Genomic DNA, 144,179 nt, shown 5'->3' on the forward strand with positions numbered 1-144,179 from the left:
CAATACGTGTTTCTTTTTTACCTTTTTTGCTAGGGTAGTTTTATTTAGCATACACAAAAGTGACAAAAGACATGGGGTAGCGATATGTACATGTACACCAACGTTTACCTAGCGTATTGCATAGGCTATCTCTGCATAAATCGCACCCTTGTAACGCGTACGGGACAGTACATGTTTCTTTTTTACCTTTTATGCTAGGGTAGTTTTATTTAGTATACACAGAAGTGACAGAAGACATGAGGTAGCGATATGTACATGTACACCAACGCTTACCTAGCGGATTGCATAGGCTATCTCTGCATAAATCGCACCTTTATAACGCGTACGGGACAATACGTGTTTCTTTTTTACCTTTTTTGCTAGGGTAGTTTTATTTAGCATACACAAAAGTGACAAAAGACATGGGGTAGCGATATGTACATGTACACCAACGTGTACCTAGCGTATTGCATAGGCTATCTCTGCATAAATCGCACCCTTGTAACGCGTACGGGACAGTACATGTTTCTTTTTTACCTTTCATGCTAGGGTAGTTTTATTTAGTATACACAGAAGTGACAGAAGACATGAGGTAGCGATATGTACATGTACACCAACGCTTACCTAGCGGATTGCATAGGCTATCTCTGCATAAATCGCACCTTTATAACGCGTACGGGACAATACGTGTTTCTTTTTTACCTTTTTTGCTAGGGTACTTTTATTTAGCATACACAAAAGTGACAAAAGACATGGGGTAGCGATATGTACATGTACACCAACGCTTACCTAGCGGATTGCATAGGCTATCTCTGCATAAATCGCACCCTTATAGCGCGTACGGGACAGTACATGTTTCTTTTTTACCTTTATGCTAGGGTAGTTTTATTTAGTATACACAGAAGTGACAGAAGACATGAGGTAGCGATATGTACATGTACACCAACGCTTACCTAGCGGATTGCATAGGCTATCTCTGCGTAAATCGCACCTTTATAACGCGTACGGGACAATACGTGTTTCTTTTTTACCTTTTTTGCTAGGGTAGTTTTATTTAGTATACACAGAAGTGACAGAAGACATGAGGTAGCGATATGTACATGTACACCAACGCTTACCTAGCGGATTGCATAGGCTATCTCTGCGTAAATCGCACCTTTATAACGCGTACGGGACAATACGTGTTTCTTTTTTACCTTTTTTGCTAGGGTAGTTTTATTTAGCATACACAAAAGTGACAAAAGACATGGGGTAGCGATATGTACATGTACACCAACGTTTACCTAGCGTATTGCATAGGCTATCTCTGCATAAATCGCACCCTTGTAACGCGTACGGGACAGTACATGTTTCTTTTTTACCTTTTATGCTAGGGTAGTTTTATTTAGTATACACAGAAGTGACAGAAGACATGAGGTAGCGATATGTACATGTACACCAACGCTTACCTAGCGGATTGCATAGGCTATCTCTGCATAAATCGCACCCTTATAACGCGTACGGGACAGTACATGTTTCTTTTTTACCTTTTATGCTAGGGTAGTTTTATTTAGTATACACAGAAGTGACAAAAGACATGGGGTAGCGATATGTACATGTACAGATGTCGGTATTATCGCATACACGAGGTGCAAAAGAGCAGTGCAAAGGCGGAGCTATCATTTGTGCTCAAGTGATTCACGTGAAAGGGTTTTCGACTTGATTATGGCCGCCCGTTTCTAGCATTTGTAGACTTAGAGAAAGCTTTTGACAATATTGACTGGAATACTGTCTTTCAAATTCTGAAGGTGGCAGGGGTAAAATACAGGGAGCGAAAGGCTATTTACAATTTGTACAGAAACCAGGTGGCAGCTATAAGAGTCGAGGGGCATGAAAGGGAAACAGTGGTTGGGAAGGGAGTGAGACAGGGTTGTAGCCTCTCCCCGATCTGTATATCGAGCAAGGACAAATATTTGGAGTAGGAATTAAAATCCATGGAGATGAAATAAAGACATTGAGGTTCGCCGATGACATTGTAATTCTGTCAGAGACAGCAAAGGACATGGAAAAGCAACTGAACGGAATGGAGAGGGCCTTGAAAGGAAGATGTAAGATAAACATCTACAAAAGCAAAACTAGAATTATGGAATGTAGTCGAATTAAATCAGGTGATGCTGCGGGAATTAGATTAGGAAAAAAAATGGTTCAAATGGCTCTGAGCACTATGGGACTCAACTGCTGAGGTCATTAGTCCCCTAGAACTTAGAACTAGTTAAACTTAACTAACCTAAGGACATCACAAACATCCATGCCCGAGGCAGGATTCGAACCTGCGACCGTAGCGGTCTTGCGGTTCCAGGCTGCAGCGCCTTTAACCGCACGGCCACTTCGGCCGGCTAATTAGATTAGGAAATGAGACGCTTAAAGTAGTAAATGGGTTTTGCTATTTGGGGAACAAAATAACTAATGGTGGTCGAAGTAGGGAGGATATAATATGTAGACTGGCAATAGCAAGGAAAGCATTTCAGAAGAAGAGAAATTTGTTAACATCGAGTATAGATTTAGGAAGTCGTTTCTGGAAGTATTTGTATGGAGTGTAGCCCTGTATGGAAATGAAACATGGACGGTAAATAGTTTAGACAAGAAGAGAATAGAAGCTTTCGTAATGTGGTGCTACAGAAGAATGCTGAAGATTAGATGGGTAGATAACATAACTAATGAGGAGCTATTGAATAGAATTGAGGAAAAGAGGAGTTTGTGGCACAACTTGATTAGAAGAGGGGATCGGTTGGTAGGACATGTTCTGAGGCATCAAGGGATCACCAATTTAGTACTGGAGGGCAGCGTGGAGGGTAAAAATCGTAGAGGGAGACGAAGAGATGAATACACTAAGCAGATTCAGAAGGATGTAGGTTGCAGGAGATGCAGGGAGATGAAGAAGCTTGCACAGGATAGAGTAGCATGGAGAGCTGCATCAAACCAGTCTCTGGACTGAAGACCACAACAACAACATGGCGGCACGGGGGGAATTAACAGACTGAACACAGAATTGTAGTTGGAGCTAAATGCATGGGACATTCCATTTCGGAAATCGTTAGGGAGTTCCATATTCCGAGATCCACACTGTCAAGATTGTGTGGAGAATACCAAATTTCAGGCATTACCTCGCACCACGGACAACACAGTGGCCAACGGCATTCACTTAACGACTGAGAGCAGCGACGTTTGCGAAGTGTTGTCAGTGTTAACAGACATGCAACATTGCGGGAAATCAATGTAGGACGTACGACGGACGTATCCGTTAGAACAGCGCGGCGAAATCTGGCCTTAATGGACTACGATAGCAGACGACCGACGCGAATGCATTTGCTAACAGCACGAAATCGCCTGTAGCTCCTCTCATTGGCTGTTGACCATACCGGTTGGACTCGACTGGAAAACCGTGGCCTGGCCAGATGAGTACCGATTTCAGTTGGTAAGAGCCGATGGTAGGGTTCAAGTTTGGCGCAGACCCCACGAAGCAATGGACCTAAGTTATCGGCAGGCACTGTGCAATCTGGTAGTGGGTCCATAACGGTGTGGGCTGTGTTTACATGGAATGCACTGGGTTTTTATTTATTCGTATGGCTAGGGCCCCGAGTCGCGCAGACAGTTCGCCGAGTGCCGGTCTTTCAAGTTGACGCCACCACGGCGACCTGCAGTCGATGGGTATGATAGAATGATGATGAGGACAGCACAACACCCAGTCGCTGGGCGGAGAAAATTCCCCGACCCAGCCGGGAATCGAGCCCCGGCCCAGAGGTGTGACCATCCCTCACGCTGACCATTCAGCTACCGACATTGGGTACTCTAGTCCAATTGAACTGATCATGAGCTGGAAATGTTTGTGTTCGGCCACATGGAGTCCATCTGCAGTTCCCAAACGACGATGAAAGGCATAATCAGGATTGAAGCAGCTGTGTTCCCGGTTTTCTGTCAGTTTCTTTTAGGGAGGGGCGTTTCTGTCATTTTTGTGCTTCAACAAGAGCATTTTTTCCGCTGTTCATAATACAACCCGTTGAATTAAATACCAATATCAATTACGTCCATTTGCAGTAGAAGTTTGGAACATATACTGTGTTCGAAAGTCGTGAATTACCTTGAAGGAAACCATTTACTGACAAATAGTCAGCACGGATTCAGAAAATGTCGTTCTTGTGAAACACTTCTTCATTCTTGCCGGCCGCTGTGGCCGAGCGGTTCTAGGAGCTTCTGTCCGGAACCGCACTGCTGCTGCGGTCGCAGGGTCGAATCCTGCCTCGGGCATGGATGTGTGCGATGTCCTTAGGTTAGTTAGGTTTAGGTATTTCTAAGTCTAGGGGCTGATGACCTGAGATGTTAAGTCCCATAGTGCTTACAGTCGTTTTTTTCCTTCATTCTCACGAAGAAATGCGTGCTATCGACGTCAGGGGATCTCAAAGTGACTCCATATTTCAAGATTTCGAAAGGCTATTCACACCGCTACTCACAAGGCAGCCTGTAAAAGGAAAAAGAAGGCGTATCAAAAATGGCTACATACTAGAACTCAGGTAGACAGAGAAAGTTAAAGACTTTGGAAACAGGTTGGAGACTTCGGGTCAAGCTGCTGGAAAACCATTCTGTAGTGTAATTAGCAGTCTTCGAAAGGGAGGTAAGAAGGAAATGACAAGTATTTTGGACAGGTCAGGAAAACTGCTTGTGAATCCTGTGGATTCCTTGGGCAGATGGAGGGAATATTTTGAAGAGTTGCTCAATGTAGGTGAAAATACGATCAGTAATGTTTCAGATTTCGAGGTAGAATGGGATAGGAATGATGATGGAAATAGGATCACATTTGAGGAAGTGGGGAAAATGGTCAATAGATTGCAGTGCAATAAAGCAGCTGAGGTGGATGAAATTAAGTCGGAACTCATCAAATACAGTGGAATGTCAGGTCTTAAATGGCTACACAGGATAATTGAAATGGCCTGGGAGTCGGGACAGGTTCCATCATACTGGACAAAAGCAGTAATGACACCAATCTTTAAACATGGAAACAGAAAAGATTATAACAGCTAAAGAGGTATCGCTTTAATCAGCGTTATGGGTAAAATCTTCTCATGTATTGCTGAAAGGAAAGTGCGAGTATTAGTTGAGGACCAATTGGATGAAAATCAGTGTGGGTTTAGGCCTCTTAGAGGTTGTCAGAACCAGATCTTTAGCTAACGGCAAATAATGGAGAAGTGTTATGAGTGGAACAGGGAATTGTATCTATGCTTTATAGATCTAGAAAAGGCATATGACCGGGTTCCTAGGAGGAAGTTATTGTCTGTTCTACGAGATTATGGAATAGGAGGCAAACTTTTGCAAGCAATTAAAGGTCTTTACATGGATAGTCAGGCAGCAGTTAGAGTTGACGGTAAATTGAGTTCATAATTCAGAGTAGTTTCAGGGGTAAGACAAGGCTGTAGTCTGTCTCCACTGTTCTTCATATTATACACTCCTGGAAATGGAAAAAAGAACACATTGACACCGGTGTGTCAGACCCACCATACTTGCTCCGGACACTGCGAGAGGGCTGTACAAGCAATGATCACACGCACGGCACAGCAGACACACCAGGAACCGCGGTGTTGGCCGTCGAATGGCGCTAGCTGCGCAGCATTTGTGCACCGCCGCCGTCAGTGTCAGCCAGTTTGCCGTGGCATACGGAGCTCCATCGCAGTCTTTAACACTGGTAGCATGCCGCGACAGCGTGGACGTGAACCGTATGTGCAGTTGACGGACTTTGAGCGAGGGCGTATAGTGGGCATGCGGGAGGCCAGATGGACGTACCGCCGAACTGCTCAACACGTGAGGCGCGAGGTCTCCACAGTACATCGATGTTGTCGCCAGTGGTCGGCGGAAGGTGCACGTGCCCGTCGACCTGGGACCGGACCGCAGCGACGCACGGATGCACGCCAAGACAGTTGGATCCTACGCAGTGCCGTAGGGGACCGCACCGCCACGTCCCAGCAAATTAGGGACACTGTTGCTCCTGGGGTATCGGCGAGGACCATTCGCAACCGTCTCCATGAAGCTGGGCTACGGTCCTGCACACCGTTAGGCCGTCTTCCGCTCACGCCACAACATCGTGCAGCCCGCCTCCAGTGGTGTCGCGACAGGCGTGAATGGAGGGACGAATGGAGACGTGTCGTCTTCAGCGATGAGAGTCGCTTCTGCCTTGGTGCCAACGATGGTCGTCTGCGTGTTTGGCGCCGTGCAGGTGAGCGCCACAATCAGGACTGCATACGACCGAGGCACACAGGGCCAACACCCGGCATCATGGTGTGGGGAGCGATCTCCTACACTGGCCGTACACCACTGGTGATCGTCGAGGGGACACTGAATAGTGCATGGTACATCCAAACCGTCATCGAACCCATCGTTCTACCATTCCTAGACCGGCAAGGGAACTTGCTGTTCCAACAGGACAATGCACGTCCGCATGTATCCCGTGCCACCCAACGTGCTCTAGAAGGTGTAAGTCAACTACCCTGGCCAGCAAGATCTCCGGATCTGTCCCCCATTGAGCATGTTTGGGACTGGATGAAGCGTCGTCTCACGCGGTCTGCACGTCCAGCACGAACGCTGGTCCAACTGAGGCGCCAGGTGGAAATGGCATGGCAAGCCGTTCCACAGGACTACATCCAGCATCTCTACGATCGTCTCCATGGGAGAATAGCAGCCTGCATTGCTGCGAAAGGTGGATATACACTGTACTAGTGCCGACATTGTGCATGCTCTGTTGCCTGTGTCTATGTGCCTGTGGTTCTGTCAGTGTTATCATGTGATGTATCTGACCCCAGGAATGTGTCAATAAAGCTTCCCCTTCCTGGGACAATGAATTCACGGTGTTCTTATTTCAATTTCCAGGAGTGTATATGGATCATATGTTGAAAACGATAGACTGGCTGGGTGAGATTAAGATGTGTGAACACAAAATAAGCAGTCTTGCATATGCGGAAGACTTAGCTGTGATGGCAGATTCGATTGAAAGTTTGCAAAGTAATATTTCAGAGCTAGATCAGAAATGTAAGGACTCTTGTATGAAGATTAGCATCTCCAAAACGAAAGTAATGTCAGTGGGAAAGAGATATAAACGGATTGGGTGCCAAATAGGAGGAACAAAGTTAGAACAGGTGGATAGTTTCAAGCACTTAGGATGCATATTCTCACAGGATGGCAACATAGTGAAAGAACTGGAAGCGAGGTGTAGCAAAGCAAATGCAGTGAGTACTCAGCTACGATCTACTCTCTTCTGCAAGAAGGAAGTCAGTACCAAGACTAATTTATCTGTGCACCGTTCAATCTTTCGACCAACTTTGTTGTATGGGAGCGAAAGCTGGGTGGATTCAGGTTACCTTATCAACAAGGTTGAGGTTACGGATATGAAAGTAGCTAGGATGATTGCAGGTACTAGTAGATGGGAACAATGGCAGGAGGGTGTCCACAATGAGGAAATCAGAGAAAAACTGGGAATGAACTCTATAGATGTAGCAGTCAGGGCGTACAGGCTTAGATGGTGGGGTCATGTTACACGCATGGGAGAAGCAAGGTTACCCAAGAGACTCATGGGTTCAGCAGTAGAGGGTAGGAGGAGTCGGGGCAGACCAAGGAGAAGATACCTGGATTCGGTTATGAATGATTTTGAAGTAATAGGCTTAACATCAGAAGAGGCACCAATGTTAGCACTGAATAGGGGATCATGGAGGAATTTTATAAGGGGGGCTATCCTCCAGACTGAACGCTGATAGGCATAATCAGTCGTAAATGATGATGATGATGATGATGACTCACAAGCGACCTGTAATCAAATTGCGTGCCTACGCAGTATCGTCTCAGTTGTGGGCTGAATACGTGATTTCCTGTCAGAAAGGTCACAGTTCGCACCAGCTGATGGAGAGTCATCGAATAAAACAGAAGTGAGATCTGGGGTCCCTAGAGGAAATATTATACTCGTAGATCCTAATCTATATAAACGATTTAGAAAACAATATGAGCAGATATGTTTGCAGATAATGCGGTCATTTACCTTCTAGTAAAGTCATTACACGAACAAAATGATTTAGGCAAAATATCAGTGTGGTACGAAAGGCGGCTATTGACCCCAAATAATGAATAGTATAAAGTCATCTACATAAGTACTAAAAGGAATCCGCTAGGTTTAGATTACACGATAAACCGCACAAATCTGAAGGCCGTCTATTCAACTAAATACTAAGGCATTACGATTACGACTAACTTAAAATGGACCGATCACATAGATCATGTTGTGCGGAAAGCAAACCAAAGACTGCGTTATATTGGCAGAACACGTAGAAGATGCAACAGGTCTGTTACAGCGACTGCCCACAACATGCTAATCTGCCCTCTTCAGGAATATTCTACATCTACATCCACATCTACATTTATACTCCGCAAGCCACCCAACGGTGTGTGGCGGAGGGCTGTGCGATAGGGGATCCGCAACAGACAGGATTGAGACAGGACATCGAAAAAGTTCAAATAAGGGCAGCGCGTTTTGTGTTATCGTGAAATAGTCCACAGAGCGTATCGGATATGATGCGCGAGTTCGGTTGGCAATCATTAAAACAAAGACTTTTCACGAAATTTGAATTACCATTTTCTCCTCGGAATGCGAAAACATTTGTTGACGTCCACCTACATAGGGAGAAATGCTCTTAATAATAAAATAAGTCAGAGAAGGCACGGAAAGTTTTGAGTGTTCGGTTTCCCCGCGTGTTGCGTGAGAATGGAACGGTAAAAAATGGTTCAAATGGCTCTGAGCACTATGGGACTTAACATCTGAGGTCATCAGTCCCCCAGAACTTAGAACCACTTAAACCTAACTAACCTAAGGATATCACACCCATCCATGGCCGAGGCAGGATTCGAAACTGCGACCGCGCGGTTCCAGACTGAAGCGCCTAGAACCGCTTGGCCACACCGGCCGGCTGGAACGGTTAAAAAAAATATCTTGAAGATGATTCTGTGAACCCTCTGCCAAGCACTTAATTATGATTTTCAGAGCAGTAATGTAGATGTAGATGAAGATAGAGGTAAAATTAAGTTTCACGTTTTCCGTTGCACAATTAGGCCTACTGCTGCACGTATTGTTTGCTGCCTTCGTTGCTTGGTTTGTAATAAACAGTGATAAATATGCGAGCATTTCATCGTGTATTTATTTTTGCGCTGTTTCCAGCGCCAGCTTTGCAGCGAAAGCCGACGATAGCCCGGAATAGGTGCAAACAGAGCGGGCGCTGAAATCCCGCTAATGCGCCTTTCGCCCCGGACACTGCATACGTCGCGCCTAATGCCGATTTATAGCGACGCTGGCGCCGCCCGCGACCGAGAAACGAATTACTCGATTTCGCCGTCCGCTGTTTAAACATTTGCGCGCGACTCTCCAGTTTGCGCAAGCGATCTGCGATTAGCACAGCGTGTGCATCCGCGCCCCGGAAGCAGATGGGCTCGCTCACAAGCGAGTTTCATGCTACCACGACGGACCTCCAAGAAGCAGAGATGTCGAACGTACAGAGAAGGTGTCGCGTAAAGTAAGTTCCTTTTGTCACCACACATAGCTCGAACCAACATGTTTCGCATTTGCGTAGACTCTACATAAGAAAGTGGCGCAAGGTACTTCATGCAGGAGGATCGTATTTATTTATTTATTTATTTATTGTTCCGTGGGACCAAATTAAGGAGAAGTCTCCATGGTCATGGAACGAGTCAATACATGAAATTATAACACGATATTAGAAACAGATAAAATGAAATATAAAAAAACATATTCAGGTGACAAGTCGTAAGTTTAAATGAAGAAAATCAACAATGTAGCACTGGAATTTGCTTAATTTTTTAGCTCTTCCAGGAGCTCCTCGACAGAATAGAAGGAGTGAGCCATGAGGAAACTCTTCAGTTTAGACTTAAAAGACTTTGGGCTACTGCTAAGATTTTTGAGTTCTTGTGGTAGCTTATTGAAAATGGATGCAGCAGAATACTGCACTCCTTTCTGCACAAGAATCAAGGAAGTGCATTCTACGTGCAGATTTGATTTCTGCCTGGTATTAACTGAGTGAAAGCTGCTAACTGTTGGAAATAGGCTAATATTGCTAACAACAAACGACATTAAAGAAAATATATACTGTAAGGGCAGTGTCAGAAATCCCAGATTTTTGAATAGGGGTCGACAAGAGGTTCTCGAACTTACACCACATATAGCTCGAACAGCCCGTTTTTGAGCCAAAAATACCCTTTTTGAATCAGAAGAATTACCCCAAAAAATAATACCATACGACATAAGCGTATGAAAATATGCGAAGTAGACTACTTTTCGTGTTGAAGTGTCACTTATTTCTGATACTGTTCTAATGGTAAATAAAGCAGCATTTAGCTTCTGAACAATATCCTGGACATGGGCTTTCCACAACAGCTTACTATCTATCCGAACGCCTAGGAACTTTAACTGTTCCGTCTCGCTTATAATATGCCTATTCTGTCTGATCAAAATATCGGTTCTTGTTGAATTGTGAGTTAGAAACTGTAAAAACTGAGTCTTACTGTGATTTAGCATCAAATTATTTTCCACAAGCCACGAACTTATTTCATTAACTACATTATTTGTTACTGTTTCAATATTACACACAAGATCCTTCACTATCAAGCTGGTGTCATCAGCAAACAGAAATATTTTTGAATCACCTGTAATACGAGAAGGCATATCATTTATATAAATAAGAAACAGCAGTGACCCCAGCACCGACCCTTGGGGAACGCCCCACTTAACAGTGCCCCATTGGGACTGAACATCACTACCACTCTCAATATTGCGGAGAATTGCCCTCTGCTTTCTGTTCTTAAAGCAAGAGGCGAACCTACTCCATACATACCATCGACTATTGCGCAAATTCCTGTATGGAGGACATTGAAATACTCATCGCTCGCGTTGAAAAGCACTTCAAAGAGTTGAAAACACGTAAGTCGCCTGGTCCGGATGGAATCTCAATTCTGTTTTACAGAGATTAATCTTCGGCAATGACCCCTTCCTTAGCTGGCATTTATCGAGAATCTCTCGCTCGGCGCTAAGCAAGTGAGGCAACGACGTTTCGAAGGCGGATTTACTGCAAAACTTCGTACACTCGTAGTTCTCCATGAGGACAACAGAATGTGTAAGCAGTAGTGCGTACTTCTCAAGCGTTATTGAGAAAATCGCAAGATAAGTTCGAGCGTCAAATATATACCTGTACGTGGCCATTTTTACTATGAAGCGGCGGCACCAGAGTGGTTAGCGTTCAAGGCCCATCATCACTGCATCGAGTCCCGTTCGTCTTTTTTTATTTTCAAAACAGTCATTTTCTTTACTATTTATATTACAATTGATATAATGGGGAAAATACATGTAATCGGATGAACTTTTATTAAATTTGCAATGTTATTTGTCAGTCTACTAATTTTTATTATCACAAATAATGTAATATTCATGACTATCGACTAGTAAATGACCAAACGCATAAAGTGATACTGAAAATGTATGCTTGTCCGTGATTTGAGAAATCCCTTACACCTGGAAGGAGCGCGAAACTACTAGTTACCTGTTACCTGCAAGTTTTGACCGGCACAGACGACTTTCGAAAGATGTTGAATTAATCGTCGCTTTCGACATTACAAGTTGCAGGATGGTGTTTTTCGTAAAAACATGAAAAACATAAAGTTAAGCGGCAACAGCTGCGTTGAATAAATGCTACGTTTCCGCATACGCAAGATCTTTTGACGTTTTACGTGGAAAAACAAACTTCGTTAACATTTTCAAAAACCTCTCTTTCAGATGATAATTTGGAAGCAAGCCATGCATAACGCCGTATTTCCTTAGAAATCGGCGCTGATAATTGGTTATGTAGTATCGAGTGTATTTTAATAACGCCTTTCGAGAAGCAGTTTCTCGTTCTCTTTCGAATAAATACGAACAGTTTTCAGTACCGTATCACCTCATGCGTTTGGTCGTTTACTAGTCAATAGTTATGAATATTATATTATTTGAGATAATAAAAATAAGTAGACTCCCAAATAACATTGTAATTTTAATAAAAGTTCATCCGATTACACGTATTTTCCCATTATATCAATTGTAATATAAATAGTAAAGAAAATGACTGTGTTGAAAATAAAAATAAAAAAACTGACGAACGGAACTCGATCCAGCGGCTTGAACGCCAACCACATTTTTTTTTTTTTTTTTTAATTGTTGTGTGTTGTTCGTTGAATTTGTTCAGGGCGGACGTCCGATGACACCCGTTCAGTTCGTTTGTTGATCCGTTCGCTCAGTTTTTTTTTTATTAGAAAGGGAAGTAACGCTCTGACCGAACACGCTGAGCTACCGTGCCGGCACCACTCGGCTGCAGCCGCTGCATGGTAAAAATGGCCACGCACAGATATATATTTGACGACTGAAATTATCTTGGGATTTTCTCAATAACGCTTGAGAAGTACGCGCTGCTGCTTACACATTTTGTTGTCCTCATGGAGTACTACGAGTGTATGAAGTTTATAGTAAATCCGCTTTCCAAGCGTTGTGGCCTCCCCTTGTTAGTCCCAAGCCACTGAAAAAAGTGCAGGTAATTGCCGTATACAAGAAGGGTAAATTACAGACCAATATCTCGTGCAGAATTCCTGATCGTATTCTCAGGCAGAAAACAATAAATTTTCCTGGGAAGGGAAAGCTTTTGTCTGCCGATCAGCACGGATTCAGAAGCCATTCTTCGTACGAAACTCAGCTTGCCCTTCTCTCAAATGGCATGCAGCGAACCGTGGATGAAGGGGAGCAGGCAGACTTCCCACTACTAGATTTCCGGAAGACGTTTGATACGGAGCGCCACTGCAGACTCTTAACAAAGCTACGAGCATACGGAATAGGTTCCTAGCTATGTGAGTGACTCGAAGACTTCTTAAGTAATAGAACCCACTACGTTGTCCTCGACTGTGAGTGATCATCAGAAGCGTCCAAGGGAGGTCTCAAAGGACCGCTTATGTCCTCTGTATACATAAATCATCTGACGAACAGGTTGGGCAGCAATCTGTTTCTAGATGGCGCTGTTGTGTACGGCAAAGTGTCATAGTCTAATGACTGTAGGAAGCTACAGGATAAATTGGGTAGTGTGGTGAAACTGCTAGCTTTGTCTAAATGCGGAAAGATGTAAGTCAGTTAAAATGTATAGGGAAAAGTATCCTGCAGTGTTCGAATACATTTTGTAGTGTGAAGACTGACACACTCACTTCGATGAAATATCTAGGAGTAACATTGCAAAGTAATACGGAATGGACCGAGCGTGTAAAGGCAGTAGTTTCGAAGGTGGATGGTAGGCTTCGATTTATTGGGAGAATTTTAGGAGAACGTAGCTCATTTGTCTAGGAGACTGCGTACATATCTCTAACGCAACCCATTCTTGAGGGCCGCGCGGGGTAGCCGCGCGGTCTTGGGCGCCTTGCTACGGTTCGCGCGGCTCCCTCCCCTCCCCCCCCCCCCCCCTTGGAGGTTCGAGACCTCCCTCCGGCATGGGTATGTGTGTTGTCCTTAGCGTAAGTTAGTTTAAGTTAGATTAAGTAGTGGGTACGCCTAGGGACTGATGACCTCAGCAGTTTGGTCCCACAGGAACTTACCACAAATTTCCATTCTTCAGTACTGCTAGAGTGTTTTGGGATCCTTACCGTGTCGGATTAGAGGAAGACAGCGAAACGATTCAGAGTCGTTTTGCTAGGTTGGTTACCAGCAAGTTCGGTTAACAGGCGATTATTACGGAAATACTCCGTGAACTCAAATGGAAATCACTTGAAGCCAAGAAGACGTTTAGAGAGACTGCAGAGCAAATGTACAGCGACCAACGTACATCTCATAGGAAGATCTACATCTACATCCACATGGTTACTCAGCAATTCACACTGGCAGAGGGTTCATCGAATCATTTTCATACTACTTCTGTACCATTCCACTCTCGAATGGCGCGTGAGAAGAAGGAACACCTAAATCTTTCGGTTCGAGTTCAGATTTCTCTTATTTTACTACGATGATCATTTCTCCCTATGTAGGTAGGTGTCAACAAAATATTTTCGCATTCGGTAGACAAAGTTGGTGATTGAAATTTCGTAAATAGATCTCGCCGCAAATAAAACCGCCTTTGTTTCAGTGACTGCCACACCAACTCCGGTATCATACCAGTAACACTCTCACCCTTATTGCGCGACAACACGAAACAAGCTGCCCTTCTTTGCACTTTTTAGATGTCCTCCGTCAATCCTACCTGGTAAGGATCCCACACCGCGCAGCAATATTCCAGCAGAGGAGGGAGAAGAGTAACGCAGGCTGTCTCTTTAGTGGGTTTGTCGCATCTTCTAAGTGTTCTGCCAACAAAGTGCAGTCTTTATTTCGCCTTCCTCACAATATTATCTATGTGGTCTTTCCAATTTAAGTTGCTCGTAGTTGTAATACATGTTATTGAGAGCCCTTAGATTTGTGCAATTTATCATATACCCAAAATTTATCGGATTTCTTTTAGTACCCATGTGGATGACCTCGCAATTTTCTTCGTTTAGTGCCAGTTGCCACTTTTCGCATCATACAGAAATTCTCTGTAGATCATTTTGTAATTGGAATTGATCGTATGATGATTTTACTATACGGTAAATTACAGCATCATCTGCAAACAATATAAGGGGGCTGCTCAGATTATCACCTAGATCATCTATGTAAATCAGGAACAGCAGAGGGCCTATGACACTACCTTTCGGAACGCCAGATATAAGTTCAGTTCTACTCGATGATTTAGATTACTACGAACTGTGACCTCTGAGAGGAAATCACGAATCCAGTCACACAACTGAGGCGATACTCAATATGCACGCAATTTGATTAATAGTCACTTGTGAGGAACGGTATGAAAAGACTCCTGGAAATCTAGGAATATGGAATCGATCTGAGGTCCCTTGTCGACAGCACTCATTACATCATGGAAATTCGTTGCACAAGAACGATATTTTCTGAATCCGTGTTGGTTATGTATCAACAAGTCATTTTCTTCAAGGTGATTCATAATGTTCGAGTACAGTATATGCTCCAAAACCCTACTGCAAATTGAGGTCAGTGAAATGGGTCTGTAATTCAGTGGGTTACTCCTATTTCCTTTCGTGAATATTGGCGTACCTGTGCTACTTTCCAGTCTTTAGGAACAGACCTTTCGTCAAGTGAACGGTTGTATATAATTGCTAAGAAAGAGAAAAGATAAGAGAAATCGGGGCTCGTACAGAAGCGTATAGACCAATGTTTTTCCTCACTGTACTTGCAACTGCAAATGTAAATGGAATGACTAGCATACAAGGTACCTTCGCCATGTGCTTGCGAAGTACACTACTGGCCACTAAAATTGCTACACCACGAAGATGACGTGCTACAGACGCGAAATTTAACCGACAGGAAGAAGATGCTGTGATATGCAAATGATTAGCTTTTCAGGGCATTCACACAAGGCTGGCGCCGATGGCGACACCTACAACGTGCTAACATGACGAAAGTTTCCAACCGATTTCTCATACACAAACAGCAGTTGACCGGCGTTGCCTGGTGAAACGATGTCATGCCTCGTGTAAGGAGGAGAAATGGGTACCATCACGCTTCCGACTTTGATAAAGGTCGGATTGTAGCCTATCGCGATTGCGGTTTATCGTATCGTGACATTGCTGCTCGTATTGGTCGAGATCTAATGACTGGTACCAGAATATGGAATCGGTTGGTTCAGGAGGGTAATACGGAACGCCGTGCTGGACCCCAACGGCCTCGTATCACAAGCAGTTTGAGATGACAGGCATCTTATTGCGCATGGCTGTAACGGATCGTGCACCCACGTCTCGATCCCTGAGTCAACAGATGGGGACGTTTGCAAGACAATAACTATCTGCACGAACAGTTCAACGACGTTTGCAGCAGCATGGACTATCAGCTCGGAGACCATGGCTGCGGTTACCCTTGACGCTGCATCACACACAGGAGCGCGTGCGACGGTGTACTCAAAGACGAACCTGGGTGCACGAATGGCAAAACGTCATTTTTTCGGATGAATCCAGGTTCTGTTTACAGCATCGTGATGGTCGCATCCGTGTTTGGCGACATCGCGGTGAGCGCACATTGGAAGCATGTATTCGTCATCGCCATACTGGCGTATCACCCGGTGTGATGGTATGGGATGCCATTGTTTACATGTCTCGGTCACCTTTTGTTCCCATTGACGACATTTTGAACAGTGGACGTTACATTTCAGATGTGTTACGACCCGTGGCTCTACCCTCCATTCGATCACTGCGAAACGCTACATTTCAGTAGGATAATGCAGGACCGCATGTTGCAGGTCCTGTACGGGTCTTTCTGGATACATAAAATGTTCGACTGCTGCCCTGGCCAGCACATTCTCCAGATCTCTCACCAATTAAAAACATCTGGTCAATGGTGGCCGAGGAACTGGCTCGTCACAATACGCCAGTCACTACTCTTGATGAACTGTGGCATCGTGTTGAAGCTGCATGGGCAGCTGTACCTGTACACGGCATCCAAGCTCTGTTTGACTCAATGCCCAGGCGTATCAAAGCCGTTATTACCGCCAGAGGTGTTTGTTCTGGGTACTGATTTCTCAGGATCTATGCACCCAAATTGTGTGAAAACGTAATCACATGTCAGTTCTAGTATATTTGTCCAATTTTAATGGCGAGTAGTGTAAAATTGCCTGCGTTCTCCCTGGACCCAACTCTACAGGGCATGCCTGGTATGTTCTTGGCAGACATGTTTCTCAACGAACACCCGCTCTTAGAACCGGGGAGGAACTGAATATCGCCTTGAGAGAGGACTGGGACATTGTGCCACAGAGACGTTGTTTGCAGATGACGCTGTAATTTACCGTCTACTAAAATCATCAGACGATCAGTTCCCATTGCAAAATGATCAAGAGAGATTTTCTGTATGGTTCGAAAAGTGGCAATTGGCACTAAACAAAAAAAAAGTGCGAGGTCATCCACATGGGTACTAAAAGAGATCCGATAAATTTTGGGTATACGATAAATCGCACAAATGTAAGGGCTGACAATTCGACTAAATACCTAGGAATTACAATTACGGACAACTTAAATTGGAAAGACCACATGGATAATATTTTGGGGAAGGCGAAACAAAGATTGCGCATTGTTGGCAGAACACTTAGAAGATGCGACAAACCCACTAAAGAGACAGCCTACATTACACTTGTCCGTCCTCTTCTGGAATATTGCTGCGCAGTGTGGGATCCTTACCAGGTAGGATTGACGGAGGACATCGAAAAAGTGCAAAGAAGGGCACGTCGTTTCGTGTTTTCGCGTAATACGGGTGAGAGTGTCACTGATATGGTGTTCGAGTTGGGATGGCAGCCACTGAAATAAAGGCGCTTTCCTTTGCGGCGAGATCTACACTCCTGGAAATGGAAAAAAGAACATATTGACACCGGTGTGTCAGACCCACCATACTTGCTCCGGACACTACGAGAGGGCTGTACAAGCAATGATCACACGCACGGCACAGCGGACACACCAGGAACCGCGGTGTTGGCCGTCGAATGACGCTAGCTGCGCAGCATTTGTGCACCGCCGCCGTCAGTGTCAGCCAGTTTGCCGTGGCATACGGAGCTCCATCGCAGTCTTTAACACTGGTAGCATGCCGCGACAGCGTGGACGTGAACCGTATGTGCAGTTGACGGACTTTGAGCGAGGGCGTATAGTGGGCATGCGGGAGGCCGGGTGGACGTACCGCCGAATTGCTCAACACGTGGGGCGTGAGGTCTCCACAGTACATCGATGTTGTCGCCAGTGGTCGGCGGAAGGTGCACGTGCCCGCCGACCTGGGACCGGACCGCAGCGACGCACGGATGCACGCCAAGACCGTAGGATCCTACGCAGTGCCGTAGGGGACCGCACCGCCACTTCCCAGCAAATTAGGGACACTGTTGCTCCTGGGGTATCGGCGAGGACCATTCGCAACCGTCTCCATGAAGCTCGGCTACGGTCCCGCACACCGTTAGGCCGTCTTCCGCTCACGCCCCAACATCGTGCAGGCCGCCTCCAGTGGTGTCGCGACAGGCGTGAATGGAGGGACGAATGGAGACGTGTCGTCTTCAGCGATGAGAGTCGCTTCTGCCTTGGTGCCAATGATGGTCGTATGCGTGTTTGGCGCCGTGCAGGTGAGCGCCACAATCAGGACTGCATACGACCGAGGCACACAGGGCCAACACCCGGCATCATGGTGTGGGGAGCGATCTCCTACACTGGCCGTACACCACTGGTGATCGTCGAGGGGACACTGAATAGTGCACGATACATCCAAACCGTCATCGAACCCATCGTTCTACCATTCCTAGACCGGCAAGGGAACTTGCTGTTCCAACAGGACAATGCACGTCCGCATGTATCCCGTGCCACCCAACGTGCTCTAGAAGGTGTAAGTCAACTACCCTGGCCAGCAAGATCTCCGGATCTGTCCCCCATTGAGCATGTTTGGGACTGGATGAAGCGTCGTCTCACGCGGTCTGCACGTCCAGCACGAACGCTGGTCCAACTGAGGCGCCAGGTGGAAATGGCATGGCAAGCCGTTCCACAGGACTACATCCAGCATCTCTACGATCGTCTCCATGGGAGAGTAACAGCCTGCATTGCTGCGAAAGGTGGATATACACTGTACTAGTGCCGACATTGTGCATGCTCTGTTGCCTGTGTCTATGTGCCTGTGGTTCTGTCAGTGTGATCATGTGATGTATCTGACCCCAGGAATGTGTCAATAAAGTTTCCCCTTCCTGGGACAATGAATTCACGGTGTTCTTATTTCAATTTCCAGGAGTGTATTTACGAAATTTCAATCACCAACTTTCTCTTCCAAATGTGAAAATATTCTGTTGACACCCACCTACTTAGGGAGGAATGATCATCATAATAAAATAAGATAAATCTGAGTTCGGACGGAAAGATTTGTGTGTTTCTTTTTACCACGCGCTATTCGAGAGTGGAATGGTAGAGAATTAGTATGAAAATGGTTCGATGAACCATCTGCCAGACACTTAAGTGTGAATTGCAGAGTAACCATGTAGATAAAGAGTCTGGTAGCCAGTGTGAATAATGTGTATTAGTGCCCGACGGGGGCCTATTCCTCACCGAGAGTTCGATATCGCCCATTATGTTGGGAGTTTGACCTGTGCAAATCATTAACACTATTTATGTCTGTTGTCCTGCTTTCCCCTGCGGTGCAGTCTGCACCATTTTTCGCTATAAATCCACCGCTTCATCTCTTTAACGTGTGTGCTGTGTTTCATGCTGTGTTTCCTGTCCAACAGTGTGTCTGTTCCTTAGCAACTGTGAAGCATGTCAGTTCGCCGAGGTAAGCCTATGACTTCCCTTAAACCACCTCACGATGCGGATGTTCTGAATCTAGCGTATGAGGTGCACCCAGTCCGTATGACGGACTATCTTTACGAGCTGCCACGAGCACCTGTTTTGCGCCGTTCCCCGCCCATTAAACAGGCATTAGCGGCTGCGTCTAAGGGGAAAGCCGAAAACAGGTGTGTGTACGGACGCAGTTTCGGTCCGCGCCAGGAGCCATGCTGACGTTGTTCCTGGTGGCAGCGCTGGTCGTGGTGCTGGTTATGGTCTACAGGGAGCTCCTTGCCTGGCCTGAAAACTTCCCGCCCGGTGAGTCAAGTGGGGCTTTTAACCTCGCTACTCTTTCCTTTAGACGCTCAAAGCCGGCCGAAGTGGCCGAGCGGTTAAAGGCGCTACAGTCCGGAACCGCACGACCAATACGGTCGCAGGTTCGAATCCTGCCTCGGACATGGATGTGTGTGATGTCCTTAGGTTAGTTAGGTTTAAGTAGTTCTAAGTTCTAGGGGACTTATGACCACAGCAGTTGAGTCCCATAGTGCTCAGAGCCATTTTTTAGACACTCAAAGGACGATGGCGGACGTCAATGATTCGCGAGTTAATCAGCTACTAGTATTTACTCTAGATTCAATTCTGATCCAGGTATCAACTACGAAAATAATTATTAGAAAGATGGGATAAATTCTAGTGTCCGATACCACCCGACGACTTTGACCAATGACGTCATACGTAAGGCAAAGATGCTGCAATGGACAATCTATGAGTGGAACGGACATGGAGGTAAAAATAAGAGGAGTTGTCATGACATCACAAACTTGAAGCCGACCGAAGTCAAGATCCGCCATGTTAGCTACCCCAAAACATTCGCTTCTGGTAGTTTGATTCCGTGTAGCCGTGAAGTGTTTTGATGAAAAATGCCGGCTTGCGTCGCTTACTGTTGTACGAATCGTTCTGATTGTAGTCTAAAGTTTAAACAAATCCCATTTCATTCGTAAGTGGACTTATTTAAGCACTATTTTCTTATATATACTTGAAATTCTGATGCACTGTAAAGTTCTACATTATGGTTTTATTTCTGTGATTTGGCTTTAGATTTCCTATGAGTCCAATGCCAAGAACTCTCTGGAGGTGAGCATTACACTTGGTTTTCATTGTTTGGTTATTCCCAAGTAACTGAAAAGTCCTGGCAAGAAATATCCTGGAAATGGGGACTAATGTTTTAAAATGCGATAATTTAATATAAAAGTAGTGTAACTTCATGTAGTTAATTAAATCTTCAGTAAACTCTGTGGAACACATGTTACAGTGGTTATATTATGAGTACTTAAGGTGTTACATATTTGTTAAATCAAAGTTCCCTATCTAAGTCCAGGCTAATTAGACCATTACATTAATCACTGTGCTGCCGTGTTACCCTGTAAATTGCTGTTATTTGCCACACTGAATGTCACTTGGTAGGTACAATTTAAAAACAAAGCAGATGTGTAAACTAAAATGGGCCTGAAAATCTTAAATTCCGTTCTTTTCCTTCGTAATTTAACCTTTCACTTTGTTGACATGACAGCTGGCTTGTTTACATCATCCCTGCGTACATCTATGGGACACCAAAGGAAATAAGGCAAGTTTCTTGCAAACTTGAACGTTTAAAATTTGCATTTGACTTGAAAATGCAACGAATACAAATCGGTGGCTCTAAACTATCAATCACTGCTTTTGGAGTTCTGGCTTTATCAATTATCGACACAGACACAATGAAAGTGAATAGAAATGGATTACGAAAGCACGCTTTTCATAGCACATACTTCTCTTCTCGGTTATTCGAAGTGTATAAACAAAAAGGAATTACAGTACTGAGGCCAGAAGCTTCATATTTTGGTGTCGTATTACTGTATCGAATACGCATTTAAGACCAGGAAAACGGTTGAAGTTGCGTTCCGTATGCTGTGTTGTTCACTAAAACAGTGTAACATTTACTACATAACATAAATATTGCGTGCACACGACAGAAATAACGAACAAGAAGGAATTGTAAACACTCGTCTGCTATTGTTTTGGGGGATCCAAGATGGTGGCAGGCCCCGCCCACTGGCTTCAAAACAACGTACAGCTAAGTCTCTAGCGGCATCTCCCCTTATTCTACCTCCATGGGAACGGGTCATACCCTTAAACAAACGAATGTAGCGTGCCATAAAATACACTCCTGGAAATTGAAATAAGAACACCGTGAATTCATTGTCCCAGGAAGGGGAAACTTTATTGACACATTACTGGGGTCAGATACATCACATGATCACACTGACAGAACCACAGGCACATAGACACAGGCAACAGAGCATGCACAATGTCGGCACTAGTACAGTGTATATCCACCTTTCGCAGCAATGCAGGCTGCTATTCTCCCATGGAGACGATCGTAGAGATGCTGGATGTAGTCATGTGGAACGGCTTGCCATGCCATTTCCACCTGGCGCTTCAGTTGGACCAGCGTTCGTGCTGGACGTGCAGACCGCGTGAGACGACGCTTCATCCAGTCCCAAACATGCTCAATGGGGGACAGATCCGGAGATCTTGCTGGCCAGGGTAGTTGACTTACACCTTCTAGAGCACGTTGGGTGGCACGGGATACATGCGGATGTGCATTGTCCTGTTGGAACAGCAAGTTCCCTTGCCGGTCTAGGAATGGTAGAACGATGGGTTCGATGACGGTTTGGATGTACCGTGCACTATTCAGTGTCCCCTCGACGATCACCAGTGGTGTACGGCCAGTGTAGGAGATCGCTCCCCACACCATGATGCCGGGTGTTGGCCCTGTGTGCCTCGGTCGTACGCAGTCCTGATTGTGGCGCTCACCTGCACGGCGCCAAACACGCATACGACCATCATTGGCACCAAGGCAGAAGCGACTCTCATCGCTGAAGACGACACGTCTCCATTCGTCCCTCCATTCACGCCTGTCGCGACACCACTGGAGGCGGGCTGCACGATGTTGGGGCGTGAGCGGAAGACGGCCTAACGGTGTGCGGGACCGTAGCCCAGCTTCATGGAGACGGTTGCGAATGGTCCTCGCCGATACCCCAGGAGCAACAGTGTCCCTAATTTGCTGGGAAGTGGCGGTGCGGTCCCCTACGGCACTGCGTAGGATCCTACGGTCTTGGCGTGCATCCGTGCGTCGCTGCGGTCCGGTCCCAGGTCGACGGGCACGTGCACCTTCCGCCGACCACTGGCGACAACATCGATGTACTGTGGAGACCTCACGCCCCACGTGTTGAGCAATTCGGCGGTACGTCCACCCGGCCTCCCGCATGCCCACTATACGCCCTCGCTCAAAGTCCGTCAACTGCACGTACGGTTCACGTCCACGCTGTCGCGGCATGCTACCAGTGTTAAAGACTGCGATGGAGCTCCGTATGCCACGGCAAACTGGCTGACACTGACGGCGGCGGTGCACAAATGCTGCGCAGCTAGCGCCATTCGACGGCCAACACCGCGGTTCCTGGTGTGTCCGCTGTGCCGTGCGTGTGATCATTGCTTGTACAGCCCTCTCGCAGTGTCCGGAGCAAGTATGGTGGGTCTGACACACCGGTGTCAATGTGTTCTTTTTTCCATTTCCAGGAGTGTAATACATATAACGCGACTGTTATTTGCGCGCGAATTTCATCTAAACGTGTTGAAGATGACTGAAATAAATAATAAGAAAGCAATTACAAGTGCATATATTATATTATATTTTTCACACGTACTGCAAAAACGATCTAAATAATGAACCGTCGAATAGTTGGAATCGGTAACTAGAAGCAACCTATGTAGGTCATTTCTTGTTACCGATTCCAATATTACTATTTGTTAAGCAAAAATCTTATACCACATCAGAAACGTGCTTAAAAATGATCTTGTTAGTGAACTATAGAATACAACTACACTTTTAAAAAAACGAAAATTTTTACACACATTACTGCACAAGTAAAAAAATAAAACACAAAAATGACAAAACCAATAACTATAATACACGAAAGTCACGCCAGCTACAGTAGCTCCAAATAACACTCAGTAAAATCGATACACCAGGACTGAGAGTAAAAATAAGAGAAGTGCAGGAGAAACATCGAAAAGGAAAACATAAAAGTGGCTACATAAAAAGAAACTTACCGCATACGAACTTCCAATGGAGTCAAAGATCGAAGCCGACAAGAACGAAATAAGGACATAACAAGAAATAATAACGTTAGAAGGTTAAACTGTAACGAAAGAAGCATAATCCAGAATAACTAACGAAAAAAATAATAAGAAACACAAACTGCCAGGCACGAATGAGGCACCACCCAAATTAGTTTTTCCCTACCACCCGCCCTCAGTCAGACGTAAAATTTTAAAATAGTAAATAAAATGAAACTACGAGTCAATAACATAAACCCTCCGGCAAAGACACAGCAATACCCCTCAGTCCACCATTGTAACCAAAAAATATTAAAACGACAGAAAAACCTCCCTCCAGAGAAACCAAAAAAGTAGCACTGCCACAATACAGTAACATAAAGAAACGCAACGTAAAACAAGAAGAAAAGTATCAGACCCACCACCACCTAACTAACAAAACTAGTCTTGTACATTTTGCTAACTACTTTCATAAATGCAAGAAATAAACAATAACCTTTAGGAATACTCTTTCCCCGCTGGACAACAGATTTTACAGCCCCCCCACCCCCCCATACCCCTCGATAGTATTAGTACACGCCCCCATCTTATAATCTTTAAACTGAATATTGTGATTCACGACCGAATGATGATAACGCCTTTCACCCAATCCCATGTACGAAGCAAACCCATGCGACATGGCTACAGAACCTTCTTCCACATATCCTTCTATTAAAGATGTCAAGACTTCCTTTGTCCGATTTGGTACAACCCTAAATACAACATCAGCACAATCTCCTCCAGAAACTACTACTCCAAAAACCCAAAGCCCAACCACCTCGTGCTCCCTTTCGTACTTTCTCTTTCCAAAATGTGACTCATCTACTTCAACTATAACCCCTGCCCCCCCCCCCCCCCCCCCCCAGTGACCCCTATACTTCATAAATTCCCCGCAGACTTCTGTAAAAAACGAGAACCAGCCGACTACATTGCCTCACGAAACCCCCGCTTCGTGCATGGCAGATTTTCAAGAATATTCATAGCAAAAATAGTAGGTTAGCATGACAATTACTTCTAAATTCAGCCTCGATCCACCGAGCGAGGTGGCGCAGTGGTTAGACACTGGACTCGCATTCGGGAGGATGACGGTTCAATCCCGCGTCCGGACATCCTGATTTAGGTTTTCCGTGATTTCCCTAAATCACTCCAGGCAAATCCCGGGATGGTTCCTCTGAAAGTGCACGGCCGACTTCCATCCCCATCCTTTCCTAATTCGATGAGACCGATGATCACGTTGTCTGGTCTCCTTCCTCAAATAACCAACCAATCAGCCTCGATCTTTCGAACCACGTCCCCCTGCGTATGGATCTCCATATGTTATTTTTTCTGTACCTCCACATGAATTCGTCGGAAGTTCGTGATGATGCAACCTTAGTCAAAAAAATGTAGTTTCCACAGACCTGAACTTGAAAAATTCAGCAATGGCGCCCAATGATTGCAAAAATTTTATAGTCGATTTACGGTCACTCATTTTCTGAAGCAGAATTTTCGCAGTAAAAGCAACTGACTCATCCATAACGAACAGCGTCAGAAATGAAGACCTTATAAATCACGACTACTTATAAATCACGACTACTTTCATCAACAAAAGATGCCGAAAACAAATTACGAGATGAAAACAAAGCAATCTACATCGAATTTTTAATATACGCGCGAAACGTGGAAATCCAGAGAAATCATTTAACGTTCATCGACAGCAATCTGCGGCACAAACAAAATAACATCACACATCACACATTACGTCAGTAGTCAAAGCCGACGGGTGGTATCTGACACAAGAGTTGACCCGAAAGATGCACCAGAATTACATATACTGTGTTCCAACATTATGAATTACCTCAAAGAAGACTATTTATTGACACATAGCACAGCTTCAGAAAATATCGTTCTTGTGAAACACAGCTAGCTCCTTATACTCATGAAGTAATGAGTGCTATCGACAGGGGATGTCATATTGATTCCATATTTTTAGATTTCCAAAAGGCTTTCGACACCGTTCCTCACAACCGTCTTATAATCAAACTGCGTGCCTATGGAATGTCGCCTCAGTTGTGTGATTGGATTCGTGATTTCCTGTCAGAAAGGTCACAGTTCGTAGTAATTGACGGAAATTCATCGAGCAAAACAGAAGAAATATACGTCGTTCCCCAAGGAAGAGTTATAGGCCTATTATTCCTCATTTATATTAACGTCATAGGAGACAATCTGTTTGTAGATAATGCTGTCATTTACCATCTTGTAAAGTCATCAGATGACCGAAACGAATTGCTATATGATTTAGATAAGATATCCGTATGGCGCGAATAGTGACAATTGACCCTGAAAAAAGAAATATGTGAAGTTATTCAGATGAGTACAAAAAGAAATCCGCTAAATACTTAGGGATTACAATTACAAATAACCTGAATTGGAACGACCACATAGATAATGTTGTGGGTAGAGTAAACCAAAGACTGCAATTCATTGGCAGAACACTTAAAAGGTGCAACAGATCTACTAAAGAGACTGCTTGCACCATGCGTGTCCGCCCTATTCTGGAGTATTGATGTGGGATGTGGGATCCGCATCAGGTGGGACTGGCAGATAACATCGAAAAAGTTCAAAGAAGGGCAGCTCGTTTTGTATTAACACGAAATAGGGGAGATAGTGCCACAGGCATGATACGTGAATTGGAGTGGCAATTATTAAAACAAAGGCGTTATTCGTTGCGACGGGATCTTCTCATGAAATTTCAATCACCAGTTTTCTACTCCGATTGCGAAAACGTTCAGCTTGAAGGTGGTTCATTGAACCTTCTGCCAGGGACTTTACTGTGAATAGGAGAGTAATCACATAGATGTAGATGTAATATTTCTTGTGACCATTTTTTTGTGTGTACATATATTTTTAATTCTTCAAGAATGTTCACTTCAAGACCTTTTGGTATTCTGTGCAAGATTTGCAATTTTTTTGTTTTTTTTATGGTATTAGCAGTGTGGATTTGATTTTTCAAATGTTATCTTTTCTTTTACATATGACGTTAAAATTTCTTCCTGATTGGCCAATGTAAAAACTATTACTTTAGTATAAATGACATTCATATTTATACACTGTCTTACGAAAACTGTGTTCGCAGGTACTTGACAATGGCGATAAATGCCGAAAAAGTCTGTCATGAATTAAGATTAGTTACTATAAGCAGCTATTCTGGGGCATCTTTCTAATAATCATGTCATTATGTGACATATATTCTGCTTCTGACTGCTGCAGCATTTGAAAGTGTAACATCTGAACGGAACTAGCTACAGGGGTTGCAAATACCGCGACAAATGCGTGCTTGAACACATCGGGGAGGGGGGGGGGGGGGGGGGGAGGAGAACGGAGGGACGGTGTTTAATTTAAGTTCAGGTAGTCGCGGAGATACAGAGCGGGCTGTAATTGTCGTATGGCTGCGAAACTGGCTGGATGTCCTAATGCGTTAATGCAGAATCGATTTACGATGAAAAAAATTACTTCCGCTTTCGGCCAGCAGGTGCATATCTGGCGTTGTGAATGCAAGAAAGACGAATAGAAATGTTTCCATACGTAATGTCCTAGGAACGGGACGTCGGCAGAAGAGGTCAATAAAGTGAAAAAGTCATAACGTCGATTTTATTGTTAACAGTCACTTACACAATTTGTTTAACATAAGCACAGGAGTCGTCGATGAGATGATGTAAAGCGCCAGATTTTCACCTTGTGGCTAAAATTGAAACGATGTTTTTCCCTGACAACCAAGTTGCGCTGCCATACGATAGCCGGCCGGGGTGGCCGACCGGTTGTAGGCGCTACAGTTTGGAACCGCGCGACCGCTACGATCGCAGGTTCGAATCCTGCCTCGGTTATGGACGTGTGTGATGTCCTTAGGTTAGTTAAGTTTAAGTAGTTCTAAGTTCTAGGGGACTGATGACCTTAGAAGTTAAGTAACATAGTGCTCAGAGCCATTTTTTTTTTGCCATACGATAATTACAGCCAACAGCTGACCTCTGTATTTGCACTTCAATTATAACCACCCACTACGAGTAAATGCAGACGGTTGCCAAGCCTGCTGGTTGCACTGATGTACACTACTGGCCATTAAAATTGCTACACCAAGAAGAAATGCAGATGATAAACGGGTATTCATTGGACAAATATGTTATACTAGAACTGACCCAGAACAACCACCTCTGGCCGTAATAGCGGCCTTGATACGCCAGGGCATTGAGTTAAACAGAGCTTGGATGTCGTGTACAGGTACAGCTGTCCATGCAGCTTCAACACGATACCACAGTTCATCAAGAGTAGTGATTGGCGTATTGTGACGAGCCAGTTGCTCAGCCACCATTGACCAGACGTTTTCAATTGGTGAGAGATCTGGAGAATGTGCTGGCCGGGGCAGCAGTCGAACATTTTCTGTATGCAGAAAGGCCCGTACAGGACCTGAAACATACATTCGTGCATTATCCTGCTGAAATGTAGGGTTTCGCAGGGATCGAATGAAGGGTAGAGTTACGTGTCGTAACACACTTGAAACGTAACGTATACTGTTCAAAGTGTCGTCAATGTGAACAAGAGGTGACCGAGACGTGTAACCAATGGCACCCCATACCATCATGCCGGATGATACGCCAGTATGGCGATGACGAATACACGCCTCCAATGTGCGTTCACCGCGATGTTGCCAAACACGGATGCGACCATCACGATGCTGTAAACAGAACCTGGATTCACCCGAAAAAATGACGTTTTGCCATTCGTGCACCCAGGTTCATCGTTGAGTACACCGTCGCAGGCGCTCCTGTCTATGATGCAGCGTCAAAGGTAACCGCAGTCACGGTCTCCGAGCTGATAGTCTATGCTGCTGCAAACGTCGTCGAACTGTTCGTGCAGATGGTTGTTGTCTTGCGAACGTTCCCATCTGTTGACTCAGGGATCGAGACGTGGCTGCACGATCCGTTACAGCCATGCGGATGCCTGTCGTCTCGACTGCTAATGATAAGAGGCCGTCGGGATCCAGCACGGCGTTCCGTATTGCCATCCTGAACCCAACGATTCCATATTCTGCTAACAGTCATTGGATCTCGACCAACGCGAGCATCAATGTCGCGATACGATAAACCGCAATCCCGATAGGCTTCAATCCGACCTTTATCAAAGTCGGAAGCGTGATGGTACCCACTTCTCCTCCTTACACGAGGCATCACAACACCGTTTCACCAGGCAACGCCGGTCAACTGCAGTTTATGTATGAGAAAGCGGTTGGAAACTTTCCTCATGTCAGCATATTGTAGGTGTCGCCACCGGAGCCAACCTTGTGTGAATGCTCTGAAAAGCTAATCATTTGCATATCACAGCATCTTCTTCCTGTCGGTTAAATTTCGCGTCTGTAGCACGTCATTTTCGTGGTGTAGCAGCTTTAATGGTCAGTAGTGTATTTGACCAGTAACGGCATGTGTGCAGTGTCCTCAATATATGAGTCGTGATCAGGACTGTGTTCTGTGTAACTGTGAGTTCATTAATGTTGGGATTAAAAGAATACGAACGTGAGAGAATTGTTGGTGCTCGGGTGGTGGGCGTTACCACAATCATGGTAGCCGAAGCGTTCGGTGTTTCGAGAGGCATCATATCGAAGATGTGTACCACATACAGGTGAAGGGGGAGAAACATCACCCGCTAAGTCATGACGCGGACAAAGGTGTGTGTTGAATGATCGTCTCGGAAGATCAGTGAAGGGGATTGTGACGAAAAATAAGAGGACGACAGCTGCAAAAGTCACTGGAGAACTAAATGTCGCACTCGCTAACCCTGTCAGTTCCGAGACAACACGAAGGGAGCTCCAGAAACTGAGAATCGCACTGCGAGCGTTAATTCCTTAACGGGTCACCGGTGAGGGAAATGGTCGACGGTAAAAAAAAAAAAAACGTGGTGTCGAAACCATAAAACCTGGGCTACGGGGCAGTGTAAGAAAGTCATTTGTCCGGACTAGTGCCTTTTGACACGGTTTCCAACGTCTGGTCGAGTTTATATTCCATGTTGGAAAGATTGTGGGGGGTTCGGTGGTGATTTCGGCAGCCATATCGCGGTATCCCACGGGCCCCACAGTTACTTCGTAAGGTCCCGTTACGGTCATGGATTACGTGACCATTTTAACTGATCGATCCCGTGGTACAGTGCTTGCTTTCCAGTGGTGATGCTGTGATCCAAGACGACAGGGCCCCACGAGGGAGAACTGTCACACCTCCCCTGGACGCCGGGATCACCAGGTCACAACATTATCGAGTGTTTGCGATCTACTTCAGAAAGACGGGTGCGTGATTGCTACCTACCACCATCATCGCTTCCTGAATCTGCAGCTGTTTTGGAGGAAGAATGGTGTATGATTCCATCCAAAAATGCCGGCCGCGGTGGCCCTGCGGTTCTAGGCACTTCAGTCCGGAACTGCGTGCCTGCTACGGTCGCAGGTTCTGCCTCGGGCATGGATGTGTGTGATGTCCTTAGGTAGTTAGATTTAAGTAGTTCTAAGTTCTAGGGGACTAATGACCTCAGATATTAAGTCCCATAGTGCTCAGACCCATTTAAATTCCATCCAAAAACTATTAGGGGCTGTATACAGGGTGGTCCATTGATAGTGACCGGGCCAAATATCTCACGAAATAAGCATCTACAAAGAACGAAACTCGTCTACCGTGAAGGGGGAAACCAGATGGCGCTATGGTTGGCCCGCTAGATGGAACTGCCATTGGTCAAACGGATATCAACTGCTTTTTTAAAAAAATAGAAACCTCCATTTTTTAATACATATCCGTGTAGTACGTAAAGAAATATGAATGTTTTAGTTGGACCACTGTTGTCGCTTTGTGATAGATGTCGCTGTAATAGTCACAAACATATGGCTCACAATTTTAGACGAACAGTTGGTAACAGGTAGGTTTTTTAAATTAAAATACAGAACGTAGGTACGTTTGCATATTTTGTTTCAGTTGTTCGAATGTCATACATGTATCTTTGTGAACTTATCATTTCTGAGAACGCATGTTGTTAAAGTGTGATTACCGGTAAATACCACATTTCATGCAATGTATGCTCAAAATTATGTCCGTCAACCTCAATGCATTTGGCAATATGTGTAACGACATTCCTCTCAACAGCGAGTAGTCGCCCTCCGCAATCTTCGCACATGCATTGACAATGCACTGACGCATGTTGTCAGGGGTTGTCGGTGGATCACGATAGCAAATATCCTTCAACTTTCCCCACAGACAGAAATCCGGGGACTTCAGATCCGGTGAACGTGCGGGCCACGGTATGGTGCTTCGACGATCAAGCCACCTGTCATGAAATATGCTATTCAATACCGCTTCAACCGCACGCGAGCTATGTGCCGGACATGCATCATGTTGGAAGTACATCGCCATTCTGTCATGCCGTGAAACATCTTGTAGTAACATCGGTAGTAGATTACGTAGGAAATCAGCATACATTGCACCATTTAGATTGTCATCGATAAAATGGGGGCCAATTATCCTTCCTCCCATAATGCCGCACCATACAAGGTCGCTGATGTTCCACTTGTCGCAGCCATCGTGAATTTCCGTTGCCCAATAGTGTATATTATGCCGGTTTACGATACCGCTGTTGGTGAAATAAAATGGCTCTGGGCACTATGGGACCTAACTTCTAAGGTCATCAGTCCCCTGGGACTTAGAACTACTTAAACCTAACTAACCCAAGGACATCACGCACATCCATGCCCGAGGCAGGATTCGAACCTGCAACCGTAGTGGTCGCGCGGTATCAGTCTGTAGCGCCTAGAACCGCTCGGCCATCTCGGCCGGCCCTGGCTGTTGGTGAATGATGCTTCGTCGCTAAATAGAATGCGTGCAAAAAATCTGTCATCGTCCCGTAATTTCTCTTGTGCCTAGTGGCAGAACTGTACACAACGTTCAAAGTCGTCGCCATGCAATTCCCGGTGCATAGAAATATGGTACGGGTGCAATCGATGTTGATGTAGCGTTCTCAACACCGACGTTGTTGAGATTCCCGATTCTCGCGCAATTTGTCTGCTACTGCTGTGCGGATTAGCCGCGACAGCAGCTAAAACACGTACTTGGGCATCATCATTTGTTGCAGGTCGTGGCTGACGTTTGACATATGGCTGAACACTTCCTGTTTCCTTAAACAACGAAAGTATCCGGCGAACGGTCCGGACACTCGGATGATGTCGTCCAGGATACCGAGCAGCATACATAGCACACGCCCGTTGGGCATTTTGATCACAATAGCCATACATCAACACGATATCGACCTTTTCCGCAATTGGTAAAAGGTGCATTTTAACACGGGTGATGTATCACGAAGCAAATACCGGCCGCACTGGCGGAATGTTACGGGATACCACGTACTTATACGTTTGTGACTATTACAGCGCCATCTATCACAAAGCGAAAAAAGTGGTCCAACTAAAACATTCGTATTTCTTTTCGTACTGTACGAATATGTAATAAAAAATGGGGGTTCCTATTTTTCAAAAAAGCAGTTGATATCAGTTTGAACTATGGCAGCGCCATGTAGTGGGCCAACCATAGCGCCATCTGGTTTCCCCCTTCAATGCTATTTTGTCTAAAACTGACATGGTGAGACCGTGGCTGTGTACAATTAATGTAGGTTAATTCTTACAAAGAAGAAAACAGCAACCAGCCACTATTAACACTGCTATTTATTTAGGTAAATAGCGCCATTACCGGTTTCGAACTGTCAAGTTCATCATCAGACGGCTGTTCACATGATTTTCAAAATACACTTTAGATTATCGTCCGATTTCAGATTTTTATTATTCCACTGTGGCGAAGTATTTTTGGTGTGTTGTTGCCGTCGAAAATTCCGCGCGCTTTTGTTGTGAAGTTGCAGGATTGTATTTTTTCGCATATTTTGTAAATCTGCAATCTCTGTCATAACTTCACATGTGGCAAATTCTTTTTGGTGTATGTGTGTGTGTGTGTGTGTGTGTGTGTGTGTGTGTGTGTGTGTGTGTGTGTGCTGTGCTTTGCAGAATATGGTGATATACAAGTTACGTAAGTGCTGGATATATTTAGGAATATGCGAAAAATACAATCCTGCAACTTCACAACAAAATCGCGCGGAATTTTCGACGGCAACAACACACCAGAAATACTTCGCCACAGTGGAATAATAAAAATCGGAAACGGACAATAATGTAAAGTGTATTTTGAAAATCATGCGAACAGTCGTCTGATGATGAACTTGCCAGTTCGAAACCGGTAACGGCGCTATTTACCTAAATAAATAGTAGTGTTAATAGTGGCTGGTTGCTGTTTTCTTCTTTGTAAGAATTAACCTACATTAATTTCCCCTTCAAGCTAGACGAGTTTCGTTCTTTGTAGTTTTTTCGTTTGACGCTTATTTCGTGAGATATTTGGCCCGGTCACTATCAATGGACCAACCTGTATATCCATACCGAGAAGACTGGAAGTCGTTATGAATGCCAGAGGGTTTCTTACACGTATTAGACGTGGTAACATGTCTGTACTTTGCGTAGCGCTTTCCTCGCCTCTCGGGCCTTGACGTAACGCTGTGACGGCGCGCGTCTGCCCTGCCCCCAGGGCCTTTCCGGCTGCCGGTGTGGGGCAGCTACTGGTGGCTGCTGCTCAGGGACCGCCGCCGCATCCCCGAGGCTCTGCGCCGGCTGAGCGCCGACTACCGCACCTCCACGCTGGGCCTCTTCCTGGGGCCGCTGCCGGCCGTCTACGTCACAGACGAGGCCTCCATCCGGCAGCTGCTCTCCAGGCCTGAGTTTCAGGGTCGCCAGACCACCGTACTCTCCGATACGCGCACCTTCGGCAGGAACCTCGGTCAGCACCGCTCATAACATGCCACACATGTTTACACGACTGGAGAGCACCGGTTCCTTCAGCCTCTCCTTCAGTCAACATTCGACATGTTTGCCTCTACATGCATACTCGGTAACCCACCGTACCGTGCGAGGCGCAATGTACCCTGTGCCGCTACTACCCTTTCGTGTTCCACTCGGAAATAGAGGCAAAACCGACTGTCTACGGGGTGGTTATAATTAAACTTTCCCTATTTAACACATAAGCTGTGCAACTGCCTTGCTGCAGTGGATACACCGGTTCCCGTCAGATCACCAAGGTTAAGTGCCGTCGGGTGTGGTCGGCACTTGGATGGGTGACCATCATGGCCGCCATGTGCTCTCGCCATTTTTCGGGGTGCACTCAGCCTCGTGGTGCCAATTCAGGAGCTGCTCGACGGAACAGTAGCGGCTCTGGTCACAGAAAACCATCATAACGACCGGATGAGTGGTCTGCTCACTACACGCCCCTCCTATCCGCATCTTCATCTGAGGATGACATGGCGGTCGGATGGTCCCCATGGGCCACTTGTGGCCTGAAGACGGAGTACTATTTAACACATAACACGGAAACTACACTACTGGCCATTAAAAATGCTACACCACGAAGATGACGTGCTACAGACGCGAAATTTAACTGACAGGAAGAAGATGCTGTGATATGCAAATGATTAGCTTTTCAGAGCATTCACACAAGGTTGGCGCCGGTGGCGACACCTACAACGCGCTGACATGAGGAAATTTTCCAACCGATTTCTCATACACAAACAGCAGTTGACCGGTGTTGCCTGATGAAACGTTGTTGTGATGCCTCGTGTAAGGAGGTGAAATGCGTACCATCACGTTTCCGACTTTGATAAAGGTCGGATTGTAGCCTATCGGGATTGCGGTTTATCGTATCGCGACATTGATGCTCGCGTTGGTCGAGATCCAATGACTCTTAGCACAATATGGAGTCGGTGGGTTCAGGAGGGTAATACGGAACGCCGTGCTGGATCCCGACGGCCTCGTATCACAAGCAGTCGAGATGACAGGCATTTTATCCGCATGGCTGTAAGGGATCGTGCAGCCACGTCTCCATCCCTGAGTCAACAGATGGGGACGTTCGCAAGACAACAACCATTTGCACGAACAGTTCGATGACGTTTGCAGCAGCATGGACTATCAGCTCGGAGACCGTGGCTGGGGTTACCCTTGACAGGAGCGCCTGCGATGGTGTACTCAACGACGAGCCTGGGTGCACGAATGGCAAAACGTCATTTTTTCGGATGAATCCATCATGATGGTCGCATCCGTGTTTGGCGACATCGGAGTGAACGCACAATGGAAGCGTGTATTCGTCATCGCCATACTGGCGTATCACCCGGCGCATGGTATGGGGTGCCATTGGTTACACGTCTCGGTCACCTCTTGTTCGTACTGACGGCACTTTGAACAGTGGACGTTACATTTCAGATGTGTTATGACCTGTGGCTCTACCCTTCATTCGATCTCTGCGAAACCCTACATTTCAGCAGGATAATGCACGACCGCCTTGTTGCAGGTTCTGTACGGGCCTTTCTGGATACAGAAGATGGTCGACTGCTGCCATGGCCAGCACATTCTCCAGATCTCTCACCAATTGAAAACTTCTGATCAATGGTGGCCGAGCAACTGGCTCGTCACAATACGAAATTCACTACTCTTGATGAACTTGGTATCGTGTTGAAGCTGCATGGGCAGCTATACCTGTACACGCCATCCAAGCTCTGTTTGACTCAATGCCCAGGCGTATCAAGGCCGTTATAACGGACAGAGTTCTGGTTGTTCTGGGTACTGATTTCTCAGGATCTATGCACCCAAATTGCGTGAAAATGTAATCACATGTCATTTCTAGTATAATATATTTGTCCAATGAATACCCGTTTATCATCTCCATTTCTTCTTGGTGTAGCAATTTTAATGGCCAGTAGTGTAGTTACCCTACGAGTAGCAAACTTGGTAGCACTAATGTCAAGGACATGTGGACGAGAAATGATGTAGAATCAATGCAGTTGACACACTTTTAATGTGCTGCTACGGTACAACATACCACTACCATTACCACTACAAAAGGGGTCCACGATTGCATTCTGCACAGCAGGACGAAGCAAGTGCGTAGGCGTGCCGGTTACCTCTCTTGATATGCTGCGCTTCAGATCAGCACATGTGTGAGTGTTCCCCTGGTAAACCCCGTCCTTCAGGTAGACCACAACCAGAAATCACAGGGCGGAGATCGGGTGATCGTGTAGGCTAAGCATTTGGAAACGATCGGGTGATAATTCGATCGTTTCCAAATGTGTTTCCGAGAAGCAGGTGAACTTCATGAGCGATGTTCGGTAGGGCCCCATCTTGCATGGAAAAGTTCAAAGCGTCTCTTTTTTGTAGGGCGGGTATGACATGCTGGCGAAGCATATCGGAGCAATGCTGGCCAGTCACACTACTGTAGCAGAATACTGTCAAATGGTTTTTCACAAAACCCTAAGAAATTCCGGTCGTACGTAAAGGCTATTAATGGTACCAAATTGAGCGAATGAGACAAAAACTGAAACTGAGGGTAGCAAAGCAAAAGCTGACAAGCTTAGCTCTGTTATCAAATGTTCCCAGGAGTGCTGCTGCAACTTAATCCTCGTACCACTGGAAAGGTGAGTGAAGTCAGCATCAGTGTCAGCCGAAATCGTTAAAACTGAACAAAGCTCCAGGGCGCGATTTAACCCTTATCAGATTGTATACTTAATTTGCGGCTGAGTTTGCTCTCTTCTATCATACTATAGATCACTTGGACAAAAATCTGTGCCCAGTAGTAGGAAGAATGCACAGGTCACACCTGTTTGCAAGAAGGGTAGTAGAAGTGATCCCCAAAACTATCGTCCAATGTCTTTGACATGGATTTGTTGTAGAATCTTAAAACGTATTCTGAGCTCAGACTTGATGAGGTATCCTGAACAGAATGACCTTCTTGCCAATCAGCAAGGATTCCGAAAACATGAATCATGTGAAACCCAACTCACACTTTCTCACGTGACTCACTGAATCAAGCCAGGCGGGTAGCAATATTTATTGATTTCCAAAAAGCATTTGACTCAGTACCACACCTATGCCTATTCTGAAAAGTATGGCCATATGGGGTATCAAGCGAAATTTGTCACTGGATTGAGGACTTTTTGGCGTGGATGGCACAGCACGTTATCTTGGATGGAGAGTCATTGTCAGATGTAGAAGTAACTTCTGGTGTGCCCCAGAAAAGTGTGTTGGGATCCTGGCTGCTCATACACTCCTGGAAATTGAAATAAGAACACCGTGAATTCATTGTCCCAGGAAGGGGAAACTTTATTGACACATTCCTGGGGTCAGATACATCACATGATCACACTGACAGAACCACAGGCACATAGACACAGGCAACAGAGCATGCACAATGTCGGCACTAGTACAGTGTATATCCACCTTTCGCAGCAATGCAGGCTGCTATTCTCCCATGGAGACGATCGTAGAGATGCTGGATGTAGTCCTGTGGAACGGCTTGCCACGCCATTTCCACCTGGCGCCTCAGTTGGACCAGCGTTCGTGCTGGACGTGCAGACCGCGTGAGACGACACTTCATCCAGTCCCAAACAACCTCAAGGGGGGACAGATCCGGAGATCTTGCTGGCCAGGGTAGTTGACTTACACCTTCTAGAGCACGTTGGGTGGCACGGGATACATGCGGACGTGCATTGTCCTGTTGGAACAGCAAGTTCCCTTGCCGGTCTAGGAATGGTAGAACGATGGGTTCGATGACGGTTTGGATGTACCGTGCACTATTCAGTGTCCCCTCGACGATCACCAGTGGTGTACGGCCAGTGTAGGAGATCGCTCCCCACACCATGATGCCGGGTGTTGGCCCTGTGTGCCTCGGTCGTATGCAGTCCTGATTGTGGCGCTCACCTGCACGGCGCCAAACACGCATACGACCATCATTGGCACCAAGGCAGAAGCGACTCTCATCGCTGAAGACGACACGTCTCCATTCGTCCCTCCATTCACGCCTGTCGCGACATCACTGGAGGCGGGCTGCACGATGTTGGGGCGTGAGCGGAAGACGGCCTAACGGTGTGCGGGACCGTAGCCCAGCTTCATGGAGACGGTTGCGAATGGTCCTCGCCGATACCCCAGGAGCAACAGTGTCCCTAATTTGCTGGGAAGTGGCGGTGCGGTCCCCTACGGCACTGCGTAGGATCCTACGGTCTTGGCGTGCATCCGTGCGTCGCTGCGGTCCGGTCCCAGGTCGACGGGCACGTGCACCTTCCGCCGACCACTGGCGACGACATCGATGTACTGTGGAGACCTCACGCCCCACGTGTTGAGCAATTCGGCGGTACGTCCACCCGGCCTCCCGCATGCCCGCTATACGCCCTCGCTCAAAGTCCGTCAACTGCACATACGGTTCACGTCCACGCTGTCGCGGCATGCTACCAGTGTTAAAGACTGCGATGGAGCTCCGTATGCCACGGCAAACTGGCTGACACTGACGGCGGCGGTGCACAAATGCTGCGCAGCTAGCGCCATTCGACGGCCAACACCGCGGTTCCTGTTGTGTCCGCTGTGCCGTGCGTGTGATCATTGCTTGTACAGCCCTCTCGCAGTGTCCGGAGCAAGTATGGTGGGTCTGACACACCGGTGTCAATGTGTTCTTTTTTCCATTTCCAGGAGTGTATTTTATGTTTATGACGTTTCGGTCAATATTAATAGTAACCTTAGGCTTTTTGCAGATGATGCATTATCCATGATGAAGTACAGTCTGAAAGAAACTGCATAAAAATTCAGTCAGATCATGATAAGATTTCACAGTGGTACAGAGAGTAGCAACTTGCTTTAAATGTTCAGAAACATTAAATTATGCACTTCAAAAAAAAAGTAAAAGTTGTATCCTATAATATCAGTGAGTCACAGTTGGCATCGATCCACCCATATAAATACCTGATCGTAGCACTTTGTAAGCATATGAAATGGAATGATCACATAGGCTCAGCTGTAGGTAAGACAGGTAGTAGACGTGGATTTATTAACAGGATACTGGCAAGTGCAATCAGTAAACAAAGGAGACTGCTTACAAATTGTTCATGTGACCCACTCGAGAATGTTGCTCAAGTATGCGGCACACGTACCAAGTAGGACTAAGAGAGGGTATTGAACGTATGCGAAAAGGACAGAACAAATGATTACAGGTTGTTTTGACACATGGGAGAGAGTTACAGTGACGCTGCAGACACTGAACTGGAGACTCTTGAAGAGAAAGTATAATAATAAAGTTCCAATAACTGGCTTTAAATGATGACTTTAGGAATATACTGCAACCCCCTATGTATAGCTGACACAGGGGTCGTGAGGATGAGGTTAGAATAATTACTGCACGTGCAGAGGCATTCAAACAGTCATTCTCCCCCGCGCTACATACGTGATTGGAACTGGAAGAAACCTTAACAAATGGTACAATGGGACGTACCATCTGGCATGCACTTCACAGTGGTTTGCAGTGTATGGATGTAGATGCAGATGTAGAAGCTGATAAGATCTTTACCGTACTGTGAACGAAAATTGCGAGGGCTATTCTACAACGAGTTATCTTAATTTTTATGGTCATGATTTCTCGCGCTGGATGTTCTGTTAGCTTAATGAGTGACAAACACACGTACTGGTTTCACTGTTGGTAGCCTCGTTGCCACCTGTGAAAGGCGTGCAAGCTGAGACAAATTCAGTGCCGTCAACAGCAACAATGGAGGTGAATCTCGATGAACATAGATGGCTTTGAATCTCTGTTTTCGTCTAAAAAAAAATCTTCAGCTGAGGCGTAAGCAGTGTTACAATGGGCCTATGGAGAGTCTGTTCTTCTCCAGAGCACAGTTAGAAAATGGTTTACATTTCTTTTAAGAGGGGAGACGATTAATTTCAAAGGAAGGTGGACCCAGCCCTCTGGTTACTGTTTGTACGGAAGAAAACAATACCGCTACTGTCATTATGAGAGAGAATCGATGAATAAATTTACGAACGCTTTCTGAAGTATTCGAAACTTCGTCGGGTGTCACCCACAAGTTGATAACAGGAAGTTGACACGTGAGAGATGTTTGTGCGCGGTGCGTCCAGACACTATTGATTCCTGAACGAAAAGACAGTCCTACGCACGTCTGCATGCGGTTGAAGTTGATGTTAGAAGAAAATCTGGAGATTCTTTCGTAGCTAATCACTGCTGATGAAACTTGGCTACATCATTTTGATCCTGAGAGAAAACAGCAAAGCTCAGTGGGGAAATCTCATTAATCATGTCCCCCAGAAAGTAAAATGGTTGCTCCTGCTGAGAAAGATTTGGTCACCTCATTTTTTTAGCATGCATTGTGTGGTTCATCAGCATGTTGCACCTGCGCAAATATCAATAACTGGGCAATACTAAACGCACGTCCTGAAAGCTTTGCAACTCTATATCAGGGGCAAAAGAGCACATATTCATGAAATAAGCTGGATGTTGCATCACTGTAATGCACGACCACATACTGAAAACGTTGTTAATATCTTGCGAACACCAATGTCAAGTGCATCCATCGCCATCCCTAAAGACCGGATTTAGCCCCGTGTGGCTTCTTTTCATTCCCTAACCAGAAAAAACAGCATCGTGAGAGACATTTTCGATTATGAGAAAGTAGTAGCGAACGCCGCGGAGGCTATTCTGAGGATCTTTCAAAAGTGGTTTCCAGCATGTCGTTGCGGACCGCAGAAATGCTGGGACAACTGCATCACGTACAAAGGAGACCATTTTGAGGACCGTCAAAATTATCATGCTAAGTAACGGTCTGTTGTGAAAAACATATGATCATTCTTTATCGTGTGCCCTCGAACGTTGCAGAGTAGTCGCACAGTGATTGTTGAAACCAAAACATTCAGCAAGCACGTACGGGACCACTGAACAAGTCCATCGTTGCTAGAAAAGCTGCTAGGCCTTGCGGTGGTGTGATTCCTACTAGCATACTATGTGACTCAAAAGCTGACCTTTTTTCCTACAAAACTGCGCCAAGACTTGGTCTGTAAGTCGGTTGAATGAGGTTGAATGAATTTTCAAGGTTGTAAAATCCTTTTAAAACCACCGTATATACAATTTTCTAAAGGTTCTACAAAGCCTGTCAGTATGCTTCCCTCACATAATACACCTAAGGTTTCTGTAAACGACCAAACAGTTTGTCGAATTATTTGTCTGTGTGCAACTTTGTTCGACGTGTTTGGCACACATAGGTAGTGTCTGACGCATTTGAGACAAATTCTCATTGGTGGCCAGCATCACAAGATGTCGGACGTTGCTTTTGTTCATTTTTCCCCGTTCTTATTTCGTGAGAAAGAGTTTTTCAACCAGTATCGTGAGTTTCCACAGTTGTGGGAACTACGCTAAAGGGAGTACGTGGGAAAAAACAAAAAGCCACAAGCAGTTACCAAAATGGTACAAGCGTTATGTCTTTCCCAGTCATATATTACGCAGGGAGATGTTAAGAAGAAAAACCAGCAATCTACAAACAATATGCTAGCGGGAGCACAATAAAATAGAAAAAAATCAAAGTGCTTAGGTTCTTCCGTGGGTGATGTACATGTTTCCATGTTGTGGTATTTTGTTGAACTTTCATTATATTTGTACAGACATATTTCTTTCTCATTTTCAACAATTCCCTATACCAGCCATAGCTCTCTTTGTCTCTCTCCCTCTATGTCTCTCTCTCTCTCTCTCTCTCTCTCTCTCTCTCTCTCTCTCTCTCTCTCTCGTTCTTTCTTTTTTTCTTTCTTCTGTATACGCAGCACTCAAGTCAAAGCAAGAAAGGCTCTGACAGGATTGGTTGCAATTCCCGCTAGTGTCAACACACGCTGGTTTGCAAAACTCAAGGACGAAAGTAGCTACCGCATTATGGCGTCACCGCTAAGTAACATAGCTAAAGAAAACTTGAAGAACTAAGTAGAAAGAATTGCTGCAGTATACTACAGCAGGTAACTGAAAAAAATACGCACAGTAACGAACAGAAGTGATCCTCTTATCCAAAGACAATAACCACACTAAAGCAGCTGCGATTCATGATTGTTCCCTGTGGACATCACAAAACGTGAGACATGGTTCTTAATAGGGTGTGTGGCTACCACGTATGTCATTGCATGCTCCATAACGTGCTCCCATTCTGTTCACAAGGTTGGAAAGGAGTTATGGAGGAAGGACATTCCATTACTCCACCAGCACAGTTGGCAACTAGTAGATGGTCATAAAGAGTTGATGTTCCCGCAACATGCTGTGTCACCTTTACCTACGACAATGATCCATGGGGAAACAACGAATTAAAATTTATACCAGTGCCGGGAATCGAACCCAGGTCGCTTGCTTACTGGGCAGATGCACTAGCCAGTACGCCGCACTGGCACTGGTATTACTACAGCTGCACGGACTGCTTTAACCTCCCAACGTGGTACAAATTCCAACTCACGCCTCAGCCCATTGCTTCAAACTGTTTAAATGGCTCTGAGCAGTATAGGACTTAACATCTGAGGTCATCAGTCCCCTAGAACTTAGAACTACTTAAATCTAACTAACCTAAGGACATCACACACATCCATGCCTGAGGCAGGATTCGAACCTGCGACCGTAGCAGCCGCGCGGTTCCAGACTGAAGGGCCTAGAACCGCTCGGCCACAGCGGCCGGCAGCCCATTGCTATTCCTTTTCTAAACTCTCATCTATACTGTCATGGTTCTCCAACATTGGAATAGAACCCTAACAATAAGCGAAATGGGATTAATTCTGCCTGTAATGGCTTGCGCATCTGCTTAGTAAGCAGGAGAACTGGTTCGAATCTCGGCGCTGGTACAAATTTTAATTCAGTGCTTCAGCCAACATCATTATCATAGATACTGGATGGTCGTTGGTGTACGTAGGCGTTCAGTAATACGTCTCCCTAATGCTTCTCACACGCGCTGGATGGGATTTAAGTCGGGGGAACGCGCAGGCCAGTGCATTTGGCGAACGTCCTCTGTTCGATGCCATCGATACCGTTCGAGTGTCAGTGAAGTGAAGTCAGGGCTGAATGCACGTCTGAAGAGTCCCACATGAGAAGGAGTTCAGTTTCACAATACCGTTGACTACTGTGTGTAATGTTTTCAAAGATCTGGAGGTCAGTACGGCCATGCAACATTATGCTTCCCCATATCGTAACACCATCACCAGCAAAATGATCATATTCAATAATGTTCCCATGTGTGTTATGTATCCCCACCTCTCACCATGTGTGGGAACGTCCAGCACTGTTGAACACGGTTTTTGGTTCAAACGGTTCAAATGGCTCTGAGCACTGTGGGACTTAACTAATGAGGTCATGAGTCCCCTAGAACTTAGAAATACTTAAACCTAACTAACCTAAGGACATCACACACATCCATGCCCGAGACAGGATTCGAACCTGCGACCGTAGCGGTCGCGCGGTTCTAGACTGAAGCGCCTAGAACCGCCCGGCCACAACGGCAGGCACGGTTTTTGGTGGACCATGGGGGTTATGTTGTAGGAAGGTGACTTCTAAATCTTTGAACACGGTGATGTCATTAGTCAGTGTTGTTGTGACACTGTACTCCTTCTCCATGGGCACCTTCTCAGAGGTGCAATCGGCCCTGGCTTCACTCTTGTGAATGACAGGGTACAACCGCTTCAAACAGCGTTGATGGAGTAGTTCTTGGCACGAGAATATATTCGACGAATGGACTGGCCTACCCGTTCCTCTGACTTGAACCCCATCGTGCGCGTGTGGGACGCGTTGGGGAGACTTACTACAGCACGTCCACATGCCCCAAAGACCATCCAGCAGTTGCGAACCTCGTTGTTGGAGCAATGGAACGCCCCACCACAAGAACTTCTTACCAACCTTGTGGTCAGCACGGGAACACGTTACAGATCGTACAGTGCCATCCATTGTGATCAGTCGCTCTATTAAGAACCATGTCCTGTCCTACAGTGGACTATCAGAAACCGCAGTGACTTCAGTGTATTTATTGTTTTTGAATGAAAGTGTCATTTCTGTTCGTCTCATTGTACGAGGGTGGGTCAAATGAAAACCTTAAATTTGTAATAACAAATCGAAATTTCGCGCCGTTATCCTGTAAGTTGGTAAGCGTGCTACAAACAGCTTGTAGAATGGCCTGTAGGTGGCAGCATAGTGCAGATGCACACATACCGTCGCAGTATCAGTATAAAGATGGCCGCCCCACTTGCGACTTGCACCAGGGAAGAACTCTGTTATTCGGTTTTTGCCCAGTGAAAGCGTGGAACCTATTGAAATTCATCGACGAATGAAGGTTCAGTACGGCGATGCATGTTTGTCACAGCAGCATGTCTACGAATGGAGTAGGAAGTTCGCAAATGGTGTGACTTCAGCGGAAGATGCTCCTCGTCCAGGTCAGGCAAAACGAGTTGTAACTCCACAGAGCATTGCAGCAGTTGAGGCCATAGTGAAGGAGCGACACTGAACGACATTGCAGCATGTTTACAGATTAGTCATGGGTCAGCACACCACATTGTGCATAATGTGCTCCAGTTTCACAAAGTGTCTGCAAGATGGATGCCACGGCAGCTGACTCCTGAATTGACAGAACGACGTGTTGATGCTTGTGAAGAACTTCTTCGGCGCTTTGAACGGGAAGGTGATGGCTTCCTTGCAAGAATCGTTACTGGGGACGAAACCTGAGTTCACTTCCACCAACCGGAAACGAAGAGAGCGAGCAAGGAATGGCGCCATTCCTCTTCACCAAAACCAAAGAAGTTTCGAACAGAATCATCAGCAGGGAAGGTTATGCTGACTCTCTTTTGGGACGAAAAAGGCGTCATTTTGGAGCATTACATGCCTAGAGGGACCACTGTCACCAGTGCATCACACACCGCTCTCCTAAACAATCATCTGCAGCCTGCAATCAAATCAAAGCGACGTGGCTTGCTGTCAGCAGGTGTCCTTTTGAAACATGACAATGCAGGGCCCCACACTGCCCGTACAACAGTTGCAACAATCACAGACCTGCATTTTGGGTGTCTTCCTCATCCACCATACTCACCAGGCCTTGCCCCAAGTGATCTCCATATGTATGGACCACTCAAAGATGCAATGGGAGGAAAGAAGTTCCGTTCTGATGAAGAGGTACGCCACGCGGTGCATGAGTGGATGCACGGACTACCATAAGAATTTTTTCCTAAAGGAATTTATGTAATTTGTAACCGCTGGAGGACTTGCATCGAGCGTGGGGGAGATTACGTTGAAAAGTGATACAGCTTTGAACCACTTTTGCACAATAAATAATATTTTAAAAATATTTAAAGTTTTCGTTTGACTCACCCTCGTATATTTCTTTCAGTTATCTTCTGTTCTATACTGTAGCAGTTGTTTCCGTTTATTTGCCCAGGTTCCACTGAGCTATATCAATTTCGCCCAGCAGTGTACGTAATGACACGATAGGCACAGCATGGCAGATGCTTCAAATGTGAGATTAAATTTGACAAACTTGGTTGGCCCCTCCTGACGTTTGTTTAGCAATCCCACGGATAGGAAACAGCGAGTCTGACAAACAAATTCATCGTTTTCAGAAACCAATTTCTGTGTAAAGGAGAAATCAGTGTTTGATTTGGCGAGTGCAGGCGTGTCGTTGGCAAACGAGCCCGCGTGGCGGCGCCACCGGCGCTTCTCGCTGAGCCAGCTGCGGGACCTGGGCTTCGGCAGGCGCTTCCAGCCGCTGGAGCTGGAGACGGCCGCGGAGGTCAGCGACCTGCTCGACCTGATGGCGGGCCGCCGACACGACCAGGCGAGTGTCCGCCGCACTGCACCACCACGCAAACCCACTCCATTTACTTTTTCTTCTCGTATGGTCCAATTAAGAACCACACGCCAATTTCAGTTCCTTAGTACTTGAGCTTTTCTTCTAGTATTCTACCTTCAACCTGTTTTCTGACCGTTTCATACCACTTTGTTTCACTCTTCTACCTTGGAATCCTTCCATATTCGATACTCTTTCCCTAAACACTTCTCAACACTTATCTGCCAGTTGTCTCTTCAGTTTCTATATTTTTTTTTTTTTCTAACTCAGTTTTTTAGTTCATGAGTCCAACTTCTTGTTGACTTCTCATCCTACAAATGTTTGGAGGTCTTTTTGGTTAATATCCTCTCTTGCAATCGATATAAATGACCAAAAAATACGAGTCTTCTTCTTCTCATTACTTCTGATATGACTTACATGTTTCGATTAGTTCCACCATTACTACACAATTCCCAACCGTCCATAGCTTTTCGTGTGCCTAATACACTGAAGAGCCAAATAAACTGGTAAACCTGCCTAATATCGCGGAGGGCCCCCGCAAGCACGCAGAAGTGCCGCAACACGGCGTGGCATGGACTCGACTAATGTCTGAAGTAGTGCTGGACGGAACTGACACCATGAATCCTGCAGGGCTGTCCATAAACCCGTTAGACTACGAGGGGGTAGAGATCCCTTCTGGACAGCACTAAGCAAGCATCCAGATATGTTCATGTCTGGGTAGTTTGGTGACCAGCGAGAGTGTTTAAACTCAGAAGAGTGTTCCCTAGCAATTCTAGACGGGTGGGGTTTCGCATGGTCCTGCCGGAATTGCCCAAGTCCGTCGGAATGCACAATGGACATGAATGGATGCAGGTGACCAGAGAGGATACTTGCGTGCGTGTCACCTGTCAGAGTCGTATCTAGACGTACCAGGGGTCCCATATCACTCCAACTGAACTGCACATGCCCACACCATTACAGAGTCTCCACGAACTTGAACAGTCCCCTGGTGACATGCAGAACTCGTGGATTCATGAGATTGTCTCCGTACCAATATACGTCTGTCTGCTCGATACAATTTGAAACGAGACTCGTGCGACCAGTTAACATGTTTCCAGCCATGGACAGTCCAATGTCGGTGTTGACTTGCCCAGGCGAGGCGTAAAGCTTCGTGTCGTGCAGTTATCAAGGGTAAACGAGTGGGCCTTCGGCTTCGAAAGCCCATATCGATGATGTTTCATTGAATGGTGTGCACTTTGACACTTCTTGATCGCCCAGCACTGAAATCTGCAGCGATTTGCAGAAGGGTTGCACTTCTGTCGTTCTGAACGATTCTCTTCAGTCGTCATTGGTCCCGTTCTTGTAGGATCGTTTTCCCGGCCGCAGCGATGTCGGAGATTTGATGTTTTACCTGATTCCTTATAATCACGGTACACTCATGAAATGGTCGAACGGGAAAATTCCCACTTCATCGCTACCTCGGCGATGCTGTGTCCCATTGCTCGTGCGCCGACTGTAACACCACGTCCAAACTCACTTAAATCTTGATAACCTGCCGTTGTAACAGCGTAACCGATCTAACAACTGCGCCAGACACTTGTCTTATACGTATAGGCTTTGCCGACCGCAGCGCCGTATTCTACCTGTTCACAAGTCTCTCTATTTGAATACGCATGCCTATACCAGTTTCTTTGACGCTTCAGTGTATTTTCCTAATGGTTCACCACCTAGCTAGTATTTCTAATTTATCTAAATTGCAGTTTGATGCTAAACATTCGCGTGCATTTAGACTTTATTACTTCGTTACTGCACTGTAATGCCTTATTTTTGCGTTTTTGACAGTCACTTTTTGCTGTAAAAGTCTTTGTTTATACCACACTCCCTTGGCGTTTTATGTATCCCTTCCTTTATAGCAGCCTTTTTCAAGCCATTCTTATAGACTGTCTCCCAAAGACATTTACATTTTTTTCTTACCTTTTCAATTTACCCAGTATCTCGTTCCAGAAATTTCGATGTATTTTTAATGTCTATAAGAAATTGGTTTTTTCTGCAGTAATTCTTAAGCTGACCCGACTGGCTATTTGTTCTAAAAGAGGCATTTGTGTCACGCGCAGATATCACATTTTCAGAAAGCGTAGCAAATTCATCAGCAAATGAAGACAATTTATTCTAATATTTTTGTTTCTGCTTTCCAAGCTTATTGGCGACTGCTTCATTCATTTTTTTCATTCCAAGTTCTGACTATTTACTCCAGAAAACACTTAAAAAGATTTGGTAACACACTATCACCCAGCGTACACCTGTCTATTTCGAAGGGTTGAGATATTTCTCCCACAAATTTCACTTTACAGTAGGTGACTCGGGAATTTAAACTTCACACCAAATTCTCAGATTATTTTATCTATAGTTTGTCTGTCAATGTAATCAAAGGTCTTTCCAAAATCAAAAAATTACTACAATATCTTTTTAATACAGTAATCTGTGACGAATGAGTGACTTCAGATTAAATATTTGTTGAGAACATGACGTGCCCTTGCTAAAACCACCTTCATATTCACCTAAATGACTGTCTAGCGTTGCTTCTACCCTGTCTCAAAAATGCGAAAAGTTTTTTTCAGCGACTGCTACCAGTAATAAAATTTGCCAGCATTAAAATTATTTAATGCAGCAAGGTATTTCGAGGTATAACCCTCACCTTAAGTCTACACTGACAGTACAATAACATTTAACAAAAGTGCACGCAGATATTGAAGATGTTTTGTAGTCTTTGCTTCTGCAGTAGTCATCTTTATTCAAATGAAATATCTCTTGTTGTTCTGTTCTCGGTTACCTTCATTGCTATGGTTGACTGGCACTTGTTAACCAGTGTTCACAAATTTTTAAACGATAGTTGAAACACAACGTCTGACTGAACGAGGTTCTTGTGCAATTTACAGGAGTTCGTAGAATACAAATGCCGATGTCTTCTGGAGTATCTCTCAAGAGCGATTCAAAATGGAGCGACTAAATAAACTAATCCGGGAGGACTGTTGAATTAACAGGAGACATAGAAAGACACAAAAAAGAGATGCATGATTTATCTCATTTTTGCTTAGGTTACTTAGGGTGAGTGTGTCACATACATGATCAAAGAAACTGCAACAGGACACCCTTCAAAAACAGGTGTTACACATCAAAGAGATCCACACTGAATAAATTCCGAGAGTCTACGATTTTACACTAAGCGCAAGAAAAACACTTCCTGCAAAACATGGACCCATGTCACTGTAACTTCGTACATTACACAGTACTGCAGGAGGAGGGTTATGTAAGTGCCATTCTCTGTGGCAGGTAGAATGGCCAGCAAAGTACATTAGTGTTCTTAATGTTTAGTGTTCTTACCAACCATGATGATGATGATGATGTCTGGTTTGTGGGGCGTTCAACTGCTCGGTCATCAAGGCCCGTACAAAGTCCCAATTTTTCGCAGTCCAGACTAGCTACTGTCGCGAATGACGAGGATGATGATGAGATGATGAGGACAACACAAACACCCAGTCCCTGGGCAAAGAAAATCCCCAATCCGGCCGGGAATCGAACCCGGGACCCACTTATCCAGAGGCAGCAATGCTAGCCTCTAGACCACAAGCTGCTGACCTTACCAACCGTGCCAGAGCACACAAGGCACATGAACAGTGTCACATGTTGAGTGATCATCACTGTGGTCATGGAGGCGCCACGAACTTCTATGACACAGCGTTATTAGCTCGTCACAGAGGTTGAATGGGACCTCATAGTGGGTCTCCATTTGGGCGGTTGGTCAAAGTGTGGAGTATCCAGATTTGTGGCGCTTTTGAATGTGACAGTGGCCTAATGTTGTGTTGCACGGGAATGTGAGGGCAAGCACACTTTCCATCAAAGTTGTAGTCCATCACTTCTGACTGCCACGTGAGAGAATCCCCGTATTGTGTGCCAAACACGTCATAACTATTCAGTCTGCACCAGTCATCGAGAACAAGTAATAGATTCCCTCCGACGTTCCGTGCCATTCTGCACCTTTGTTCGAGGACTAGCAGCAGCCGGAACAGGGCATTACCATCGCAGGTATGGGTTGCCGTCAACGCCACAACACAAATGGCTGTTTTTGGTTCAAAATGGATCTGAGCACTATGGGACTTAACATCTGAGGTCATCAGTCCCCTATAACTTAGAACTACTTAAACCTAACTAACCTAAGGACATGACATACATCCATTCCCGAGACAGGATTCGAACCAGCGACCGTAGCGGTCGCACGGTTCCAAACTGATGCACCTAGCACCGCTTGGCCACACCAGCCAGCTGGTTGTTTTTGGAGTGGTGCCATGTCTGGGAAACATGGAGTGCTGATGAATGGCGTTACATTGTGTTCAGCAATGAATTACGATTCTGCACTTACCCTGTTGACCATCTTCGGTGGGTATGCTGTCGACTTGGCCAGAGCTCCCATTCTTGCAGTAATTTGGAGAGGCACAGTGGTGGTACTCCTGGAGTCATGGTCTGGGGAGCCATGAGGTATGGCTTGAGCTCACGGCTGGTGGTGACTGGTACATCATGGACATCCTGCATCCTCATGTGTTACCTCTCATGCAACAGCATAATGGTGCCATTTTTCAACAGGACAGCACTTGATCACAAATGGCACGTTTCTCTATCAATTGTCTGTGTGATGTCGAAGTACTCTCATGGCCAATAAAATACCCTCGCCTATTCCCAGCAGAACACATGTGTGGGACCACACGTCAACTGCCTCCCAGTGCCAATAACCAGGATATAGAGGACCAGTTACAACAGCTGCCGACACACGGCACGTTTCTCTATCAACTGTCTGTGTGATGTTGAGGTACTCTCATGGACAATAAAATACCCTCATCTATCACCAGCAGAACACACATGCGGGACCACACGTCAACTGACTCCCAGTGCCAATAACCAAGATATAGGGGACCAGTTACAACAGCTGCCGACACACGGCACGTTTCTCTATCAACTGTCTTTGTGATGTTGAGGTACTCTCATGGACAATAAAATACCTTCATCTATCACCAGCAGAACACACATGCGGGACCACACGTCAACTGCCTCCCAGTGCCAATAACCAGGAATAGAGGACCAGTTACAACAGCTGCCGACACACGGCACGTTTCTCTATTAACTGTCTGTGTGATGTTGAGGTACTCTCATGGACAACAAAATACCTTCATCTATCACCAGCAGAACACACATGCGGGACCACACGTCAACTGCCTCCCAGTGTCAATAACCAGGAATAGAGGACCAGTTACAACAGCTGCCGACACACGGCACATTTCTCTATCAACTGTCTGTGTGATGTTGAGGTACTCTCATGGACAATAAAATACCTTCATCTATCACCAGCAGAACACCATGTGGGACCACACGTCAACTGACTCCCAGTGCCAATAACCAAGATATAGAGGACCAGTTACAACGGCTGCCGACACACGGCACGTTTCTCTATCAACTGTCTGTGTGATGTTGAGGTACTCTCATGGACAACAAAATACCTTCATCTATCACCAGCAGAACACACATGCGGGACCACACGTCAACTGCCTCCCAGTGTCAATAACCAGGAATAGAGGACCAGTTACAGCAGCTGCTGACACATGGCATGTTTCTCTATCAACTGTCTGTGTGATGTTGAGGTACTCTCATGGCCAATAAAGTACCCTCATCTATCACCAGCAGAACACACATGCGGGACCAGACGTCAACTGCCTCCCAGTGCCAATATCCAAGATATCAAGGACCAGTTACAGCAGCTGCTGGCCAGCTCGTCTCAGGAGAGGGTACAACAGCTTAGTGACACCCTTCCCATCCGAATCAGTGCATGCATCCAGGCCAGTGTGGGCACGATTTCATAATGACAAGTCGAGTGATACCGCCAAATAAAATCCCATTCCCTTTCAACCCTTTAAGTTTCATTTCATTTCCCGCTCACCTTCTGGATGCTTCAAGTTCTTTTGTCACGCTGTCCACATGTCCTATAACCGTTACGTTGGTTAAATTGTAGAAACTTGGAGTTGGTACTTACAAACCTTCTTCGCTACCTACTGTCCGTGAAAATGGGATGAGTTGAGGTACGATACTAGTACATTATGTGTCCTCCGCCTCAACCCATGTGGTCAGTTATGGCGTGCAGATGTATATGCCATATATCAGTTCATTTTCGCAGAAAACTCGTCTCTGGTGTTATCTGTGCCTCGATGCATAGCATAACCCCACACAGACTGCCTTTACAGTGCTCTCCAGACTGCATTTACAGGGCTTTTGCGTGGTGTAGTGCAATAACCCAACCTGACGTGGATTCAACAAGTCGTTGGAAGACCTGCGCAGAAATACTGAGCCATGCTGCCTCCATAGTCATCCATAATTCCGAAAGTGTTACTGGTGCAGGACTTTGTGCACGAAATGATCTCGCGATTATGTCCCACAAATATTCGATGAGATTCATGTCGAGCGATCTCGGTGGCCAAATTATTCATCCGAATTGCCCAGAATGTCCGTTAAACAAGTTACGAACAACTTTGCTCCATTGACATGGCGCACTGTCAGTTATTGAACTTCCATCGTTGTCTGGGAAGACTGCAAATGGTCTCCAACTACCCAAACATAACCATTTGCGGTCAGATATCGGTTCGGCTGGACCAGAAGACACAGTCAATTCCATGTAAACACAGCACACACCATTATGGAGCCACTGCCAGCTTGCACAGTTCTTTGTATCCATGACCTTGTGGGGTCTGCGCCACGCTCGAACTCTGCCTTCGGCTCTTACCAGCTGGAATCGGGACTCAACTGACCACTCCACGGATTTTCAGAAGTCTGTGGCCCGACTGATACGGTCACGAGCCCAGGAGAGCAGGTGCAGGTGATGTGGTGCTGGTATCAGCTCTTACCAACTGGAATCGTAACTCAACTGACCAGGACACAGTTTTCCAGAAGTCTGAGGTTCAACCGATATGGTCAGGAGTCCAGGACACAGTTTTCCAGAAGTCTGGGGTTCAACCGATATGGTCAAGAGCCCAGGAGAGCGGCTGCATGCAATGTCATGCTGTTACCAAAGACACTCGTGTTGGTCGTCTGCTGCTGTGGCCCATTAAAGCTAGAATTCGATGCACTGTCCTAACTGGTACGTTCATCTTGCGTCCCACATTGATCTCTGCAGTTGTTTCAAGCAGTGTTGCTTGTCTGTCAGCACTGGCAACTCTACGCAAACGGCGTTGCTCTCGGTCGTTAAGTAAACGCCGTCGGTCACTGTATTGTCTATGGTGAGAGGTAATGCCTGAAGTTTGGTATTCTGCACACACTCTTGTCACTGTGGATGTCGGAATACTGAATTCTCTAACGACTTCCGAAACGGAATCTCCCATGTGTCTAGCTCCAACTACCGTTCCACATTGAAAGCCTGTTGATTCCCGTCGTTCAGTGTAATCACATCGGAAACTTTTTCAAATGAAGCACCTGAGTACAAAAGACACCTTCGGCCGTGCAGTGCCCTTTTATAACTTGTGTACACGACAATATTAGCATCTGTATTTGTGCATACCGCTATCCCAGGATTTTTTTTTCCCTCAGTGTATATTTGAACATTAGTTAGTTTGATCCTGTTTTTATTGATCATAACAGGAAAAGCCCAATGAACATTTTCGGTCACATATTTTTGTCACCTTGCGTAAATAATGTAGGGAGTAGTCCCGACACCGAGCCTCGCGGTACATCCATCCCCGCCCCGTATCTCAGCCCTGCAGTGTCTGACCCGAGTGCAGCACCAGTCAGAGATGTCTGCCATGCAGAGCGTGCGGAGGCCGTGCGACGGCGCCGTGCTGTTCCCCGACGCGACGTACCGCTGCTTCGCCGCCGTCACGTGGTCCATGTTCGCCGGGACGCGCCCCGGTCGCGCGTCCGACCGCCAGCTCCTCCTGCTGGGCCGCCGCGGCCGGCAGAACGTTCTGGCCACCGACGGCACCGGCAACATCATCATACAGACGCCCTGGCTCCGCCACCTGTCGCCGGGCCAGTTTGGGCTCGCTGATTTTGTCCAAGGACACAATGCACTCATCGACTACGTGAAGGTAACCTTTTCCTTTTCTCACTCATCATTCTAACTGACTTCCTGTAGCCCACCGCATTTGTTCTCTTCTGTGATAAATTCTATTCATCTGAGACCAGCATCTACACCTATCGTCCTCAAGTTATAAGAAAGTGAAAAATGCCACTTCCCTGTCTTTCTTATCTTAATTTTCTTTCAGCTTTCACGATTAGTTGTCTCTGATTCAGTTGCTCCTCTCTGCTTGTGATTTTCGTATCCGTCGCCAGTGCACTGTTTCATAGCGTTGTTCGAACAGCACGGATTCCTGGTCTAGCAGTATCCCAAGACAGTCCATGCTGACACCGTTACGCCGGTCGTTGTGGCCGAGCGGTTCTAGGCGCTTCAGTCTGGAACCGCGCGACCGCTACGGTCGCAGGTTCGAATCCTGCTTCGGGCATGGATGTGTGTGATGTCCTTAGGTTAGTTAGGTTTGTGTAGTTCTAAGTTCTAGGGGACTGATGACCTCAGATGTTAAGTCCCATAGGGCTCAGAGCCATTTGACCCATTTTTGACACCGTTACAGATTAAAACAGAAAACAAAAACTTTAGAGTCTTAGCTCCAAGCATACTGGTATAGGCATGCGTATTCAAATACAGACATATGTAAACAGGCAGAATACAGCGTTGCGGTCGGCAACACCTATGTAAGACAACAAGTGTCTGGCGCACATGTTAGATCAGTTGCTGCTGCTACAATGTCAGGCTATCAAGTTTTAAGTGAGTTTGAACGTGGTGTTATAGTCGGTACCCGACCGATGGGACACAGCATCCGATGAAGTGCGGATTCTCCCGTACGACCATTTCACGAGTGTAGCTTGAATATAAGGAACACGGTAAAACATCAAATCTCCGACATCGCTGCGGCCGGAAAAAGATCCTGCAAGAACGACGACTAGAGAGAATCGTTCATTGTGACACAAATGCAACTCTTACGCAAATTGCTGCAGATTTCGATGCTGGGCCATCAAGAAGTGTCACCGTGCAAACCATTCACCGAAAAATCGATATGGGCTATCGGAGCCGAAAACCCACTCGTGTACCCTTGATGACTGCAGGAGACAAAGCTTTATGTCTCGCCGGGGACCGTCAGCACCGACAGTGGACTGTTGATGGCTGGAAACATGTTGCCTCGTCGGACGAGTCTCGTTTCAAATTGTATCGAGCGGATGGAAGTGTACGGGTATGGAGACAGTCTCATGAATCCACAGACTCATGTCAGCAGGGGACTGTTCAAGCCGGTGGAGGCTCTGTAATGGTGTGGGGCGTGTGCAGTTGGAGTGATACGGGACCTCTGATACGAGTCTGACAGGTGACACGTGCGTAAGCATCCTGTCTGATCACCTGCATCCATTCGTGTCCATTGTGCATTCCGACGGACTTGGGCAATTCCAGCAGGACAATGCGACAACCCTCACGTCCAGAATTGCTACAGACTGGCTCCAGGAATACTCTTCCGAGTTTAAACGCTACCGCTGGCCACCATACTTCCCAGACATGAAGATTATTGACCATATCTGGGATGCTGTTCAAAAGAGACCTCCACCCCTCGTACGCTTACGGATGTATGGACAGCTCTGCAGGATTCATGGTGTCAGTTCCCTCTAGCACCACTTCACACATAAGTCGAGACCCTGCCACATCGTGTTGCAGCATTTCTGCGTACTCGCGGGGGCCCTACAGAATATTAGGCAGGTGCACCAGTTTTTTCGCTTTTCAGTGTATAATAACATCACCACTCATTCCAATTGCGTTACAATTAAGGACGAAAAGAGAAAAATGTAAAGGAAAAATCGAGTAACAGCTACATACTCTCAAAGGAAAAGAAAATGACGCACCACGAAAGAATTATTCGAATGGGATGGAAATCGGTAAAATTGACGTACTGGTACAGACAACCAAATGATTACAATTTCAGACCAATTGTATCATTTATTCAAGGCCAATTCAGCACGGCCATAACCCTTTGGTCCTTCTCTGGGCCTTATGCAAGCAGCTACACTGCATAGCACTTATTGACAGATGTCGGATGTTCTCGTGAAGGCTAGTGTGCCAAGTTCTGTCCAATTGGCATGCTACGTCGTCAAAATCTCGAGCTGGTTGGATGTTCCTGCCCATAATGCTCCAATCGTTCTGGATTCCAGGGAGATCCGGCGACCTCGCTGGCCAAGGTAGGGTTTGCCTAGCACGAGGACAAGCAGCAGAAACTCTTGGCGTCTGCGGACAGGCATTATCTTGCTGAAACGTAAGCCCAGGGTGGCTTGCCATGAAGGATGACAAAATGGGACGTAGAACGTCGTCGACACACCGCTGTGGTATAAGGGTGCTGCGGATGACAACCAAAGGGCCCCTGCTATGAAGTGAAACTGCACCCTAGGCCATTCACTTTCGATTGTCCGGCCGTATAGCGGGCGACAGTCAGTCTGGCATCCCACCGCTGTACACACTCTCCCCAGACACGTCTTCGCTGGTCATCAAGGCTCAGTTCCAAGTGGTACTAATCACCTAAGACAACTTTACTCCAGTCAATGATAATGCAGGCCGAAGACAACACATAAATGTTACAGGATGACCTAGAGTACTGTCACGCACTTTGTAATTAAGCCGGCCGGTGTGGTCGTGCGGTTCTAGGCGCTTCAGTCTGGAACCGCGTGACCGCTACGGTCGCAGGTTCGAATCCTGCCTCGGGCATGGATGTGTGTGATGTCCTTAGGTTAGTCAGGTTTAAGTAGTTCTAGGGGACTGATGACCACAGATGTTAAGTCCCATAGTGCTCAGAGCCATTTGAATTGAACCACGCACTTTGTAAGCTTGTTGTTATCCGCTTCAGCCATTCACTATGGACTTTAGCCAACATATGTAGCAATCCCAAAGAAAGCAGGTGTTGACAGATGTGAAAATTACCGAACTATCAGTTTAATAAGCCACGGCAGCAAAATGCTAATACGAATTCTTTACAGACGAATGGAATGACTCGTAGAAACCGACCTAGGAGAAGATCAGTTTGGATTCCGTAGAAGTATTGGGACACGTGAGGCAATACTGATCTTACGACTTATCTTAGAAGATGGATTAAGGAAAGGCAAACCTACGTTTCTATCATTTGCAGACTTAGAGAAAGCTTTTGACAGTTTTGACGGGAATACTATCTTTCAAGTTCTGAAGGTGGCAGGGGTAAAATCCAGCGAGCCAAAGGCTATTTACAATTAGCAGAGAAATCAGATGGCAATTATAAGAGTCGAGGGACACGAAAGGGAAGCAGTGGTTTGGAAGGGAGTGAGACAGGGTTGTAGCCTATCCCCGAAGTTATTCAATCTGTATACTGAGCAAGCAGTAAAGGAAACAAAGGAAAAATTCGGAGTAGGTATTAAAATCCATGGAGAAGAAATAAAAACTTTGAGGTTTGCCGATGACACTGTAATTCTATCAGAGATAGCAAAGGAGCTGGAAGAGCAGTTGAACGGAATGGACAGTGTCTTGAAAGGAGGATATAAGATGAACATCAACAAAAACAAAACGAGGGTAATGGAATGAAGTCGAATGGTGATGGTGAGGGAATTATATTAGGAAATGAGACACTTAAAGTAGAAGATGAGTTTTGCTATTTGGGGAGCAAAATAACTGATGATGGTCGAAGTAGAGAAGATATAAAATGTAGACTAGCAATGGCAAGGAAAGCGTTTCTGAAGAAGAGAAATTTGGTAACATCGAGTATAGATTTAAGTGTCAAGAAGTCGTTTCTGAAAGTATTTGTACGGCGTGTAGCCATGTATGGAAGTGAAACATGGACGATAAATAGTTCAGACAAGAAGAGAATAGAAGCTTTCGAAACGTGGTGCTACAGAAGAATGCTGAAGATTAGATGGGTAGATCACATAACTAGCGAGGACGCATTGAACAGAATTGAAGAGAAGAGAAATTTGTGGCACAACTTGACTATAAGAAGGGATCGGTTGGTAGGGCATATTCTGAGGCTTCAAGGGATCACCAATTTAGTATTGGAGGGCAGCGTGGAGGGTAAAAATCGTAGAGGGAGACCAAGAGATGAATACACTAAACAGATTCGGAAGGATGTAGGTTGCAGAAAGTACTGGGAGATGAAGAAGCTTGCACAGGATAGAGTAGCATGGAGAGCTGCATCAAACCAGTCTCTGGACTGAAGACCACAACAACAACAACAACATGTAGCAAAATTCTCAGTACTGACTTAGGGCTGCAAAATGAGACCAGTACTGTGCTCTGGACGATGCCAGAAAAGCAGCTAATGTTGCTCATCCGTAGCTGTTTTTCATCGTTTCATTTTGTCTACAACAGTGCCAGTTTCTTGGAATTTCACACTATGGATAATCGGTGGTCTGTCTTGGCGATGCTGATTGAAATAGTGGTAAGATGAGTGTCCTTCTCCCTGATATCCAAGCGATGTTAATGGCATCAGCTTTCATATCACCTGTAAGGAGGAAACATCAGCCGTAATTCGAGAATTAATAGAGCTGTGCTCAGGCGAAAATCAGCTATAAGAAGCAGTGAAATGAAAACGGGGCAGACGGAAAAAAGAAAGTAAACTGTTTATTATTTCAAAAGTGATCGCTATATCTGTTAATACAGACGTCAGAAATAGTTTTTCGTCATCCAGGTTCCCATAACTGCTGAAGATAGACGTTAACTGTGGATACTGTATCACAGACACAGTCTCTTTGACTGTTCAGAGATGTCACTAAACCCGATCAAAGATGTAAACAACCATGCCTGACCAGCGCCTATTAGACGGAGGGGGTCCGACAGCCGATCAGTTCCAGTCATTCCGCCAGGAAGGAGGTACCCGGCTCGTGTTGTCTGTAGTTCAACCAAGCCTAGACGGTCAATACCGCAGTTCGATCGCGTCCGCATTGTTGCTTTGTGCCACGAAGAGCTTACAACAAGGCAAGTGTCCAGCAGGAACCTCGCAGTGAACCAAAGCGATGTTGTTCTGATATGAAGGAGATACAGAGAGACAGGAACTGTCGATGACATGCCTCGCTCACGTCGCCCAAGGGCTATTACTGCAGTGGATGACCGCTACCTACGGATTATGGCTCGGAGGAACCCTGACAGCAACGCCACCATATTGAATAATGATTTTCGTGCAGCCACAGGACGTCGTGTTACGACTCAAACTGTGTACAATAGGCTGCATCTGCACAACTTCACTTCCGACGTCCATGGCGAGTTCCATCTTTGCAGCCACGACACCACGCAGCGCGGTACAGATGGGCCCAGCAACATGCCGAATGGACCGCTCAGGATCGGCATCGCGTTCTCTTCACTGATAAGTGTTGCATACGCCTTCAACCAGACAATCGTCGGAGACGTGTTCAGGGGCAACCCGGTCAGGGTGAACGCCTTAGACACACTGACCAGCGAGTGCAGCAAGGTGGAGGTTTCCTTCTGTTTTGGGGTGGCATTATGTGGGGCCGACATACTCGCTAGTGGTCATGGAAGGCTGTGCGTTAAGTGAATGCCAGCCTCCGTCCGATAGTCCAACCGTATCGGCAGCACATTGGCGAGGCATTCGTCTTCATGGACGACAATTAGCATCCCCATCGTGCACGTCTTGTGAATAACTTCCTTCAGGGCAATGACATCGCTCGACCAGAGTGGCCAGCATGTTCTCCAGACATGAACCCTATCGAACATGCCTTGGATAGATTGACAAGGGCTATTTATGGACGACGTGACCCACCAACCACTCTGAGGGATCTACGCCGAATCGCCGTTGAAGTGTGTGACCATCTGGACCAACAGTATCTTCATGAACTTGTGGATAGTATGCCACGACGAATAAAGGCATGCATCAATGCAAGAGGACGTGCTACTGGGCATTAGAGGTACCGGTGTGTAGAGCAATCTGGACCACCACCTCTGAAGGTCTCGCTGTATGGTGGTACAACATGCAATGTGTGGTTTTCATGCGCAATAAAAAGGGCGGAAATGATGTTTATGTTGATCTCTATTCAAATTTTCTGTGCAGTTTCCGGAACTCTCGGAACCGAGGTGATACAAAACATTTTTGATGTGTGTATATTGACGACCGAAGTGGCCGTGCGGTTCTAGGCGCTGCAGTCTGGAACCGCGAGACCGCTACGGTAGCAGGTTCGAATCCTGCCTCGGGCATGGATGTGTGTGATGTCCTTAGGTTAGTTAGGTTTAAGTAGTTCTAAGTTCTAGGGGACTAATGACCTCAGAAGTTGAGTCCCATAGTGCTCAGAGGCATTTTTTTGTGTGTATATTTATCCCATTATGAGCCAAGACGGTCAACGTCTCCACGGAAAAATGACAGCGGTTTCCTACGAAACCATGTCTGTGCGCAGAACGCACCTCTTCGTCCGAAGCAAATCGACGGTCACTAATGTCTTTCTTCAGGCCTCCTAAAATAGGGAAACCACGTGAGAAGGGATCAAGGCTGTATGCAGAATGTGTAATGGCTCACCACTCAAACTTCCTTTCGCAGTGTGGTCGAAGTATCTTTGGCAATATATCAGCGCGCATCATCCCGCAACAAAATGACACCTTCCGTCAACATTCCTGAGCATTTGGACTTGCAGGCGCGCTTCAGTTTTTGCAAAGTGTCCATGTAGCGCTGTGTGTTAATTGTGGCGCCATGTTCCAGTAACTGATTGAGCAGCGAGCCCTTGCAGTCAAACAAAAATTTCATCATTACTTTGTGGGAGCTGGCGTGTCTGTTTGGCTTACGCTGCAGAAATTTCGTTGGGATGCCATCACACGTCCTTCATACAGTCCCCATCTCTCCCCATGCGATTTCCATATTTCTGGAGCCCTAAAAAAAGACATTCGTGGCCGCCGATTTCCTTCGGACAAAGAGCCTTTCGTCTCATAATGGGATGAATGTATTGATACTTACGGCATTACTTTTGAAATAATAAGCAGTTCACTTCCTTTTTTCCATCTGTCTCGTTTTCTTTTCACTGCCCCTTATACATCTGCTTGATATGTCATGTACCCCTTTCCCTTTGAAAAGTTGCATCCATGGTAATGGCTTCCAAAATGGCCGCCATGTTGGTAACGTATTATCCCAGGTTTCCTTCCATCTCCAAACTCAAACTACGTCAATTTAAATGTATGTTTATCCTCCTGTTTTTGTTTCAGATGTGTCGTTCCCCCATCTAATTGTCACCAGTTTCTTCTTCAGTCACGTCAGCAAGATGTTTATCCCGCTCTTAGAGGTCCTCAACGTGCACTTTTCACCCAACCACTTTTTATTCTGCATTTAACAGTATACCTCCTTTTGCACTCTCAATGTTGCTGACGTTTCTAACTTTCTGACAGTTATTCTGAATTTTCTGTGTACTGATACTATCCTTAAAATGGTGTTTTTCTTCTTGCTCCCTTCACTTTTTGCCCTGAAATTTTAGTTTCCTTTGCGTTTCCTATTAATTTCATTCTCAAGTGACTTGCACTATTGTGTTCCTTTCTTTTCCTGGACGTTTATACAATTTTCTTATTTGGTGGATCAATTAAATCGGTGAGCTGGAATAGAGGACATGTCCATTTTTTTCAAATTATGTTTACCTGAGATACCCGATCTTTATACTGAAACCTTCCCGTCTCCTCTACATCTCTTTTATAGTGAAACCTTCCCGTCTCCTCTATATCTCTTTCGTTACGCAAACAACCTATGAATCCTTCCCCTAGGATTTCTATCTCTTGCTTAATAATAATAAATGAAATCTTCCCTTTGAAATTAATTCTCTTTCTCAATCTTCGCAAACAAATTTAAATGCTGCTTATTAAAAGTGATTTTCTGATTATTTCGACGAAACATAGAATGTGTCGTCGTCATGTGGCCCTCAGTCGTTACCTGCAATAACCCGAAACTGTTCCTTACCTTTTTTACTGTTACTGGATCGCCATCTGACTGCTACATCGAACTGCGACATGAATATACTTTGTTTTAGCTGCTGGTCGGCTGTCATAATACGTGGTTGTATTTATTACCAAAGCTGACGTTGTTCTTTAATTAATTTGACTGAAGTTACGTAATTCATAGTTAAACTTTTTCTTGCCAACAATAAAATTTTGCAAAGTTTTACGTTGATGGTTTTTGGGATGGATTATAATCAGTAATGCAACATTGCTGGCAAAAATTAATTATATTCTGAAAACGCTTCAAATATTTACTGTTGGTAACGAAATAATTTTACAAACGTTTAAATGGGACCTACTTTTTACAATAATCTTACAACTAGCAATGCGCCAACATACCTTCAGTAGTCTTGAGTTTCTCAAAAAAATAATTCAATAATATTAGTTCCTCTTATGATAATAGTTAGCTGATGTCTCTGTACATCCGTTTATAATCTCTTGTTAATCATAGCTGGGGGCTGGCAGGCACATGGCTCCTCTCAACCTCTCGCTTCAGATCTGCTACCAACTCGCTTCACATCTCGCTTACTCCTGACTTCCTACTAACGCTAAAGTGCGGTCTCTCCCGCCAACAATGCTTTCTGGTGCAGACAATCCCTGCTACCATTACAAAATGTATCAATTCGCGGTCTTTCCCATTCTTTTCTTAAAATGTATCCATACGTGGTCTCTTCCGTCCTTTTTAAAATTATATCAGTGTGCGGTCTCTCCTGCCAACAATAGTTTGGTGCAGGCATTCCCTGCTACCACAATTATTTCCAAAATGACAAATATTAAATATTCCTACTTAATCATATTAATAAAATATAAACATCTTTCATAAATTGTGGTTTTACAATAGATAATAGAAATATACACGTCTTACAATATCTGTACGCATCGTTAGGTATAACAAAAAGTCGTGTTCCATCAACAGAAATGCTCGTTAGATGGGCACTGAGTCTGAGAAGGGGGCATGTACGGAGTTGACTCCAAGTGTGAAACTTAGATATGTTCGTCGTCTCATATGCAGAACTTAAAGCGTCATAAACGTGCAAACGGAAGATATTCTGGACTTAAACATCTGGTGGCCTAACCACAGCGCGCTCTTACGGTAACAAAACAAAAATGAAGTTCCAGATTTATACATACAGTCACTTCGTTTTCAGTCGAGATTCTCCTGGAATTACTGAAGCCAGGACATTCATTGATGGACTCATTGCTTTCCAGTTGCCACGGCTCAGTGGATTATGTAAAGAATATATACCGTATAAACAAGCATGTAGTGGACCTGTTCCAATACAAAAAGAAGACACTAAGCGATGTAAAGAAAAATCACACCTCACGAGCAGAAACCGTTTTATAACAGTATCTGCCAATGACTACCAAAGGATGGACAAGATAGGAATAGTTCACGCGTGTTCACCATTCTCTGCTTTACTATATTTTCGTTGCGGTTGTATTTTGCATATTTTGGGTACATTACGAATAAACCTCTACGCTCACACCAGACTCTTATAGCTATTTGCATAACAGAATTCTTACGTTGCAAACAGAACGCTAGTTGCCTCATGAATATCACAAGGTTCGAAAAAGGGCCATCTCCAGTACATTCAAACTGGATTACTGCTAAACTATGTTGTGTTGGTGTATTTTGTTTCACCCTGGCCCAACTGCCACATAGACACTCCACAACACCATGCTTAAGACAATTGTACAGTAAAACAGTTTTTTGTGTCTCTTGAAAAATTTACTTTCTGAGACATGACTCGTTTCCAACTCGCCGATTCGGTCGTAATATTTCTTCTTCCACGATTTCGATTTTTAGACATCTCTCACCCTTCTCAACTAAATTACCTACTGTAGTATTCACTACATAGTATTTACAGCCTCTAAGAACTTCAAACGAACATCATCATTCCTCACTTTATTGTACGCTGATTTTCCCTGACGGCTGTCTTAAACTTTAGCCTAGTCGTCATCATTACTAAATTATGAGAAGAGACTGCACCTGCTCCTGTGAACGTCTTACAGTCAGATATCTGATTTTGGGATATCTGTCTCACCTTGATGTATTGCCGTTGGTAAGAGGTGGTATCAAAAAGTTTCCTCGATCTCATCAAGGACCTCAGACTCAAGTTTTGAGACAAATACACTACTGGCCACTAAAATTGCTACACTAAGAAGAAATTCAGATGATAAACGGGTATTTATTGGACAAATATATTATACTAGAACTGATATGTGATTACATTTTCATACAATTTGGGTGCATAGATCCAGAGAAATCGGTACCCAGAACAACCAACTACGGCTGTAATAACGGCCTTGACACGCCTAGGCATTGAGTGAAACAGGGCTTGGATGGCGTGTACAGGTACAGCTGCCCACGCAGTTTCAACACGATATCACAGTTCGTCAAGATTAGTGACTGGCGTATTGTGACGTGCCAGTTGCTCGGACACCAGTGACCAGACGTTTTCAGTTGGTGAGAGATATGGAGAATGTGCTGGCCAGGGCAGCAGTCGAACATTTTCTGTATCCAGAAACGCCCGTACGGGACCTACAACATGTGGTCGTGCATTATCCTGCTGAAATGTAGGGTTTCGCAGGGATCAAATGAAGTGTAGAGCCAGGAGTCGTAACATACCTGAAATGTAATGTCCACTGTTCAATGTGCCGTCAATGCGAACAAGAGGTGACCGAGACGTGTAACCAATGCCACCCCATACCATGACGCCGGGTGATACGCCAGTATGGCGATGACGAATACACGCTTCCAATGTGCGTTCACTGCGATGTCGCCAAACACGGATGCGACCATCATGATGCTGTAAACAGAACCTGGATTCATCCGAAATAATGACGTTTTGCCATTCGTGCACCCAGGTTCGTCGTTGAGCACACCATCGCAGGCACTCCTGTCTGTGATGCAGCGTCAAGGGTAACCGCAGCCACGGTCTCCGAGCTGATAGTCCGTGCTGCTGCAAACGTCGTCGAACTGTTCGTGCAGATGGTTGTTGTCTTGCAAACGTCCCCATCTGTTGACTCAGGGATCGAGACGCGGCTAAACAATCCGTTACAGCCATGGGGATAAGATGTCTGTCATCTCGACTGCTAGTGATACGAGGCCGTTGGGATCCAGCACGGCGTTCCGTATTACCCTCCGAAACCCACCGATCCCATATTCTGCTAACAGTCATTGGACCTCGACCAACGCGAGCAGCAATGTCGCGATACGATAAACCGCATTCGCGATAGGCTAGAATCCGACCTTTATCAAAGTCGGAAACATGATGGTCGCATTTCTCCTCCTTACACGGGGCATCACAACAACGTTTCACCAGGCAACGCCGGTTCAAAAATGTTCAAATGTGTGTGAAATCTTATGGGACTTAACTGCTAAGGTCACCAGTCCCTAAGCTTACACACTACTTAACTTAAACTATCCTAAGGACAAAGACACACACCCATGCCCGAGGGAGGAATCGAACCTCCGCCGGGACCAGCCGCACAGTACATGACTGCAGCGCCTCAGACCGCTCGACTAATCCCGCGCCAACGCCGGTCAACTGCTGTTTGTGTATGAGAAATCGGTTGGAAACTTTCGTCATGTCAGCACGTTGTCGGTGTCGCCACCGGCGCCAACCTTGTGTGAATGCACTGAAATGGTAATCATTTGCGTTTCACAGCATCTTCTTCCTGTCGCTTAAATTTCGCGTCTGTAGCACATCTTCGTGGTGTAGCAATTTTAATGGCGAGTATTGTACTTACAGCCTCTAAGAACTGCAAACGAACATCATCATTCCTCACTTTATTGTACGTGGATTTTCCCTGAGGGCTGTCTTAAACTTTAGCCTAGTCGTCATCATTACCAAATTGTGAGAAGAGACTGTACCTACTCCTGTGAACGTCTTACAGGCAGATATCTGATTTAGGGATATCTGTCTCACCTTGATGTATTGCCGTTGGTAACAGGTGGTATCAAAAAGTTTCCTCGATCTCATCAAGGACCTCAGACTCAAGTTTTGTTCCAAATATTAACAAACACCCTGTACATAATGTGAAATGCGAGATAATTTTGCAGGTCACATTCGTGAATACTATTGTCTGTATTTAAAGTTTTGCTCACTGATTTGTGAACAGAATTTAAAATGCATCCTTTTTGATGTTTTAGCAAACTTTTGATGAACAGTTGGCTACCTACTCGGAAGACCACACGCGTCATTTCCTTGACGTCTGCATAAAGGAAATGAAGAAGGACGCCGCAGACCAAGGCTTACCCTTCAACAGTGAGTGTTCCTGTTCGTAGAACAATGTTTTGAAAGACTTCATGATGACCTCTCCTGCCATTGTCTTTATTTTATGTAGGATTGTACAGTTTCATTGTACATTTTACGATTGTACGATTGTACATTTTCAAGTATTTTATGGATGATTTTTTAGCAGTAAATTATGCCATGTATGTTGTTCGCCTGTGGTTCCATGTTATGCTCATAAAATAAATCCGAGATGTCTTACGCTATTTTAGGAGCACGTAACTTTCGAGCAGTTGTTACAAAGTCATTCGCAGAATAATGTTCACCTGACGGCGAAAATTCTTGACTGACTGGTTTTGAACATTTACATCAGATACTGGATCTATACCAAAGCTAGCACTCCAATTTGTGGTATGTATGTAGTAATAGAAAATCACATACTCTCAAGCCAGAATTGTTTTGCAGGACCTATCCGAAAGCCAGCATTCCAATTTGTGGCATGCATGTAGTAATGAAAAATCACTTACTCTCAAGCCATGACTGTTAGCTTTTCTTTTAACAACCTCATATTCTCTACACAGACACCTAAATACCATTTAATGAAATCAAATTCTGATATGCTGGCAGAATGGTACGAATGAGGCTACCCAAGAAAACATTGAGTTTCTCCTCGCCATGTAAGCATATCACCAACTACAACACTGGGTTATTGTATGAATAAGAACACCTGCTTCATTGGCAAATGTCAAACTGAATACAATAATTCCACGAATGTTCCAATCACCCTGCAAATGAAGATGTATCATATCTATGAAAGTCATAGTAAATTCACATTTTTGAAATCTGTTTAATCACTGCCGTTATATCTGAGAAAATAGCTTGTAACAGACTGTCGGTTTGCTTATTTGAGCAAAACTTGTTATTAGTTCGTGTTTCGCATCCGCAAAGGATACCCTACACAGAAAACACCCTAGCAAAGCTATTCAGGAGGAATTTTTGCATTAGAATTTATGCTTTCCTACTGGCGCCAGTGATAACGAGGACCATGAAGTCCACTTGAAAGTCTAAAAGTGCCATGGGATTGATGGCATCCCTGTCACACGCATGGACTCATATAAAGCCGTAACAGAAAGCAGTGTGTCATATGGAGGAATTGTAGTACAGAAGAAAACTAAATTCATAATGACTGGCATAAAATACTCAGAACTAGGTCAATCCTTGTTCTTAACCAACACAAATGACCTCATTCGAAACTCAAAACCATGTGGTTGCTGTAACACACAGAATGAAAAACTGAAAACATTAGTGGTGAAAACCACCTTTTGTAATTATGATTAAATGTAGAGCGGCAGATACATTTCTGTATGCGGCAGATAGAAACTCGGTTAAATTGGAAGTGTTGTTGTTGTTGCTGTGGTCTTCAGTCCTGAGACTGGTTCGATGCAGTTCTCCATGCTAATCTATCCTATGCAAGCTCCTTCATCTCCCCGTACCTACTGCAACCAAAAAATTAGAAGTAAGTTCACAAAAATAACTTACCTTTTAATGTTTTTTGTGATGTTAAATCATCAAGATCGATAATGTCGTCTTACCCTAAAATCAACTAAAATGGAAGTCCCTCCACAAAACGCACCACAATCATCGGGGTGCCATGTAGGTCACTGGCCTACCAACATACGCGGAATCAGTCTCTTTTAGGACAGTCACCTAAAAACTGTAGTGGGTGAACACGAAACACTTACAGCAACCATAATCTCGGAGATATGAAAGCTGCCCAAAAGGTCTTACCTTCGCTAAATCCGATAAGGAGGTGAGTGTCTTATTCCACAAGATGGCCTAGAAACATTTAATACGTCCACAGCTTATATAGAAGTATCCACGGATACAATGTCTCCTTCATGGGCTGTACAGACATTACATTAGTCATATTCAGTTTCATTAAGCCAGTCTTTTCCAGGCACAGGCGAGCACAAAGTAGAGAACGATACAGGAATACTGGTGTTGTTATTGCGGTCTTCAGTCCGAAGACTGGTTTGATGCAGCTCTCCATGCTACTCTATCCCGTGCAAGGCCCCTCATCTCCGAATAACTGCTGCAACGTACATCCTTCTGCTTACTATATTCATCTCTTGGTCTCCCTCTACGATTTTTACTCCCCACGCTTCCCTCCAATATTAAATTGGTGATCCCCTGATGTCTCAGAATGTGTCCTATCAACCGATCCCGTCTTTTAGTCAAGTTGTGGCATGAATTTCTTGTCTCCTCAAATTGGAAATTTGTGGTAAGGACTGTGGGACCAAACTGCGAAGGTTATCGGTCCCTAGGCTTACGCACTACTTAATCTAACTTAAACTAACTTATGCGAAGGACAACACGCACACACCCATGCCCCAGGGAGGACTCGAACCTCCGACGGGGGGAGCCGCGCGAACCGTGACAAGACGCCTAAGACCGCACGGCTACCGCGCGCAGATCCTGCCCCTCAGTTCTGTTCAGTACCTCATTAGTTACGCGATCTACCCACCAAGTCTTCAGTTTCTTCTGTGGTGACACCGCCAGACACCACACTTGCTAGGTGGTAGCCTTTAAATCGGCCGCGGTCCGCTAGTATACGTCGGACCCCCGTGTCGCCACTATCAGTGATTGCAGACCGAGCGCCGCCACACGGCAGGTCTAGAGAGACGTCCTAGCACTCGCCCAGTTGTACAGCCGACTTTGCTAGCGATGGTTCACTGACAAATTACGCTCTCATTTGCTGAGACGATAGTTAGCATAGCCTTCAGCTACGTCAATTGCTACGACCTAGCAAAGCGCCATTATCAACTGCTATTTATCTTGTGATGCATGTACCGTCAGACCGATGTTCACCAATTATGGATTAAAGTTAAGTATTCCAGAAGCTACGTACTATTTTTGCTACTATAAAGACCTTGTCATTTTCCAGACCTCACGCCATCCTGCGTGAGCTTAAACGCGTGCCCTTCGGCCTCCCGTCCTCGTGGATTGGCTGTCTTGCCAGTCCACACAATCTTCTGTATCACCACATTTAAAATCCTCTATTCTCTTCTGGTCTACGTCGTTTATCATCCATATGTCACTTCCATAATCTACACTCCAGACAAATAACTTCAGAAAATACTTCCCAACCCTTAATTTTAAAATAGATGTTGCACAAATCATTTCTCGCTATAGCCAGTCTGCATTTTATATCGTCTCGACATCGAGCACCATCATTTTATTTTGCTGCACAAATACCAAGACTTATCTACTGAGTCTAGAGTCTCGTTTAGTTATGTAATTCCCTCAGCATCACCTGATTTAATTCGCCTGTATTCCATTACGCTTGTTATACTTTCGTTGAAGTCGGGATGAGAGGTACACTTAGCATGGAAACACGTTAAATGTTTACCAAACGGGCAGTGGCGGCAGGCTGCCCTGACTTAACTTAAAAGGCCGGAAGTAGCGGACCAGCCGTCCAAAACAACACCTATACCCTGGGGCCCAACCGGGAGTCACTACCCATTAGACAGCACGTCATAGCTTCTGTGCACCGAAGCGGAACGTGGCACCGCTCCCACACCCCCAACTCGCAGGGAACTGGAACAAAAACAGACCGCAGAAGACACGGCAAACACCAACCAAACACCAATTAATGTAACTTAAGAGATCAATAAACAACAATTAAATGAAGAACCAATTACTCTTTTACTGATACTGAATGAGTGCATTCAAATAATTGCACGCATATAAAATTCTACGTACAAATGATTGCCTTTTACACAATACGAGCCTTTACTAATACACTACTGGCCATTAAAATTGCTACACCACGAAGATGACGAGCTACAGACGCGAAATTTAACCGACAGGAAGAAGATGCTGTGATATGCAAATGATTAGCTTTTCAGAGCATTCACACAAGGTTGGCGCCGGTGGCGACACCTACAATGTGCTGACATGAGGAAAGGTTCCAATCTATTTCCCATACACAAACAGCAGCTGACCGGCGTTGCCTGGTGAAACGTTGTTGTGATGCCCCGTGTAAGGAGCAGAAATGCCTACCATCACGTTTCCGACTTTGATAAAGGTCGGATTGTAGCATATCGCGACTGCGGTTTATCGTATCGCGACATTGCTGCTCGCGTTGGTCGGGATCCGATGACTGTTGGCAGAATATGGAATCTGTGGTTTCAGGAAGGCAATACGAAACCCCGTGCTGGATCCCAACGGCCTCGTATCACTAGCAGTCGAGATGACAGGCATCTTAACCGCATGGCTGTAACGGATCGTGCAGCCACGTCTCGATCCCTGAGTCAACAGATGGGGACGTTTGCAAGACAACAACCATCTGCACGAACAGTTCGACGACGTTTGCAGCAGCACGGGCTGTCAGCTCGGAGACCATGGCTGCGGTTACCCTTGACACTGCATCACAGACAGGAGCGCCTGCGATGGTCTGCTCAACGACGAACCTGGGTGCACGAATGGCAAAACGTCAATTTCTCGGATGAATCCAGGTTCTGTTTACAGCATCATGATGGTCGCATCCGTGTTTGGCGACATCGTGGTGAACGCACATTGGAAGCGTGTATCTGTCATCGCCATACTGGGGGAATACCCAGCGTGATGGTATGGGGTGCCATTGCTTACACGTCTCGGTCACCTCTTGTTCGCATTGACGGCACTTTTGACAGTGGACGTTACATTTCAGATGTGTTACGACCCGTGGCTTTATCCTTCATTCGATCCCTGCGAAACCCTACATTTCAGCAGGATAATGCACGACCGCATGTTGCAGGTCCTGTACGGGCCTCTCCGGATACAGAAAATGTCCGACTGCTGCTCTGAGCAGCACATTCTCCGGATCTCTCACCAACTGAAAACGTCTTGTCAATGGTGGCCGACCACCGGCTCGTCACAATACACCAGTCACTACTCTTAATGAACTGTGGTATCGTGTTGAAGCTGCATGGGCAGCTGTACCTGTACACGCCATCCAAGCTGTGTTTGACTCAATGCCCAGGCGTATCAAGGCCGTTATTACGGCCGGAGGTGGTTGTTCTGGGTACTGATTTCTCATGATCTATGCACCCAAATTGCGTGAATATGCAATCACATGTCAGTTCTAGTATAATATATTTGTCCAATGAATACCCGTTTATCATCTGCATTTCTTCTTGGTGTAGCAATTTTAATGGCCAGTGGTGTAACTGAGTGAGTGCTTTCAAATAAATGCACGTATATAAAGAAACTAGGTACAAATGACTAGCTTTACAGAATAGGAGTTTTTACTAATCAAAATACACTGCAAATCGCATACAGACAATACATAAACTTGTGGGTACTGCCCTCCCCCCCCCCCCCCCCCCCATAAAAAAATTAAATAAATAAATTAAAAAAAAGCTTCGAGCTAATCAGCTATCAGCTTCCTAATAGTAATCCAACCAGCGGGTTTTTAAAAAGAAATAGCAACTGCTAGTCTCCATGCGGTTACACACTCTGCCAGCTGCTCTTACTTCAACAACATGTGAATTACGGCAACCAAGCAACAAGTACACTCGCTGCAACGCAAATGGTTCAACGAAATGAAGGCACCGAAATCACTTACGCCTTCGATGGAGAGCGTTGTTCGAGATGGTCTCCAGGGATGGATCTGCCCGAGAAAACAGGCACCAAGGCAATGCGACGAACAGCGCCCGGAGTTGACATCAGGCAGGTCCACCACAAACTCGCGACCGGCTTACGAGGTCGACCCGCCGTGCCGCTGCTGGCCGAGCACGCGTGTTTACCTCTTTCGTCCACGCGAGCACGTCCTTGCACCCCGTAGCGAGTCCAATACCAACTGCCCCGAGCGCCAAACACCCGCGAGATCACAACAGGGGCAAAGATCCTAGTAAATCGAGTGTGTCGCGCCAAAGAGCTGGTGTGCCAGAAAAGGCGCACCACGGCTCAATCTCTTTTCAAGACAGTATTGGTTAAAAACAGTCTTGGTTGCAAGTTCAGTTTATTATTTTTCAACTACGCGTTTCGCCTTATTTAGGCGTCTTCAGGTTATCTTAATTTGGTATTTCTTAGAAGGACCCTTTAGTCAGTGTAGCCAAAGGGCATCGTCGAATATATCAGGCCAACAATGCCTTCGTTAAACTCAGTAAAAACTTTTCTAGATGGGCGCGAGTGACTCCAAAACCCGCATAACGCATTATACTTACTACCTGAGCCCCATCTTATTCTGTTACTCGCTCCTGTGAACGGGACCGCGTTTTGCAGGTCTGGGCGTCACTCGCGTGCATCTAGAAAAGTTTTTACTGAGTTTAACAAAGGCGATGTTGGCCTGAAATATTCGACGATGCCCTTTGGCTACACTGACTAAAGGGTCCTTCTAAGAAATACCAAATTAAGATAACCTGCAGATGCCTAAATAAGGCGCAACGCGTAGTTGAAAAATAAAAAACTGAAATTGCAACCAAGACTTTTTAACCAATACTGTTAAGCACTGATTTGCTGTATGCTACATATGGATTGGAAGAATTTCTTTTCAAGACTATCATTCTGTTCAATTGCTCTTCCAAGTCTCTTGCCCTCTCTGAGAGAATAACAGTGTCATCGCAAACCTCACAGTTTTTATTTCTTCTTCTCGAACTGGAATTTCCTTCCTGAGTTTCTTCTTGGTATCTGTTACTGCTTGCTCAGTGTACAGATTCGTTAAACTCAGTAAAAACAGAGGACAGGCTACAACCCCGTCACACTGCCTTCTCGAACACTGCTCCTCTTTTCACGTCCTTCAAATCATTCTGATTTCCATAACATGTCACTCCCCGTATTTTATTCCTGGTACTTTCAAAATTTCAGAGGGTATCTCCTAGTCAATACTGACAAGAACTTTACCTGTATCTGTTACGATAAACGTAGCTTTGCCTTTCTTCAGCCAATCTTGTAGGATACCGGTCGTCAAACTGCGGCCCTCGGGCAGCGTATGGACCACGTTGAATACTCGAATGGTCCATACTCTCAGCCGAAGTTTATAACATACAGGGTGATCCAGCTGCCCCTGCCCCTGTCGTTGTATGCAACCCGCAATGTTTTTGCTGCCCTTCGTAACCATGCTAGGGATTTTCATATTCTCTCGGTCGCTACGCGCTAACCACACTGGTGTACGTATATGTATTCAGATACAGAGGTATGTAAATCGGCAGAATACAGCGCTGCGGTCAACAACGCCTATATAAGACAACAAGTGTCTACTGCCGTTTGTTAGATCGGTTACTGCTGCTACCATGGCAGGTTATCAAGATTTAAGTGAGTTTGAACGTGATGTTATGGTCGGCGCATTCTCAATGGGACGCAGCATCTCCGAGGTAACGATGAAGGGGGCTTTCCCATACTACCATTTCACGAGTGTACCGTGAATATCAGGAATCCGCTAAAACATCAAATCTCTGACATCGCTGCGGTCGGGAAAAGACCCTGCAAGAACTGGACCAACGACGACTGATGTGAATCGTTCTGCGTGACAGAACTGTAATCCTTCCGCAAACTGCTGCAGATTTCAATACTGGGCCATCAACAGGTGTCAGCGTGCCAACCATTCAACTGAACATCATCGATATGGGCTTTCGGAGCCGAAGGCTCAATCGTGTACCGCTGATGAATGCACGACAAAAAGCGTTACGCCTCGCCTGAAACATGTTGCCTGGTCGGACGAGTCTCGTTTCAAATTATATCGAGTGGATGGACGTGTAATGGGGCCCCTTAGGGATATGGCGGCTAAGGAGGGGAAGAAATCCAGTGTGCACTCCGTGTGCATTCCGGGTGGAGTCATTCCTGATGTGGAAAGGGTCCTTCCGGATGTCATGAAGAGCACAGAGTGCAGCCAGCTGCAGGTGGTGGCAAATGTCGGCACTAATGACGTGTGTCGCTTTGGATCTGAGGAAATTCTCTCTGGATTCTAGTGGCTATCTGATTTGGTGAAGACTGCCGGTCTTGCTTACGAGATGAAGGCAGAGCTCACCATCTGCAGCATCGTTGACAGAACCGACTGCGGACCTTTGGTGCAGAGCCGGGTGAAGGGTCTGAATCAGAGGCTCAGACGGTTTTGCGACCGTGTTGGCTGCAGATTCCTTGACTTGCGCCGTAGGGTGGTGGGATTTCGGGTTCCGCTGAATAGGTCATGAGTTCATTACATTCAGCTGGCGGCTACACGGGTAGCGGAGGCTGTGTGGCGTGGACTGGGCGGTTTTTTAGGTTAGAAGGCCTCGGGAAAGTACGGGGTGGGCTGCAATCTCAAAGGGTGCATGACAAATACAGGACGTGCTTGGATCAACGAACAGTCGGAATTGTAGTTGTAAATTGTTGTAGTTGTGCTGGGGAAGTCACTGAGGTTCAAGCGCTAAAAGAAAGCACAGAAGCTGAAATCGTTATAGGTACAGAAAGCTGGCTAAAGCCTGAAATAAGTTCTGCAGAAATTTTTACGAAGTCTCAGACGGTGTTCAGGAAAGATAGATTAGGCAGAATTCGTAGTGGAGTGTCAGTAGTGGTTTATCTTGTAGTGAAGTCGAAGTAGATACTCCGTGCGAATTGGTATGGGTGGAGGTTATACTTAACAGCCGAACTAAGTTCATAATTGGCTCCTTCTACCGACCCCCAGACTCCGATGATATAGTTGCTGAGCAGATCAGAGAAAATTCGAGTCTCGTAACAAACAAATACCCCACTCATACGATTATACACTCCTGGAAATTGAAATAAGAACACCGTGAATTCATTGTCCCAGGAAGGGGAAACTTTATTGACACATTCCTGGGGTCAGATACATCACATGATCACACTGACAGAACCACAGGCACATAGACGCAGGCAACAGAGCATGCACAATGTCGGCACTAGTACAGTGTATATCCACCTTTCGCAGCAATGCAGGCTGCTATTCTCCCATGGAGACGATCGTAGAGATGCTGGATGTAGTCCTGTGGAACGGCTTGCCATGCCATTTCCACCTGGCGCCTCAGTTGGACCAGCGTTCGTGCTGGACGTACAGACCGCGTGAGACGACGCTTCATCCAGTCCCAAACATGCTCAATGGGGGACAGATCCGGAGATCTTGCTGGCCAGGGTAGTTGACTTACACCTTCTAGAGCACGTTGGGTGGCACGGGATACATGCGGACGTGCATTGTCCTGTTGGAACAGCAAGTTCCCTTGCCGGTCTAGGAATGGTAGAACGATGGGTTCGATGACGGTTTGGATGTACCGTGCACTATTCAGTGTCCCCTCGACGATCACCAGTTGTGTACGGCCAATGTAGGAGATCGCTCCCCACACCATGATGCCGGGTGTTGGCCCTGTGTGCCTCGGTCGTATGCAGTCCTGATTGTGGCGCTCACCTGCACGGCGCCAAACACGCATACGACCATCATTGGCACCAAGGCAGAAGCGACTCTCATCGCTGAAGACGACGCGTCACCATTCGTCCCTCCATTCACGCCTGTCGCGACACCACTGGAGGCGGGCTGCACGATGTTGGGGCGTGAGCGGAAGACGGCCTAACGGTGTGCGGGACCGTAGCCCAGCTTCATGGAGACGGTTGCGAATGGTCCTCGCCGATACCCCAGGAGCAACAGCGTCCCTAATTTGGTGGGAAGTGGCGGTGCGGTCCCCTACGGCACTGCGTAGGATCCTACGGTCTTGGCGTGCATCCGTGCGTCGCTGCGGTCCGGTCCCAGGTCGACGGGCACGTGCACCTTCCGCCGACCACTGGCGACAACATCGATGTACTGTGGAGACCTCACGCCCCACGTGTTGAGCAATTCGGCGGTACGTCCACCCGGCCTCCCGCATGCCCACTATACGCCCTCGCTCAAAGTCCGTCAACTGCACATACGGTTCACGTCCACGCTGTCGCGGCATGCTACCAATGTTAAAGACTGCGATGGAGCTCCGTATGCCACGGCAAACTGGCTGACACTGACGGCGGCGGTGCACAAATGCTGCGCAGCTAGCGCCATTCGACGGCCAACACCGCGGTTCCTGGTGTGTCCGCTGTGCCGTGCGTGTGATCATTGCTTGTACAGCCCTCTCGCAGTGTCCGGAGCAAGTATGGTGGGTCTGACACACCGGTGTCAATGTGTTCTTTTTTCCATTTCCAGGAGTGTAGTTGGTGGGGACTTCAACCTTCCCTCGATATGTTGGCAAAAATACTTGTTCAAAGCCGGTGGGAGGCAGAAAACATCTTCCGAGATTGTCCTAAATGCTTTCTCCGAAAATTATTTCGAGTAGTTAGTCCACGAACCCACGCGAATTGTAAATGGTTGCGAAAACACCCTTGACCTCTTAGCCACAAACAATCCAGAGCTAATAGAGAGCATCATGACTGATATAGGGATTAGTGATCACAAGGTCGTTGTAGCTAGGCTCAATACTGTTTCTTCCAAATCCACCAGAAACAAACGCAAAATAATTTTATTTAAAAAAGCGGATAAAGTGTCACTAGAAGCCTTCCTAAGAGACAATCTCCATTCCTTCCGAACTGACTATGCAAGTGTAGACGAGATGTGGCTCAAATTCAAAGATATAGTAGCAACAGCAATTGAAAGATTCATACCTCATAAACTGGTAAGAGATGGAACTGATCCCCCATGGTACACAAAACAGGTCCGAACGCTGTTGCAGAGGCAACGGAAAAAGCATGCAAAGTTCAGAAGAACGCGAAATCCCGAAGATTGGCTAAAATTTACAGACGCGCGAAATTTGGCACGGACTTCAATTCGAGATGCCTTTAATAGGTTCCACAACGAAACATTGTCTCGAAATTTGGTAGAAAATCCGAAGAAATTCTGGTCGTATGTAAAGAACACAAGCGGCAAGACGCAGTCAATACCTTCGCTGCGCAGTGCCGATGGTACTGTTACCGACGACTGTGCCGCTAAAGCGAAGTTATTGAACGCAGTTTTCCGAAATTCCTTCACCAGGGAAGGCGAATGGAATATTCCAGAATTTGAAACACGAACAGCTGCTAGCATGAGTTTCTTAGAAGTAGATACCTTAGGGGTTGTGAAGCAACTCAAATCGCTTGATACGGGCAAGTCTCCAGGTCCAGATTGTATACCGATTAGGTTCCTTTCAGATTACGCCGATACAATAGCTCCCTACTTAGCAATCATATACAACCGCTCGCTCACCGATAGATCTGTACCTATAGATTGGAAAATTGCGTAGGTCGCACCAGTGTTTAAGAAGGGTAGTAGGAGAAATCCATCGAACTACAGACCTATATCATTGACGTCGGTTTGCAGTAGGGTTTTGGAGCATATACTGTATTCAAACACTATGAATCATCTCGAAGGGAACAATCTATTGATACGTAATCAGCATGGTTTCATAAAACATTGTTCTTGTGCAACGCAGCTAGCTCTTTATTCGCACGAAGTAATGGCCGCTATCGACAGGGGATCTCAAGTTGATTTCGTATTTCTAGATTTCCGGAAAGCTTTTGACACCGTTCCTCACAAGCGACTTCTAATCAAGCTGCGGGCCTACGGGGTATCGTCTCAGTTGTGCGACTGGATTCGTGATTTCCTGTCGGGAAGGTCGCAGTTCGTAGTAATAGACGGCAAATCATCGAGTAAAATTGAAGTGATATCAGGTGTTCCCCAGGGAAGCGTCCTGGGACCTCTGCTGTTCCTGATCTATATAAATGACCTGGGTGACAATCTGAGCAGTTCTCTTAGGTTGTTCGCAGATGATGCTGTAATTTACCGTCTAGTAAGGTCATCCGAAGACCAGTATCAGTTGCAAAGCGATTTAGAAAAGATTGCTGTATGGTGTGGCAGGTGGCAGTTGACGCTAAATAACGAAAAGTGTGAGGTGATCCACATGAGATCCAAAAGAAATCCGTTGGAATTCGATTACTCGATAAATAGTACAATTCTCAAGGCTGTCAATTCAACTAAGTACCTGGGTGTTAAAATTACGAACAACTTCAGTTGGAAAGACCACATAGATAATATTGTGGGGAAGGCGAGCCAAAGGTTGCGTTTCATTGGCAGGACACTTGGAAGATGCAACAAGTCCACTAAAGAGACAGCTTACACTACACTCGTTCGTCCTCTGTTAGAATATTGCTGCGCGGTGTGGGATCCTTACCAGGTGGGATTGACGGAAGACATCGAAAGGGTGCAAAAAAGGGCAGCTCGTTTTGTATTATCACGTAATAGGGGAGAGAGTGTGGCAGATATGATACGCAAGTTGGGATGGAAGTCATTAAAGCAAAGACGTTTTTCGTCGCGGCGAGATCTAGTTACGAAATTTCAGTCACCAACTTTCTCGTCCGAATGCGAAAATATTTTGTTCAGCCCAACCTACATAGGTAGAAATGATCATCAAAATAAAACAAGAGAAATCAGAGCTCGAACAGAAAGGTTTAGGTGTTCGTTTTTCCCGCGCTCTGTTCGGGAGTGGAATGGTAGGGAAATAGTATGATTGTGGTTCGATGAACCCTCTGCCAAGCACTTAAATGTGAATTGCAGAGTAATCATGTAGATGTAGATGGAGACAACCTCATGAAGCCATGGACCCTGCATGTCAGCACGGGGCAGTTCAAGCTGATGGAGGCTCTGTAATGGTGTGGGGCATGTATAGTTGGAGTGATAAGGGACCTCCGATACATCTAGATACTGCTTTGACAAGTGACACGTACGTAAGCATCCTGTCTGGTCAACTGCATCCATTCATGTCCATTGTGCATTCCGACCTACTTGGGCAATTTCAGTATGACAAGGCGACACCCCACATGTCCAGGATTACTACAAAGTGGCTCCAGGAACACTCTTCTGATATGAAACTTCCTGGCAGATTAAAACTGTGTGCCAGACCGAGACTCGAACTCGGGACCTTTGCCTTCCGCGGGAAAGTGCTCTTCTGAGTATAAAACACTTCCGTTGGCCACAAGACTACCCAGACATGATTATTATTGAGAATATATGGGATGCCTTGCAACGTGATCTTCAGAAGAGATCTCCAACCCATCTTACTAGTACGGATTTATGGAGAGTCCTGCAGGATTCATGGTGTCAGTTCCCTCCAGCACTACTTCAGACATTAGCAGAGTCCATGCCACGTCGTGCTGCGGCACTTCTGCGTGCTCGCGGGAGCCCTACGCGATGTTAGGCAGCTGTACCAGTTTCTTTGGCTCTTCAGTGTATTTTCCCTGCAGAAATTTAATGCAGTTAAATTTTTTACTAGGTTACGTTTCCGATAGAGACCACGGTTTACGAGTTATTCAAGAAAAACGTGCAAAAATGGCCCTGAAGCGCACCACACTCATCTATCATCAGTCCGGATTCGTAGTGTGTTGTTCATAGCGCTCCCGCCCACCACTGCACAAAATTATTCGCGTTATTCGGCCTTTTTTGGTCTCTATTGATTGGGCTATTACACCACTACCAGTATAGTCGGCTACTTCGTTAACGTAAATGAGTTAAAAGTGCCCATGACGGTAAATTAAAAAAAATTACCTGTAAACGTTACGCTAAAAATACACTCCTGGAAATTGAAATAAGAACACCGTGAATTCATTGCTCCAGGAAGGGGAAACTTTATTGACACATTCCTGGGGTCAGATACATCACATGATCACACTGACAGAACCACAGGCACATAGACACAGGCAACAGAGCATGCACAATGTCGGCACTAATACAGTGTATATCCACCTTTCGCAGCAATGCAGGCTGCTATTCTCCCATGGAGACGATCGTAGAGATGCTGGATGTAGTCCTGTGGAACGGCTTGCCATGCCATTTCCACCTGGCGCCTCAGTTGGACCAGCGTTCGTGCTGGACGTGCAGACCGCGTGAGACGACGCTTCATCCAGTCCCAAACATGCTCAATGGGGGACAGATCCGGAGATCTTGCTGGCCAGGGTAGTTGACTTACACCTTCTAGAGCACGTTGGGTGGCACGGGATACATGCGGACGTGCATTGTCCTGTCGGAACAGCAAGTTCCCTTGCCGGTCTAGGAATGGTAGAACGATGGGTTCGATGACGGTTTGGATGTACCGTGCACTATTCAGTGTCCCCTCGACGATCATGAGTGGTGTACGGCCAGTGTAGGAGATCGCTCCCCACACCATGATGCCGGGTGTTGGCCCTGTGTGCCTCGGTCGTATGCAGTCCTGATTGTGGCGCTCACCTGCACGGCGCCAAACACGCATACGACCATCATTGGCACCAAGGCAGAAGCGACTCTCATCGCTGAAGACGACACGTCACCATTCGTCCCTCCATTCACGCCTGTCGCGACACCACTGGAGGCGGGCTGCACGATGTTGGGGCGTGAGCGGAAGACGGCCTAACGGTGTGCGGGACCGTAGCCCAGCTTCATGGAGACGGTTGCGAATGGTCCTCGCCGATACCCCAGGAGCAACAGCGTCCCTAATTTGCTGGGAAGTGGCGGTGCGGTCCCCTACGGCACAGCGTAGGATCCTACGGTCTTGGCGTGCATCCGTGCGTCGCTGCGGTCCGGTCCCAGGTCGACGGGCACGTGCACCTTCCGTCGACCACTGGCGACAACATCGATGTACTGTGGAGACCTCACGCCCCACGTGTTGAGCAATTCGGCGGTACGTCCACCCGGCCTCCCGCATGCCCACTATACGCCCTCGCTCAAAGTCCGTCAACTGCACATACGGTTCACGTCCACGCTGTCGCGGCATGCTACCAGTGTTAAAGACTGCTATGGAGCTCCGTATGCCACGGCAAACTGGCTGACACTGACGGCGGCGGTGCACAAATGCTGCGCAGCTAGCGCCATTCGACGGCCAACACCGCGGTTCCTGGTGTGTTCGCTGTGCCGTGCGTGTGATCATTGCTTGTACAGCCCTCTCGCAGTGTCCGGAGCAAGCATGGTGGGTCTGACACACCGGTGTCAATGTGTTCTTTTTTCCATTTCCAGGAGTGTAATTCCACTGATAATTCGATCCAAGCATAGTCCTTGCAAGCACAGTAGTTTCTTAGTCAATGCCTGACGAGTACACCGATGTAATAGCTCATTTTATACAGTTAAAATTCAAAAAACTGTTAGGTATAATTTACGCAAATATCAATTTTACAATTTTTAAGTGCTCGCCGTTGGCGAAATACGGCCAGTCAATGAAGACCAATAAAGGTCGAATGTGGGAAATAATTCGTGCTGTCGCAAATTTTTGTATAGTGGTAGGAGGGAGTGTCATGAGCAACATATTAGAAGTCCTGACCTGTTGTTAATGACTGTGAGAGCAAGAGAGCGTTTGAAGATCAGTGTTGTATGTTTTTCTGAATAACTCGAAAACTACGGACTCTAGCGAAAACGTATTCAATACAAAATTTAACTACATATAATTTCCTACAAAAAGATCCTGCTCATTTTCTCTGTAGTACTAACAGTTTGCGCTAGCGAGCGGGAGAATACAAAAATATCGCGCTTGGTTGTTCAAACGTGTCTGAATTTCTAAGGAACCAAACTGCTGAGGTCATAGGTCCCTAGACTTACACACTACTTAAACTAACTTGCTAAGGACAATACACACACCCATGCCCGAGAGAGGACTCGAAACTCCGACGGGAGAGGGCCGAGCAGTCAGTGACATGGCGCCTCTAACCGCGCGGCCATTCCGCGCGGCGAATTATATTGTGGGTTGCATAAAACGACAGGGGTAGGGGTAGGTCAATTACTTTATATACATCCAGTAACTAATAGCCGAATCAGGAAAAGTCAGCTATTGGTAATAGAGTAGTTGAGCAACTAACAAAAGTGCACTGAAGAGCTAAAGAAACTGGTAAACCTGCGTAATATCGTGTAGGGTCCCCGCGAGCTCGCAGAAGTGTCACAACACGACGTGGCATGGACTCGACTGATGTCTGAAGTAGTGCTGGAGGGAAATGACACTATGAATCCTGCTTTGGCTGTCCGTACGAGAGGGAGCAGGTCTCTTCTGAACAGCACGTTGCAAGGCATCCCAGATATGCTCAATAATGTTCATGTCTGGGAAGTTCGGTGGCCAACGAAATTGTTTCTGGAGCCATTCTGTAGTAATTCTGGACGTGTAGGGAGTCGCATTGTCCTGCTGGGCCCGCCGGAGTGGCCGAGCAGTTCTAGGCGCTACAGTCTGGAACCGCGCGACCGATACGGTCGCAGGCTCGAATCCTGCCTCGGGCATGGATGCGTGTGATGTCCTTAGGTTAGTTAGGTTTAAGTAGTTCTAAGTTCTAGGAGACTGATGACCTCAGAAGTTAAGTCCCATAGTGCTCAGAGCCATTTGAACCATTTGTCCTGCTGGAATTGGCCAAGTTCGTCGGAATGCGCAATGGACATGAATAGATTCAGGTAATCAGACAGGACGCTTACGTACGTGTCATCTGTCAGAGTCGTATCTAGGCGTATCAGGGGTCCCATACACTCCAATTGTACACGCCCCACATCATTACAGAGCCTCCACCAGCTTGGACAGTCCCCTGCTGACGTGCAGGGTCCATGGATTCATGACGTTGTCTGCATACCCGCACACGTCCATCCGCTCGATACAATTAGAAACGAGACTCGTCCGACCAAGCAACACGTTTCCAGTCAACAACAGTCACATGTCGTTGTTGACGGGCCCAGCTGAGACGTAAAGCTTTGTGTCGTGCAGTCATCAAGGGTACACAAGTGGGCCTTCGGCTTCGAAAGCCCATATCGATGTTTCGTTGAATGGTTTGTCCGCTGATACTTGTTGATGGCCCAGCACTGAAATCTGCAGCAATCTGCAGAAGGGTTGTACTTATGTCACGGTGAATGATTCTATTCACTCGTCGTTGGTCCCGTTCTTGCAGTATCTTTTTCCCGGCAGCAGCGATCTCGCAGATTTGATGTTTTTCCGAATTCCTGATATTCACGGCACACTCGTGAAATAATCGTACGGGAAAATCTCCATTTCATCGCTGTCTCCGAGATGCTGTGTCCCATTGCTCGTTCGCCGACTGTAACACCACGTTCAGACTCACTTAAATCTTGACAACCTTATGTTGTAGCAGCAGTAATCGATATAACAACTGCGCCAGACAGGTGTCGTCTTATATAGGCGTTGCCGACAGCAGCGCCGTATTCTGTCTGTTTACATACATCTGTATTTGAATACGCATGCCTATACCAGTTTCTTTGGCGATTCAGTGTACTTACAGAAACAGTAATATTTTGAGATATGCTTAATTTTAATTGATGTTAGTGAGTTCGCCCGTGATCTGAGTGAAGTTGGCCAATTACTTCACATAAGTAGCGCTATCGTACAGAGCAGCTGCTATCGCACAAATTTTGACGCGGAAGTAACATGGATTTGTGAATGTGCATTACAGGGACTATAATCTTTTAACGCGTTATATATTTACAGTAACGCGTATGAAATTAAATTAAGGCTGTTGCAGTAAAAAACAATGTGTAGTTGAAAAATTACATTAAAAACATTTAGCAAATCTTTGTGATCGTGTCCCATATTGTATAATGTATTTAAATATAAGTACAGTTGATGTTAATGTTGTATTCCAAGAACGAGTGCGCTACGACATTAGAACAACATAATGTATGTTTTATATTTTTGGTATTTTATGTCTGACATGCTGATGTTCCATGCCAACTTTTATTGTCAAACGACGCATCATCACTATGTGACTTGCAAGTTTGTAAAGATCACGAAATTCTGTTAAAGTGTTACAAGATCCGATGATGTCGAAACCGGTAAGCAATAAAAAGATTTCCAAACGAACTTGGCGTACCTGACTTCCGGAATAACATACTGATCATTTGAGAAGCTCAGTAATATGCTACTTCAATTTCAAATTTTCATCAAAATGGACACCCAAAAATTTGTAGCGTTCTACGCTGTTTACTGACTCCTGCTCATGGGCTTCATCAGTCGTCGATAAGACTATCTGACGTATACAGCTGAATATTTGGTGCCTTTTTGTACCAATATTTTGGGAGAGTCCACTTTCTGAGGAAGAGTTTATAATCGTTTGCAAAATATCGTTTGCCATCTCTAATGGGATTTATTATACGTAGGTTGGAACTTAAATAGTGGCAACACTGCTGTGGAGACACTATGCAATGGAATCTACTATCGTCGCTGATAGCACACGTTGTTGACATACCTACCTTACCTCCGAGCAAATGGACTCGCCCGTCCCACGTCACCGGCGTGCGCACAATCGAGGGAAACACAGTCACTTGTGAGCGAGCGGTCTCACGTAACGGTGTCACTATGTTTTCGAAACAGGAACAACGGAGTTGGATCAAGATTGAATATGCCAAAGGTTGTACAGCACGACAATGTCATTAAGGTCTTCAGCTTTGCGAAAGAAGCGGCGACACTTTCCGCGCAACCCACCATCATTTTGCACGACAATGCGAGGGCGCATACAGACAAGCTGTGGCTGCTCTACTCGGTCGATGGGACTGGGAAGTACTGTACCATCCACCATACTCCCCGGAATTAAGTCCTTGTGACTCTGATTTGATTCCGAAGATGACGGAACCGCTTCGTGGCTTTCGCTTCAGAACTGGTCCAGAGATTCGACACGCAGTAGATCGCTCCATTCGCACCATCAACAGAACGGGCTCTGCTAATGGTATACTACGCCTTCTACATCGCTGGCAACGGGTTTCACACAACGCTGGTGACTACTTTGAAGGACAGTAACAGGTGCAAACATGTAACTCTTTTGTATCGATTGTGCCTAAATAGTTGCCACTACTTAAGTTCCAACCCTCGTGACACTAGTATCATCTGAATAGTTTCAGTTCTGCTTGATGAATGTTAAGTGGAAGGTCATTCACATATATAAGATACAGTAGTGGACCCAAAATTGAACCCTGTGGAACTCCAGGATTGCTCACAAATCTAAGGAATAGGAGCGAACCCAAAATCAAACTCTGTGGGACTCCCTTCGTACTTTCTTTTCAATCGCTAAAAGTTTCTCTCCTTCCGACACTGTATTAATTAACAGCACAAGTTCTTGCATTCTGTTCATTAAGTATGTTTCAAACCAGTGATTTTTAAAACAATCATTGTTGTAAAACTTAAGTGTTTCTTAGAGAATAATATAACTGATTTACGCAGATCAAACGCCTTGGGCAGCCTATAAATAATATGCACTGCTGATATTTTATTATTTAAGGCCTAAAGTATTTAGTGAGTGAATGTATAAACATCATTCTCAGTCGAGCAATCATTCTGGACCCAAAATGTGACATGTTCAGTAAATTGTATCTCCTTCGACATGAGACTGTCCTTGAGTACTTTCCTTTTTCGAATTTTTTGGGGAAAGACACCAGTAAGGAAATTGAATGATGATTATTTGATCCTGACATTGATATTCCTGTTTTTTTTTCTGGAGACATGACAAGTGGTTCATGACACTGCAGTAACAGTGCCGGATTTTCTTTGCAGTTGAGCAGGTGATCGCCACGGGTACGGACCTGCTGCTGCCATCACTGACGGTGACCACCACCGCTCTGGCAGAAACCGTGCGCTGCCTAGTGCTGCACCCAGAGGTGCAGACCAAGGTGCATCTCGAGATTGACAGCGTGGTGGGCAGAGGCCGGCTTCCCACGCTGGATGACCGCCCAAAGTGAGTACCCGGCAGCGATCGAGAGTAGTAAGTACTCCACACAATGGGCGAGGAAAGCTATACATAAAAAACACTTGACTAGGAGGAAGGACAGGATGATAGGACATGTGTTAAGACATTATGGAATAGATTTCATAGTACTCGAGAGCTGTTGAGGTCATAAACCGTAGGAGAAGACAGAGATTGGAATATATATATAATATGAAACTTCCTGGCCGATTAAAACTGTGTGCCGGACCAAGACTCAAACTCGGGACCTTTGCCTTTCACGGGCAAGTACTCTAACCACTTGCCCGAACTTCTGTTAATGTGTTACAAGATCCGATGATGACAGGACAAGTGCTCTAACCACTTGCCCGCGAAAGGCAAAGGTCCCGAGTTCGAGTCTCGGTCCAGCACACAGTTTTAATCTGCCAGGAAGTTTCATATCAGCGCACACTCCGCTGCAGAGTGAAAATCTCATTCTGGATATATATAACAGTTCTACAAATAACTGAGGAGGTTGGATGTAGGTGCTGCTCTGAGCTGACGAGATTGGTTCAGGAGAGAGAGAGGTTCGTGCTGGGCAACCTCAGACCATTCAGAGGATTGCTGACCAAAAAAATATCAAGACAGGATGACAATTATTGAATTACATGAAGAAAAACGTAAATCAGTTACAAACTATGGAGTGAACACAATTTATTCAACATGCAAACGTCACTACAGATATTCGGATTTAGCTTATGACATGTTCGATATGCCTGCCGTCATTGGCGATGATGTGGCGCAGATGAATAGCTAAATTCTGTATGACCCGCTGAAGTGTCGGGACATTGATTCTGTTGATTACCTTCAGAATGGCTGTTTTGAGCTTTTTGTATTTAATGTAGCCCCACAAAAAGAAGCCGCATGTGTTCAGAGAATATGATGGCCAATCGATGTCCATGATACTGTCCTCTGGATACCCCAGAGCCAGAATGCAGTCCGCAAAGTGCCCCTCCAGGACATCAAACACTCTCCTGCTTACATGGGGTTGACTTGTCTTGCATGAACCACATCTTGTCGAAATCATGGTCACTTTAAATAATGGGGATTAAATCATCTTACAAAACATTCATGTACCATTCAGTAGTCACCGTGCCATCAAGGAATATCGCACCAATTGTTCCGTGATTGGACATAGCACACCATGCAGTCACCTGCTGAGGGCAGAGAGACTTCTCAATTGCGAAATATGGATTCTCAGTCCCCCAAATGTGCCAATTTTGCTTACTGGCGAACCCATCCAAACGAAAGTGGGCTTCGTCGCTAAGCCAAACCATACTAATTTCCATCATGCCGCATAGCCAACCGTCCAGTTTGAACGTCCTAGTGGAAACCGTTGAGAAGTAATGAGTTAAATAACTTATGCTACGGACAACACACACACCCACGCCCGAGGGAGGACACGAACCTCCCAACGGGGGAAGCCGTGCGAACCGTGACAATGTTTGTCAGAAGCAACTGACTGTTGAAGCAGCTGCTGTGGTGGGCTAATATAGCCCACAGACGGCTTCTGATTATTCAGTAATTACACAGTGCTCTTGCAGATGATGGTGACATCTGCACTGGTGGCACCACCACTCCCGTTGTAGCGTAACATTTTGAGGAATATGTCTGGCTCTTTCTGCATTGAGAGCTCAGTTCTGTGCACCACTAAGATTATATTGGCTATCACAGTTGAAGTTCTACAATCTCTTTAATTTCAGAAACCCAGTACGTAAAAGCCTCAGGCAAAACTTGTGTTTCATCTAACAATATTTTATGTTTGTCTGTGAGGCTGTAGATTTCACCAGTTCTCAATTGTTAATATGCCACTGACGTTCTGGACAGTGGTGGGAAATGGTATGGATGGACTGACCAATGTAACTGCTTCTGCACTCACGAGGGATGTTATGAATACCAGGAATTCTGAAATCGAGACTATCCTTAACAGGGCATAGCGTCTCCTTTACCTTCTTAGGAGGTTGGAAAATAGGTATTATACCTCTTCTTCCCAGGACTGTGCCTATTTCGCTGGATGTAACATTGCAGAAAAGCAGAAATGCAGTTGGTGGCTCATCACGTGAATGTTCAGTCAACATTTTCATGTTTCTTTTTCTTGGAGAATGCTGACTTAATATCACATGACCTATAGCCATGCTTTCAGAACATGAACTTCGGAGATTAATTTTGGAATCCAAGTGGTCCTCATCAGAGACAGTTTTTGCTCTGTGCATTAATGTATTTAAAATGCTCTCTTCTGAAATCGATGGTGAAAGCTCTGGGTACTAAGAGATAAGCCAATATGTGTTAGCTTGAGCTACACTGAATGGTGAGACATCCATCTGATTTTTGTTGTATCAAAACATCTCAAAATGGCAGCCTCCCTTTTTTCTGTGTCTTGACAGTGGACTGCATGTATGGGTGCATACTTTTTATATGGTCATGGAAGTGCTCAAAAGTTTCTGTGCTGTGTGGTCAGACTGTAAACATGTCAACATAATGATAAAATGGAGATGGATGAAGGAGAGGCTAATTTAATGCATGTTCCATGATTATACATGAACCTTAGTGTTGAGAAAACAAGAATGCAAAATTCAATTTCAACACTCATTAACTATCACTTACAAATGTTGATAAACTGTTTTATAACTTTTTATCTATGATATTTTGTAAAAATTGCTGTTTTCACACTGTTTTGCTAAAAACTGTCAATTTGTCATTATTGTTTTCATGGAATTTTCCTGTCCCTAGGGAGAGTTGATAGGGCACATCTCGAGATAACAAGGAATAGTTAATTTCTTAGTGTGTATGGGGAGGGGGGGAGAAGGGGGGGGGGAGGAAATTCAGCAGGACACCAAGCCTTGAATACAACAAGCAGCTCCAGGTGGAAGTAGATTTCAGTAATTATGCACAATTTAAAGATCGAGAGACTCACACAGGGTAGACTAGCGTTGAGTACTCCACTAAACTGGCACTGAGGTAGATGACTACAATGCCAACAACATATAGGAAATCAGCTCCAGAAAATAGAAGTTCTGTAGCACTGAAAAGTATTGTTACAAGCCAATCACTTCATCATCTTCTGTTTCATATTTTTTATTTCATCTTCTAGGATGCCACGGCCTAGCACAAAAATGTATTTCATTCACATGCGTTATTGTATTTTCATAACTAGCAATGCAGCAACCCTTGCAATAAACTAGTTTAATGTTCACAAACAGGCCGTTTGTTCCAGTCTACCATATTTTGAAGCTACCATTCGTGAAGCTCTCCGCAGGAAGACCGCTGTGCCTCTCAGTGTTGCCCATGCATCTACAACAGAGGCAACTCTCAATGGGTACACTCTTCCAAAGGTAAGTGTGACTTTGTTTAAATGCTTCTCTCTCTTCATGTATTTGCTGTATGGTATACATGTTTGGTAGCTTTACGTGAAACTTGATAAAGAAAGATTTCCTTTTTTTAAATCATTTATGTGAAGATTTCAAGACTGATTTCATCTCAAGTAGTACTGACTAAGGGCTTTCAGTTACCGATGCTTAGCTTTAACTTGTTAACCACATTAACATTCATTAACCAAGTGCAACAGTGATTGATAATGTAGAATCTTGTACCACAAGGAAGCAAGGGAGATGTTGTTATGGGTGGCCGGTATCCTCCTTCTACAACAAAAATGCACATGTGAATTTATATAGTTGTTTATTTACATGAACTGGAAACATTTACTTAACATGAATTGAGTCCATGTTTTGTGGTACAAGCTCATCATGAGCAGTCCTGTTGCACACTGATGTAATGTCAATTTTGGTAATCTTGCTATTACAAACTTTAGTTTCTCACTGCTAGTAGGGTACAATTCCGGTTGTGGCAAACTAATCCTGCTATAGCCACTAATCTGGTTGCTATGTACTGTCATAGCCTATGATGAACTAAACGTGCTCTGCAAGTAAACCGACAGGCACCAAACTGGACGATTGAGTGAGACCTTCTGGTCAGCAGTGGCAGCCTAAATACGTGTTGTCGAGAGGGCATTGTCGGCACGTTGCTTGTAGGTGTGTCTCTGGCCTCTCTCGTGAACGGCGTGCTTAGTCCAGCACCTACTAACTTCTTTTCCAACCGGTGTGGTGGCAACCGCTTACGCCAGCACAGATAATGTATTTCTAAATCCAACTGCCTTTCATGAAATAAAGTGAGTCCCATAATATATGGCTTTTCTGATTGTGGCATTCAAGTGGCAGTAACAAAGACTCCCCATAAATCAGCTTTAGTTAAGAAGGGGAAAGTACAGTCATAAAATCATAAACACAGAAACACATAAACACAGTTGGAGAAATTTACTGAACGAAATGTGAGAAGAGGTTTACTGAGGGCACACAGGAGATGTCAACTTTAGTTCTTTCCTGGAAACATTCTTGTAATGCTCTGAATCTAGTTTTCTTTTAGATCACGCCAAGGGGCAGTTATTGAAGAAATCGAGAAAAATGCTAGTTTAAATCTGGAATAGAAGTATCTCATGCCAGTGAGAGAAAGCATTAGTTAAGGCATAAGATTAGTTATAATCAAGAATTAAATGTGCACTACAGGAAGTACAGCGATGTTTTTTAATGTGCATCAAGAAAGCAAAATAGTACTCCTGTTGGATCTCTGGGTGAGGATCTCTTTGGCAGGAGTCATCGCAAGGGATAAAAATGATAGTTTTCATTTTAACATGAAGCCATGGAATGTAACTGAAGGTGAAGGAACGTGATTTAAGTATTTTTGTTTAAGCTGAGTATCTTGGACAGGAAGAATAGAAACACCATCAGGAAAGTATATAACGTTCTACTCAGGAATGCAACAGACTGGAAAAGCAGTTTCCATTATCCCATCAATAAGACTGCATAAAATATTATTTTAGTGTAAAGCTGGTGTTACTGATAATCTTAGTTAAGAAGTCAAAACTTGAAGACACTTTGATTACTGAAATGTATATACCCACAATCCAGTGAGGCCTCGAGATGGAATGTGTATTTGAAGAAAGAAGTGATACAGTGATTCACTCAGTGTCGTAGTGACTGCAATCTTTCAATATCAGAAATACAAACACTCCTGAAACCAGCACCCTCATTGTTCTGCAATGTTAGCAAGTCCTCTGCAGGTCCATTTCAGGTGGTTCATTACTTACTTCTTAGTGTTGCATCCAGAAAATCACCCAATATCTGAACTTGCTTCCTCCATTGCTTCCTGTTCCATTCAACATACAACTCCAATTTTTTTTTTTATTTTTTTTTTATTTGCACCTTATTTCTTAATGTATGTCCTATCCAGTTTCTCTTCTTTCTTTCTTTCTCTTACATTCAGGATTCTCTTTCCCCTCCAAATCCTCTGCACCTCATCCCCCCCCCCCCCCCCCCCCCCCCGCTCTATCCATCCAACTTATTCTTATTCTTCCCACAATCTGCTGCCAAGTCTCAGAATCCCCACCATTGCTTTGTCTTTGTTCCTCATTGACCATATTTCAGCACCAAAGAGAACATTCCATAAAGAAAACTTTATTGGTGTTCCTATCAAATCTTTGTCCATATTGCTCCAATAACCTCTCCTTTCCATAAATAAATGACTATTTTTCCACTGATTTCCTGGTTTTAATTCCTGTGCTGCACTTCCAGATGTTTTCTACTCCACTACATAGGAATTTCAAGTGCAAACATTCTAACATTCCTCCATTCAGCATTATCTTTACCTTTTCATTTCCTCCAAGTACCATTACTTTCATTTATTTTGTAGGTACTGATTTTCATTCCACAACTCTTCAATCTGGCTTCAATGATATACACTATTTCCTGCAATTCTGTTTTATCCATTACTAGGATAACATCATTTGCAAACTTCAAACACCATATTCTTCCTCCTCCAAACTCCACCCTGTTGTCATCTAGTGAACAAGGTGATTCATATTTTCCAGGAACAGATTGAAAAAAGTAAATCAGAACAATTGGTACTTTCTTTTCTCATTCTCACTGATACTTTTATATTAAAATACAATGATTTTATAAGTTGCATGCCTTTCCAATTTGCTCTCTTTTCCCTTCATTATGGTTGCAAGCTCATCCCGTGGCACACTGTCTTCTCTAGGTCTATAAAATACATCAAGAAAATGGGGAGCAAGGAATTAAAATGGAATTTCGACACACATGTAAATAAGCACAAGGAAATCAAGGAAGAGATGGAAAACAGATTTAGGGAAATAAACAGCACAAAAGATGCTGGGAAAACTTTTTGAGGATGAATTAGGAAAGTCCAGTAAAACAAGAAATGCTTGGGAAGTCTGCAGAAAGGTACAAACAAAAAATGAAACATAGGACATTAAATGATAAATTAAGTAGTTCAGCAGATAAATCCAGTGCGTGTAGATGATAAATGCAAAATATAATGATGCTTCAGAAAGACAATATACCAGAAAGTGTAAGAACTAAGTAGGAGGTTTGGAAGAAAAATATGCAGTGGTGGTATCAAAAATGAACTGCCATATAGTCGCTGTTAAGTAAAAATCATATGACCAGAAGAATAAGTCTCATGAAAATTAACTGGAAGCAAAAAAGGAAATAGATAATGTCAACACACTACCTAAAATTTTAAGTGCGAAAATTCCTTATGGAAATGTGCAAGATAAAAGTTACAGCTGATCTGCTGAAGGGACTAGAACAGAACAGACAATACATGTCAACTACACTTGCCAATAAGAGCTATCAAAGTGGGAAGTACCAAATGCTTTCTTAGATTTAATAATTGCACTATCGGAGAAAACAATTTAAAATAGATGCAGTTGATACTAGAACATCAGATTTAATTAATTTACAGGAAATATTATTGCTCATATAGTTTCTATATGTTTAGAAAATAAGATATATGCAGTTACAGAAAGAGCCATACAAATATTAAGATAAACTGGTGTAAACTGGAAGAGTGAAGACTAATTTGCTATTACATCTGAAAGCTGGAGACACTTTCTTCTTCTCTCACACATCTTTCTTACAAGTTTCCTCTGCCCTGTACTTCTCCCTTAAATTGCTGCTAACACTGTCACTTTTAACATCATCCAGCATTCCAACTCTTCTTTCTCTTCTTCTTCTCTGCAATATTTCCTTCAATGGTACTTCAGCATCTGTACAGATGTGTACAAACAGCCAATGAAGGATGGATTGACTATCTCCTGCCAACAGTCCTTTTGGGGTTGAATGAGCATGAGGAAGATAGGGCAATCTCATGCAGATGAAGCTACTAACGACAGCGGCGCATGAGGTGGGAGGAAAAGGAAAATAAACACATTTAATACCTTAGCAGTATCTCTCAACATCACTGGACGAATCTCACGAGTGTGACTGGTCTAGTAGTCACTGACAGCATTTAAACTGTGAGGAAAATGTGACAATATTGATGCAAACCTCCAAAATTGATCAGTTTACAATGGGTATCTTTTAAATAATGTCCGATTGTGAAAAATTTCACTTATCTGTAGAAACACACATGCCTTGTGGTCAAACAGACTCAATTTCCAGTTGTATCAACACTTTGACCCATTTATGCTGCAAGCTTAAGATGTTAAGAGAACTGAAAGCCCTGCTAATTATGAAACATGCTCTGTTATTGTGTTTTTAAAAGTGAAGACTGTGTTAGTGGCAGACTTCTCCGCTAGATACGTGAGAACAATGACCCTGGCACAATGAGAGACCATGGAGTAAGTAGAACAATGACCCTGGCACAATGAGAGACCATGGAGTAAGTAGATGAGTAACATTGCACAAGGACAGGTGGGCAGAATTCACAGTGAATGACGACCAGGTGGAGCTTCTGTAGTCACTGAAAATCTAGTACACACAGTCAACACAAAAAATCATGAAGACTGTGGTTTGATACTGATGAAGGAGCTGAAAACTGGTTGTATACACAAATTAGTCTCACACCGTGATAAATGTTTAAGAAAGGAATGAAATTTTGTAGAAAAATAGCTCAGTGTGTAAGGAGAGAAATAAAAAATGTTTTGTCTATATCTTTACTAATTTTGTTTCAACTGAAATGGATTTTACTTAAAAATAATCCTCCTGTGTAGAGAATATACACTTGTATGCACACATATGCACACACTAAAAAAGGAGGTGATAGGGCTATACGGAATGGACTATTCAGACACTAACAAGGGGAGGCCGCCAATTGTGAAATTCAGATTTGATTCATACTGCGCATACTAAAAGCTCATGGCCAGAGGTGTAATGTGGCAAAGCACCAAGATGCACTTCTCAGCCGTTGTCGAGAGAATAGAGTTAAAAGAAACCGTTGCGGTGAAATACTTTCTACGATTAGTAATTTTCTACAGCATCGTGGCGCAGCAGTAACCGCTCGGGTTCGTAATCCGAAGGTTGCTGGATCGAATCTTGCGCCATGCAACCTTTTTTTCAGTATTTGCTTTTTGTAATTCAAATGTATATGCATCAAACCTGACGAACGTTAGAACAATTTTTCAGAATGTCAATCAGGTGTGTTTCCCAACAGATAATTAAAAAAGCAATTGTTCTTATAAAAACGCATCGTTTATCAGATGTGCTCGATGTCGTGCTGTTTTCTGCTTTCCATGTTTCTGTGATAACTATCACTCTGGTTCGTGTGATACTCCAGCTACTTCTGGTCACCAACTGTTAATTATGTGCGACTGTATACCGAACTTATCAATAAATTGTATCCACTTGAATATTATTTGTGATATTGTGGTTTATTTCAAGTATTATTTTTCCACGACAAACGACTTTCGACAACTTATTATATGCATAATTGCCGCAACTGATTGCCGGGAATTTTATATATATATATATATATATATATATATATATATATATATATATATATATATATATATATATATATATATATATCTGTGTGTGTGTGTGTGTGTGTGTGTGCATTTGAATTACAAAAAGCAAATAATAAAAAGAAGTTGCCTGGCGCGAGATTCGATCCGGCGACCTTCGGATTGCGAACCCGAGCGCTTACCGCTGCGCCAAGACGCTGTAGAAAATTACTAATCGTAGAGAGTATTTCACCGCAACGGTTTCTTTTAACTCGATTTTCTCGACAACGGCTGAGAAGTGCATCTTGGTGCTTTGCCACATTACACCTCTGGCCATGAGCTTTTATTATGCGCAGTATGAATCGAATCTGAATTTCACAATTGGCGGCCTCACCTTGTAAGTCAGAATGTCCTTCATGGCCTTCAAAGTAAAGGGGAGCAATATCATTTACAGTGGAAACTGAATAAAGAAATTGGTTTGGTATTTTCAATGATATTATTCCTCACTTTTCCACAAATATACTGTCACTTAACTTAGAAAGGAAATCTGTCAGGCTCATTACTAACAATAGGGAAATATTATGTTAAACTAAGAAACAATTTAAAATAATCAATCACAAGCCAGTCTTTAACTGTATTGTTTCTTAGCAGTGCCCACATATATTTTCAGGGCACAATTCTGCTGCCAGGTCTCGAAGCTTTCCACATGAATCCAGAAGTGTGGGGGGATCCAGAAAACTTCAGACCTGAGAGATTCCTTGATGAAACAGGCAAGCTTTTGCCAGACAGGACACTGCCATTTGGAGGAGGTAAGTCTCAGCCATGGACAATAACATTTTGTTTATCTCAGTGTTAGTGTTGGTACTCACTCTGATATTGTTAATATGGATTAAACCTAGCATCACTAAGCTCGGATCTATCACATGGATGTCTAAGGAGGGGAAGGAGGGGTGGGGGGAATTGCCCTCACATTCTTTTCACTTTTTAACATTTTTTGTTTGTTTTGTTTTGATTATTTAATGAACTAGGATTTTCTTTACAAGGTTGAAACACACTTTCCATAGTTATCAGGAACATTACAACATATACAAATAAAATAAATAAAGTAATGAACATGAGAAATATTGTTATATTTTCATCATGAAACTAAGACTTACTTATACATCAGACTTATATTAAGAAATCATAAAGAATGTACAATAGCAAACCACAAATAAGAAAACAGAAAAATCAAAGCCATAAATTACAACTGAGGTTTTCCTTCCTTCTCACTTTCTCTTTCAATTTCACAGCCTTTGCATATGATTGTTTTTGCAGAAGGAGTGGAACACACATACTTGGAACACCTGCAACGAACTATAGACACTTTTGTCATCTTGTCTTTTTCCTTTTTCGAGTTTTTACTCTTCAGAGAGATGTGACATCTTCCTCTTGAATAAAATTCAACAGACTGAACAGTTGCAATAATGCTGGGCACCATTTTTCCTACAACAATTTCCACTGCAGAGATGATAGGCTTGCATAAACCCATGATATTCTTTGCTCTCTCTTCCACAACTGGCCTAACGAGCTGTTGACCTAATCTTAGCAAATATAGCCTTCTCACATTATGCTTCTTCTTATTCCAGTTTGGATTATCATGAAAATTGTTCCAGCATTGAGACAGGCAATATCTATCAAGGAGAAAAAAAGAGATAATGACCACCTTCTCATCCCTCGTTTTACTGAATGATGTCACATCATTTGATCAATGCTGTCTATGCTGTTGTTTCATTGTAGTAGAGATTGATGTTTGTCTTTTTTTTTTTTTTTTTTTCTCTGTCGACTCATCCACTTTGTTATCATTTTGTTGTGTGGAAAGTAGTACGAGAGTCTTAGTAGGCTTCAGTTTGGAGATGTTGAAACCAAGGTAACTAGTATGTTGCGTTTTCGGATCTGTGAATAAGAACTTAAGAGGAATCAACCCTGCGTCTTCCTTAGCTGTTCTGGTATGTTTTTTCTGTTACTCTTCAACATTCCCACCAAAGTTAACTTGCCAACATTGTTAAGCTCCTCACCTAGGTCTATGGATATATAATAATGACTCGTTGATATATTTCTTCCACTTCCTGCCAGCAGATTCACTAGGCGTCTAACAACTGCCTTTGCACTTCGTTCCTTGGCAGGTTGTTTATCCTTCGCTGCATAGATCTCCATATTTAGAGCATACCGGGTGTGTGCATCTGATAACATACTAATCAATATGACATACTTCCCAGGCTTGTCTTTCATAAAGACCTTAAAGGGACATCTTCCTTGAAACAGGGAGAGCATTTCATCGATCATTAGACCTGTACTTGGTATGTTTTATTTCACAAACATTTCATCAATTTTGTTGAAGGGGGCAAAACTTATCCTGCTCTCATCTTTCGGTTCTTGTTTCTTTATCATCAAATCTAATCAGGGGCAGAAGTTCTCCACATCAAATATGACTCATTGTAGCTATGTAGATATTCTTTCCCAGTACTTTCCCCCATAAGTCCTCAAGAGGAAGTCTAGTGTCATTATCTGTTACCATGAGTATCAAAATACCAATGAAGGCATACATTTCTTCTATGCTTTTAAGTTCTAATTACGAGCTTCTTGGTTTGTATAGTCCACGATAATCTTCATTATTTTGGGAGTTATGAACTTTTTGAAAGATTCTGACACACTAGAGGTCAAACCTTCATGAGTCAAAACCTTCACGAAAATTCACTATATTTTGTACTGAGCTGCATACTTACCTTGGAGGAGCAGTAATATATTCCCTACCACTTTTTGCTGTAACAATGATGCTGGAAGCAGCTGCATGCTGTTCATCAGCGGATGAACTCAGTGAACTTAACTCATTTTCAATTGTTGTGCCACTATCATGTCACAACTGTATCATTTTCTTCTATATCACTTGCACCACCTTCACTTGCTTCATTTTTTATGGCCGACACCTCCTCATCTGTGAGAAACATCTGATACTGACAGGACATTTTATTAGAACTGCGAGTACTGTACAGCTGCTCAAACAACAAAGGCGAATTATTTCAAAACAACAATGGCAACACAATACAGTGGTACCAACAGTCAGAATTGCATTTCATTCTGCCATACTCAGAAATATTTTAATGAGAAAAATTGTTAAATAATTCACAAAAATTATAAAACCATGACAGCACATACTCTATATATTTTTTCTGCAACTACCAAAATTCTTGCTTCTTCACTCCAACAAATAGATATATTACACAAATAAAACAAATGCTGCAGACAATTTTTGCCCCCCCCCCCCCTGTGGTGCTAGGGTTTATGGTGTTATGTGTAATTTCTTCATGGATTTATTGTTGCAAAATATGTTTTAAATACAATAGGTGTATAGTCGATTTAGTTTACTTTACAGACGTAATTGTTAATTACCTTACTATGAGTCTAAGGAAACCAGGTTAAATGTTTTCTTAAACTAACAAAAGTTTTTAACTGATTTATTTCATTCTGCAAATGCAATTGTTCTTTCTTTTAGTACGAGTTAATTCTGATATTTAAATTAATTGTAACAGTGACTTGTCTCATATCCATATGTAACAACACACAAATCAAATAAAAACATCACAAAACATGATTATAATCCAAGGAGTAAAGGTAACAAGCATAACTGTGTGTAAGGAGGGAGGGAAAATGGGACACTTACATTCTCCTGAAATCTGAGGTATAGACTTCGTATTTTTTACAAAATTCTGCCACATTTCTAGCAATAATTGTCTGTGATTAGACCAAATTATAAAGTCAGCATTGCTGAAGGCAATGGAAAATACAGTGCCTTTTCTTTACGTTAACTGCTGTTTCTCCACTTTATGGAATATTAATGTGAAATTTTTTCTGATTGTTTCTGTTCCTATTCAACCGTATTTTCTCAACTCTTTGAGGTTTTTCTATTACAGATATTTAATTGTCATTCAAAAAACCACATTACTGTTACATGAAAAAAATTCTGTTAAATACACTGCTCTGCAAAACTTACAATCCGAGATAGGTAAAGTAACATAATACACCAACAACTTAGTGGAAATGGAAGAAAGTGCAGGAGCATGTTACCAGCGATTTTCCAGTCAGGTGCATACAGCTGGACATAACATGGCATGAGGTCATAGGGACTACAGTACCAAATGGGGCTGGCCCCACAACATGAGGTAGTTGAAGCAATGGGAAAAGACAGTGTCTGTCAACCAGTGAGCAATTTCAGTGCGTTGTGGTGGTATTCTTCATTACAACGTGGGCCAGAGACATGATGTGGACATCATCAAATGGGGAAGAATAGGAAACTGGAAGGAGGACGAAATGTGATGATTGTAGCCAAGGAGTTTGGTATGCTCACAACATTGTTTCATGTGCATGGGGAGCATTCTGAATCACAAGCACTGCTGCCTGAAAGAGCAGTAGATGACCACAATATTGCACAACAGGCAAGAGGATTCCATGAAAAACAGCACGTTCAATTGCAACAACATTTAACAGGACTGAAAGGCACGCAACATCGTGCTCCACAGTGCCACGGTGACTGCATGCAATGGTCTCTTTGTTTGACGACCAGTACCTTTTGTTCCACTGACAATTGCATATTGGCAGCACTGTTTGCACAAATACGATGAGAAGCGAACACATTTAATATGCCCAGAAACATGTATGTTTTGGTGGTCCAGGTGCTACATTGTGGGCCGGCATGATGTTGCATAGCCATACTGACCTCCAAATCTTTTAACACGGTGCAGTCACTGATCGACATATTTGTGACACTGCGTTCCTTCCTCATGTGCTGATTTCATTTTTATGGACGACAATGCACAACCGCATCAAACAGCACAGGCAGAGGAGCCCTCAGAACGAGAGAATATTCAGCGAATGGACTGGCCTACCTGTTCTACCAATTTAAATCGCATCGGGCACATATAGGAAGCATTGGGGGGATGTTTTGAATTATGTCCACATGCACCAATGACCACCCAACAGTTTTGAGCCGCACTGGTGGAGGACTCAAATGCCCTACCACAATAACTGCTTACCAACCTCGTGGCCAGCAAGAGAACGCATTGCAGAGCACGCACAGCCATCTGTAATGATCACACACTCTACTGAGAACCATGTCCCTTCTGCTGTAATGTCCAGAGGACTATCATAAATTGCAGTGACTTCAGTGTAAGTATTAGCTTTGACTAAAACTGTCATTTCTGTTCACATTATTGTTTTTTTTTTTTTTCAGTTACTTTCTGTACTATGCTGCAGCAGTTCTTTCTATGTATGGTCCAAGTTTCATCAACCTATGTTACTTGGCATACATCATGCAAAGGTTACTTTCATCCATAAGTTTGGCATACCAGTATAAGTCATAGAATAACCTGAATTTAATCGCAAGTAATTTCGGGTCATTGAATCAAAATTGTGACATTCATATTTCTGGTACCACGCGCCGCGGAATTTGAATCCGTGCCAGACGTCATGGACGTCGAAGACCCATAGAGGTCTCTGCACCATAAGCTGTGGCGGCGCGCATCTTCTGGCCCGCTTTTAGTGTGAGGGCGCCACAGTGGAACACGTGGTTCCAGCGGCCAATAGCGGCGCCCCCGATAGCGTATTAAGCACCTGCCTCTCGCTCAGCCAGCCAGACTAATCTCGCGTACGTCTGTTGACACATCGCCTCGCGTTAGACAGCTTACTTACTTGTTCTGTGTATGAGTGGACGTGTTTGATAGGTTTCCTTGCGACTCTGCTGTTCGATCTTGTTGTTCGTTCTGTCCTTCGTTGGTCGTGTCCATCCTCCCCCGTTGTGTTGTTGTTCGCGGGCCTCTCCACAGGTCCCGCCGCGCTTTCCGTCATTTCTCCCCCGCGACCGTCCCGGTCGCAGTTACAGCAATATTCATATTAGTAACAAAAACATATTAATGAAATTTGTATATCTTACTGACATCAAAATAGTGTGTCTGATGACATTCAGTGGATACAAATGAGTTGTTCGAGATGCAATACGTTTTGCGTAGTTCTTGTCAAATTTAATTTTTGGGGCATGGTACAATCACAAACTTACCAAATGAATTGCAAAAATGGAAATTTTATAAGTAGAAGGGCCGAGTCATCAAAAGGCACATCAACCACATTGAGAACTTTGCTAGCTTTTGGATGAGTCCTTTTTCTGAGCCATAGAGTACACATAAAAACACACATACACATGTAGAAACGTGTACTGTTACACTTCCCTAGCAGACTATGTTTTTCCAGCACTGCAGCTCGACTAGGGTGTGGGACCGTGTAGGGTGGAGTGCACGAGAGGAGAATGGAAGCGTGGAGGGGAGAAAGTGTTGGAGGAGGGTGTCTGACGACAGGGTGGGAGAGGTGGCAGGTAGGAACGTGGCACGTATGAGATCATTCCAGTTGCAGGCAGGGAGTGTTGTGTGCGCCCACAGTGATATGGATCAGTGTACTGGGAGGAGGAGACAGCAAAAGAAGAAGGGAGTGTAGGCTCCTATGCTATTCCTAATGTTTGTAAAAGGCCGGCCAGTGTGCATGGACCTAAAAACACGCTTTGCTCTTTTTGGAGAAGACAAATATATTGATTGAGAAATCATAGAACAGCAGCATATAGAGCACAGTGAACACAATATTTGCAGAGGTCACTGCAAACCATCTGACATTTAATGATGACACAAGCTGTACAGTTTCTAGAATTTCACACAACACAAAACATGGAGGAAGAACTAAGAAAATCACTTGCTAAAACAGAATTAATGACAGTACAGTCTTCCAAGTTCCTGGGACTACAGACAGCTAATAAGCTAATTTTGTCTGTACACACATTTGAATTCTGTAAAAGACTGAGATCAGCAACATTCCTGCTGCAGTCAATCACGTGCAATAAAATTTATTAAGTATACAAAAGTGAGTGATCGTAATCGTGTATGGGACCTGTATAAGGAGTTCTTTCAGAAACATATTCAAACAGCTGGGCATCACTATTGTAACATCTCAGTACATTCTTTCTCTTATGTCTTTTGTTGCCAAGAATTATGGCTTGTAAACAATGAACAATATATGTATCACAACCATAACACAAGGAAATAAGTATGAATTGCACACAGTGGCAAAAAGTCTGAGTTCAGTGCAGAACAGAGAACACTGCTCCACTCCATAGTTATGTAACACTCTTCCAGGCAGTATCAGCCAAGTACTATTGATCTGAATAAATGTTAAAAAAACTTCTTGAAACTTATTTCTATTCATTATGAATGAAAACATGCAGGGCACTGGTGTAATACTTTACAATTTGCAGAATATTACGCATGTGTCGTGTGTGTTCATTCCTAATGTATACAATATTCTACCAAGAACTGGCGGAACAGTCAATTAATGCAGTTATTTATATTCCTTGCCGTAATCTTATAATAATATTTAACTCAATAATGTAGTGCATTGTGAAATGTGTTATATGAATTTCATTGTTAACACCTATTTGTATTTACAAGTGAAATTACTTCATGTACAAACCAAAGTGTTCAAATTCTCAAATGTATTGTAAATATCTTACAAGTACTATATCACTGCAATTTATTAATTATTGGATCTATGGAAAATAAGTAAATACACGAAATGTAAATAAATAACAAAAATGGCTTCTTTTACACATTTTGAACATTGACACTTCCTGGCAGATTACATCTGTGTGTCAGACTGGGACTCAAACTCAGAACTTTTGCCTGTTTTGGGAAAGTGCTTTTGTCAACTAAGCTATCCAGCTATGACCAATGACCTACTCTCACAGCTGTGTTTCCATTAAGTACCTCTCTCCTAACTTCCAAACTTCACAAAATTCTCCTGCATACTTTACATGACTACCTCTCCTGGAAGAAAGGACAGCGTGCAGAAATGGCTTAGCCACAGCCAAGAGGAGTGTTCCCAAAATGAATTTTCACTCTGCAGTAGTGTGCGAACTTTTTTAACTTTCCTGTAAGATTAAGATTACGCATCAGGTCAGAACCTTTGCCTTCCTGGGAAAATCTTCTACCAACTGAGCTACTCGTGCATGACTCACAACCATTTCTCATAGCTTTATTTTTGCCAGCATGTTCCTATTTTCCAAACTTCACAGAAGTAGTTTGGAGATACTGGTGGAAGTAAAGCTGCGAAGACAGGTCATGAATCACGTCTTGATTCCTCAATTGGTAGAAGTTTTGCCTGGGAAATGCAAAGACCCTGGTTCACAGTTCTGATCTGCCAGAGTCTCATATCAGTGCACAGTCCACTGCAGAGTGAAAATCTGTTGTGTGTTTTGTACATTTCAGCTATGAAAGAGATTCAGAAGGCATGCTGATACATCCTGATCCACTGTGTTTCCATCATTATGGTATATAAGAAGTCGTAGAAACTTAATTCTGAAATGGAAATAAAACATTTTTGAGTTTAGCCCATATAAAGTACTACCTTTTCTTCTCTGTATGAGAAAATGTAGCTGTGCTTTTCTGTTCCATTGTGTACACTAAGTTACATAATTTTCATTTTTTTTATTTCTATACAGGTCGGCGAGAATGCTTCGGGAAGACCTATGCTCGCAACAGTTTGTTTCTTTTCCTTGGGGGAATGCTGCAGTCCTTTACATTGCAACAGCCACAGAGTGAAAAGCCGCTCACACTTGATGGCTTGTGTGAGTACGGAATTGTGACTACACCAGACAGTTTCTGGATAAATGCAGTACAGCGACCAGAAGTACCCAGAAAAAACTGAATGTGAGGCAGTAGCCAATATGGACATAGCTGAAGCAGTATTTGAAAGGCCATTATTGTTTCTCATAAGAATGTTTCTTAAATGTGCTCATTTGTGACAAATCAACCAGGCAAAACAGCACAGTGGCAAAGTGATCACTACTATATGTGAATAATTTCAGAGATTCTCTCCTCGGTTTGCAAACGGCAAATATAAAATACTGCTCTCCATGAGATCCATGCCTTATGATGTGTTGTTATTGTGAACAATTTTTTTCAATTATATGAGAAATTACGTGGAGGAAAAATATGAAACTTATTTGAATGAATCTCAATCAAATTTTATGAATACCCATCTTATGTTCACATGTACTCACATATTATTTCTCCCCTAATGTATTATGCTCAGGTCCACTAATCTAATGATTAGACTACAAAATTTATTCATATACTGCTGGCCCAGAATACTTCCAGAAATGTTATAATCCAAGGGGGAAAAAGTTTAGGTCACTATGTTGATAGATAGTAAGTAATACAGGCTGCAGGAATAAGAATTTTATAGCAAGGTGTTTAGCTAATTCACAGAATCCCTGTATACATGCAGACAAGACTTTTCGACATTTTTGGTGTATAACTCTGTCTAACCTCCATATGCTCTGTAATTTTGTTTCCCACTGTGTGGCTCAATCAAAATTCAGGGTAAGCATTTGACATTATTGACTGAGATACACTCTTTAATTTTCCTGGGTATAATACAAAGAATAAAAAGTTATATACAACTTCTAAAGAAACCAGACTGCAGATACAGAAGATGAAGGATATGGAACAGAGGCTGTTATTGAGAAGACTGCGAGATGGCCTATACCCAATGTGATTCAGTTTGTGCATTGAGCAAAGCAGTAAATGAAACAGTGGAAAAAATTTGAAAATAAATTAAACTTCAGGAAGAAGAAATCAAAAGTTTATTTTATGTCAGTGATACTGAACTCTGTCAAAGGACTGAGTTCAATCAGATGAACTCCAATAAAAGTAAAACACTTGTAAAAAGAACATTGAGCAAAGCAGTAAATGAAACAGTGGAAAAAATTTGAAAATAAATTAAACTTCAGGAAGAAGAAATCAAAAGTTTATTTTATGTCAGTGATACTGAACTCTGTCAAAGGACTGAGTTCAATCAGATGAACTCCAATAAAAGTAAAACACTTGTAAAAAGAACATTGTCAAATTAGGTTAAGTGATGCTAGAGTCTTATATGGAAAGAACATGTTAGCATTAAACACTAAAGACAAGAAAATAATTGAAAGTTTTGATATGTGGAGTTACAGTATACCACTGAAGAAATGTTGGAGAGACTGGATAACCAATGAATTATGGAGTAAGTACCTTCATGGCACACCTATATCACAAGTTGGAATAGGTTGAATGGCCACATCCTGAGCCATCAAGGAATAGTTAATTTATCAGTGGAGGAAAATGGGGAGAGGAGGGGTGAGAGCAAACATTATGGAGAGAGACCAAAGCTTGAACATAACAGTGATGCAGGGAAGCTGAGGCCTGCAGGAAATGGACTAACTTGGCGAGCTCCATGAAATCAGTCTTTGGACTGAAGACTCCCAACAACAACTCAACCAGGACATCTTTAGACTTCACATAAACACTCAGCCTGAAACCAAATAAAAATATCTATTACTGAAAAATCTGGATACAGATTACTTACTTCAATCATCTTCTCACAACAGCAGCCATGTCTGCTAATCAGTGGAAGTCATTACCAGTGCCGTCACAATTATTTATTTTACTTTATTTATTTATTGATTTATTTAACCTGGCGAGATTAGGGTCATCAAGCCCTCTCTTATACCTAATATCTGATCCTAAGTTACATTACATATACCTTTATTGTGATAAGTGTGTTAGACTACATTTAGAAATCAAAAATTACAAAAGCAGAGATGAAAAAAACATACACAGTTTACATTTGTACATGACAAGTACAACAATAAATGTAGATTACGGCAAAGTGGTTTTAATTACAAGCACTAGCAACAGTGGGCATGAGAGAAAGTCATGGAAGAAAGTGGAAAAGACAAATGTGACAACACAGATTTAATGAATACACAGAAGAAGAAACTGGTGTGACCTGTGGAGAAAAGAAAGGAGAAAGAAGCATAAGTGAGAGAGGACAGAAGCAGTGGCTTTACTGGCTAATTGTGAAATTTTTTTGGAAAGTGCTCCGTGGGTGGCGGACATAGGTACTCCAGCTTCTTCTTAAAAGCAGCAGGGGATTGAATTGTGTGCAGAGGCAGGCCCCTTGTCCCTGAGACAGATAGCAGCAGCAACAAAGGAACTTGCAAATTTTTTTTGTTTTATGAATGGATGCACAGCAAGGATATTTGAAAAGTGGGGCTTGTGTTGTAGTTATGATGAGATGACAGGTATTTAATCTCTGATGTGAAGTACTGGGGTGCTCGCATACCGGGGAGCCGATGAAGTATCCACAGCATATGATTTAGTGTAACACTTCTTGCAACAACTGTCCTAACTGCGTGTATGAAGCATTCACGTGGTTTTTTACACTGACGTTGCAGATGTAACGCACACAAGCATTGATGGTTAGTTCTAATCATCTGGTGTTTTCATTACTTGTGCTGTGGCAAATTACATTGTCTGGTCACTGAGCTGATTTCTGTCAGTTTGTAGATGACACCAGTTAAACACTCCTGACTCTACGTTTATTTCAGTCAATATGAATTCAGTCTGCATTTCTTCAGTACGGTTCAACATGCTTAAGACTTTGTTTTTCAGATTACATCCCATATATGTAAACCCCCTGCCCCGCCACACACACACACACACACACACACCTTGCTTGTTTGACCTGTTCATCCCAAAAAACACACAAATCATGAGAGATGAATAGTTGTGTAGTTTTAGCCGTGTTGCATGAAAGTTCCATTAGTGAAAGGGAAGGCCCAGTTCTTCTTAATGTGCATATAGGGACTGGACATTGCAATGTGCTAATAACTACTCTAATTTCTGAAAATTACTTGTTATAATGATGTAATTGATCAAAATGGTTCTACTGCACATTATTTCAAGACTTCATAGACAAACATTAAAGGATGGTAAGTACACAAGTTATGAGGTATATGCATGTGCAAGGCATATTAGTCATGGTGCAAAACACATACCCATGTCATATTTGGTTGTTTTACTTTGCAACCTTCAGAGTGTCTTACCAGTTTTTGTTTACATCTGAGATTGTTTCATCATCAAAATCCTAATGAAGCAGCCTTTGAAATACCTGTTATTCATGGGAGTAAAGGATGAAACACGTCTGAAACTAAAAGAACCCATACACGATTTGTCTTACATCTCTTCTACAATAGTTTTCTGTGCACATTTGTCTAAAATAATAGGTGACAATCTTTAAGGGCTTGCTTTTACCTCAGCATACTAATTATAATTCTTACTTACATTCCCACTTCTCCTTCTGTGTAGAATTGTTGTGATTTCTCATGATTGGGGATATGTGGTATGTGGAAGGGAATTTTATTAACAGACCAGAATTTGCAACAAGCAAAAGAATTTATTGTTCACTAGCCTTCTGTCTGTTTATTTATTTGTGTGTGTGTGTTTATTCCCACGTATTTCATCCATACCTCTAGTGAATTTTGCTCTGCAGTATCATCTGAATCCTGAGGAAACTTATAATTCGGCCTGGGTAAGAGGTAAACTTGTAATTCTGCTTGGGTAAGAGGTATGTACAAAGTAATTGACAGTGGTTCAACTTTTTGAATGTGAAAATGGAACACTTTTTACATTTGTGATAGTGTACATATTTCATCTCACTTCATGACTGTCACTCACAATCTTTTTATTTTATTTTATTTATCACAGGGCATGATGAGAGGTAGTCGAAACGAAACCCAGATGCAGAATGTAAGTCAGTTGCACCAGTCTTGAGTGGTACTGAGTTATGAGGAAAGTGCTCTTCTGTGGCCAGACAGTGGGACTTTGTGAGGTGGTTGGAGACTAGAAAGATAAAGATTTCGTACAAAAACAAAAACAGATCTCCCGTGCCTTATCTTTCCAATCTCCCACCATCTCACAAAGTCTCACCGTCCAGCCACAGAGGAGCATTCCCCTTGTATCTCAGTACCACGCAGGACTGGAGCAACGGAATTACATTCTCCACCTGGATTTCAACTACTTTTGGTCATGCCCTGAAATGAGAATGTCCTGCCCACTATCCGTCCCACCCGTCACACAGCGGTATTCTACCGTCCACCCAACCTACACAATACACTCATCCATCCCTAAAGAGCAGTCACTGAAGTATTTAATTGCTCATCCGTTGTAGTTGTAGGTGGCTGATACTCTTCGTCACTGTCATGTAAATTATCAGAATATTCTTTATTTTTTAGCAGTGTAACAAACCTGTAACATAACTGGTTTGATGTAAAGTCCCATGCACTGATTCACTTTCAATACTGATTTTATATCAATTTCTCTGAGGCTACACTTCACTGTATTCTTATGAATCCGAAATGGATCAAAACAACTTCTTTGTAGGAAAGAATATTTATCCAGAATCACTTTCATATGATGATAACAAACACTAAAGTTCCTGGAACTGTACTTCTTGTGCCCACATGGTGTATCCCAGATCTCCATAGCAAAAAATCTTGGTCCAATTCATCCAGATCATACAGTACAAAGCGAATGTCACATTTTGTTCCATATGTTGTTTTATGACATTCAGATGCTTGTGCTCTACCAATACTGCAACTTGTTTGAACAAAACTATCACCAGTACACTCTTCTGCCTCCATATTGACTTTCCACAACAGTACTGACCAGTCTGAAATAGAATCTTAAAAACATGAGCAACCTGTAATTGTTGCTTGTTTCCTTTGTTGTTCCTGCCTAACAATGACTCATTCTGTCCCTGAAAACTACCATTGTTTAAATTTCTGTTGCCTAATGGTTCCCAACAATTACCGCAGCTTTATCTGAATCAAGCTGTCTGCATCATCACTATTACTTGCTAAATCATGTTAAAAGGAACGTAACCAAATACAAATGCCTTGCAATAACAAGTTGAAATTTTGCCACATTTTATATTATGCTCCACTTATGCAGTGTTTGAAATTTGGCTTGGATATCACTCGTCCCTTTTCTGCTACCACACTTCGAAAATCCATGTTTTTCAGGTAATTTTTCAAATTTTTGTATTTTCGTGTGCATGTAACTCTGTTTGTGTGACTGATATGGGCAAGATGAGTTCTGTGTGTGTTTAGGCCACATTAAGCTTACCACAAAAAATTTATACCCTTTTTGAGTGAATTATATTTGGCATAGAGGGCACCTACAATATGTACCTTTTAACGTATTACATTTTTTAATCACATTTTGGAATTTTTTATTTTCCCTCAGAAATATGTTGTTGGTGTTTTGATTCATAGAGTGTGTTCTCTAAGTGGATGTTACTGGGTTGTAAAAATTTCACTGGACTGTGCGGAATAGTTCCAAAGTTCTTAAGACCTGAAGTTGGGTCTGAAGATAGATTGCCAGATGCAGGTTGCAATTTCCGGGTCATGCCACCTTCTTTCACAAGCCGTAATTCTGGAACTAATTGGCAGGGGAACTTAAAATTTTGTACATGAGTGTTCCACACTTGGTAGCATTGGTGAGCAAAATTTTAGCCAAATCTGAGACTATCACATTGAACATTTTCTCAAATTGGTTGAATTGACATGGAATGACCCACCAAAAAGTAGTAACTGAGCTCATCATAAAGATTTGTTTAAAACATTGAAGATTTTAAATGCACATTGTGATTATATTTACCATTCAATTATGCACATCCAAAATAACCTTCAAAATTTCTGTAAAAAACAGCTCTGTCCATGACCATGGAACAAGATATAAGCTGTACCCACATTCATCAAGAGAATAAAAACTCAAAACAGTATTTTCTACCAAGGAATAAAATTGTACAATATGCAGCTCAAGGAGTTTAAAGAGATTACCAAAAATGAATTTATTTAAAAGGGCATTTAAAAGTATGTTCAAAGTCACCCCGCTTTACGCTAGTTAAACAGAATAAAAACAACCTCATGATGACACTACAAGTCAGTATCCTGCAGCAGAGGCAGCTGTCTACAGCAGCAAATTCTCTTCAAAAGCTATTTCAAGAATATCAGCTATGCACAAAGCTGTTATCACCAAAGTTCAAATGCCTAAAATTGTTTGCTTTTACAAATTAAAACAAGACATCTTCAGTTTTGAGTATCACAAGTTTTTAGAAGACAAAAGAAACTGAAAAGTTGTATTATTTTATTGTATAAACATCTCCATCAGCAGGTATTTTCTCTTTTGGTGATATGTCTGCTAGCCATTAACCCAACAACTTTTTGTTCGCTACTTTCAAATGGTGAACCAAGGTTTTACATGGTTTAATAAGAATACCCGATTTCAGAAAGTGTTTATAAATTAAATTTTTTATTGGGTTCATACAATTTAATATCTACATCTTGGAAAAATAAATCAACATGAAAGTTGTTGTTTTGTTAGTGAAAAACATACCAAAATGTTAAGTCAACAACGACAAGCAACTATTGACTGCACTTAGAAAGTAGCATAAGTGTGTGACAATGAGCTGGATATTATTTTCTTCGCAGACAGCTAGAACTTCACAAATCAAGTTCAGCATATCACATTTTATTGCACCAGTGCTAACATTTTATTGCACCAGTGCTAAGTGCAATTTATAAGCAATGAGGACATCAACCTAATACAACCCAAGTTTCCCACATGTACTGAGAAAATGTGTAGATTGTTTAAGAGTAGTACTGTCCTTCAACATTTACACAGGCAATATTCTTGTTTGGATGTAGCTCAGCACCACTGCTGTAGTGCCCCGACGGTGTTGACACGCTCCTCCTACTCGGAGGATAGAATGCTGTATTCACATTGTTGTTACCTTCTTGTAGCTGAAGGCCATCAGTGGATGTATGCAGAGAAGAACTATTCTGTTCCCTGTTGCAAGGTGGTTGTTGTGGCTCCACAATTATTCCAGGGGCCGCTTCAGGCATTGCAAAATCTGAAGGCTGCAAGTCAGTACACAAGTTAAAGAGCATACACTCAGTGGTTACAAAACATATGACAAGATGACACATACAAAAATTTATTAGCTGTAAGGTCTACTCTAACTGCATCAATGCCATTAATACGAGACTGATTTTATAAGCACTGCATTTTTTTCTTCAAAAAGAAATTATATGCTTGTTAACGCATATTCCGTCAAGCAATGAATGAAGAGGTATTAAATCGTATCTGGGAGAAATGAGTGTTATGGCACAACATGGCTAGAAGAAGGGATCATTTGATAGGATACATCCTGAGACATCACAGAAAGGTCTATTCAGTTACGAACAGAAGTGACCAAGGTTTGACTACAGTAAGTTTGTTCAAGAAGATGTAGGTTCACTGGTTATGGAGAGAAGAAGAGGCTTGCATAGAATAGACTAGCATGAAGTCTTGCTTCAAAATAGTCCTTGGACTGAAGACCACAACATACCCCATTTAGAGATATAGCCATTTACCAATGTTCCAGGCATTTTTAAGCTCTTCAGGAAACACTGTTTTGTTGATAGTGATCTCGTCAGTTTCATCAGCACTTTATTTTTTTAACTTTGAAGTCATTTCTTCATCTCTGGGAAGAACAAAAAATTTCATGGACCAGGTTGAGTGGACAAGGAGAATGCCGCAGCAACTCATTAAGGCAGTTCGGTAGAGTTTTACAATGAGAATTTCCAATGGATGTGTCAACATGTTGCTGTGGTGAAACACTACATTCCTCATCCACATGTTCATATCTAGTCTGCAGTTCAATATTTAGTGCCTGCTAGAAGGTTCATCAAACCAATTTTAAGCTATTCCTCTACTGTAAGGCTCTCAAACAGCGTGCGGGAAATACAAACGCTTAAATCTTTCAGTGAGAGCTCTGATTTCTCTTTTTCTATTACAATGATCATTTCTCCCTGTCTAGTTGGGCACTAACAAAATATTTTTGCATACGGAGGAGAAAGTTGGTGATTGAAATTTTGTGCAAAGACATTGCCACAATGAAAGCACAATCATTTTAATGATTGCCACCCGGACTTGTATCCCTGACACATTCCCTTATTTTTTGATAATACAAAATAGCTACCCCTCACTGAACTTTTTCAATGTTCTCCTTCAACTTTATCTGCTGTGGATCCCATACTGTGCAGCAATACTCAAACAGACATGGACAGACGAGTGTAGTGTAGGCACTCTTAAACAGACCTGTTGCATCTTCTAACTATTCTGCCAATAAAACACAGGCTTTGGTTTGCTTTCCCCACAACATTATCTATGTGACTATTACAGTATAAATTATTCATAACTGGCACTTAAATGTGATTTGCAGAGTATCCATGTAGATGTTGATGTAATCTGTAAGTGTTTATTTGAATCAATAATCTTTAAATCTCTGTGACTGTCTTGTAACCAAAATTTAATGGATTCATTTTAGCACTCATGTGGATAACCTCACTCTTTTCGCACCATACAGATATCTTGTCTAAATTATTTTGTAATTGGGTTTGCTCTACACGACTTTTAGAGGTGATAAATGACAGCATAATCTCCAAACAATCTAAGACAGGTGCCCAGATTATCTCCTAAATCACTTACATAGATTAGGAACACCACATGTTAAATACTAATAAAAACCACCTCAGCTGTATTGCTACACATTTTTTTTTGTGTTGTGATTGGTTTTGTTCACTGAACATCTTCAGGGTGCTGAACTGGTCTGGTTTTCATTGGTAATGTTAAAGATCAAATCCAAAAACGTGGATCATAAACATTCTGCCAACCACTTGGCACAAGTTTGGTGAGCAGACATGGTATGGCCAGTACAGTTTACTGTGTTTTCCTGTGTGCATTCAGCCGACTGCCTGGCAGAATTACAGAGTGCAGACATGACATGCTACTTACAGTTTGCCTACAACAACCTGACAGCTTCTGCCATGACTTTAGCACAACTCAGCAACCTGAAGATATTCAACAAATGAAATAATTGCATAATAATAATGCTGATGTGGTTCCTATTAACCATTAACATAAATCATCAGCAGTGGTGCTCAACATGATCAAAAACAACAGAGGACCTGAAACACCTCCTTGGGGAACACCAGATACCAGTTTTGTTTTTGCTCAATGACTTTCCGTCAATTACCATGAATTATGAACTGTGACCTACATGGCAAGAAATCATGAATCCAGCTTCAGAATTAAGATGAAATTCCACAGACACACAATATGATTTCATACCATCCATTGCATAATGGAGGCATATTTTCATAGTTTCTTCTCCAACATCTCACTGTATTATTGTCCAGTGATTGTTTTTCTTTTTCTAAGAATTCTAATGGTCTGATGCTCCTTGTATGGCAGAAAAATTTTTGCCACGGCTATTCCAGTCAATGGGATTGTCTCCATCTTTCTGAATGCAGTTCCACCAGAATGAACTCATTGTTTTTAGTGTCATTTGGATTCCAAGATATTAATGATTCATGTATCGTCAACAGTAACAATTCAGCACAAAAGTTCCTCCAATCTTGGCTTGAGTTGCTCCAAACACAGGGTTGAAAAGCTGCACCCACTTGTCCACCATTAGCAACTGCGACACCCTTCCACGCAACAATCTTTAATCGCCTATTTATCATAAAATATTTTCATTCCTATTGACACTTCATAAAAGTGGGAAGCAGAAAGTTGTCCTCCAGTATCAATAATCAAGGAGGTGTTCTGAATGTAAAATAGTGGATGCCATATGGTTCTGTTTTGGGTCCACTGCTTTTCTTGATATACGGGATAGTCAGAAAAAGTCTAAAAAACTTGTTAGGGTGTTGCTGGGGAGGCTGTGGTGAGAAGTAATTATTGAGAAAAAATCTGATACACCATGCTGCTTCCAAGTTGTTTAGCTCTGAAGTTAGCCAATCAGGTCACTACACACACAAATTCAAGCAGTTGAATCACGCTAAAAGCAGTAATGCACAGACATCTGTGGGTCCATGACTTACCACTTTTTTAAATGCTCATTACTAGATAAAATGTGCCATTTTCAGAAGTGACAAATTTAAGCTAGTTGAGCAAAAGCTACATTTCCTCAGTTTAAGGAAACCAAACAAATAACATGTCTGGTGACATTGCCTCTGGCAGGCAGCTAGAATTTCCACATGTGGTGACCTGACCGGCTAGCTTCAATGCTAGTAATGAAGAATGAACAGAAATCTTGTCTATAGAATACAGTCTGTGTCAAATGATATGAATTAAGGTGACCTTCTAACATTCTTTTTCTTGTACAACACAAATCATTTTTGGTACTTTTTCTAAAGTGAACCATGAACTCTCTTGAACTTGAATAGAAATGTCTTGTAATCAGAGTTTGGAGAACAATAGATAACAGTAATTAAAAGTTTAGTGTCACTAAGTTCAGCTGTCCCTGTATAACATTCAACTACCTGTTCAATGCAGGGCTTTGATACGTCAATAGGTTCAAATGGAATATCGTTTTTCACGCACATGGCCATTTCCTCACTCTGCAAGCAGTTCCTGAACAAACAGCATGTGTGTTTGCACTTCTGTTAGTTAGCTCTGAAGAAAGGCATTGTTCATTTTCAGCCTTATTTGTGGGCCTGTCTTCTGCACAAACACTCAAGTGTGCCATGGCAGTTACCTTCCCTCTTTTCATTGCAAGTATATGTGTTGCAGCCAGCACTGTGCTGCACATTGAATTATGTGGGGAAGACATTAAATGGCATTAAGTTTCTTGTAACTTTCAAGGAGATAAGCAAAGTAAAATATCGTGTTATACGATCAGCAGTGGTTCTTTAACCTCTAGCTGAGGACAACACACGTGTGGATTCTTCTTGCGTACAATTCCATGGGCATGGGCATGGTATAATTTTGGGCTGTTCATATGTCAGAATTTGCTATTTTCCCACTGAACCTTTTATTGTTGCTCTGGAAAATCAGAAGTCACTACTTTCCTGTCAAATCTTTTTCTGTTGCTGTGGAACACTGAAAGTCGCTATTTTCCCATCGAAACTTTTTCTGTTGCTCTCAAACACTGTAGTCCCTATCTTCCTCCTATGCCATTACATCACCACAACATTATAGATAACATGGCTGCATCAGCTAACCTAGTCCAGTGCCCTCCCTAACACAAACTTCAGTTCACATCTTCAGCTTATTTTCCCCTTCTTTGATCGTCACTATTGTTGAGGGTCTCTGTTATTAGAATAGCACCCCAGCGTTGAATGTAATGGGGAAATCCTTAGAGACAGGATTTTCCCATTACGTCCAATGCTGGGGTGCTATATCAATAGTGGAGCGCCTCAGCAATAGTGACGATCTAAGGATATTGCCGATCTAAGGAGGGGAAAATAAGCTGAAGATGTGACTTTCAAGTTTGTGTTGGGAAGGATATTAAACTATGATAGTCCGTGCAGCTATAATGCTGTGCTGGTGTAAGGGCTAGCATACATGCCTACTAAGCAAGAAGACTCGTTTTAAGTCCTGGCTGTGGAACAAATTTCAGTTCATTTCTTCAGCTTCTATCATCATCATCATCATCATATAATCATTTTCCATTGTTCTGGACCATCGGAAGTCATTATTTCACCATCAAATCTTTTTCTGTTGCTCTGGAACATTGGGAGTAGGATTTCATGTATTCTCAAGTCTCACCAACACACTTATACATATGCCTTCTCACGCCAGCAATTCTGTGACCATTTTCTCAAGTTTGTGTATGGAAACACTACATTCTTCATCCACATGTTCATATCTAGTCTGCAGTTCAATATTTAGTGCCTGCTAAAAGGTTCATCAAACCAATTTTAAGCTATTCCTCTACTGTAAGGCTCTCAAACAGCGTGCGGGAAATACAAACGCTTAAATCTTTCAGTGAGAGCTCTGATTTCTCTTTTCCTATTACAATGATCATTTCTCCCTGTCTAGTTGGGCACTAACAAAATATTTTTGCATACCGAGGAGAAAGTTGGTGATTGAAATTTTGTGCAAAGACATTGCCACAATGAAAGCACAATCATTTTAATGATTGCCATCCGGACTTGTATCGCTGACACATTCCCTTATTTTTTGATAATACAAAATAGCTACCCTTCACTGAACTTTTTCAATGTTCTCCTTCAACTTTATCTGCTGTGGATCCCATACTGTGCAGCAATACTCAAACAGACATGGACGGACAAGTGTAGTGTAGGCACTCTTAAACAGACCTGTTGCATCTTCTAACTATTCTGCCAATAAAACACAGGCTTTGGTTTGCTTACTTATCTTAGAAGATAGGTTAAGGAAAGGCAAACCTACATTTCTAGCATTTGTAGGTTTAGAGACAGATTTTGCCAATGTTGACTGGAATACTCTCTTTCAAGTTCTGAAGGTGGCAGGGATAAAATACAGGGAGCGGAAAGCTATTTACAACTTGTACAGAGACCAGATGGCAGCTATAACAGCCAAGAGACACAAAAGGGAAGCAACGGTTGAGAAAGGAGTGAGACAGGGTTGTAGCCTATCCCTGATGTTGTTCAGTCTGTATATTCAGCAAGCAGTAAAGGAAACGAAAAAAAATTGGGAGTAGGCTCATGTAACTACTACTGTATTCTTTATTCATGCAAGAGGATATTTCTAATGTGTGTGCACTTTCTGAAAGCAAAAGTGGGATACCAGAATGCAGTTCTGCACACGTACTTTCTTTGAGAAAACATTACATTTTACCTAGTACCTTAGACAACATGGTTAGTACATATTAACTGAACAAATGATGAACACTCTCTGCAAGGTCGGCACCTAAAACTTACGAAAGATTCAATCCTCTGCATTAAGCATTGCCTTCCTAGTGTATGTTTGCCTCTTTAATCATCCAATGGCGAATGACCCCCTGTATTAGTACTGCCGATAGGCACTTCATCCTCGTATCCCCCTGTCTTCATCATAGACGGATCTGTCTGTCTCTCTCATGCTGAGGTCTGGGTGACCTGCCTTTCTAACCTTCGCCAACCCATCTTTCTCCATAAGGAACAAATCATTAGTTAATAGAACAAGAACAGTGTCCAGGGTGGCTACACATAGTTGGAAAAAAGAATTCCTGAAAATTCATATTGTGAGGAGGAAGATGGTACCAAGGAGCTCCTAATAAATAATGGTCACAGGGGTGGGGATGGGGGGGGGGGGGGGGTGCAGCAGCATACCACAATAATGACTTTTCTTTCCTCTCGGCTGAGCTATATACCAGTCATAACCTATAATTTAACTGCAGCTTTTAAACATCAATAATTTATATGGAATAATTATCATATAATTAACACACTCTGAAATACTAAGTATTTTAAAATTTGTGATTTATAAGACTCAATAAAATTCAATTTCACTATTATGTTAGAAATTAGAATTTCCTGAGATTTTATGAACGTTCTGAAATTTCCTGAGAACTCCCCGATTTCTTCAGGTAAAATGTAATTCTCTGAGAACTCTTAGGTTTTCCAGAAGAATCGCCAATCTGGTGTTACTTGGAATTTTTCCTCCTGAAGCTGGTTGATAACCAGCTATCCCGTCTCATAATTTTATAGTTTTCTTGATTGATTTTTCCTTTTGGTACAGTCAATATCCTTCTACAGAGCTTACCACAAAACACACATACATGTGCACAACTACACTGTCCTTACACAGGAGCTTGACTTGGCTCGGTACATATCCTTCGTCAATTAGTTCACAAAGACACTGAAAGGCCGACAGTTGTTTATGTTCCTATCAATCACTCGGAGATGAAACAGCTTACACAGGATAGAGTAGCATTCCAGCTTTGTATTCCACCCACGACTTTCCAGCCTGTTTTGCTCAAAAAATTATTGTAAATTTTGTGCCTCAGAAGGTGCCTGGATGACATATTTCAGTAATTTCTAGTCTCTTGCAACATATGGAGTAATACTTTCAGATACCACCAATTGCCACCGAAAACAAACTTTTTCATTATAGAATATCATAAAACACAATCCTTCACAGACACACTGCCGATTCATATTCAGAAAACTTAAAATACCAACAACACTTTCACTGTATATACAAATATGTTTTATATATCAGGGTCAAACTCAATGATTTTGAGACAAAAGCCGACTTTCATAGTAAAAAATATCCAAAACAGAACAGCACTTGACACTTTGAACAAAAAGAACAAACACACAAAGAAAAGTGAGACACATGGGTGTTAAATTTTTCAACAGATTGCCGGAGTACGTCAGAGAGCTGGAAGATGAAACATAATTGCAGGTGGGGTTTAAAAAAGATCTACTCAAACAATATTTTTATTTGACAAGTAGCTATGCTGACCAATAAAAGTTATACAAAATGTTTATGCAAACCAAAACTTAAAATATTTTCTTTCTCTCATCCCTTCATATTTTCATTATGTTTACGCATATAATGGACACCTGGTGTCCGATGTACCACGTTTATTGAATTATTGTTGTGTATAAAAGGATTTTCCTGTTAGGGAGGGCAAAAGTACAGACTTTCAAAGAACAGACTTATGAACTCATAGCAACAGAAGCATGTTTTTGTTGTTGTTGTTGTTGTTGTTGTGGTTTCAGTCCAGGGACTGGTTTGATGCAGCTCTCCATGCTACTCTATCCTGTGTAAGCTGTTTCATCTCCGAGTAACTACTGCAACATACATTTTTTTGAATCTGTTTAGTGTATTCATGCCTCGGTGTCCCTCTACGATTTTTTACCCTCCACACTTCCCTCCAATACTAAATTGAACATCCCTTGATGCCTCAGAATGTGTTCTACAAATCGATCCCTTCTTCTGATCAAGTTGTACCACAAATTCCTCTTCTGCCCAATTCTATTCAGTACCTCCTCATTAGTTACGTGATGTCCACCCCGATAGCTGAGTGGTCAGCACGACGGAATGTCATGCCAAGGGGCCTGGGTTTGATTCCCGGACGGGTGAGGAATTTTCTCCGCTCAGGGACTGGCTGTTGTGTTGTCCTCTTCTTCATCATCATCATCTCATCCCCATCAATACGCGAGTCGCCGAAATGCTGTCAACTCCCAAGACTTGCACCAGGCGAACGTTCTACCCGACAGAAGGCCCTAGCCACACAACATTTCATTTCATTGAGTTATGTGATCTACCCATCTAAACTTCAGCTTTCTTCTGTAGCACCACATTTCGAAAGCTTCTATTCTCTTCATGTCTGAACTATTTATTGTCCATTTTTCACTTACATACATGGCTACACTCCACACGAATACTTTCAGGAAAGACTTCCAGACACTTAAATCTATACTCAACGTTAACAAATTTCTCTTCTTCAGAAACACTTTCCTTGCCATTGCAAGTCTACATTTTATATCCTCTCTACTTCAACCATCGTCAGTTATTTTGCTTCCCAAACAGCAAAACTCATCTAATTCCCTCAGCATCACCTGACTTAATTCGACTATGTTCCATAATCCACGATTGGTTTTGTTGATGTTCATCTTACCGGTATATCCTCCTTTCAAGACACTGTCCATTCTGTTCAATTGCTCTTCCAGGTCCTTTACTGCATTTGACAGAATCAAAAAGTTGTCGGCATCCTCAAAGTTTTTATTTCTTCCCCATAGATTTTATTTCCTACTCCCAATTTTTGTTTGGTTTCCCTTACTGCTTGCTCAATATACAGATTGAATAACATCAGGGAGAGGCTACAACCCTGTCTCACTCCCTTCCCAACCACTGCTTCCCTTTCATGCTCCTCGACTCCTATAACTGCCATCTGGTTTCTGTACAAATTGTGAATAGCTTTTCGCTCCCTGTATTTTACCCCTGCCACCTTTAGAATTTGAAAGAGAGTATTCCAGTCAACATTGTCAAAAGCTTTCTCTAAGTCTACAAATGCTAGAAACGTTGATTTGCCTTTCCTTAATCTAGCTTCTAAGATAAGTCGTAGGGTCAGTATTGCCTCACGTGTTCCAATATTTCTACGGAATCCAAACTGATCTTCCCCAAGGTCAGCTTCTACTAGTTTTTCCATTCGTCTGTAAAGAATTCGCGTTAGTGTTTTGCAGGCGTGAATTATTAAACTGATAGTTCGGTAATTTTCACATCTGTCAACACCTGCTTTCTTTGGGATTGGAATTATTATATTCTTCTTGAAGTCTGAGGGTATTTCACCTGTCTCATACATCTTGCTAACGAGATGGTAGAGTTTTTTCAGGACTGGCTCTCCGAAGGCTGTCAGTGGTTCTAATGGAATGTTGTCTACTCCCAGGGCCTTGTTTCGACTTGGGTCTTTCAGTGCTCTGTCGAACTCTTCACACAGTATCATATCTCCCATTTCATCTTGATCTACATCCTCTTCCATTTCCATAATATTCCCCTCACTTATATCGCCCTTGTATAGACCCTCTATATACTCCTTCCACCTGCTTCCCTTCTTTGCTTTGAACTGGTTTTCCATCTGAGCTCTTGATATTCATACTGGTGGTGCTCTTTTCTCTAAAGGTCTCTTTAATTTTCCTGTAGGCAGTATCTATCTTACCCCTAGTGATATAGGCCTCTACATCCTTACATTTGTCCTCTAGCCATTCCTTCTTAGCCATTTTGCATTTACTGTCGACCTCATTTTTGAGACATTTGTGTTCCTTTTTGCCTGTTTCATTTACTGCATTTTTATATTTCCTCCTTTCATCAATTACATTCAATATTTCTTCAGTTACCCAAGGATTTCTACTAGCCCTCATCTTTTTGTCTACTTGATCTTTTGCTCCCTTCACTATTTCATCTCTCAAAGCTACCCATTCTTCTTCTACTATATTTCTTTCCCCCATTCTTGTCAATTGTTCCCTAATGCTCTCTCTGAAACTCTCTACAACCTCTGGTTCTTTCAGTTTATCCAGGTCCCATCTATTTAAATTCCCACCTTTTTGCAGTTTCTTGAGTTTTAATCTACAGTTCATAACCAATAGATTGTGATCAGTGTCCACATCTGGGCCTGGAAATGTCTTAAAATTTAAAACCTGGTTCCTAAATCTCTGTCTTACCATTATACAATCTATCTGAAACCTTTCGGTCTCTCCAGGCCTTTTGATGTATACAACCTTCTTTCACGATTTGTAAATCAAATTTTGGCTATGATTAAGTTATGCTCTGTGCAAAATTCTACCAGGCGGTTTCCTCTTTCATTTCTTACCCCCATTCCATATTCACCTACTACGTTTCCTTCTCTTACATTTCCTACTATCGAATTCCAGTACCCCATGACCATTAAATTTTTGTCTCCCTTCACTATCTGAATAATTTCTTTTATCTCGTCATACATTTCTTCAATCTCTTTGTCATCTGCAGAGCTAGTTGGCATATAAACTTGTACTATTGTGGTAGCCGTAAGTTTTGTGTCTATCTTTGCTACAATAATGTGTTCACTACGCTGTTCATAGTAGCTTACCCGTGCTCCTATTTTTTTATTCGTTATTAAACCTACTCCTGCATTACACCTATTTGATTTTGTATTTATAACCCTGTATTTACCTGACCAGAAGTGTTGTTCCTCCTGCCACCGAACTTCACTAATTCCCGCTATATTTAGCTTTAACCAATCCATTTCCCTTTTTAAATTTTCTAAACTACGTACCCAATTACGGGATGTGCCATTCCACGCACCGATCCATAGAACTCCAGTTTTGTTTCTCCTGATAACGACGTCAACCTGAGTAGTCCCCACCTGGAGATCCGAATGGAGGACTATTTTATCTCCGGAATATTTTAACCAGGAGGATGTCATCATCATTTAACCGTACAGCAAAGCTGCATGACCTCGGAAAAATTACGGCTGTAGTTTCCCCTTGCTTTCAGCCGTATGCACAGCAAGGGCGTTTTAGTTAATGTTAGTAGGCCAGATCAGTCAATCATCCAGACTGTTGCCCCTGCAACTACTGAAAAGGCTGCTTTCTCTCTTCAGGAACCACACATTCATCTGGCCTCTTGGGAGGAGGAACAGAAGTGTGTGTGTGTGTGTGTGTGTGTGTGTGTGTGTGTGTGTGTGTGTGCGAGTGTGTGTGTGTGTGTGTGTGTGTGTGGAGTTATGTGTGGGTCACTCTGTATTATGTTGTGTGTATTGTTTATAAATTGATTTGTATGTTCCACTTTCCTTGTAATGATTTCACATAAAATTTACATGCACATTTACATAACATTCATACAACATTTATTGTCAATGGATGAATAAATAAACAAAAGTAAAAAATAAATAAGAAGTATGATACCGTACAGACTTCTGATACTACTCAACAAAGAAAAGATAGGGCCCAACCTGTGAGGCATAGAGACGATTATTTCACTATGTTTGCTTGGATCTCAAAACTACATATATTATTGTTTTATCTTTTAAAATAAATGATCCTGAAAAACAGCCACAGAACAAAAACACGCAAAGCACTTACTTGTAGACTAGAGCTGTACTGGGACCAGTCATGCCACGGCAGAGGTGGGTGTCCAAAAGGAGTCCACGTATCTCCAAATCGTGCAGAATTTCGGTCGATGGGGACTGTCCTCTGTGCTGGCTCTGATACGGGCAGGTCATTGGTAGATATTCTCTCCAATGTGACCTATAATCAAACAAAAAGTAATGCTTCTTTCCAAAGAATCTCATGAGATATTTTAACATATCATCTTGCCTATTTACAGCAAATTCTAAGTAAATTTTTCCTACTATATTTTCCTGAATATTTTCTGTCAAGTCTTTCTGGAGTAACTTATGACTGTTTGATATGCATCACTCGTGAAAGACTTCATTGATAACACGACAATAACATCATCTAAAGCTTACTGCAATTGTAAATGTTATTTTGGTTTCCAAAATTCACCATATCCATTACTATTAGGACTATTCAATTGCATTTGCTTTTGTTCATTTTGACAGCAGTTAAATCAAAATTTTATCAGTATAGGCAATAATGCAGTACTTTTTAAAGTTGTCATTCTGAGACAATTGTGTTCAGTTGCAGCTACATCAAAACACTGAGAAGCAAACTATATCAATTATTAAACCACCAAAGATTAGTTAGTTAGTTGGTTGCATGTTCCATTGATCAATTGCACGGTACGGTAGCTGTTATGATGTGGATCGTGTCAAGTGCACAAGAAATCACATATGAAACAAGATTTTTTAATATTTCTATTATTTATCCCATTCCCTTAAATGGCGCAACATGCATATACTATACCTATGGATTTATTTATTCCTATTCAAGAATTCATCTATGGTGTAGAAAGAGTTGTCAAGGAGATATGATTCAATTTATTTTTGAAGCTTTTACTGCTGTCTGTCAGACATTTTATTTCATCTGGTAATTTGTCAAAAATTTTTATAGCAATATATTTTACCCCTTTCTGTGCCAAAGATAGGTTGAGTAAAGGATAGTAAAAGCCTTTCTTTTTTTCTAGTATTATAATCATAAATGTCACTGTTGTTTTTAAACTGGTCCATATTGTTGGGAACAAATTTCATTAGTGAGTAAATGTACTGTGAGGCTGTTGTAAGAATTCCCAATCTTTTAAAGATTGATTTATGTGAGTACTGTGAAATACCAAGTAGACTTAAGTATATAAGTGCACTATAAATGAGTTCTGTAGTTAGTGAGTTATGCAGTGAGTCTTTCAGGAGAGGTCACTTTCCAGACAGATTATAACAGTCATCAGTACCATGACTATATAAAAATGGGGAAAGAGAGAATGTGGACAATTACATACCAATATCCTTGTTATCAATATTTTTGAAGGTTTATGAAAGACAATGTAGAAGAGAATAGTAGCACATCTCTGTGCACATAATTTTTTGATAAATTTACAGTTTGGCTTCAAGGAAGGAGCATCAAAAGAAAATGCAATTTATTCTTTTGTGGGTGAGACATTTGCAGGGTTAAACTGTAAACTAAGTACAATAGTGCTCATCTTTGCTTCATTATAATCAATGAATTGTGGGTACCATACCCTTTTGGCATAAATTGGGACACCACAGAACTGGGAGAAAACAGAACATCATATTTGGAAATCAGGAAACAGAAGATTGTACTTCTGTGTCAACAAACAGATCTGGTCTGATTGGAGCTGTTTTAATCAGAAGTTGTGGTACCTCACTTTCTTTTCTTAATACAATGATCAGCCAGAACATTAAGGCCACCAACCTACTGTTGACATAAACCTGTCCAGGTGACAGCAGCGTCACCTGGTGACAAATGACTGCTAGTCAGACACATGCACAGTGCATGCAGTATCAGTGAGCATGCTGCCTGTGTGTAGAATGGAGATCTATCTGAGTTTGACTGAGAGTAGACTGTGATGGCCTAGAGGCTCGGTATGAGCATTCTGGAAACTGCATGACTTTTTGGGTGTTTGGTGAGTGTTGTGGTGAGTGCCTTCAACACATCACAAAACCAAGGCGAAACCACATTCAGACATCGTGAGGTTGGGTGGCCACCCCTCCTTACAGATGACAGAGAGAGGCCGAGCAGACTGCTAAAACAGGACAGGCGGAGAACTGTGGCAGAACTAACATCAGACTTTAATGCTGGGCAGAGTACAATTGTGTCTGAACACACAGTGCACCAAACAGTCCTAATAATGGGCCTCCACAGCCAACGACCCATGCATGTGCCACTGTTAACACTACGACATCGGCAACTATGACTGAAATGTGCGTGTGATCACCGGCACAGGATTTTGGCGCAGTGTCAGAGCATTGTGTGGTATGATGAATCCTGACACCTTTTTCATCATGCCTATGGAAGGGTGCAAATCCGTCACCTTCCAGGAGAACAGCCCCTTGACACTTGTACTGCATAATGGAGATAAGCTGGCGGTAACTCCAGTATGATCTGGGGAACATTCACATGGACATCTGTGGGTCCAGTGGAGCTCATGCAAGGCACTGTGATAGCCAAGGAGTATCATACACTGGTTGCAGACTACATACAGTCTTCATTTCAGGCATGTTTTTCGATGGCAGTGGCTTTTCGAAATGATAATGCGCCATGTCACAAGGCCAGGAGTGTGATGGGGTGGTTCAAATAACACATGGGCAAGTTCCAATTGATGCGCTGACCCCCCAACTCACTAGGTTTGACCCCGATTGAACATGCCATCAGAGCCCATGGGCCCTCTCCTCATAATTTACTTGTGTGTGCAGATGGGGTGAGAACTCGCTCCAGCGACTTACCAAGGCCTCTCTACTTCCACGGCACCACAGTCACCACTGTTATCCGTGCCAAAGATAGGCATACCAGCTATTAGGTAGGTAGCTATCATGTTCTGGCTGATCAGTCTGTATACAGTGATCTGACACTAAAAAGGAAAGTGATTTTTTGTAACTCTGTTTTTGCATGACAAAAGTTACACTGTGAAAGACATGGAATACAATGGAATTGTTTATAAAATAGGATAGTAGACAACAACAGCATGGGCCTTACAGAAAACAGATTGAAATTCAATGGCAGCCAAACACAATACATGCAGTACTCTTGTAGAAGTTACAACTGATGATGAATGAAAAGCTGCTTATAAGTTATGATAAATGAGAAGCTCTTTTAAAAGTTTCACATTCAAGATTTTGTGGAGAAACTGAATGCTGCTTAAGAATAATCTCCACTGCCTATGACATTAAATGAGGAAGTTTGTTCACTTAGGATACTTTCACTCTATTAATTCCACTTGGATAACATTGTTCAAACCAATGTTTACAATGATGTTCACTACTGTGCAGCTTTCATTTTCAGTATACTTTCAATAGAACTGGAAAGTCTGAATGATCAATCCCAGATTTTTAATTAAATGGAAAAGCTTCCAAATGGCATGCTCGTTTTATTTTGCATGGAAGTTCTTCACAGTCGTTCAGAGACTTGCACTGTAATGCATTATTTATTGTACAAAGTTTATCGAATTATAAGATAAGGTTTTTTCACCACAATCATCATTTAAAACATACATGGTCACGTTACATTCACAGATTAAACTATTGTTCCTGAAGTCAACATTTTCACATGTAACAGATTAATGTAGGTGTCGTCTTACATTTACAGATGAAGCTTCAGCCATTGAAGCCACATGCAGATTTATTTAGGGTGTTGGGTGAACAATATTCACATTCAAACGGGATCAAGATATTCCGACATGCCACAGCGTCTGGTACAGTACATAGTATGCTTGAATAGTCACACGGCACCTGAACCATGCGGCACAAGTGAAAGGAATGGGTGAGAAGCTATGAATTAAAGACAAGCTACAACTCTCTTTAAAAATTGAGAATTTCGTGAAGTACAGGAGAAAATGACATTAACAGGGGTGCCACAAGTTTCCCAAAGTGAAATTTCCTAGCAATGCCCTGATTTTCAGAGATAGTTTTAGCATTTTTCCCTGACAGATTTTGAGATCTGAAGGACAAGTAAACAAGCAAGATGACAAAAAAATGTAAGGTCTCCTGTATTTCTGAATGTGTTTTTAACTGTAATTTTAAATGAACAGCAAGTTATTGTCTCCTTTACATGATTTATTATTTGAAGGGTAACAAAGAGGTGAGTTGTGGAACAGCACACTGCAAGGCATCCCAAATATGCTCAATAGTGACATTTTGGGTTGTAGGGTGTTCTTCTGGATATCAGTGTCGTACTTGCACGATATTTCGGTAGCGTAGCTGGTTACCTTCATCAGGTGCGACCTGAGACTACTCCTCGAGAGGACCTGGTCCAGTATTTATGCCTGTGACCTTCCCCCTTCACCGCACCTGCTTCCACTCGCTGCAGTCTCCTGGAGCATTGCCGTTCCCTTTTCCATCTGCTGCAGTCCTAGGTGTTCTCTTTGCGGTCCACGCCTGCCAGGCCTGCTCCTGGGTGTTCCATCTTCGGCCTGGTGCATTTGGAATCCTGTCTGTGGTATCAGGCATTCCCCCTGTGGTCCTCTCCCACTCACTGTGATCTGCTGGAGCATTGCCATTCCATTTTCGGTCTGTTGCAGTTCTAGATGTCCCCTCTGCGGTCCGCGCCCGTCAAAGCCAACCCTGGGCGTTCCATCTTCGGTCTGGTGCACCTGGAATTCTGTATGGGGATCGTTCTCCATATCGGCGCCTTCAGTTCTTCTATTTGTGGAGTGCTGCAGCTGTACCCGTTGCTTCTTCAGCAATTCCAGAACAAGATCCCAGGCTCTACTTAGCTGGTACCCCATGTCGCGGTTCAAAAGATTATCAGTCACTTTTATCTCTATTGACTCCCTTATAACACTGTCCCAAAATCTGGGCGTCTGTGCTAGAAACATGGTTTCTTCATAATTCATGGCATACCTACTTCTAGACAGTGTCCAGCAATGGCTGATTTTGTTGCCTTTCTTAATCGGATGTGCCTCTGATGTTCCTTGCACCTGATATCTACTGTCCTTGTCGTCTGGCCAATGTAGGACAAGCTACATTGGCAAGGTATATTATAAATCCCTGGTTTCTGTAAACCCAGGTCAACCTTAATATTTCCCACCAGTCCCCCAATCTTGCTGGATGGACAGAAAACACACTTGATATAGTGTTTACGGAGGATCCTACTAATTCTGGCAGAAATAGAGCCAGCATAGGGCAAAATACGCCATCTTCTTTGCTTCATCTTGATCTGCTTCTGGAACTTGTGGCGTAGTGGCTGGTTGGAGTGCTATCTCAATTTGTTTCGGTGTATATCCATTTTTGCAGAACACTGTTTTGAGATGCTCTACTTCTGTCAGTACACTTTCTTGGTCTGACAGCACACGTGCTCTGTGGACCAATGTCTTAAGAACACCGTTCTTCTGTGCAGGGTGGTGACAGCTGCTGGCCTGCAGATATAAATCAGTGTGTGTGGGTTTTCGATACACACTGTGGCCAATTGATCCATCTGCTTTCCTTTTTACTAGTACATCCAGAAATGGCAGCTGGCCATTCTTCTCCTGTTTTATGGTGAACTTGATATTCGGGTGGCACGAGTTAAGATGTTCCAGAAACTCACTGAGCCTGTCCTTCCCATGAGGCCAGATCACGAAGGTGTCATCCACATACCTGAAGAAGCATGTGTGTTTACATCTGGCTGTCTCTAATGCCCTCTCCTCAAATCTCTCCATGAACGTGTTCAGATTTTTCCAGCACTTGTCTGTTGCATACATAGCTGCCCCAATATTACTGACAATAGGGTGTAGAGGCACGCCCTCCTTGTGTATTTTAGGCAGACCATACAGTCTAGGTGGCACTGGTGCTTTTGCCCGAAGTTGTCTGATGATCTTCTCCGCCATCCCTGTCTCCTTCAGAAGAGCCCTGGTCTTCTTGTCCACCTTGTCAGTGGGGTCACACTCCAAAGTTCTATATGCTGGGTCCTCCAGAAGTTGACGTACTTTCTCATTATAATCCTACAGCTGTAAAATGACTGTAGAGTTCCCTTTGTCTGCTGGCAGTACTACAATACCTTTGTCTTCCCGGAGCTTCTTCAGTGCAAGCCTCTCCTCAGATGTGATGTTCGATTTTGGAGGCCTGGCGTTGGTGAGTGCCCTGCAAGTCTCTCAGCAGACTTCCTCTGCGACATTGGGTGGAAGTGTGGCTGCAACTTGCTCTACTGCACTGACGAAACCTCAAATGGGCACATTTCTGGGGGTCATTGCGAAGTTGAGACCCTTGCTGAGTACCTTTATGGTTATATCATCAAACTGTGTGCCACTTATATTCGTCACAGTACAAGTCTCCTCCATCTGCTGCACTTTCTTACTCATATGGTCAGCAAGATGAGGCATTCCTTCTGGCACACTCCGACAAAGACCAGGAGGCATGGTCTACCCAGTCCCAGTCTTCCTCTGTTAAGGAGGCTGCCATGTACAGATGAAGGTGCAACAGCTCCCTGGCTACCACATCTAATCTGTGGCACAAACTCACCAGTGCCACATTTGCTCTGCATTTTATCTTTTTTGCCGCCCTGGAGTTGATCTGATGTTTTATTCTGGCAAAAACTGGTACCACTTCTTGATCTCGACATCTGAGCAAAAAACGGAGAGAACTCAGCATCCTCCCTTTCCTCTGTCAAAGCTTGTCCAGCTTCTTGATATTCTGGTACATCTCCTCCCCGTAGAGTCTCTTGATGTAATTCTTCAGGCTTTCCCGGCGATCTAATGACATCTTGGGTTGTCGGGTGTTCTGCCGGATATCAACGCCGTACTTGCAAGATATTTCGGTAGTGTAGCTCATTACCTTCATCAGGTGTGACCTGAGACTACTCTTGGTGAAAGGGGGACGCCACAGGCATAAATACTGGACCAGGTCCACTCGAGGAGTAGTTCTGGCGTGTCACAGAAATCTAGTTGTGTGTGACCAACTATTCATGATCGTAGCCACGAATCACCACTACATGTTGTTGAACTGAGATCATGGTGATCAATTTGTGCAACAGAAAGATTGTGCAAATATTCTGAGACCCAAACAAACAACTCCTCATGCATCCTGTAGGCAGCTGCTCAGCTGGCGGCAAGCAGAGGGTGCAGCACTAACTGCAAACTAAGAGGGGAGGAGGGGGGGAGAGCTGTGGAGAGGGCAGAAGCAGCTGGAAGGATTGAGTAGGGAGGGGTGCACAAGACCCAACACCCAGCAGCTACTCAGTGCCACCCAGCCAGCAACAATGTGTGGTATCTCCATTAACAAGCCATATCATCTGCTGACCCAAAAATGAGATTTTCCAGTCCCCCCCCCCCCCCCCCCCCCCCAAATCCCCGACCCCCACAACAGTTCCCTGATTTTCTGGACATGTTTGAAATTCCCTGATTCCCCTAATTTGCAGAACTTTTGGCCACCCTTATTAAATCCCATCACTGTATAAACTCTTTTTGATTTGAACAGAATTTCAATTGAGAGTTTTCATATAGTACCGTCAGGTATGAGTATATAAATATTTACACTGATTTTTAAGTAAAGCTAACAGTTCAAGGGGAACAATTTCTCCTTCAATGTTACTTGGCTCTGAACACAGTACAATATTTTATTTGGTTATGAAAGACTAAAATTTACCCAGTGAGTTGTGAACGAGCATTTCAACCCTTGTTCACATTTTAAAATAACAGGTAAAAATGTTAACAGTTTTTAATCAGCTTGGAAAACATGATGGTAACATGTAAATGAAACAAGAATGTTAATCAAATATTAAATCCCCAATAAACAAAATAAATCACATTAAACTGACTATAAATGCTATCAAGAAACTACATTGCAGAGGCTACACCCATCATGAAGATAGTACCAACAGACATCAACAGCTCACAGGGTGACTGAAAACTCAAGAATATGAGAATCGTGATTGCCATATTTTATTTATATTTTATTTACTGTTGTACATATGGCCTGCACCCAACAAGACATTGCAATCCATATTTCACAGGTTCATTATTAAAACTCGTAGTATGTTAAAATGCTAAGGCCATAACAAAGAGATAGAGTGCATGCCACTTATCTTGGCAAGTGAGGTCTGGACATTCAGAAGCACAGATACACATCACATGACATGCCACCGAATAGCAGTCAGCCAGCCGTAGTGTGCAATCGAGTTTATTTTGTACTGTGTGGAGTGAATTTGACTGGTTTCAGCATTCTGCATGGTGTTCTTTCAAAAATTATTTTGAGGCAATATGATCAATATAAGTGGCAAAAGCATATCTCACCCAGTATTACACAAGGAGGTGAAAGGACTAGTGTTTTGCATGTATCGGATCTTTAGACATGAGTCAGAAACAGCATCCATGTCTGATCACAAAGCATCTGCTGGTGTTGCCAACACCCAAGAATGAACAGCTGAGGCATGCAATATCAGGTTCCAAAATGTTCAACAGATCGTGAGTGAAGGCAATACAGCTGCTGAATATGATAGATCACCTGTTTTTAAATTGCCCAGTAAGCACTGAAATCGAAATAAAGTCGTATGTGAGCTCGACGATTTCAGTAAGAATGTTATTTCGGCGTAAAATATTTGACACGTATTGTAAAGATGAATATCCGATGGCAGACAAACTATGTTTGTACATGAAAAAGCCGACAGTTTCAATGGCAGCAAATCTACCACACTCAGAATATTAAAGAAAATGGGTTGTAAATGCACAAAGATCAACGATGGAAGAAAACTGCTCTTGGGGAGAAGAGACATTGCAGCAGCAAGAAATGTGTTCTTGAGAGCAATGCATGAAATAAAATAACCACATATTTATTACATTGATTAAGCGTACGTGAATCAGATCCATTCAAGACCAATAGAAGTGGGGATTTTGGGGTTCTGAAGGAAAGTAAATTAATATTTAAAGCAACAAAGTCAAAGCATTCGGATGGCTACCAGTCTGAAACGACTTAACGACTTACACTGTCTTCGAGTAGTGATTTCTACAACAGCTACCTCTGTGCAAGTGAATAAGGCTCCTATCAGAAAGGATGAAATTATTTCACAGTTGCCATCTAATGGAATTCCTCACACTGCATCACAGACCAGGGTAGAGTTACTTAAGCTCATAAATGCATACTAGCTGAAATACCGCACTTACACGAGATAGATGAACTTGCAAGACAGAACGGTCACTGAGTAACAGGTTACCACTATATCAATGTCACTAGAATCCTACTGATCTGGTATGGGCATAAGTTAAAAAACCAGATCACAGATCGAAATAGCACCTTATGGACTGCTGACATCAAAAAACTCACACATGAAGCAGTGAATGAAGTAACTACCTCTGCATGGGCAAACCGTGTCAGAAATTCAGAAACACTGAAGGAAGGAAATTTTAAAAAGGAAATTGACAGAGACTCGGTGATGGAGCCTTTTGAAATTAATCTTCACAATTTTGATTTGTCTGAATCAAAGGTGAATCAGGGTGAAAATGGTGTTTTGGGTAACTGTGTCAGAACTGCTTATTACCACATTTCAAAACATATCATCATACCTGCTAACTTTCAAAAACAGAAATCCAGAAGATCCCAAATCGCAAAAATTTTACGTGCGCTTGCATCGCAAGGTGTTTGAACAGAGCGAGAAAAGACTACACAGAAAGAGATTACAAATAATGTTGACACATATCATGAAGGCTACATTTTAAGATCACTATTTTCGAACTCTGGAGTTAGATACTTACACAGGTTACTTGCTGATGAGTGTCATTTGCTGTCACTTAATATTGGGAACAGTTCACAAACTACATAAAAATGAGCTTTTCTGCACTTGCTCTTGCAAGCCACAATATGAATGACTGTCAGAACTACTATTTACGCGCTTACAAAATTTTCTCAAGTTCACAGAAGACTGGCTATATTCCATCGCCGGTTGCAGAGGACAGAGAAGATGAGCAGCTTTCTTCGCTTTCTTCAGAAATTCTGAAGGAAAACTATTCATGTAACATGGACCCCTGCTTCTTGTTTTCAAAGCAGAGATGGATCCCAGAGTTTCATTCGACATGGAGTATCTAAACTGATTGCCATTCTTCTTCACCAAACTGAACACACGCTCACACTTAACACTGCTGTGCGGTAGTCAAAACATAAAGCATTAGCCTGGATAACCTATAGTACTTAGGAACACCTTCATCAGTTCCACGAATGCTCATCAAGTGAGCCTGTTTGGTATCATCTGTCAAGTTCTCGCTCTCAACAGTAGCAGAGTCATCAACCTGCAGGGCCACAAATTGGCTCTGAAGCACATTCACTGCATCCTCAGCTGACTCACTTACCTTCCTCAACAGCAATAGTGGAAACTTTCTACAAGAAATTCTACAGAAGAAAACTTGGCATCCTCAATTTTGGAAACTTTTGCAACCTTTGCAGGCTTCAGTACTTCATCTCTGAGGGGAAACATGTTTATGACATAGTCACACGCAGAGCAGAAGCAAGCCCTGACATACGAAAAGAATGTTGATTTGTCTTTATCATTAAGGTTCTTCACCAAATTCATTGTCTGAATGCCAATAACTAGATCATCATTCTCTCTCTGATTCTCAACAAGATGGTACTCAACTTTCTGTAACAGGGAACTCTTTATAACTTTATGTTTAACAAACCTGGAAAGAAGCTGCTGTAATAAGTTCATCATTAGTTCTAGCATTTTATGAATTTGAGGGGAAGCACTCTAAAGTGTGGAACTGAGATTCTCAAATACACTAATGACAGCTCACAGGAAAGCACAGTACGCCTTGTTTAAGCCTGAAGAGATCATCATTGTCTCTCTGATTCTCAACAAGATGGTACTCAACTTTCTGTAACAGGGAACTCTTTATAACTTTATGTTTAACAAACCTGGAAAGAAGCTGCTGTAATAAGTTCATCATTAGTTCTAGCATTTTATGAATTTGAGGGGAAGCACTCTAAAGTGTGGAATTGAGATTCTCAAATACACGAATGACAGCTCACAGGAAAGCACAGTACGCCTTGTTTAAGCCTGAAGAGAGAAACATAAACAGTTTTTCTTCACGAATTTGAATAATGTTATTGTTCTTCAGCACAGGAGTGTCAGATTTTGTGGCAGATGAAAATATCTTGGGGGCAACCAATTCTGATGACTCAATAGCCTTCCTCTTTTCATGGTCTTTACAACCACCATGCTCAGCTTTTTGGATTGTAAACGATGTTAAGCTACTTGATACACACTGAGTACTAACCACAAGCCTCATCTTTAAAGAACCCAACAGTCTCTGCAGACACTTTCCTAAAGGTAGCCATCTTGTGCAGACATGTTTTAATATCTTCTTAGTTTCCTAGTCATGAAGCTCTTGGAACTTCTTAAGGCATTCCTTCCTCTTACAACTCTTTTCTAAATAACAGAAAATGTCGACTAAAAGTTCACCAATCTTAACAGGAAAACTGCTTGCACCTTTCTCAGCAGCCAAGTTAATCAAATGACGTGAGCAAGCCAACACAAAGACATACAGCTGTGCTTCCCTTAAAACAGCAGCAACCCCATTTGTTCTTTCCAATCATGACTGGAGCATTGTCTGAACAGCACGCTACACAATTTTCAATTGGTATTTTGTGGCACTCCAACTGTGAAATTAACAATTTCCCAGTATGATGTCACCCAAATTTCATGACACAATTGGACCAATACCAGAACCACAGCAAATACTACATAAAACCAAGCAAACAAAGCTTTCCTGCTAACACACAGACGAAGCACAACACACAAACACTAAATCGGACTCCAATTCGTCACACAATTGCACGAATACCAGAACGTATGGCAAACACCACATAAAAGCAAGCATAAACAAAGCTTTTCCGCTAACATGCAGTCAAATCACAAAGAGTATGCAGCAATAATCTATGACATATATTACCAATAGAACATTTAATCGACTTTCGCTGGTGGTTTTCCAAAGACACAGAGTTAATAACAAAAGCGCAGTGATATTCTGCGAGAATGAGTTATCAATAATATTATCGGTCACCTTTCAGTTGAATTTCAAACACTCACATCTGCGAATATCAGCTGTTATTGAAAGTCAAAACTGAAATGTGATATGAATGCAAGGGGCAGGAACAATCCCAGGAGTTGAAACTCCAGAAAAAAACAATGTTCATCCAGAAAGCTACTCTAAAACATGGAAATCTTCTGGGAAAACCAGAAAACTTCACAGGTATGTATCATACAACTTACTTCTATATTACGCAACTTGAGAGTAGGTTGGCTTGGATGGTAATGGACAGATAAAGACTTTTATTCCTTATTATGTTTTGGTGTGGACTTTATTTAAAGGTTGTCTCTGGTATTTAACAACTTGCTGATTCTGTTGTGAATTCTGTATGCAGTTTGACTCCTAGCCGTAAAAATATGTAAAATTTATTTTGTATTTATGCTAGTCGGACTACTGTCTCCACTTCTGAGACAGTAGTTATTTGTTCATTCCACACGATATGTCAGCTTTGCCAGTGATTAAACATTCTAATGTCGTATTCGAAAATTTGTGTTGGAAATATTATTGAAATCTGTCCTTGCTTTCACTGAGATTAGCTCCAACAAACTTGTTTTATATATGGTAATAACTACGTACAAAAGAAACGATATCGACAACAATTATAAATTCTTTGAGATAAATGAGGGGTCTAGAAACAGAAAATGTCATTTTTAATAAAGATTTTAATGTATGACAGACCTTTTTAAATTTTCTGAAATAAGATACTTTCAGTTGCATGCCGGAAAGATACTGTACGAGGTGTACAACTTTCCTTCCGCTGTTTTTCCCCAACATTTGAGGCTTTAATGAAAGATATCGGTTACACAAGTATCATTCAAATTATTTTCCATCGCCGGCCACTGCTTTCTCCCATCTTTTGGGCAGTGTACGAATCCCACGTCGAAAAAATTGTTCACCTTTTGAAGCGATCCACGAATTGACCCAATTTGTGACTTCTTCGTGAGATCGGAAGTGTCAGTCAGCCAGGCCGTGCACCGTTGATCTAAACAGGTGATAAGTCAGAGGGAGCAATGTCCAAAGAATTCGGCAGGTGGGGTAGAACTTCCCATTTTAACACTTCCGAGTACGTTTTGACCTCTTTTGTAATGTAGGGTCTAGCGTTGTCACGCTGCAAAATCACCTTATCGTGCCTCTCACTGTATTGCGGCCATTTGACTTTTGATGGTCTACTCAAACGCATTAATTGCGTTCGATAACGAGCACCTGTGGTTATTTCACTTGGTTTTATCTCCTCATAGTACAAGATGCCGAGCCGGCCCCACCAAATGCAGAGCATGATCTTGGAGCCGGGAATACTCGGTTTGGCCATCGACACGGAAGCGTGGCCGGGATATCCCCATGATTTTCTGCGTTTATGGTTATCTTAATGAGCCCATTTTTTGTCCCCGGTCACAATGCAGTTTTGCCTCTGAAGCAAGTGTTCATAAACACACAAATGCCGTTCAAAGTCTCTTGGTTTCAGCTTACACAGGACCCAAGTTCCTTCTTTCTGAATCATGCCCATAGCCTCGAGACATTTTGAAATGGCTTGCTGTGTCACTCCCACTAATCGTGCCAATTCTTCTCGAGTTTGACACGAGTCTTCACTCGGCAATGTCTCCAATTCTTCATCTTCGAAAACAATCTCTCTTCCACCACTATGCTGGTCTACAACATTAAAATCGCCGTTCTTGAAGCATTGAAACCACTCGTGACACGTTCTTTCACTAATAGTGTCCTTACCGTACGTACCTGAGGGCATTCGATGAGACTCAGTTGCTGTTTTCTTCGTGCTGAAATAAAACGGTAACACCTCCCGTAAATGACGAGAATTAGATTTGTAAACTGACATTTTCAATCAAAAACAACTTCGTGATGCAGACACAAATCGATTCATGTTTGAATGAGGTTATGTTGACCTAGGTCCGAGCTAACTGTCTGACGTCTGCAATTTATTTCTTTCGTCCGCTACTTACTGTTATCGTCACCTATCGGCAAACGACGGAAGCAAAGTTGTACACCTTGTATGTGTAGATTGCTAAGGCATTTGCTTAAGTCACTTAAAAAAACAGGTATAAATTTCATTTGTGCAAATATCTCCTCTGCGACTCTGAGTAAATAATTGTGACTACAGTTTGCAAGCTATCACAAGGTGAACATAATCTTCAGATTCGAAAGGGAGAGCTAAATACTCATAAATGCACCCATTAATCGAGCATATTGTAAAAGATTTTGTGAGTATTATAAAAATTGTTTGAGGATGGTCAAAGGCCACCACTGGTCCAGGATATGTCAGTAAATATACACTTCTCACGGCATTTCTTTTCTTCTTCTTTTTAATTTTTATTTTACAAGACATCACAAGATGAACGTATTTTCCGAATCTGGGTGAGAAAGATAAATAAATGTGCTGCAGTTTTCCCCAACTGATCATCACGGTACTTTCTTATACTGATTGGCGGAAATGACAAACAATAAAAATCTGTCTATTATTGTTGTCACTGTTCATCCTATTACCATGTGTTGCTATTTTTCTACGTTACACATATTTTAAAGGTACACAATATGGCGACATAGCCTTCTCACAAAGGCGTAAATCACTGCAATTGTCACCTTTCTTGTAAACATATGTAATGTTAATGGCTGGCAATCGGTACAAAACTGCAGAGTGGAGCGCAGCTAATGCACAGTCTGGCTACATTGTAACAGATGACTTCTCCAACACTACTAACTGCTCGCTGCATGAAGTCTCCGGCCACTCCCCATGTTATGTGGCGTGCACTCTAGTATCAACAGAAGTCACTAGGTCCTGAGGAGATCAAAATATCAAGCAGTACCCCAGGAAAATTACATTTATAATTCCAGAGAAAATTACATTTATAATTCTGATTAGTCAGAATCTGTCAAAAAATCTACTCACCAATCAGCAGCATAACACAAAAATAAGACGGTTGTAATGACAAGCTTTCAGAGCCAGTGGCTCCTTCAGGCAGAAGGGTTGAAGGGGAAGGAAGAGTGGTGAAGGAAAAGGACTGGAGAGGGCTAGGAAAAGGGGTGGATTTCGGGAAGGTCACCCAGAGCCGCGGCTCAGGGGAGACTTACCACACGGGATGAGAAGGAAAGACTGATTATTCTGGGTGACTTTCCCGAAATCAACCCCTTTTCCTAGACCTCTCCAGTCCTTTTCCTTCACCACTCTTCCTTCCCCTTCAACCCTTCTGCCTGAAGAAGGAGCCACTGGCTCCGAAAGCTTGCCAATTACAACTTTCAAGTATGTGCTCTGCCACCGCTTGGTGAGTAGATTTTTTGTCTATCCAGTTAAATTATTTTGCCTATATATAGAGCATATTATTGTAAGTCCTGGTTGTCTTTCTGATTTAATTTTTGTGGCCTTCTTTTTAGTTTAAATTTTCTGATAAGTTTTCTATAAATTATGTGGAGTCATTTCAGGGCTCTGAGGTTTTGGCCTGAATGGTCCCACAATCCCTGATGATTGAAATCAAAATTAAACTAGAATGTTTTCATGATTAAACACTATATCTGACATACAGTAAAGTTGTTTGTCATTCATAGTCCACAATGATCTACAAAACTGCAACTAAACAACAGCCTGGAACAGCACAAACCAACTAACTGCAAATGTGTGCTATACTTACCATATTATGTGGCTGGTCATTAAGCTGTACAAACTGTTGAAGGTCCATCAGAAATGGCTGTTGAACAGGTGCATTCGACAATGGATACGTCACTGGCATCTCACGTATAGGCACCAGTCCCACCGACGAGGTGAACAGTTGCAATGGTGGCTCCGCATGTGTTGGAATTGCCTTTATACCAAAGTGAGTTTGTAACTGCACCAAACACCTAAGAGACTAACAATACAGCATAAGCACTTATTTATGACATTCCCATTATACCAGTACTGTTATACATATGATATAATACTGAGTTATGTTCACTTATGTTAGCATCTACTTCGAGTGTGTGGTTGTGTTAACATAGTAACAAAAATTGCATTAAAAAGTGTGTATGGAATGCAAATGACTGACTCATATGGAATAGTTCTCAGCTTGCAGAGCAAGTAAAGGAAACAGATCACTTTCAGTAATGTAAAATAATCCAACTGGTTTCAGATCAACAAAAACTCCAAAAAATTCAAGCAATAATCATCAGATATTACATTCTGTCAAGTTCTGAATAGTGATCAAATATACATAAACATTGCAGTTGTAGTTAAAGTGTTGCTCCTCAGAGTGCAAAATGGAGAAACAGAAAAGACAAAAAAGGTACAAACACCAAAAAGAAAAAGAAAAAGTGCCTAAAAACTAAAACTAAAAAGGAATAAAACAGTCTAACATATACAGTCATGACACTGATTGCTGGGAAAATTCTTACCATTTGACAGTTGCAACAACACTAGCAACCTCAGTGGCAAGAGAGCCAGCCACACAATTAATGTTTCCTTTTAATCACTCTCCTACTTAATTAATGAAATAGTTATTACATGAAACTTCCTGGTAGATTGAAACTGTGTGCCGGACCGAGACTCAAACTCGGGACCTTTGCCTTTCGCGGGCAAGTGCTCTGGCGAAATTAAAGCTGTCAGGACGAGGCGTGAGTCATGCCAACACCTTCTAACATACAGGCCTCCCAGCCAAGACGAGTAGGCCATGTGACGTCACTTTCACTAGGCCAGTGGTGGAAAGACAGATTTTGCTACAACTAGCGCTACTGGTGGCCAAAACTGGATCTAATAGCCATACCAACTATGCAACAAAAGGCACCGGTAGAATACATTATTCGTTTAATTGAAAATGAGTATATGAAGCACTGCAAGAAAAAGTAGCACCGTTTACAAAGCAATATGCGATAAGAAATCTGCACCGTGAGATGCTGTGCTTAATTTGTATGGATTTACCTTTATAAGCAATTCGAAATTCTGTGTTTATGTTGGCTAACCTACTCGGGAAACAAAACTTGTGTTCTGTTTACTTTCAAAGTATAGTGGTTGATTCATCGAAATAACATCTCCGTTTAACTCTGAGATTTGATTTAATCGTTCGAAATGGTGTATAAGTGTTGTGTTCCACGTTGTAGAGGAAATTACGAAAATAAGCCACGAGTAGCGGTGTTTTCTTTTCCTAAAAGCACTGAACTACAGCAGAAATGGATATCTGCAATACATCGTGAAAATTTCCAGGTTACACAGAATTCGAAGGTAAGCTCAGGTTCTTTACAATTCAGTTAGATTGTCTCAGGGTGTGTGTTCTTTAATTTAGAGAGCGGGAGCAACTAATCACATATTTAAGTAGCACGCTCTTTAGATGTTCATTAACAGCTGAATTCGATTGACTTGATGCCCTTCTCTAGAAGATCAACTGCATTACATACATTACTGAGTCACTGGAAAACTGTGATTTACTTATGCAAGAATAGCTTTAGCCTTTTAACCTGAAATACCGAGTGAACAATAATCGACTTGATCTGAAGATAACTGACACTAATCCCATGTGTTAGCATTAGTACCCCCTCGGGATTAATACATGTAGCTGATAAAAGATTTTCTCATTATTTCAAGGTCTGCGAGCTCCACTTCACTGGAGACCTCATTCTGAAACACAGTGAATATTTTGACAGTTCCACAGGGAAGAAATATTCTGTGCCACTTCCAAAACCTCGCCTTAAAACAGGAGCCATACCATCCATTCTGCCTAACTGTCCGAAGTATCTTTCGTCAGCTTCTTGTTCGAGGGAAAGTGGAGATGAGAGACGAAAGCGTCTGGAAAATAGAGACTTAGAAATAGCTATTGCAGCGAGTGTAGCAACTCATGCTCAGTATGAACAGGAAAGACATTTTGTGGACTTTAATGGTTTTGTTAAGTGTTTAGAGGGTATCAAGCTGCCTAATGACTGGCATCTGATAAAGTCAGAAAGTTCAATAACTTTTGTTCTAATAGACGTCAAAGGTATTCCTACACTTTTGTGTTCTGTTGTGGTGACTACTGACCTGAGCATGTATTTATATGAGGGTAAAAGTGTAATCTCAAAACTTGGTACAAGAAAGTTCCCTTAACTATAAACCATTTAAATGACTTAATTCAATGAGACAGGTATTTGAAATTGAATCCAAGCTAAGAATTCAGACTCTGCTTTCCTTGAAAATTTCATCCTCTGCTCTTGGTGAAGTTGGCATGGATTTAGATTCTTTTGAAAGTGATTGTGTAGATGATATTACCTTACCACCACCATCAAACTTTCAGAGCATAATGGACTTCAGTGAAGAACAAGTTCAGTCTGTTCAGGAATACTTGCCTGTTGTCACATACTTGTCAGGATACTGTGCCAGAGCTGTTCTTAAGCAGCTGAGGTGTGAAACATGTAAAACGTACTTAGTGCTTGATAAAACATTATCAGTAATAGAAAGTGATGAAAGCTATGGACTTCTAAGAAATGTATATAGAGGTGGATTGTATTGCCCTAATAATGAGGTCATTAATGCTGTTATTTTCACTTATTTGATTGTTAAAAACTTGGTGTCTGGAGAACATGAGCTCTCCTTCATGAGATGTACATCCCAGAGAAATCTAGTTATAAGATTAGCTGTTGATGTAATTAAAAGGAAAGACTTTTTCCTAAGGGAATTTTCTTGTAGTCAGGTAGATCACACTGATGACAAAATTCTTCAGTCTGTAGTAAAAGTAGCATGTAATATATTTCTCAATAATTATGTTAAAAAAATTAATGACAGCCATATTGGTAGTAAAATGAAAAAGAGAAAACTGTCAACTGTAAAGTAGTTTAGAATAAATTTTGTGACAGGTTAACAAACATTTACATTTGTCATTCTCTCCTAATTCCTACCTTTCTCTACTTGATGTGTGTAGCTGCATTGCTTAAAATGAATGTGCATAAAATTAGGCCTATATTCTATTTACAATGATGTCATATCATTATCAAGAATATTCTGTTAAATATTTGAGAGTTTTGATGAGAGAGACTGACAAAGGTGTCAAACTTACAAAATCCCTGATTTTGCTTTGTGGGTTAAAGGTTAGAGTAGATTCAGTTTTTGTACTGTAGACTCAAAGATGATATGAGTCTCATGGGTGTGGGACATGTCAGAAGATATAACATAAAAACATAGGACACTTTAATATAATACTCACTTCCCTGATCATTTTGCCAGTAGATTGTCAAGATATCCAGATACTTAACAATAAACTGAAACTGCTAATATCTACAGAATGCTACGGCCGCAGGTTCGAATACTGCCTCAGGCATGGATGTGTGTGATGTCCTTAGGTTAGTTAGGTTTAAATAGTTCTAAGTTCTAGGGGACTGATGACCTCAGAAGTTAAGTCCCATAGTGCTCAGAGCCATTTGAATCATTTTCTACAGAATGTACACAGTCAGAACGAAACATAATTATACACTTTTACTAAATATCTCATACACAAATTACCTAATCTTGACTGTTGTGGCCAAGTGCTGTCAGAGCTTAAATCTAACAGACATTTTTACTTCAGCTGTTCTAACAGTCCCTGTTAAAAAATTCATCTATAGAGTACAAAAGGAGTTACCTACCAAGAAGCTTTTCAACCTGTGCTTTATCTTAAATCAAGTTTTTAATGGTTACTGGTAATTTATTGAAAATGTGTATTCCTGAATATTGATTTTAGGTCTTTATGTAGATTGTTCTTATTCCTAGTATTGGTACTATGTATTGAGCTATTGGTTGGAAGTAGAGACATATTGTTTGCAACAGATTGCATTAAGGAATAAATATACTGGGAAGCAGTGGTTAAAATAACCAGTTCTTTGAGTAGGTTTATACATTATGTTCTTGAATGTACACCACAAATGAGTTATTTCACGCTTTTGTATTGGCTAAATGAGCGTTTGTAATTAAACTTCTCACTGTGACAATATCTCCAATATCTATGCGATCATTGATGAGCCATTCATGCCGCAGTGAATTACATTTTTGCCCCAGTAATAAACTTATGATCACTACAATAATTTCGTCATGCTGTCTGTTAACTGTTACGAAGTATCTCCGTTAGTGTCATTTACTGACTAATGGATCTAGGTTTCTGTAGCGACGTTTTTCTTAACAAGTAAGTCAGATTTTGCATACGATTTTAAACACAACAGAAGGAGATCACACTGTGTTGTGATCAGTGTGCCACATTGCGCGCAATATCATACAAGGGCGGCACAATTTCTCTGTAAAGGGCAAATTTAACGATCAGTGAATTTGCTATGGTTTCACGAAAGAAATACACGTTCATCGGCTCTAGCGCACAGGCTGTCTTGCAGCGGCAGATGTTAGCCTAGCGCTGATGACGTCATAGTTCCGCCGTGAGGCCTGTGTATCAGAAGGTGTTGGTCATGCTTGGGTAGCTCCGTTGGTAGACCAGTTGCCCACGAAAGGCAAAGGTCCCGAGTTCGAGTCTCGGTCCGGCACACAGTTTTAATCTGCCAGGAAGTTTCATATCAGCACACACTCCGCTGTAGAGTGAAAATTTCATTCTAGTTATTACATGTTTGCATCCTAAGAATTAGTAAATTATCAAGAGACATAAAAGATCGTGAAATAAATGTAATCTCACTGATTCAGTGAGCTACAATGAATTTATGAAGAAGTACTTTTGAACACGTTTATAACTGCAGCTTACTCTGCTGAAATCATAAGAATATAAACACATATTCAATGCTTGAGAAGCACATATTTCTGTTGTTGTCTGTTTTATTATGATAGGCACTTGCCTTAGCACTTGCCTTACATATAACAATTCTGTACAGAATCTAATGATTTGTAAATTCTTGCACTTCACTCAACCTGCTATTCCACAAACATTTTTGTAAATGTAATACTTTTGCTTCAAAAGCAAAGATGTTGAAGATTCTTTTTGTTTGTGGCTCAGATGTATCAACAACTGTGTTGGTAAACAGTTTCATTGTTTCTGACATTTTATTATTACATTTGTATGCTTTCCCTTCAGCTACAGTTGTGGAGGTTTATTTGGTAATTAAATAAAGTAGGTATTGCGTTCCATACCAGTTTCATACGTTCCATATTCATTGATTTGACTGGAAATGTAGTGAAGAAAAGTTCATGTTGTTGAGTAGATATAAAATATGTTTCTGGAAAAGTGTGTCTTCTGCACATTACTAGCTTTATTTATTTATTTGTTTTTTTTAATGAAACAACATTCTTCAGCAAATATCTGTATATTAAAAGAAAGTCTGATAAACTGTCCTGTAATGTGCCAATTCATACCTCCCAGGGTCCTTGGGAAACAAAAGAAAGACAAATGTGGTGTCATCTTTTAGTTAGTGGCACAACATACGGTCTCTATTGTAAAAACTATGTTATAAACGAATATAAACAATACCATTCACACTCATGCAATGTATACAGAAGTGTACTTTCTGACTGCTTGGAGTACTGCTGTCACAGTATATAACAAAAATGAGCAAGGATGTTGTGTACCGTACATGTTAGACTGTGGGAATACAGAAAAGTAATGCAAAAGGAGTGCAAGCAGAAACTAGGAAGTAAATGTAAGAACAGTAATAAGAATATGGAATGACCTGAAAAATGGAAATGGCAAAATGGGAAGGACTTGTGTATAACACATGCCAAGCAGAAACTCAGAACCACAGGAGGAATAGAGGTTAAAAAAATAATAGTAAAAACAAACAGGTTGAAACTCAACAATTATGAAAAGGATAGACTGCCACTCAGCATAAAGATGACACACTGAGTTGCAGGCAAGCACAACAAAAAGTCTATTACACACTCAGCTTTCAGGACAAGCCTGTTTTTTTTTAAAAAAAAAAAAAAAAAAAAAAAAAAAAAAAAAAAAAAAAAAAAAAAACCACGAGCGAGGGGTCCAAGTGGCCGAAGGTAGCTGTCATATGTGCATGAGATGTGTGTGTGTGTGTGTGTGTGTGTGTGTGTGTGTGTGTGTGTGTGTTTTCCTTTCTTTCCCGAAGAAGGTTTTGGCTAGAAGCTCAGTGTGTAACAGTTTTTCATTGTGCCAAACTAATAGTAACACTCACTTAGAATGGTATTAGATTGTCTGTGACATGTAGATAGGTCATAATCATTTTAATTTATATTATCTAAACATTGCGAATGTTGTTCAATGTGATTGTATGTCTCCGAAACTCATACAACTCGATCAGCTGTTCCAGGGAATGGAGACAGACCCTTCATTATTTCTCCAGTACGCATCACAGAGACTCTATAACATTCAAACTGCTGACTCTAAGGTACAGTTTTTGTTTCCTCCTTATTCTCATTACACCAATTTTGATAAATGCCTGCCAAGTCAATGGGGCACTGACATCTTGGAAGATGCAGTACCATACTGCAACAGTGGCTGACTTACAGTAAGAAATCATCCAGAATTGTTCCATAGATTCTACCAGTTATCTTTGCTCCGCAAGTGAGTACAGGATTACCTAAAACTCATGGTATGACTGTTTGCTATAACTTTACAAGCCATTTTTCAACAAAGCTAAGTCAGGATGGCACCGAGTGAAATCTCCTCATGTAATGATGTCTCAGTTCCTATAAAATGTGATAGTGATGTGTGTAACATTTTTGTAAAGAAGGTTAAGCGAGGTATCTTGTGTATCGACTGCAAGTCGTGGTACCACGATGAACATGTAACAGTGAATCTGATGTATATAAAAGACGATCATGGCTGGACATGCCATCAGTGCTTTACGAGTGCCACAAAAAACAAAATACTGAACACACCAAC

General features: G+C 43.0%; 1 protein-coding gene across 1 annotated transcript; it reads left to right on the plus strand.

Annotated features, from left to right (window-relative positions):
• The first annotated feature begins 19,643 nt into the window (after positions 1 to 19,643).
• On the plus strand, positions 19,644 to 102,866 carry LOC124552286 (probable cytochrome P450 304a1). The gene is made up of 9 exons (XM_047126563.1): positions 19,644 to 19,734; positions 33,234 to 33,482; positions 45,131 to 45,345; positions 53,067 to 53,453; positions 65,544 to 65,658; positions 85,077 to 85,257; positions 88,499 to 88,616; positions 94,752 to 94,890; positions 102,651 to 102,866. Exons 1-9 carry the CDS (start codon positions 19,644 to 19,646, stop codon positions 102,854 to 102,856), a joined length of 1,701 nt encoding a protein of 566 aa, XP_046982519.1. The 3' UTR covers positions 102,857 to 102,866.
• Positions 102,867 to 144,179: the final 41,313 nt, after the last annotated feature.

This window comes from Schistocerca americana, chromosome 10 (assembly GCF_021461395.2).
Source record: "Schistocerca americana isolate TAMUIC-IGC-003095 chromosome 10, iqSchAmer2.1, whole genome shotgun sequence".
NCBI lineage: Eukaryota > Metazoa > Arthropoda > Insecta > Orthoptera > Acrididae > Schistocerca > Schistocerca americana.

Coding starts and splice junctions, on each gene's coding strand:
- LOC124552286 (XM_047126563.1), top strand. CDS start 19,644: ATGCTGACGTTGTTCCTGGTGGCAGCGCTGGTCGTGGTGCTGGTTATG. Junction 19,735..33,233: donor GCCTGAAAACTTCCCGCCCG/GTGAGTCAAGTG, acceptor CCCTGCCCCCAG/GGCCTTTCCGGCTGCCGGTG. Junction 85,258..88,498: donor ACGCTGGATGACCGCCCAAA/GTGAGTACCCGG, acceptor CGTTTGTTCCAG/TCTACCATATTTTGAAGCTA.